Source organism: Amphiprion ocellaris, chromosome 23 (genome assembly GCF_022539595.1).
Source record: "Amphiprion ocellaris isolate individual 3 ecotype Okinawa chromosome 23, ASM2253959v1, whole genome shotgun sequence".
NCBI lineage: Eukaryota > Metazoa > Chordata > Actinopteri > Pomacentridae > Amphiprion > Amphiprion ocellaris.
Window position 1 is genome coordinate 5,985,691 of NC_072788.1, and position 121,896 is coordinate 6,107,586.

At 42.7% G+C, this 121,896-nt stretch overlaps 3 protein-coding genes and 1 long non-coding RNA gene across 12 annotated transcripts in view; 3 read left to right on the top strand and 1 right to left on the bottom strand.

The window, feature by feature from the left end:
* Positions 1-2,211, top strand: part of gigyf1a (GRB10 interacting GYF protein 1a) — a 23,801-nt gene extending 21,590 nt beyond the window's left edge. For all 8 annotated transcript variants that reach the window (XM_023274825.3, XM_055007678.1, XM_023274827.3 and 5 more), the window contains exon 26: positions 1-2,211. This exon is cut by the window's left edge and continues 152 nt beyond it. The gene's annotated coding sequence lies outside the window, so the exon portion shown is untranslated.
* LOC129348123 (uncharacterized) overlaps positions 1-3,889 on the bottom strand; it is a 12,483-nt gene extending 8,594 nt beyond the window's left edge. Inside the window, exons 1-2 of one of the 2 annotated variants that reach the window (XR_008600574.1) lie at positions 3,749-3,889; positions 145-315 (exon numbers count right to left, since the gene is read on the bottom strand). This is a non-coding gene — a long non-coding RNA (uncharacterized LOC129348123). Of the gene's footprint in view, positions 1-144; positions 316-3,613 lie in introns of both variants that reach the window. The other variant, XR_008600576.1, reaches the window with a different exon arrangement.
* wrap53 (WD repeat containing, antisense to TP53) lies at positions 3,827-18,129 on the top strand. Its single transcript, XM_035950278.2, has 10 exons — positions 3,827-4,100; positions 4,201-4,390; positions 6,755-6,850; positions 7,339-7,447; positions 8,092-8,180; positions 10,209-10,432; positions 12,310-12,521; positions 13,950-14,053; positions 14,258-14,401; positions 16,533-18,129. Exons 1-10 carry the CDS (start codon positions 3,827-3,829, stop codon positions 16,759-16,761), a joined length of 1,671 nt encoding a protein of 556 aa, XP_035806171.1. The 3' UTR covers positions 16,762-18,129.
* A 16,414-nt stretch (positions 18,130-34,543) lies between these two features.
* efnb3b (ephrin-B3b) lies at positions 34,544-120,921 on the top strand. Its single transcript, XM_023274831.3, has 5 exons — positions 34,544-35,942; positions 74,481-74,770; positions 107,926-108,018; positions 110,739-110,801; positions 116,430-120,921. The coding sequence occupies exons 1-5, from the start codon at positions 35,794-35,796 to the stop codon at positions 116,855-116,857; spliced, it is 1,023 nt and encodes a 340-aa protein (XP_023130599.1). The 5' UTR covers positions 34,544-35,793; the 3' UTR covers positions 116,858-120,921.
* The last annotated feature ends 975 nt before the right edge of the window (positions 120,922-121,896 follow it).

Sequence of the window (121,896 nt, forward strand, 5' to 3'; positions counted from 1 at the left end):
TTGGACAGTTGCCAGACGAAGTTACGGGTTTATCAACCATCAATCCCATCTGTGTTGGAAGTAATCAGATTTGGGATTTGATCACACGCTCTCCAACGAGGAAGAGGATAAAAAGGCACGTTTTGCCCAGATGTCATCACCCACCTCGGCCTGAAACTCTTGGGGAGGTTGCGTAGAGGTCTTCTAACCAGCGGGACAAGAAGACCTGCCCTCCTGCCCTGACGTCAGAGACGGAGAACTGGGTTGAGTCATGGTGGACGTGGCTGGATTACATCTCAGCCCCCGGAAATCCCTGCAGCTGTGGAACTGGATGAACTGAAAGAATTGTACAAAAAAAAAAAAAGACTTTGAAACATGACAAAACACAAACCACACATCACATAGATCCTAGAGTCCAAAGGAGCGGCAGACACACTACATGCACACTTACAGCAAAAGTTACATTGGCTCTCCTCTGGAACCATGTCTGCACACACGACAGGGATGCATCAATATCAAATCACACAGACACAAAGACACACAAGCATCAACGCTCATCAATATAAACGCTGAGCTTTGTAAATAATGTAAAAGTTTTGATTTTTCTCTCATAGTGGATTTTGCTTTATTTCTTGGTTCAACATGCCTTAAATTGTATAGTTCAGTCTTGAATGGCTAACTGAAAATGTTCTCTAAATGACGAATTTGAGTTGGAAACCACCTTGTTAACTGTACTCTAAAGTTCAAGAAAGAAAAGAAAGGTTTCAGCAAGACTGTTTTCTGTTGGCGAACAGAATTGTCCTGTATAAACCTGCTACATGTACATCTGATCACCTTTAAAGTTACTAGTTAACTACAGAATAGAGCAGTAAGTGTTTTTTGATTGAGCTAATTTTGCTGGTGGTTGGTTTTCGTTGCCCTTTTGTTTTCATTCAAATGAAGAGTGGGTTTGTTCGGATTTCCTATTTAGATTATTGCTGAAGGTGCAGGCTTAATAAAGGGCTCAAGTCTGTACTGTCGGGAGCTGAGCTGATTGGGTAGGATGCAAAGAATTTTCTTCAAGCACGGACTTGTTGCTGTGTGATAATTGTTGGACACACAGCTTTGAGCAAAACTGAACCAGACTGGCAAGTTAATCTGAGATACAAGTTAGTGCATTTGGTTAGTTTTTTACACTCCAGGGGACTTGAATGGTTTGGAAGATACAAGGTACTTTTTACAGTTTTGAGATGATGACTCACGCTTGTATAATGAGAGTAATTGTAAGAACAAGCTTGCAAGATTTGTGATATTTGTGGGTTTTGACACTAAACCTCTAGGGGAGTCACAACCCAGCCTACAGTGCCTCTGCTAGTGCAGCTGACCATCTCTGATGGCACTGAATAGATGGAGGATTGACCAATCGGATGTCTTAATCTGGAAAGAAGTCTTGGACAGTGTCTTTTTCTGTGTATCTCATTGGATTCAAGAGATTAATGTTTTTAGTCAAGCAATAGTTTTTGTTTGTACCCTTAATAACTAAACAGTTTGCAGTTTTTAATCCAAATGGCGCCTGGTAATTTTCGAATACCATCAGCTTTTTGTACATTTGTGCATTTTGATTCACTGAGATTTTCTGTGGGGTAGGTATTTGCAATAGCTATGGATCAAAGGAGCCACAGTATGCTCCAGTATGCCACAACCAAAAATGGATAGTCCTATTAACACAGTGAATAAAACGATTACAAATTATTGCTGTCAGTTTCCCAAAACAGAAATTCACTTCAAACTGATGAGTTTGCTGTCAACTTCTTTATTAGTGAATGACTTGCCAATGTTTGACCTTTTTAAAAGATGATATGGTGTGGTATGAATCGCTGGTCAGTTGTCTGTTACTGCACTACACAGGCTTTTATGATCAGATAAACTGCAGTATTGTGTTGTCAAAAAGCCCGAATGATTGGCTGCAGCTTCAGAGAAGATCCCGTCACGTCCCGGTCTCTCTACTCAAGGATATAAAGTTGATTATCTGGTTCTTTGTTGCTGGTTAGCTGTTGTTCCAACCCTAATAATATGATACACCCCAGTCAGCTCAGCTCCTCTGCTTAATAAGTCTTTGAATGTTGTTAAACTAACAGCATATATGTAATGAAACTGTTTTGGAAAAAGAACAACTGAAAGATGTGTAAATAGTTTGGCTTTTGTTTGTTTGAAGAACAAAATAAATACTAAATAAATAGCATTTAGCTGTGACTGGCTGCGTTTGTCATTCATTTGTATTATGTAAGAAGTGGGTGTGTGTCTGCTGCTGTCTTTAGAATCAAGCCTCCATGAGCACGTTAGCATTATCCACGGAACTCTCGCGGTAGTTGGAAACACATGGCCGCCCACAGTGTTTACAACTTCTCGTAATGAGCTGGTGAACAGAAGCACAGCGTCCCAAAGCAGAAGGACTCATTGTGTGTGTTTGTCGGTTTCTCCGGCTTTGGGGGAAACTTTGACACCGACGAGGAGGGAAGTGTTTATAACCAAACTGCCAGCAGAACCTAAGGCCGGGCAAGCCACACTGCAGGTACGTAGCATCAGACTGCTAGCATTAGGCTAATGCTAACCTGCGCTCGAGTGAGCTGCTTTGTTGACTCCGATGTAAACCAACAGTTTCAGGAAACGGAGGCAGTTTACCTGCTTTGCCTTCACCACTCGTACTCTTTAGCGTCAGCAGGACATGCGCGGAGTAAAATGTGTAAGGTCTTAGTAAGTAATTTGTATTTTTTTTAGCTTTAACTTAGCGGAGTTGACATGAATGCTAGTTTGGAGTGGCTTTGCGCGTCACGACTAGCCACAGGTGTCTGCTAGAGCAGTTTGACGTCTCTAATGTCTTCCTCTCTCGTTTATTTAATTCAGTTTTAATTCACCGACGTGTTTATGTCTTAGTAGAAGTGCTCTAATGCTGCTACATTGTTCTAACGAGTACGTGTGTTTATTACTGGTGTGTACAGAGAAGCAAGTTTTACATAGCCAGGCTTTTTCGTGTAAGCTAGCTCGACATGACACTAAAACCCCAATCATAGATGAAGAGCATAACTTTTCCATAAAGGGGGGCATTTAACGCTTCATTTGACTCTTCTGCACAAAGTGAACCGTTTGCGTCTCCACTATCTCAGTCAAGAGAGCAGGCTGTTCTAATGGACATAATGTAACAAGGAGTATCAATATTTATTACAGTATACAGCTCTGTAACTGTATTAATGAAAGAGAGAAAATGGTTAACTGATGTATGGTAATGTATTTATTTTACCAGTCAGTGTGTTTTGACAGCTGCACAATACAGCTCTTAAACTTTCAGCTTCATTCATTTAAATGTGATACTCAAGAAGTGCATTTAGGTTTGATACTGTCCCATAATGAATGACACATAAAAGCCACTAAACATTTGGCTAATAGTGAAATTAATCTTACTGACTCCATGTTTTTTTTTAATAAATACAACTTGACTAATCAATTTCTAATACACATTGACACAGCTGAGAATCTGTGTTGTTCTTTGAGAATCATCAGGAAAATTGAAAGATTGTTGCTTCTTAAAGTTAATTAACTCGGAACAGAACCTCTTCTAGAGCAGGTTGGCTGTGCAGCATAATTTACATTCACACACCTCTCTGCCCTCCTTTGTCTTCATCCTTGCCTGCTTCTGTGTTTTTCCAGGCTGGTGGGTGCTGTGATGTCCTCGTACCCCAACAGACTCAAACATCCACACTGCAGGAGGAAGCACTATCCTAGCAGCACTTACCTCACCCACGTCTGACAGCCACCCGGCGGACGCAAGGCACTTGAACGCTTGACAGGAGAGCTTGATAAACAAAGAGAGATGTCTGACTCAGCTGGAGGAGGTGAAAGCGGAGGTGTTGCAGGTGCAGGGCAGGACTCAGAAGCTGATAATGAGCCCCCTCAACAGGCCCCACCTTTACTACCTGAGGGTGACAGCTTAGAAGTACGGGAGACATCAGAGGACGGGGACCCACCATCTGCCAAGCGGTCCAGGATGAGTGAGGAGGAACAGGGGCTGGGGCAGGTTAAGGTGCATGAAGAAATACCAGCACAGGCTGACTTGCTGCCAGAAGACCCAGCCCCACCAGAGCAAAGTAGTGTAATGTTTTCAATAGGTTGCATGTATCAAATGAAATTCTTGAAGATTTTAAAAGTTAAATCGTGGCTTTCATTAACTCTACCTTGTATTGCTAGGAACGGGAGAACTACTGCAGTGTATGGAGGAAAGTCGTAGAGGGGAAGAGGTCACAGCCACTGGGGAAGGTGACGAAAAATGTCATCAGAATGGAGCTCAAGGACATGATGGCTCCTTAGAAGGAGAGACGAAACCAGAGGAGGAGCACAACGGTAACGGATCTGCAGACAGCCCCAGTGACGGACAACAGTGAGTGGAGGAAGAAGGTTTATTTTTAACCTCAGTGTCTGCATAGCTCAGGTTGAGTCAAGATACGATAGACACGTTCAGTAAGCTATTTCAAGCAGGGCTGAGTTAAACATGTTTGTGAAGTAGAAGAAGAGGCTTTGGTGAGTGAGAGATTCTAGCAACTGAAAGCTTAATCAGGAACTAATTAAAACTTGAGCTCATTCACAGACTTGTTCAGTTTGTCTTTTGCACCTTACTGTGTAAATGAAAGTAAAATTCCTGTTATTTTCAGCCCTTATTGTTATTTTTGCACAGAAAGTATGCCCCCATCAGGCCAAAGTGGGTCATTTTTTTTGGCTTCTCTTTCATATACAAAATTATTTCTCTGCATTGATGTCAATAAATGATTTTTTACTGCACATTTACAAAATAGAACACCAATGGGATTCCTACTCTCCAAAGATTTTGTCAGTAATTAAGAAGTTTAAATTCAGTTAAAAATGAATCAGTCAAATTGTGTCCTGTTGGTTTCAGAATACAAGTCACATTTAATCATTTTCTGAGGGACGGTTTAGAGAAATAATTTCAACAACCAACTGGCTGTGGTAGAGTATGTGGGGATTTAAAATTTAAATTTAATTCACATCTTTGAAAGTCAGAATTTTTTTTGTGCCACTCACGGTTTTATGAAGCTTATATTCACCTGGTTTACTGCTTTTTAGTGCACAAGTGCCCAAAGGAAACTGTAATCATACTAGAATTGATAACTGCAGTATTGGACTGCAGTTACCTATCGCTAATAGCAATAAGTAACTGCAGTCCATTCACCTTAATCCAGTGCATTAAAATGTCTTCCATCTGGCATCACATCAAATGCCAGCAAAGAAGTTAACTTATCAGGCTGTTCACATTGAAACGGTCAACTGTGTCTAAAAACAAAGATCAAAATTGCGCTGTTGTGTTCTTTAAAACAAATATAGCTCGCTTAATCTACAGTGACTAACCACTGGCTTTTTCAGCCAGGGCCCTGCAGGAAATTGTGTAGAAATATGCGAGCAGCTTAACCTTCAGAGCCTGTTGGGCGCACTTTGTGTCCAAATTCACATCACGCTTTGCCTCGGTTGAAGAGCTCTCGCAGTATTTATTGCAGCAAATAGCACCTCATATCAAATGAAACTGCAAAACTTGAGCTTTCTGACAATGTTAGTTGTTTGTTGGTATGATTAATTGTTGGAAAACAAAATTTTTATTTTTCAATTTTAATTTAGTTTTAATCATAGCTACAACTTGTAAAGAGCTGTGCATCCATCTCTACACTTTTACTCTTGTTTCAATTATTCATTCAAGCATCTCAGCATTGCAAAGATATGTTAATGCTGTGATATGTTAATATCTCAGCAACGCCGTCATTGACATAAAGCCTAATATAAAATTCTTTAACTATTATCGTATCAAAAGACAGAAGAGATGGACTGTTTTTAAAAAAAAAAATAAAAAAATACAGCACATGTGGCTAGCGCTTATAATGACCAAGATAAGAGCTTTAAAGTAAAGTGAGATTATCCTGAAAATAGCCGGGGGCTCATACAGTGAGAGTTCCAGTTGTAATTTAAATATTCTGATAACAGTCTCAGTGTGTAATGATGTTACTCCGCTTCCTCAGCACATTTTCTAATAGCACTCATATTGAAGTGTGAGAGCAAAAAGCTTCACATTGTTAAATGTTTAACACTGTCAATCTGTATAATAACTAAAACAGAAGAGCCTTTTTTAGACCTGAGATATGTAAATTTATAAATGTGTTAGTATGATGGCATTATGCCATTCAGACGTACCCACAACAGTGACGCCTTAACTGTTAAAGGTCTGTTAATGAGAGTGCAACCAGTTCACTCTTGTGTTATGATAAAAGTGATTCCTAAATGTTACTTGGTCCAACCTAGTGACCACTGTGCTCACTCAAAGCTGATGCTGTTAGATGTTGTCAGATTAATGGAAAGTAGTGAATGTCTACAAGGGCATTTAAATTCACCTGCAGAAGTGTGAAATGTAATTAACAATCCACTCCGCTGTGCAGTAACACTGTGTTTAAATGGAGCGGCTCAGTACTTGCAAGTAAAGTGATCTAACTCACCAGTAATTTTCCTCTTGAGCTTTGCGCAAGTTCACACTGCGGTTTATATTCAGTGACATTTGTCCCAGGATAGGAAATTTACCTTAAATGAAGACAAGTTGTGTTCAATTAGACGCCTTTGTTTTCCCAACACTAATGAAATGGAAGATTTCATTTTAAGTGGAGCGGGTGTGCTTGCTGTGTGCTTTAATTGTTCCTCAGTTGTAAAATCTTTGACTGAGGACTCGTCCTTGTCTCTGTTCTGTCTCCAGGCTTGGATTAGACTTTAGCCAGAACCCTCAGATGCTGACTGGTGCCTGGACTGAGTACTCCAACTTTCCAGAGAATTACCTTAAAGGCTGCAAATGGTAATCTCTCTCTGTTACAAGAATAATGTGATTTTTTGAAGGTGGTAAGTTTTCACATTTATTGTGGGACATTATACAGATTATTCTTCCATAAATAAATTAATAAGACCACTACAAGGCAACCTTTTTTACATTTCGGGCCATATGAAAATATTTTCACTAGCTATTCAACTGAAGTTAAAGGGTAATTTCCAATATCTTCTTCAGGAGGGAATAGCTCAGCTGTTGAGTCATCCTCACACAATGCTATTGTTGCTTAAATGCTCTAAATGTTATGGTATAAGCTGCTTGCTCACTAACGTGCATCTGCATATATTTAGCTATGCCATTGGTGTAAATTGGAGCCTCACAGATGTTATTTGAGTGTGAAATTTTAATACTCTTGTTGTGTTCCATGTTCCCGTACTGCAACATCGTCAGTGTATGTTGTCCTCAGTTCAAAGCGCTTAATGCACCGTCATCTCTGTCTCGTCCTTCTGCTGACCCAGGGCCCCTGATGGTTCTTGTATCCTGACCAACAGCGCAGACAATGTGCTCCGTGTGTACAACCTCCCTCCAGAGATTTACAGCTACAACTGGGACTTGCTTCCTGAGATGGTGAGCACACAGATAGCTGGTCCTCAGGGGTTCTTCTGGACAGAAAAAGCGGCATATATTTCTGAAATGACAAAGTAAATGTTTTGAGAGTATGCCAGTTGAAATATCCACTTTTTAAAAACTGATTTGAGGTCAGTTCTGTACAAGAGCGGCATGTTGTTGAGCACAAGCTCTGCATGTTTGTTGTGTTAAAATCAGCTAGGTTTTCAAGGCAACCCGCTCGAGAGAATGTATTACTGAAGATTTATCGTTAGAATAAAATAGACAGTCTGTCTTATGGGTTTTGGGACATATCAAGTAGCGAGCCAATCTCTTAATTGTATTACAAGCTGGTAGACTGGGATCACTGAGCAAAAATAATTGAAATATAATCCATTTTCTTCCATTACAGAGATCTCACAGCCCTTGTGATAAGGGTAGAAAATTGAACGTTGATTGCTCTGTTTCTCACAAGTTGCCACTGGCTTTCAAAATTGAATTTCATTGTGAAGAAAAGCCTGTGATGTTTCCTTCTAGCCACCTATTTAGTATCAGCCTCAGCAGTGACGGATCCTATCAGTCATTGTACCTACATTTCTTGCTACTGTGTGTTTCAGTCTCTTATATTCCTGAGTAAATGTTTCCTTTCTGTCATCCTCTGGCAGAGTCCAGTGCTGAGGATGGCTGAAGGAGACACCATCTACGACTACTGCTGGTACCCCAAGATGAACTCGTTGGAGCCAGACACATGCTTGTGAGTTAAACCTCATCTTTGCCAAGCCGTTCCCCTCATCCTCAGCTCCCGGCAGCTGGATAGATGAGACGTTTACAGTTAACATGGCAGATGATAAAGGAGGTATCTGCAGAAAAAGCACTGTCAATTGGTTTTTAATTTACATCTCAGTTGGTTAGATTGGGATTTGTGTTGATTGTGTGATTTTCTGTGTTCTTGAGCATGTCTAATAGACTGTCCGAATGTAGAAGACATTGTTTAATGCCTCTGACTCATTCTTTGATCCCAATGGTTTGCTCTCATCATGGGAGCTGGCTGCCGGAGAGGAGAGAAGCTTTAAAAGCTTTCTGATGTGTGTCATTATGAGTGAAGAGTTGGCCTTCGTCTCGTCTGCCTCTGTCACAATCCACTCGGCTGTTTAAGGCCCGTGTTGTGTTTCAGCATTATTCAGCCCACTAACAACACTCCGGAGTCCAGACAACACCTAACGGGCGTCATGATTCCCTGACTTGAGGCTTTCCTTTTCATCTCCTTCGTTGCCTTGTGTGTGCAGCCGTGCACTCCCGCAGGTTTTTAAATCGTGGCATTTATGACATCACTGCGTTACGGAGTTGAACGCTGTGAAGTGAAGCCAGCATCAGCAACACCCGGCCGTCGGTGTGGTGAATGCTGATGGTCTGTGGTAAGAGAGGTAGGGCCATGCTAACGAGCTAAGGTCATGTTGCCAACAGTTTTCACTGTGTGCCGCCCTCTTCCCCCAGCTCCCATCATCCTCCAGTTACAACCTCCACCCTCCGGCAGTTCCCTCTGATCAAGGCCCAGGGTTGGCACCGCTCCATCCTAACAGCAAACAGCCTTCACTGTGTGAAGGAGGGCGGGGGGCCAGGAGCTGGACATCAGGACATGAGAGTTGTGTAAACAGCGAAATGATCAACAAATGTCTCGTGGATAATGAACCGCTTCAGAGCGCTGCGTGTAAATGCCAAAGCCATGCAAAGACCTGCCTGTCATTAGATCCAGGATGTCAATAGGAGCTGACGGCAAATACTCTTGATCTTCTTCAGATCGCAGCCACCTTTCAGAGGGGAGCCCCTGCAGTGCACAGCTAGATGGTCAGACGGAGTACACCGTTAAGTGCTGTGGCAGCCAGATGAAAGACTGTGGTTGATTATTAACAACATCTATAGCAGACCTGTTCTGTCTCCCGCCTGCGTTCTTCTCTCCCTCTTTTCACATCGTCATTTTGTTTCACAGTCCTCCCCCTGCGCTCCTTGAACTCTCTGTCTGCCAAGAGCTGTGTGTTGTTGATGCCCCTCCTGTAGAGAGGGAATAAGGGCCCCTGTTATGGCTCGGTTAAGTTGCACTGAGTTCTAGGCATTGCTCCAAGCTAGCAGCAGTCTAGCATTATAATTGGGCATTTCCCTGCTCTGGAATAAAGCTGTGGCTCAGAGGGGCCATAACAGAACACGGCAGCAGCGGTAGGGGCTAATTTCCTTTGTCTAATTGAGCTGCAGTGATGTTTCAGCGTTTGTTCAGCTCCCAATAATTAGAGTTAAAAAGGCATGGCTCAGTCTTTGGCCCTGATTTGAATCAATAAGACTGCACTGTCGTCTTGTCTTTATAATGAGGCATAGCACGGTGCTGTGTGTTTGTTTTGATGTATTCACATGGATGTGGTTCCGTAGATGTTAGAAACTAGAAAATGAACCAAAAGTTTTTTGATCATACTCAACAAATATACATCTCAGAAAGATCTAAGCAGCCTGTTTGATTTGAATCTGTTTTGAGCTCTTTGATTATTTTTAAGGAAAGCTATTTTATTGCACTAGTTTTTCTTTGACTGTCAGACTATGTTCATAATAACTCTCATTAATTGCTAGTCGTCCTCAGGGACAGTTAAGCACTTGAAGTATTTACTGCCTTTTTCAATATTTTGCATAATTTTGTCTGTGCTTCTTGCTGCCGCAGCTGTTTTTTTTCCATATGTTTCAATAATTTCCTTTCCTGTTAGCCAGTAAATTCACCTGGCCTCTCACCCCTCTTCCACAGTCTGGCCAGCAGTAGCCGTGACAACCCAGTCCATGTGTGGGATGCGTTTTATGGCGAGGTGCGAGCCAGTTTCCGACCCTACAATCACCTGGATGAGCTGACAGCAGCTCATTCCCTCTGCTTCTCGCCAGATGGAGCTCAGCTCTACTGCGGCTTTGACAAAACAGTCAGGGTTTTCTACACAGAGCGTCCTGGCAGAGACTGTGAAGAGCGGCCAACTGTAGGTCAGTTATCACCTCGGTGCACATGCTTTCACCTTAAACCAACTGATGTCTCACAGGTTCTTTCTCCTATCATTCCAGTTTTTCATCACATTGTCCAATAAGTTCTTCCTAATTACTTCACATCAGTGTTTTCTGTTTTAATTAGTGTTTTTAAAAAGGCCAAAGCATTATGGTGTCCGTGTGCTTTGACTAAATGCAGCTCTTCCTAAAATGAGAAGACGTTGAAAGTCAGAGATACATTTCACAACTTTATGCAGAATTTTTTAGTACTATAAGATTTAAGGTTGATCTTTTACAATAGATAAAAGTGACAGACATGCAGTCAGAGCATAATGAGGACATGGTGTGAGTGTGGGAGAAAGCAAAAATCTAACCATTTTTGAGGCTGCAGAAATAGAAAAGAAGTATAGAAGAAGAAAGGTTTAAGGAGGTTTAGTTGTGTCTGTATTTGTTTTTAGGCAATAATGTGAAGCAGACAAAGACAGACTAGATTGGCATTGAAATATATACATATACATCAATAACCCTGACTTGAAATGAGTTAAAACTGCACAATACCAGAAACAAAGGATGGTAAATGAGCTTTTAAGGACTCATGCAGACTATATTCGAGAAAAGGATGTATTCGCATTTTTTACAATATGCAAATTAACTGTGATTTTGAGTGTTTTAGCTGATTGACTGTAAATCATGTGTACTTTATAAAACAAGGGTGTAATCTTAAAGACATATTGAGTGTGGTTCCTTTACTTCCAGACTTAATAGCCTCTTAAGCTGCTCCCACATTGCTGTGTACTAATGCCTCTTAGATGATGACTAATGATGATGGTTATATGCGTTATTCATTTCAACAAATAATAAATTATGAGTTATGTAAAGTATTTATTGCAGTTTGAGAGCGGGAACTGTTTGGAAAACTCTGTTGTTTGCGGACACTCCACACAGTCTTGCATTCACAAACGATTCTGTCTGAAAATCAAAGCCCCAGACAAACAGTAAGTAAACAGAGACGTTGTGAAAAGCATATTGCAAAGGCATTTGTTTCTTTTTTCAATTAGTTGCTGTTTGACAGCTGGCTGTCACATCTTGCAGGCTGAGCAGGCTGTCACCTTGAACACACCAGCTAGGAGAGTTTTTATTGTGTACTTCTGACAAAAACTAAAGAGAACTCACTGTTTACTGTGTTGAATTCCTTATCATTGTCAAACGGCTTCAGTTCACTGAAAGGTTTTGTTTTTAATGTGCTGAAATGAACTGAATCGGTACCTTTTTTATAGTTAATGGGCTGGATATTCTAAACCATCAAGATATAATCAACAAATAGCTTTAATTTTTGAGCGAAAGGTTGAGTTTTCACATCTTTCATGTTTATATATTGTATAAGGGGTACAGGCAGCAGCAAATCTGGCAACAAATGCTTGAAATAAGTTTTTGTTTATTCTGTCTTTTTCTCAGCCATGCATTGCTGACAATTCAACACCCTGCTCCAATGGATCATTGCTGTCTATAGTCACTGGAGTGTTTGACTCCATTAACACTGCATGATAACTAAGAACTTCAAATTGTGAAGGACTGTATTCAGTCTCAAAAATAGGTTATATGATACATGTGACATGTACGTCAAACCCTCACACCTGGTTTTTTGTGTGCAAAGGAGGATGATTTGGAAAGGAATCATCCAAACACACAGAAAGAGATTATCCAAATTTGAGTTTGTTTGTGCATTGTTGAGAAATATGCTCCTCTTAGAGATGTAATCATGAATTTAGGAGCTGCCAGAAAAGTCAACTTTGAGTACAAATGAATGGAAATTGTGTTTTGTGAACTATAAAAGGCTGAAAGCTCTGCCAAATGCCACTCTCTTGTCCTCGCTGCAGTGAAAAAGCAAGGCCAGAGTGGCATCATCTCCTGCTTTGGCTTCAGCCCCTGCCAGTCTGTTTACGCCTGTGGCTCTTACTCCCGCTGTGCTGGCCTCTACTCCTGCCAAGACGGCACCCTGCTGGCTCTGCTGCCGACCCGCCACCACGGAGGCCTCACCCATCTGCTCTTCTCCCCTGATGGCAACTACCTGTACACCGGCGGGCGCAAGGTGTGAACACATCAACACACACACACACACACACACACTGTTGCACGCAGCAGCATGCAGAGAGGAGACCTGAAGGTAGTAATGCTGCTTTGTTTGATGGATTGCACACACACTGTTGGTGGTTTTGTGTGTTAAACATTCTCAAGGTTTTGCATAACAGCTTTTTATGATGGCAAAAGTCAAAAGCTAAAGGATTCACTGTGTTTTATAAAAGGTGGTGCAGAGCTTCCATGTTACAGGAGCGGTAACGTAGAGCGGCATTTGCTATTTGTAAATAGTTTTCTTCAGTGTTTATGCACAATTATTTTATTTTACTAGTCAATAATTAGGTAATGTAAGGCACCGCAATAAATTCAGCAAGTATTAAAGTGAAATCACACAGTGAAATTAGACTGTGTCTGTCTGTTTGGATTAAATATTCACTCAATAACCATTCTAACATCTAAAAAGTTAGTCATTGTGAAAATCACACTACCAACTCTACATTTTAACTATAGGGTACATTGTGGGTGTTTGAGAAAACATTTTCAGGTCAGTATAAGTAAGATAAATGGTAGATCTGAAAGTAAATAGGAAGTCACACTGAAGTAGTCTTCATCAATAAAACTTTTTTTTTTAAGTGTACAATTGCTCCACCATGACGTTAGTTGTTTTTGGCTGCTGTCGTTAGTCAGCAGCAGTTAGTGCTACAGTTTTAGACAAAGCTTCCAGCAGCTAAGTCCTGTATGGTTCAGTGTAAAAGCTTCCAAAGACCTTAAGGCTTTGAAAGGACGTCTTCAGATTTTCAGAGCGTTTACTTTAAACATTGGTTTCAACACACAGGTGCTACTTGGGGCAGAAGCACTTACTTTACAACTTTTTTGCTTATTTTCTCTACATTAACCTCACATGCACTGTATTTTAATACAGCTGACATCCCAATAAACTGTTCTCATTTACAGATATTTCTGTTTCTGCTGTCAGACCACAGAATGAGCATGAAATAGAGACCAAAACGAGGCCCTTTGAGGCTACACGTTAACCAGCAGTCACTTCCAGGTTGTGGCTCAGTGCTGCTAAAATCCCAATTTTGTAACTGCGACATTTTCTGACAAATGCACCATGTACATGAGTTAAAGACGACGGCTGTGCTGTGACTTTGGCTGTATTTTCTACTAAAGTCAGAGAACAATTACAAACTGAGGAAAAAGCATATTCTACAAGGTCAGCCTTTGTCTAACGTTTCATGTTGTTTAATGTACAGACTGAACATTTTCACTTTGTTCAGGGGTTTGACAGAAACTTCGATTTCTTTTAGAGTTATGCTACAGACGTAAAAAATATTATTTTATCATATTGGAGTGTCAAGTTTACAGTTTAATATATAAACCATTGTTTACAATGGTTGGAATGATGGAAACATGCCTGTCTGTGTCTGAACGCATGTAGGATCCTGAAATCCTGTGCTGGGACCTAAGAGAGCCTGGAAAAGTTGTGTTTTCTCTTAAGAGGAATGTGGCCACTAATCAGCGCATCTACTTTGACCTAGACCAGTAAGTTGACCAACCAGGACTCTGGTCAGTCGTCTGTGAAAGCTTGAACTGTGACAAAATGGTGACTCATTCATCCAGTTTTTGTGCGTCCCGTTTCTTCACTTGCGTTGATGACTTCATTGAAATTTCTCTTTCAACTGGTTTAGCAATGTGTGACCTGTTGGCAGCTGTGTTGTATTTTATGTCCACTTATGTTTCTTGTAGGTCCGGCAGGTACCTACTGAGTGGAGACACAGAGGGAGTGGTGTCAGTATGGGACACCCACACAGCTCCTCCTGATGGGAACGAAGAACTGCTGCAACCTCAGCTCAGGTTCCAGGCGTACTGGGACTGTACCAACGGCATCAGGTATGAGTACTAATATACTGTAACCCATCCCATTGGCTGATAACCCAAAACATCACTGAGCAATGACACAAAATTAGGATTCCAGCTTCAGTAATGATAGGACAGATAAAATATCAAACTGTTCCTTACTGCCAAATAAAGGTTAGTACAAGATAATAATAATATTCACAACATAAATTTATTTCAAAATTTAGTAAAAGTTAACATTTATGTACACTTGGGCTGCACTATTATGACCAAAATGATAATTGTTGTTCATTGATTTTAGGGACCAAGTATTTTTATTGCACTTTTACATTTAGTCCATGTTGTGCTGCATTAATGTTAATGTATAAACCTTTGTATCAGAATAAGAGCGGTCTTTATTTACTTTACATCTCCTAGAAGCAAAAGAGAATGAAACTGTAAGAAAGTCAACAGACTGCTTTGACTTTCATGCTGTGCATTTCACTCAGTTGATGCTGGACAAGGATGAATATTCAGTGAGGAAACATGAGCGACGCTATTCTTCTCAACCCTCACGTGGCAAGGTGGTTGAATGAGTTTCTTGTGTTGTTTTGTGGCTCTTCGTTCTTGCTTAATACCACTTTCTCCAAATCTAAAGTACTTCCAAGTACAAGGTGCTGCATTCATAACGGTAAGGTGAAGCCAACACATGCCATTAATAGTGCAGCTCGAATAAACACTATCTTTAGTGTGTGGTGCAATGAAGTTATCAGGTCGGGATGCCCTCAGTTCCTTGTGTTCCCAGCCATGACCTCCCAGGGCCCTCGGCACAATCCTGCTAAAGTTCCCACCTACCTGACCAGTCGGCCGTGTACACCATTTGCTACACAGTCACACCTCACACCCCAACGCTCCCACTACGATCCTCCCTCCTTTAAAACTCCATCTGTGTGTCTAAGAATAAATAAAGCCGTACAGAACAGAATTAGGTATAAACCAACACTATTTATTTATTACACTGTTTATTAACTCAATAACACAATATAGAAAACAAATGAATAAAACAGATTTGGCTCTGATGCCTGGTAATTAGTCCAGTTTTCACAGTATTTTTTAAGAGTTGTAAGTGAACCTTTTGAGACTGGAAAACCTGAGTTGTGTTTCATCACACACACATGAACACCTTTGGCACAAAGTCACACAACACCGCTCTGGAAGTGACTGGTGAGAAAGGCATGGAGAAGCTCTGTCCAGCGAGGTTAGCAAGACAGAGACACGCTACAACTGAACACATCCAATTTCTCGTCATATTTAGACAAGTCTGCCAGTGAAATCCCTCAATAATTTCCCCTTTTGGTTTTCTCCAACAGAATAAGCAGACAGGTGAGAACAGGAACTGGTGTCACGTATTGTCACCGGGGTAACGGGGTTTATTGAGGGGCATTATGATAACCCAGATAATCTGATATGGAGAGGACAGAAAAGATTTTATGCAGCTTTTGGGATGTGAGGGACAGTTACGATATACAAAGAATGAAGTGCTATTACTGTGAATCAGTGATGCCCACTTCCAGCTCTGGTTACATATATTAGGCATATTGATGGAGAATGTTTGTATTGGGCCTCAGTACAAACAGATAGCACAACAACTGTGAACAGATGAAAGTAAGCAATTGTCAAATTTCGGTAATTCAGTTATGTTCGGTCTGTTTTTCCGCCTGATTGCCCTGCTGTGTTATGCTAGTCGGGTCCTCTAATCATTTCTCACAAAAGCAGAGCAGAGACAAACAAATGATCCGAAGCATTTCGGTGAGAACAGCTTCTAATTTCAGAGTTAAAATTTAGTGAATCATATTGCTGCTTTGTGAGAACAGAGAGCAATAACTACATCTCCTGAATGTGTAATTTACTTTATGTTTGTGCAATTTTCTATAGAAGGGAGGAAAGTGGCAAAAACATTGAACTTATTTTTAATCAAAGTCAGGTTTCTTTATATATCATGGTAATAAATGTGTTGTAATAAATGTCAAAAATAACATTTCAACCTCAGTTCAGCTGCTTTTGGATGGTGAAATAAGTCACTGAGGTCCTGCTAGTCCTGCAAAAACACACTTAATGTTTGCATTAAACCCTTGACTTTCCATCATTTTCTTTTCACCTGTCTTTGTTTTGTTCTCCTCCACAGTATCCATCCCTTCATGCCACTGCTGGCGACATCCAGCGGCCAGCGGCAGTTCCCGTGGCCGGGCGACAGCGAGGGCGACTCGGCCTCCGACACCGAGGGAGGCGGTGCGGTGATGTCGCAGCAGGAGGTCCGGCAAGACAACGCCCTGACGCTGTGGTGGGCCGGACCTCTCGGCCCTGCCGCCGAGGAGAACCGAGACCACAACACGGCGGCGGCGGAGGAAACCTGAAGCTCTGTTAGTTCAGCCAGTCGACACAAATTGAGTTACACTTGCCATGTGATATTTCTTTGTGGAATGTTTGGTGTGCGTACAGCTAATTATGGGTCAGTCATATTCTTCTTTCCGCCAGCAGAAACAGGAAGGTAGAAAAGCATCACTGGATTGGTTTACATTCTACACATTTACAGTCCAAATATATTTAGACTAGATTCAATTAAGTCTTAACATATCACCTGCAAGTTTACAGTCTGCACAGACACCGTACTCTCACTTTCTGACTTAAAGGATTAAGAAGTGTTTCACATTGAGACAGTACAAAACAGACCTTCAGCGGTCTGTGTCGGAAGACTAGACGTGGTTTTAATGCCAATTTGGTGAAAAGGAATTGCCAAGGTTATGGTTTAAAGCAAGGAGGTTTTTTTCAAAACCTTTCTCAGGCTGAGATAAGAGGTGAGTTATGTAAAGAGTGGATACAGAGCCAAATTTCCTTTTTGTTTACCTTTCTTATTTAATAGGGAGTCTCCATCCTGAAATGGATCAGTTTAGTTGAAGTGAAAGCCTCGTTGTGAAGCGGCTCAGCATCTCCAGTCTGAGTGGTGTCTGTGGGAGTGTTTGTGTTCGTGGCTGTAATGCTGCCCCTGAGATTCCTCACTGCTCTAGTTACAGTAAGTGCCATTTGTTCTGAAGCTTTGCTTTTGTAAACCGAGGGGATCTCCTGTTTTTACCTTGTTTTTTAAAGTACCAGATGCACCGAGTCGTGTCGCTCTGTGCATGCCCACAAATGTATATTTTTGTAAAGCCGTGAGGACGATTCTAATTTTCGAATGTATACTCTATAAGCAGCTCGCTCGATTACTGTAACTTCATAACAATCTGTGAACGTCTTTAGTTAGTGGGGTGCAAATGGAGTGTCTTATTTTTTTCTACGGATTGTGGTCAGATTACATTTGTACCCATGTGAGTGGTGACACCGCAGCACAAAACGTGTTTGAATAGTTAATACCGCAGTGATTTGTTCAGCGCTTATGTTGCCATCAGTGGGGTGTGCTTTGCTGTTAGAGTCTCTTTGCAGGTTGGTCAGAAGCTCAGCACGCTCCAGACAAAGCCTTGTATCCTTAGACACAAAAAAATCAATGAATTTTTGAAGCCTCTGCTCATTCACTTGTTGGAGCTCAAATTCTTTGCCAAGCAATAGCAGCTATGAGTTTTGTAGCTAATGTTGCACCAAACTAATTTTCGCGCCACCAGGAAACATTAGGAACCGCACCGGCCTTGAAGATGTCAAATCAGTCTCTAGATAGACAGCTCTGTCTGCAACAGGTGGTTTTCTGGTGATTTGATTCAAGCTGGAGTGCATTAAAAGCGTATCTCAACATATTCACGGTCTAACTCTTTTTTTTTCCAGCATATTTTCTGTTAACAGCGGTTCGGTGTGGAATTCCCTGTAATAAATCATCAACGAATGCAAGATGATGTTACACTTCGGCCAAGAGGCAGCTCTTAAAAGCTAAAGGGACTGTTGGCTTTCGCTTATGAGATGGAAACTATTCATAGCTTTCACCTTTCCCACACACATTCTGTATGAATGCGCACACACTTGTGTATTTGATTGTCTGAAACCACAGGGGCACGTCGAGCAGAGAGCCAAGTTGGAGAGCCGCGCTGTTGTGTTGTGCCGGTTGCTTAGCGACCGTCTCCGCCTTGGGAGAGGAAAGTAGGTAAAAAGACGACGAGATGGAAAATTGGGGCCACAGAGAGAGAAAAAAAAACGGCAAACAAGTGCAATAAATAATCCAGTGGCGTAGTGATTGCTACTTGTTTGTCTGATGGCGTGGACTCATCTTAATCTCAGCCCGAGCACGGAGTCAAGTGCGTGTGGTGATGAGTGATATTTCGCTGCCTGTCACCTCTGCTGTTAGCTTTTAGAGGCAGAAAATGGTTATGACAGAAGGATGCTTGGGGTTGAATCAACTCAATCTATGGCCATGAGATTCTTGTTGAGCTTTCTTTATTTCACATCCAGTCAATAGAGCTTTATTTGATCATGCCCTGTGACTTGATTTTGCAATAATCAAAGGAAACAGGAGGCACCGAAGCTCAGCTGAAGGTGTCAGAGCAACAAGTATGAATACAGATGAAGTAGAAGATCACAGTATTCACATTTTAAGCTTCTCTAATTGGACACGGCAGTATTGGCTGAGATTACTGTACACGGTGTGAAAAGACAAGTCTGAGGGTTTTAGCATCTTTCAGCTCGTTGCTTTGGTTCCAGTTTGATTCACTCCTGCTGCCCTCATCAAACTTGACAGAGTTGCCCAATAGCTGCTGAACATCTTGACTTTTTTGGCCGCTCACGTTTTCCATGTCAGTGAAGTTTAAAACTAATGCTTTCAGATCCTCATAATCAGATGCAGCATTTTTACTCCGTATGTAAGACATGTAGGGTGTAAATATGAACAAAATATATCTCAACTTTAAAAAAACAAAACAAAAACATTACAAAAAGTGTATTTCTTCCACACCAGACAAACAAAATTGGATCAGTATCACTATATAACGTGAAAAACTTTAACGTCAAGATGTTTTGTATACTATTATGACATACAACCTTATTACATTAAAACTAATTTTTCCTGTTATAGTTATACACCATATATCTCATTCTAACATCAAACTTGTCACATTATAACATGCTAACTTGTTATATCAAAAGTTATTATAACATCAACAGGTTTGACAGTATGACAGTAATTAACGCGTTACAATGTAAATAATTTGAAATAATAAGCTTTCATATAACATGTTAACTTATTTAAGCGTTAAAAGTTTACATTAGTGTGATTTTTTTGCATTATAATGTGATAAATTTAATGTTGCAACGTTTTGATCACATTAGTCATGTTCTTCACACATTGTTTACTCACCTACACACCAGTTTCATATTATAACAGTACAATTATCACATTACAACATGAAAGGTTTGTCTTGTTTTCCTCTTCATGTTGTTATAATCATGATTTATTAAAATCTGGGCGTTCTTTGCTGCTCAGCACCTGCTGCAGTGTTTATGACGAGCTGTGAATCAGACTCATTTCCTTAATTCTCCATTTCACATTCAGCACTTTCATTTTTTTGCAGTTTTTTTCAGTGCACTACTTACTCTAGTATTCAGTGTTTTAGCCCCATAGTTGGTTTAATCCAATGACAATCACAGATCAAACGTGTAACTATTCCTGAATGTTAAATTAAGGTTTTATTTTCATGCTTTAAACATCTCCCCACTGGACTAGCACCATCAACTGCATGTGGTTGATGTTGATTTCAATAGTAAATTTAATGGTTTTCAGTGAAGTCCCACTATGATGTTATGAATAATTAGCGACTTGTGCTCCCTACCTAGAATGAAATTCTTGAGGAAACACTCCACAACAGTCGTGCTTAATTAAATTCTGAAGATTTGTCATACGTGTCGGAGATGCTTCTCTGTGCTGCTGTGCCTCTTGAAGCCATGTAGGCCAAACCTTGCTGCTGTCACACAGATGACAGTGAAGGCGTTATCTTCATCCCAAGGTGGCTGCAGGGTACTCTTTCCAATTGTGCAGTTAATGAGCCAATCCACGTCAAGTGTTCTGTGTTTCTGTGCTCTGTGCCTCCATTTACGTCGCATCCTGAGTGAGTCTCCATGGCCTTGCATAAGTGCCTTCCATTAGACAGCCACGCACACACACACTCACCAGTTCCAGCGCTCATCACCAGGGAGTGTGCAGAATAGTAAGTAAAGGGATCTTGATATTAAGAAAGACATTTGAAAACAATTATTCAAATCGCTGTCTGCCTGTTGAATCTCCTAATCCCACAGTGAAGCACTCAAGCAAACACTCAGTGGTGTGACCCCGGCTGAATTAGCATGGAGGAAAAGAGGAGCTCTGAAGCCTGAGATGCTAAAATGTCTAGACTGCTCTCTGGTTTGTCACTCTCATGCTGCCTTTGAAAGGAAAAGGCTTTTTAGAACATGAAGCGGAGGAAACAGATTTCCTGTAGCTTTTAGAGGTTGTCATACATGGCATTTCTCAAAATGTCAAAGGGACGGCTCCTTTATCTCTGCGAGACTTTGAATGTGTTTGGCAGCCGCTTAGCAGAGGGCTTCATCCTGACCCGGCTCTGACACGCCAGCCGAGCCGAGTTGTTACATCCAGTTTTCTTCAGAGTTAATAGATTATGTACAGCATCTTCACAGCCGCCACGTTACTTGGTGCACTTGTCAGTCAGCGGCTCACACTTTCAGGAAATGTATCAGTTAAATGTAAACCATTCAGACGCGTATCAACTGGGTTACATTTGGGCAGTGGAGCAAGATCTGCAGCCATAGTGTATCAGCCACAACATTAAAACCAGCTGCCTGAGAGAACAGCTCTGACCTTTTGGAGCATGGAGGGGTGTCCTGTGGTGTCTGGCGCCGGAATTTTGGCGGCAGATCCGTTGGATCCCGTGGTTTGCCGAGTGGTGCATCGTCTTACGGATGCTTGATCATATTGAGATCTGGGAGAGTTTGGAAGCCTGGTTGACTTCTTGTCGTGTTCCTTGAACTGGTTCTGAGCAGTTTTGGTGGTGTGGCAGATCCTGTTGGAGCTCATTCTTGATGTTGTTGGAGAATATGGTTGCCATTAGACGTGTCTTTGATCTGCACCAATCTTTAGCTAGGTGGTATATGTCCAAGAGACATCCACATGAATGCCAGAACCCAAGGTTTCACAGCAGAACATTGCCTAGAAACAGAACTTCACTTGTCATTAGTTAATGTTGTGATTAATAGTTGTTCATTTATATCACTAAAGCAGTCATAACGTTGGTCCTTGGCCTATTTGTGACACCAAAAAGAGGATGAAGGATTATGTTTTCTCCTGACATGCCATCCACACTTTCTACTTTTCATTTATTTGTCAGACCACGCACAAATACATGGATCTTGTGGAGAAAAGACACAGAGAAGCTCATTTCCATCTGCAATCCCTGTGCAGTTAGACACAAAATTACATACAAAATATGAACATATGATGCAACGTATACATAGTTTAACAACCTCACACCCCTAATCCGATCCCCATAGCACAGATACCACATAAAAAAACACACACATACTCCCCCATTCAATCCCATCAGGTATAGAGATGCTACGTCTGTGTCTGGTTAATGTAATTAAAACCCACTTTTAGCAAAATGTGGAAAAACCATATGTTCCCAGGTTATCAGGGAGCTTATTACATTTCTTATGGTCGCTTTAGAGATATCAGAAAGCCACTTTCTGAGCATCAAGGGTGTATTAGCAGTAACACAATGACAAATCCAATGAGCCAATCCTGTCGACTCACAGGGTGGAACTTTCTGGATCATTATTCTGCTGGTTTGAAACGTGACTGAATTACTACAGTTTTACAGCTTGCCATTGTGTAGCAGGAAGAAATTTTACAGTGTTTGATTGGAGTCGTGAGCTGGTATGCTCGAGCTGCATGAAAAAAGAGGCTATAGATCTGCAAGGCAACAAAGTAGAGTAAATGTAAGTCATTTTAAGGCAGAATGGGATTACTTTAATGGAAAAAAATCTAATTATGTAACTTTGATAACACAGAGGTGGATTTTTAGGGGTTTAATCAACAACTGACCCGTCCTGCGGGTCAAAATTGACCCGTTTTAAAGTTTGAAAATGTGGGGAAAAATACATTTTCACAGTGAAACTTCTGATGTCCACATTTTCAACATTTATAGGAAATCTTTGAACATTTTTTGGTGGAAAAAAACAAAATGTTAAAAACGTTTCATAAGAACATTCACAAAAAAAAATCAAGCGAATTTCGCTAGATTTTGGTTGATTTTATTTTAATGTTCTTAAAGAAAATATTAGAAGTTTTCCTGATATACATGTAATCACTTTAGATATTTTAAAGATTTTTTTGGAAGATTTTTACACATTTTTTGAAAATATTTCCAAGAATTTTCTTGCCAAATTTGGGGGATTTTTTTTATTTTTTTTTAAATAAAACTTTTAAGGGAAACTTTTAAGGAATTATTGGAATTTTCTTCCTGAAGGTTTTGCAAATTTTCAGAAATTTGGGGAATTTTTTTGCTGAATTTTTTGATTTTTTTCAGACAAGGAAACACAATTTTTTGGTGTCCGTAAAAGAGGACAACAGGAGGGTTAAAGTACCTCTCTGGTTGTCGACTTAATCTATAAAAACTCATCTCTGTGCGTGAAAGTTAACCATTTAGATGTTTTTTTCCACAGAAATAATCCCTTCTTAATTGGACCTTTACACTGTTGCTTAATCTAGAATGTGCAGATCTATATAGTTTCTGCCTTTTTTAGCTGCAGCCTGAGCACACCAGCTCACCTGAGATTTTGCTCAAACATTGTAAAACTACTGTTTGCTACACAATGGCAAGTTAATTTACTGGGGTAAAGATTTCTGGCTTCATAGTTGTTGAGTTTCTTGTATTTCTAAAGATAGCTACAGTAGGGGAAATAAGTATTTGATCATACAATGACTGAGCAGCCTTGGCGGAGTAATACGCTCTCTGAGTACTTTTCTTGTTTTTGTATGTTACCAAAATCATGAAATATGTAGGAGATCAAACACTATATTTCCCTCTCTGTATGTTGTATTTCATCATATTAGGTTTAGAACACAAAGGATAACTTTACAGAAAAAAAAAGTGTGCTCTTTTGCCTCCTTGAAAGTGAATGAGGGATTAGACCGAGAGTAGAAAAAGCCTGGTGAAAAATGAAAGCAGCATCCTGGCCTTTACCTTCTAACAATGGACTCTTTGGCTAATATATGCTACTGTTCAAAGTTTGGGGTCACTTACAGATGTTCTTATTTTTAAAAGAAAATCTGTCTTATTCAATGAAGATAGCATTAAATTAATGAGAAATACAGTCTAGACATTGTCAATGTGGCTGGAAACGGCTGATTTCTAATGGAATATCTCCATAGAGGTACAGAGGAACATTTCCAGCAACCATCACTCCTGTGTTCTAATGCTACATTGTGTTAGCTAATGGTGTTGAAAGGCTAATTTATGATTAGAAAACCCTTGTGCAGTTATGTTAGCACATGAATAAAAGTGTGAGTTGAATTGTCTGGATGACCCCAAACTTTTCAACAATAGTGTTTGTCAAAATAAGAAGAGAACTTGGTAATTATACTCGCTTAGCGTCACAAAGCGCAGCCTCACATGGCCGAGTTGTCCTTTCCGTGTCTTCAGTCTCGTACCTTCTCATGATCAATGTCTTACCCTGTTAACACTGGTTAGGATCGCAGCTCAATCCCAAAATAATAAACGTCTTCACGACTAGAGACCGAAACACCTCATTGTTCACAGACAGAAGTTGAATGTTGTTTTCACGTCGCCACGGTTCCCGCTCATTATAAACGGACCGATGTGAAGTTCAGATGACTTGAGGTTTTCTCCCCTTCCAACGAATGAATCTGCGGGGATATTTTTATAAGTCCCAGCCAACCAATTTCATCAGCCGCCAAAATAGCCGCGTTCCTACGAATACATCCCATTTCCATTCCAAAAGGCTGCAGCTGCAATTGATGTGTCCTTGTTCTCTGGTTTACATTAGATGTGAAAATAATTGGCACCTGCACTCCTGCACATGCTCTGAAGCCGGGGAGAAAGCACAGCGCCAGAGGTTTCATTTCACTCCACGGTCTGATCTCCTCCTATTCACTCCAGATGTTGAGGCGAACACTCGGATATCTATCTCAAATAGCTGCGAAGATTAATACAGAGTAAAGATGTGTCGTATCATTTTCCACTGTTGCCGACAAGTGCCGACGAGTGGCTCTGCATTGATATTTCACACGGACACAGAAGCCCTCATACATATAGAATAGTGTGTGATTCTACCTTCACCTCATCCTCTTCTCATCCTCTCCCAATCTCCTCTTCCTGCTCTACACACATTCCCTCTGGCAATCTCCCTAGCTAGTTATCATGAGAGCGAGCCTACTGAAGTACATTAAGCATCCAGTATCCCAGCCGGCCCTGATAGATTGGATGTGATCTTGGCGGTTTAGCGGGTGTGCGTTGCCCGGGGAGAGTAATTGCTTGCGTAATTGCACTCTGGGGAAAGGTAAAGTAACATGGGCCTAAATTCATCCTCCTACCTGCCCCCAGGCTGCTGCGTGGACGACCCCAGTCCCAGCATCTGCCCGTCCTCACCCCCTTCGCAGCAACTGGAAGGGGGAGGTTTACGGAGGACTTGAGGCTCTGTGGTGTCGTGGAGGTGGAAGCAGGTGGAGCAGGTCAACGAGAGGCACTGAGGAGACAGATGGAGGAGGAGATTAGGATCAGGAAGGAGGCGTCCCGCTGGTAAAATGAGAAGGTGCGTAGAGGAGGAGGAGATGGAGACACGCAGAGGCTATGAAAGACCGAATCAAAGTGAGGATAGATGTGTGTGTCCTGCAGTAAAGTTCCTCATAAAGATACTGAGAATCGATTTACGACTTTTACAGTGTATGATTGGAGTCGTGAGCTGGTGTGCTGGAGCTGCAGTGAATGGCGAGTGAAAAGAGAGGCAGGGATTCTAGAGCAAAGGTGTCAAATTCACCTTAGTGAAGGGGCCGCATTCAGACCAATTTGATCTCAAGTGGACCAGAAAAATCAGAGCATAATAACCATAAATAATGACAACTCCAAATATTTCCCTTTGTTTTAGTGCAAAGAGTATGCTCTGAGAACCTTCACTTTTAATGAACTGTTTTTTTTACAAAACATCATGAACAACCTGAAATTTCTTCAGAAAAATAAATGATATAGCATTTTATTTTATGATCAAAAACAAAAAAGGCAAAAAAACAACAAAAATATTACAAAAATGAGACACAAAATGCCAAAAACGAGAAACAACACGACAAAAAATAAAAACGACATGAAACAAAAGAGACAAAAAATTAGACAAAAAAAGTTACAAAGTGACAAAAAAATGGACAAATGACAAAAGTGAGACAAAAAAGACAAAACCAAGAAACAAAACTGCAAAAAATAGACAAGCAAGACAAAAAGGAAACACAAAATGACAAAAACATGAGACAAATGACAAAAGTCAGACAAAGAACAACAAAAAATGACAAAAATGAGACACAAAACGACAAAAAATGAGAAAAACGACATGAAACAAAACAAAAAGACAAAAGCGACAAAAAAAATGGACAAACAAGACAAAGACAAAAGCGAGAAACAAAACAAAAAAAATAGACAAGCAACACAAGCGAGACATAAAGGAAACACAGAACAACAAAAACATGAGACAGACAAAAGTCAGAAAAAAACAAGACAAATATTACAAAAACGAGACACAGAACGACAAAAGAACAACAAGTAATCTAGTATTTTACTTTATGATCAAAACAGCTTGTCAAAATCTAGAAATCATTTTAAATTTACAATTTGCAGTGAATGTCTTCTCTGTAATTTTTACTCTTTACAAAGTCGTCCCGCAAGCCGGATTGGACCCTCCGGACACATGTTTGACACCCCTGTTCTAGAGTTATGTCTAAGTTATTTTAAGGCAAGAAATGGTTTTGTTTTTTTTTTTACCTTATTATGTAGGACAGTGGAGAGAGAGACAGGAAACATGGGGAGAAGAGTGGGGGAATGACATGCAGCTAATGGCCATAGGTTGGAATCAAACCCATGACCCATAAATAGGGGACTATAGCCGTTATTTATGGGTCCCCTGCTCAGCCAGCTAAGCTGTCGGGGAGCCCAAGAAGTGATTATTTTAATGGGGAAAAAAATCCAATTTTGCCACTTTGATACCAGGAGATGGATTTTTAGGGGTTTAATCAACGACTGGAGAGGGATTTAAAAATGAAATGGTTGCAAAGGATTCTACTCTCTCCTTACTCTAAAATCCCTGGTAATCTCCTTTGAGCAAAATAATATAGATCCTTTAAATGACAGAGCTGCTGAATTGTCAACAAACCAAGTATCTGAGTACAAAAATCCAATTCCTAAGATGTGATATATTCTACTTATTCATTATATCAGTCATGATGCTTTTGTTGTTTCCTGTCCAAGACTTTTAAAGTTCCTCTAGCTGTTGATTTGTGTGTGAAAATGTTTAACCCTCGTGTCGTCCTGCGGGTCAAAATTGATCCGTTTTAAAGTTTGAAAATGTGGGGAAAAATATATTTTCACAGTGAAACTTATAGTGTCCACATTTTCAACATTTTTGGGAAATCTTTGAACATTTTTTGGTTAAAAATGTTTCTTAAGAACATTCACATAAAAATCAACCAAAATCCAGCGAAATTCACTGGATTTTGGTAGATTTTTTTGTGAATGTTCATAAGAAAATAGAAGTTTTACTGATATATATATATGTAATCACTTTATATATTTTTAGGATTTTTTTGGAAGATTTTTACTCATTTTTTGGAAAATATTTTCTTGCCAAATTTGGGGGATTTTTTTTTTTTTTTAAATAAAATATTAAAGTGAAACTTTTAAGGAATTATTGGAATTTTCTTTCTGAAGGTTTTTTGCAAATTTTCAGAAATTTGGGGATTTTTTTTGCTGAATTTTTGGATTTTTTTCAGACAAGGAAATAATATTTTTTGGTGCCCGTAAATGAAGACAACAGGAGGGTTAATCAATCAGCAAAGTTCATTTTGCTCCTGGAGATGTGTTACTTAGATAAGGAATGTGTAACTTAACAATTGTTTGGGGGTCTTTTTCCCCATAAACACACTCATAAACATACTCACTAGCGCATTTGGTGCGCTAGTGAGTATTTATGTAGGACGACAGTGTGTGAGGTGTATGACAGCATAAGAAACCTGTAAAATATTGCCAGACTTCTCATTTGAAGTTAGTTTAGGTCTCACCTGTGGTTTTACCTGGTTTCATTCTGATTCTCGCTTACAGCTGGATGTAATGCAAATAAAGCTGAAAACCAGTGAAAACCAGTCACCTAGTTTTATGCCAATGTCAATCTTCAACATGAAGGTTGTGACCACTCCAAGGACGTCAGTACAAATCTGAGGTTCTGCAAGGTAATTAGCCAAACAGCAAATTGCCAATAATAATGGATTTTTCTGTTATTCTTCTCTAATCGTTGCTTTGTTTCCCTCTAAAGCACAGCACAGTTTTTCTCTTCAGGCCTGTAAGAAGCTCTCATATGAAACGAACTAATCTCAGTTTGTTTCATATGAGAGCGTGTTAAGAGGAGAAAATCAGTGTTTAGATCAACAACTCATAGATAATGTGCATTCAGTCCATAGGGGTTGAAAGGTCATCAGCCAAACAGCTTAAAAACGTCAATAATTGAAATTATTCATCGTAAAAACGATTTATTCTCATTGTAGCAAAGCCTTTATTTGGGACCACAACAATCAAACCATTATTATAATTACTTACAAGTTTTTGGCATGTCTTCACCTGGATGGGTTGAGGTTGGACTGATCTTCAGTTTCTTCCACAGATTCTTGAAAGGATTCGGCTCTGAACTCCAAAATATTGTGATCCATTTTTGATCACTTTGTGTGTTTCCGATCATTGTCTTGGTGGAAGGTCCAATGCTGCCCAAGGCCAAGATTTTCTGCAGACCATGTGGATGTTCGTGATTCTTGTAGACCATCCTTCATGTAGACCAGCCTTGTGCCGTGTCTTCAGTTGTTGGTACCAGAATTGATTCACCAGGATGTTCTTGGTGATGATCCTTGGGTTCTTCTTGACCTCTTGCACCATCCTTGGGTCACTTTTGGCCTCTTATTATCATCTTTTTTTATTATCATCTTTTTACGGTTGAATAATGTGTTGTTCACTTGAAAACACTTAGATATGTGCAGCTCTTTGGTTTTAGCCATGACTTGCAATTGACGACCAACCAACTAGAGAAGAAACCCACATAGAAGTAGTTGGAATGCATTGTTAACACCCCTAACTGTTATTTCCAGCTAAAAAAAAAACTACTTGTCAAATACAAATTGACTATGTTTGTCTTGCATATGACTATTGGGCCCTTAACTGCCTTTAATCTGAAGTATTTTAAGTATTGATTTTCTTTCTCGTATTCTGTTACCATATAAACACTGTTCAGTTTTCTACTGACAGTCTGGGAAGAAAACAACCTTAAAACAGGCTTTTAGCTCCACATTTTGGCCTTCCCCTGCGGATGGAGCTGCTCAGCTGTCAAAAGAGACGTCTAGTTTGTTATCACATGACCCAAGCATAGATTTTTAGGTCCTGTGATAGCAGGCGGTCATGCATGTCTCTGTTCAAGGATGGTCTCAGGTGTCCGATGTGAATGGCCTGTTTTATTTTTGTCCAGCCATCCAGGAACTCCCACTCGATGGCTTTGATCCGTTCCCAGCCGAGAACGATACAAGAAAGAAAGTAGAGACTCGCAAGTTAAGAGCGGCACTGAGGGACGTTGAACTGAGGTTGAGGAATGCCGTTTCCAATAAATCTCCCACTAAGGCAAGGAGGACTGTCTTTTTAAATACATTTCTTTGTTTCTTTCTTACTTGTGCTTTTACTTCCATTTTTGTGCATTGCTTTGTGAGACAACAGAGTCAAACAACACTCAGAAATCAAGCAGATTTAGTATAAATTTGCAAAATGCAAAACTTTAAAGCAGGGGTGTCAAACGCATTTTAGTTCAGGGGCCATATTCAGCCCAATTTGAGGTCGGACCAGTGAAATCATAACATAATAATCTGTAAATAACCACAACTCCAAATTTTTCCTTTGTTTTAGTGCAAAAAAAGTACATTCTGAAAATATTCACATTTAAAGAATATGATAAAATATTATGAACAACATGAAATAGCAATATTATGCCTCAGTTGATCATTCATGTCAAATATATTACAAAAGTGAGACAAAACAAAACAAAAAAGAGACAACAAATTTGACAAAAAAAATTACAATGCGACAAAAAATTACAAAAATGAGACAAAAACCCACAAATGAGACACAAATGATGAAAGCGAAAAACCCAAAAATAGACAACACCAGCGAGACAAAAAGGAAACACAAAATGACAAAAAAATTAGAGAAACGACACAAAACAAAACAAAGAGAAAAAATTTGACAAAAAAGTTACAAAGCGACAAAAAAATGGACAAAAATGAGACAAAAAATTACAGAAATGAAACAAACGAGATCAAAAATGACAAAAGCGAGAAACATTACGACAAAAAAGTAGACAACACAAGCGAGATGAAAAAAAGACAAAACGACACAAACAATGAATAAAGCAGAACACAAAATGATAAAAATAAGACAAAAAACACAAGCAAGACAAAAAGGAAACAAAACGAGAAAAACGACAACAACATGAGGCAAACGACAAAAAAAAACAACAAAAATGACATACAAAATGACAAAAGAACAATGAGACGTGTAATATTTTGCTTTATGATCAAAATAAACTTATGGTCTAGAAATTATTTAAATTTATAGTTTTACAAATTTACAATCTGCAGTGAATGTTCTCTCTGTCATTTTTATAAAATCGTCCTGTGGGCTGGATTAAATGCCAGTTTGTTTACATGATGTCACTAGTTTTTTTTTTGTTTTTTTTTTTTAAAAAAGGGAAATTAGGAATAATTTCTTATATTACCACAGTCTGTGATATGTTGATGACTGACACCAAAATTGGTTCCAATAGATTTTTTTTTGTAATGTAATGAATGTCTTTTTAAATGCATTTCTTTGTTTCTTACCTACTTGTTCTTCTACTTCCATTTCCGTGCATCACTTTGTGAGACAGTTGTATCAAACAACACTCGGAAGTCAAGCAGATTCAGCGTGCAACTGCTAAATGCAACACTTGAGTGCCAAAGCTTTTTCTATTCAAACTAAATTTGGGTAAATTGGGGCTATTATTGGAATTTGAGTCAAAGTCAAAGCAGCACGAACACACAGAGGCTGCTTCTGTATGTAAATGTGAGTGTGAGAGAGGTCAGCTGTCAGGTACAAATTACTGACTGATGCAGAATCAGCGAGTCGCTCTCTACAATCCATATGTGTGATCTGCACATCACATGTTGCTCAACCCCTTCCCCTGCCAACCCACACACCGACTCCCTGTGTCACAGGAAGATATGAGGAGGTGCGTTACTGCTGAGGAGGAGGAGGAGGAGGAAGCTCGCAGGGACAGACAGATGCTGAAGGATAAAGACACGCAGCTGAGATCTATCAGCTGCAAGGCGGGCGAAGGGGTGGCGTGCTCTGACAACGACCCGCATCCTCACAGATCCGCACCACCCTCTGTGTGAATTTCATTCCCATCAGGGTGCATGTTTTCCTGTCTGAGGTCTTTGCGTTGTCGCCGTCGTGGGTTTTGTCTGCGCCGGTCTGTGCGTGCGTGTACACGTGTCTATCCTTAACCTTAACCTGTGCACCGTGTGCATAATGCCAACCATGCACTTACTGTGATTGCTTATGTTTTTTTTTTTTTGCTATACATGCTGTGTGAAAGTGATGCTTGTGTTTGTGTATATGCATGTATATTTATTGTGTGTGTGTGTGTGTGTGTGTGTGTGTCTGGCAGCTGTTGCAGAGTGTAGCAGAGTCACGAGGGAGAGGATGCGGTTATGAAGAAGAGTTGAAGGTCGGTGCAGTAAATGAGGTCAGCCCGAATAAATGAGCGCTAATAAACACCAACACAGCCGCTGTGAGCGTACAGAAAGCATCTCCAAACTCCACAGAGTACATTCAGCTATTCACATCTGATGTAGGTGGTATCCTATAGCTCTGCAGTTTAAAAAAAAAAAAAAAAAAGACTTATCTTCCTCGCACAAGCAGAACGAGAGCCACAAGGCAGCCAGTTTTCCCACACAGATTTCCCAGACAGAGCAGAAGGTTTGTTTTTCATGCCAGCTCCACCTCTGAACTGCTGTTGTCTCTAAACCAGTCTATCTTCCTCCACTACATTTAGCTCTGTCATCTGCCCTGCCAAGGTTTCTGGAGGTCAGTGCAACAGAAACAGCTCCATCTCTGCTCTTTTTTCTTTCTTTTTTTTCCCCTGTCTCTGACCAGTTCTGTAAAATCTCCCCACTGTATTTGTTTCTAGTTTGGATCTCGTATCCTGCAATTACAATTTTAGTCAAAAGCATGCTGTAATTTTGCAATCCAGAGGAAATATGTCTGCACTTTCCTTTCCTTCAGCCTGCGGACTGGTTTGATGGCCCTGCATGATCACTCATCTCTTCTGCTGCAGTGCCCTTGAGCATGACAGCGAGTCACTTCCAACTTCAGGTCTGCTGTTCTTGTAGATACGACTTTTCTGTAATTCTTCATCCTCCCTCGCTGCATTCTCCTCTGTCTCCATCTCCGTCTTGCTTTCATTTCCTTTCTTTCCCTGGCTGTGCAGGAACAGCAGGCGGTGTTGCACGGTGCAGCAAGTTTTCCCCTCTCTGCTGTTGTAAAGTGAAATATTTGCAATGAAAAATATTAAAAAGTCCTTTTTTTCCTTTTATTTATTTGGAGCACTGGGATGCAGTTTGAGGAACAGATGGATCACTAGTGCAAAATATTAACCCTTCAGTGTCCGTTTAGAAAAGTTACACAGAGGACCTTAAAGACAAAAATGTCCTTTTCCAATAAAACGAGCATATAAATATCACATATTGATACTGTTTTCCTTTTTACTGAGTTGTATTTTATAAACAGCACCAGTCCTGATTATAACTACTAAATATTTATTCATTTTCAGGATTTTAACCCTTTAAATGCCAGTTTGTTTACATGATGTCACTGTTTTTTGTCTTTTATAAGGAAAACATACCAAAAAATATATTATTTTTCATGAAAAGTAGATTTTTTGTTGAAAAAACTAGCAACAACATTGATTCTAATGCATTGTTATTTTTGTGTTGTGTTAAGGACCTTAAACAAAAATACCTACATAAAAACTGCTATAAAAATAATATATTATTATTTTCACTGATTTTATAACCAACATCAGTCCTGATCATAATCATAATTTTAACTGTTTAAATAACTTTTTTTTAAAATTTAAAGATGATGCCATTCCTTTTTTTGGATGAAAAAAGACACAAAAATCTATCATTTACCATATACTATATGATAAGATGATTTTTTTTTGTTAAATCACAATCTGGGATATATCAGTTATTCGCAACAACATTGATTCTGATGCATAATTATTTTTGTGCAGGGTCAGATTAAGCAAAACTCACAGTCAGGACCTTAAAGACAAACATTCTACATAAAAACTACCATAAAAATGTTCAATATTTAGTTTATTTTCACACTTTCACGGAGTTAATTTTTTTAACCACCACTAGTCTTAAACATAATTACCAAATAATGATTATTTTCAGGATTTTTACCTTTTAAATACTAGTTTGTTTACAGGATTCCACATATTTTTCATGTAAAAAAAGACAAAAAATACATTATTTTCTATGTAATAAGTGGTGTGTTGATTTCTGTTATATCCCAGTCTGTGAAATGTCGATGATTAGTAACAGCGTTTGTTCTGAGACATTATTTTTGTCATTATTTTGTGCATTGTCATAATTTTAAAAAGTTGCACTGAAGCCTCAAATACAAAAATGTCAACATAAAAACTGTCATAAGATATATTATACATTTACTGTTTTCACTGACTCAGATTTTTAGCCAACATCAACCCTGACTGTAACTACCAAATATTCATTCATTTTCGAGATTTAACCCCTTAAATGTACTTTTTTTATAAGAGAAAGCTCACATTTCCATGCATCCCTATGCCATTTTGTACTTTATGGGGCTTTATTGGAAGAAAAGGAGCAGCAGGCATAATGTTCAGGCCTCAGACGAAACAGATTTTCAAAAGAACTGTTAATTCCTGAGCAGGAGAGGCTGGGGTAGCCTGACTTTTATTCTCTAGTGCAATGAAATCCTATAGAGCAGCTCAATAACCTGCTAAAGAGCGCTGCGGCAACATCATTTTGGTTCCACTGTGTGGCTCATGCCCTCTTCCTTCCACATGGGGGCAGTACAGCCACAGCTTTGACAGCCCTGTGTGTGTGTGTGTGTGTGTGTGTGTGTGTGTGTGTGTGTGTGTGTGTGTGTGTGTGTGTGTGTGTGTGTGTGTGTGTGTGTGTGTGTGGCAGTGGCAGGACCAGGGCCTCAGAATAAACCATGTGTGGCCCCTCGGCTGGGCTCCTGTCTTCCAGCTCGTCCTGCAACTCATCAGAAGCTCCAACTTTGATGCGGGATGCTGCGGCTCTTCCTCCGGCTCTGGTGGGGATGGAGATGGGACCACATCCTCCCACACTGGAGAGAGGGTGGATTCTTTCTGTTTAGACAGATGCATGAGGTGAGGTCAGTCCAGTGATGGAGCTGTTTTCCTCAAGTGCGCATAAACTCTCCGAAAACTTTTCCTCTAATACATCCAGCAGGAGTTCCACACTGGAGGCATCATAAACCCTAAACGCTCTTCTAGGATGTAGCTTTGCTGTGACATTTGCATAATATTGCATCCAGAGCCACATGTGATGCCCTGGAAATACATTGAGGGCGCTCTTGCTCTTCCATGAGGGCGCACGGTGGAGAAAGGTGGTTTTGGAGAGGAGGAGGAGTGGGGGTTCTTCTTCTTCTGTGTTTGAAAGAAGGCAGAATAGAGCGCTAGGGAGTCCAAAGGTCCGAATCAGGAGGTGGAGGTGGGGGGGTCTCCCTGAAACTCTTAGAAGGAGGGAGGAGAGAGGAGGTGCTGAAAAGGACTCGATACCGCCCCCACCGAAAAAAAAAAAAAAAAAACGCCTGGAAGAACTGCGCTCCGTCAGTGCGCCCTGCCTGCCAGGCGGAGGATGGGGTTTTTTTTTTCTCTCTCCATTCATCCACGTCCCCTTTTCCCTCCTCCTCCTCCTCTCAAACAAGCCAGTCGGTCTGTCAATGTGCTGCGAGCATTAGGGCAAGTCAAAGCAGTGGGATTTTGAAGCAGAGACGGATGAGATAACGAACGAAGCGCCGCGTCCTGCTCTCCAAACGATGCGCAGCTTTGGCTAGATTTTTTCTATTATTATTATCATTCAACAGGGGACTGATGCTCACAAGTCACATTTTATTCTCTTTCTGTTTTTTTAACCACTTCGCAAGTTTTACGTCGGCCTGTTTATTAAGAGTGGAGATGCTTTTCTAGCTCTTTTGGTTTGTTTCCTCTCAGTTTTGATTTCTTGGATTTATCCTCCATTTGGATCTTGATTTTTTTTTTAATTCCACTCTTTTTGGGAAGGATTTACAACCCTTACTCAAGCTGAATTTTATTATTTTTTCTTACAAGAAGGATTGTAATGCGCATTGACTGAGCCCGCCGAGCATCAACATGTCTTTATGAGGATGGAGCTGTGGACACCAATGACATCTTTTCCGTTTTAAAACGCTTCTCAGTTTTTTTTGGCTTCATCTCCACCGTGTCCTTTCTAACACACTGACAATATTCCCTCCTCGGTCCACCCTGACATGTTGGAAGGTAGATATTCTAGCGAGGAAACAAGGTAATGGGAGAGAAATCACACAGAGTCGGCTCAGAGAACAAGGGAACATTGTTCGGAAAAAGACAATTAGGGCGCACCGAAAGGCAACAGAAATAGCTCCTGGGTGGCGAGAATTCTCACAAATTCTCATTCTGTTGGAGTTATATTCGAGCTGAGGAGAGCTGCTTTGGAAGAAAAAAGGGACGACTAATGACAGATTAATGGGAAAGTCATGGGATTGAAATAGTACGAGCGTGGACGCGCAGAAAAACGGCGTTTTTTGGAGATCCAGACGCACGGATTGAACAAGTTTCTCCTGCACGTTTTCGCTGTTTTTCCCCGGTGTGATCCTGTGCAAATCGCTACATTTCGGATCCATGAGGTTGTGTAGAGCAGCAGCAGGCTTCCACTTCACACTTTGACTGACTGTACCTTTGAAAAAAAGCCTGATCGGCTGCAGTCCATTGTTTTTGAGAGTCTCCTCGCAAACAGCGTCGGGGGAAAAAAAAACGAGCGAATATTGGCCGTTTCTGTTTAAATGGGGCTGCACATGCTGGGTGTCAGGGTTGAAATGGCGTGTCGAGGAAGTGGGAATGGATTGGGGATCCTGCTGGTATTCTTACTGGATTTACTGGCGACGACGGCCAGCAATATGGAGCCCATCTACTGGAATTCCCTGAACGAAAGGTAAGATTTTTTTTATTTTTTTTATACTGCTCGACTAATTGCAGGTTTGAAGTTTTCCAGCTTGAGCTTGAGAGAGAAAGATAAACTGCATTTGTGTTTAAGTGCATGCTCGAAATGCCACTCCTGCAAATGCAACCTGGCACACAAACCAGCATAAAGTTGGATTGTGTTGCAAAGTGCAGGCCCACCGCAGACACACTCTCCCATGAAGGGTTCCATTTGTGCACTTTCCTCCCCAAACAGCACCAGTCCATCACTGTTGTTTGCAGTTGAGCAGAAGTTCAAGCTAAACAGTGCGATCTGATGAATGCACTCTGTTTAGCAGCTGCTCTGAATTGGTCACCCTCACATTGATCACTGTGGATAATCCAGCTGCACTTTCTTCCTTATTCGCCGGAGTGTGTGTGAAGCTGCAGGCAGAAGGATTGAAGCTGTGTGTGGGATAATAAAGACTTGTGTGATGCTCTTAATTGCAGTTGCCGGATGACCTTGATTAAAGTCCAGGCCTCGGCCCTCGGGCCCCCCTCAAACAGCCAGTGTGCCCACTCGGCCACGCTCATTTGCATTTTTTTCCCCCCTTTCCTCTGGAGAAGGTGTCAGGCATTAGCTGAGGAAATGCCATTTTAAACACCTCTCCGTCGTCCGGCCTTAACTACCCACACCAGTTTTCTCACACCTCTGCCAATTTCCCTGTGTCTGAATGGATCTGTGTGTGAGCAGGGCGGCTGGAGAATAACAAGGCGGCTTGTATGGAGGGTTTTTTTTTAGTGACACCGGGATCTATTTCTCTGCATTCCAGGGGACGCATTTGGTAGAACGCTGTGAACTATCAGCATGGATTCTTGCAAGTGTGTAGAAACACAAAGGCAAACAGATTTAAGCTCCCTCATGTCCCAATCCATCCTCTGCTCACACCCTTGCCAGAGGCTTTTTCCGAGCCTAACAGGTTTTTAATGCGTCCGTGTGCTGTAGGCGATGGCCTGCCCGCTTTCTCCACCTCTCCACAGATGTGACTTGTGCGTGGGCCCCCGCTGTGGAGCCAGGCATGAAGCCCTTAATGAGGGCTTTTTGTCAGCAGTGGGTGGATTCACCCAACAGGGAGTAGAGTTGGACACGGGAGGGTAATTTCCACTGAGAAGCTAACAGCCGGGAGCTTTGGAGGCCTTACAGGTGATTCCACGCCATTGTCTCTTAATGGAGTTCAGTGTTAGGTGGGCGTCAGGGCTTAGCGAACGGGCCTGCCTGGCAATTAGAGGGGTGGTGGCTTCAACGCCAGACTTGGTAGTCATTTCCACAGATTTGCTCACTCATATATTCAAAATACAAAGCCTATTGTACACTACGAAGCTTATTCTTGAAGCTTGCTATTCATCGTTAATCAGCTTAGTCATTCATCCAGTTTATTTCCTTGGCCTCTTTACATACTTTCATGTACTTGTTTCTCCTTGCTCTCTACATGACAAGAGAGGTACTTTAGCATCGGCTGCCTCGGGGCAAAATAGTATTTGGCCCTGGGCTGAAATATGTTAAGAGCCCGTGCTTGTCCAAAAAGTGAGCGTCTTCCAAGGACGAGCTCGTGGAGCCCACACACATGTGGTTTGTACTGGTGAAATGAGGCGAAAAGTAAAGCAGAAGCAGCAGTGTGTATCAATCAGGTGCAGCAGCAGCACATGCATGGTTCACATCTAGTCTGTGTAGCAAATGGGCTGTCACGTTGTTAACCTCTAGACCTTCGTTGGATGTGCTTCTTTGAAGTTCAGACCGTCCACCTGCAGCTTCCCTCCACTTCGCCTCCCGTCTTTCTTTCTGCCTGTGTGAGCAATCAGCTTCTCTTCCTCTTCTTGTATTTTTCTCGTGCATCCTCTATTCCCCGCGTCCCCTCTTCTTCCTCCTGTCACTTTCCGTCTGTCTCTATCTTCACCTCGCTCCGTCGCTTTCCCCCCACCCTTGGTGCAGTGACCAGACGTAGCAAATTGGAAACATGTGTCACATCCAGCCACTAATTATGGCGCTACAGCAGCCGCTGACGCTCCCAAAAAATGTGTTAGGAATGACAGAGGTGAGGAGGCATCCATGGATGCGCTTGCCTCAGACTCCGCCGCTGGATTAATTCCTGGAAAACATGTTAAATGGAACAAAATGCAACATCAGAACACTGGGAGTCGTGCGCCACTACATCCACGCTTTTATTGACTGCTCCATCAGTTGAGATTCCTGCAGCCTGACAGAAAGAAAGGAGACAGAAGAAGTGTTCAGGGGAGGAATATAAACAGAGACAGGTGCCGGGAGGTGAAAAAGAAACAGAGGGAGCGGCAGGGAGAGCAGAGTGGGGGTAGAGACAGTCCTAACCCTAAGTAAATCAATACCAGTTAAGTCTCAAGTGCCAATACAGGTTCTGCTTGAGGAAGAGGGAACTGAACCAGAACGATCACCTTGGGAGGATCTTCCCCCCTCCAACCAGACTTGCATTATCCTTACCTCAGCATCTCCTGTTATCGGCCAACACGGCTGCCCTAATGAAAGATCGAATCCTGCATTACTGGTGGAGGCGGGTGCTAGTGTGGCAGATGACCCCTCCACACACACACACACGGGTTCAAACACACACATTCACACAGGAAAATGAATTCAAGTTGAGCAAAATGTTGGCTTTGGTCACTCCTCTGATCACAGCATATGGAGTTTTGTAGTTTTTGGCAGTTTTGCAAGTTTGATTTCAGCGTCTGTTGTTAAGGCCAAAACCTCTCGTTCACCCCTCCTTTTTCTTTTTTCTCTCTTTTCCGTACTTCAGTAAACGACTGTAGATTATTGTAAACGCCTGCTGACGGTGGGCGTCTCCTCGCTTGCTGCTCGCGGTGACTTGTAATACAACTATTCCCCCTAAGAACCACATTAAAATTTAATCCCCCCCTTTCCAGTTTCTCAATAATTCATTAATCGCTGGCTAATTGGTGCCGGATAAAAGACTGGCTAACTAGGCTAAGTGTTTCAACTACAAAAAGGAAAAAAATACTGCAATCACTAGAAATCTTCTTGGCGAGGGACACACTGAGTGGAATGAGTGTTAGTGGGTCAAACGGGGTGTCATAGCAAAGGAGCAGCATTCCAACACCCGATTGTTTTCGACTCCACACCCGTTTTCACCCGTGCTGCCGGGTTTCCCTTCATGAATAATGCACACGCCGAGGGTTTTCTGGGCTGTGTGGATAAGCAAGCAGCAGCCTGGTAAGCCTACACGCATCCTCAGGCGAAATGATTAGACAATATCCACTGGGTAGTTTTTTTTTTGTTTTAGGAGGGAGTGTAAACAAGAAGAAGGAATGTAGTGGTGAGAAGAAGAAGAAGGAGGAAAGAATATGAACCATATTGCTGGAGCTGCCTGTTAAAGCATGCAGGCAGCCTCTCTTTCTCTTCCTACCTCCCCCTCTCCCTTTGGTGAAAAAGAGGAGTGTGTGTGAGTTTACGAGCTGAGAGCAACAGGAGCTGTGAAAAGAGGTTTCAGCTGATGTGGCAGAATGGAAAGGCCAGGGGAAGGAGGAAAAAGAAGGCAGCCGATCGGGCCAGAGGCTGCAATCTTTTCTCCTCTTTTTTTTCTTCCTTTCTTCACGGGACACGCAGGTATGCGGCATGAAAACACAGACATGCGGGGAGACAGATCTATCACGGCACAGATGCCTGCACACGTTCACATAAATGAGCCTCCGGGGGGGCTCGACCTCGCCTCCCGTGTCTGTCGGACACATGTGTAAAGGCTGTGTGGTCCCAATGTATCTTCTTTGTTGCATGTGCAAGTGAGCATTAAACACACACACTTATATCCACAGACACAGCAGAGGTGAGGAAACTGGCAGGCGTCACGCACCGTTGTTCCACTCGGAATTCATTCATTATTTTATCACTCGATTATGAGTTTATTTGGCAGGGGGCAGCGCACATTCATCAACATCATAACAGCTATAAAGCGGCGGTGTAAATATGCTGGGGTTAGCTAAAGAACTAATTTACTTCCCCCAGTCCCCCGGGCTTTAGGAGTGACTTTGGGATTTTGGTAATTGTTTAAAGTGCTGATGAGGAGGATGGAGGAGATTAAAAAACGAGTTCAAAATGTTGCACACGCACAATAACGTACACGCTTACACGCTTGCAAGGCTGGTAGTGGTAACAGTAATCCAGAACGGAGGGCTGGAGGGGTCATATGTGTCCCAGCATCACTGGGCAGATTGCCCTCGGGTGGCTGAACCCAGAGCCTCTCAGTAAGGCCAGCCAACACACACACACACACACACACACACACACACACAGGCCTCTCATTAGCTTGCTTCACAGCACACCCTTCTTAAGCAGGATCATCCAATCCTCCTGGCAGCATTTGGACTGGGCCAGGTCAATCCTCCCCCCCTCCTGGGTGACACAGAGGCAGACTGCTAGATCGGGAAGCTTGTTTGAAAGTATGTGTAGCCTTTATTGGCCAGAGGGCTGTTCGGTGTAAGTTCAGCACCTCCTCTATCCTTTCTTCTGCTTGCCCTCCAGCCTCTTTAGCTCTTCCTGCGGCCCTTTTTCCTCCAACCTCCTGCTTTGCTCGTAAGTTTAGAGACTCCCGGCTCTGCTAACATCTCCACGAGTCGGGCTTCTGCGGCTCCGGCATCATTCCACATAAACAAGAAAGCTGCGGTAGGGAGCTGACACTATTGTTATTTTGTGTGTCTAGATTCTGGTTTGTGACAGGGGATGGGCTGGCATGTGAGCGTTTGTGCTGCGAATGCTAAACTGTGTGCCGAAATCCCTGCACTCTGAGTTGCAAATCTCATTCTTATCGAGGTTTATCTAAACGTGCAAGAAATTCTTTGGAAAAATTAAATTCAAGTTGAGATTTTTGTCATGTGTTTGCTGATTTTATTCACATTTTAGATTTTTAGTGCTTAAATTGACCACTAAGGACGATATTTTAGCGGTTTTTTGCTGTGTTTACACCTGTTCTCCCCTCCAGCTACACTGAGGCGGAGTCCTCTTTTGCATCTCCCCACACACCGTTACGCAGAAGTCGTAAAATGCAAAACAAAAAGATAAATGTTGTCCCAGACTGCACAGCGTTCATTCCAGTTTCAGCCCCTATATCCCGTCACTTTCATCAGCACCGAAGCTCCATCACTCTCCCCTCGCTGTCTGCCAGCCAACGTCAACGCGGCGCTTTGATTGGACGCAGGCCTGAAATGGTTTTGTAACTGAATGTTAAAGAGAGAGCATGTGCGCGTCTACACAAGAGAGACAAATGAGCGGGCTCACCGGCGGACAGCTGCGCCTTGTCACCGCTGAAGTTTCTGCAAACATCTTCGACCGATATGAGCGGGAGGGCAAAAAAAAAAACCTAGAAGAAGTGGGTGTTGTCAGGGTGAGACGAGGCAAAGATAGAGGAGAGCGGGGAGCTGACAGGCTCGCTGAAGGAAACAAAAATCATGAAAGACAGTGAGGGGAAGAGAGAGATGGATGGTTTGGAAGGCCGGCCAGGTTTGACAGTGGTACCGGCTGATGTGACACGGCTCAGAGTGACGGATGATCTATAGGTCCCCACCATGACTAGCTGCTTCCTGCACTGCTACAACCGAGCCAACCCTCTCATTCCTCATTACTGACACGTCCCATAATATTTATCCCTGTGAAGTCCAGCATGAAACCTGGTAAGCTTTAAAGGAATTCATGACTTTTTGGGCAGAATGAGCTCTTTGATCACCGTAGCATGGAGCGATTAAGACACTGGCAGCTGTTTCCCCTCTCTGCATTGACTACAGTTCATATGATAAGATGAGACGCTGCACGAAACTTCACTATGCAGGAGGCAGAAATGATGCCAAACGCCTCATATCAGAATAATGTGTTGATAGAGTCAATTTGCCAAAAGGTGAATCAATTCCTTTTAAAAGAAAGCAACTGTTCTGCTGCATAATCAATATTTTGAAGTTCAGTTCACTCCAGGATGAAGTGTAGTAATTTACATATAGCGGTGAACCCACTTTATCTCTTCTTGCATCGCCTACCTCCTCTTAAGCTTTCTGCATTTTCTACATGTGCTGATGTCAGTCGTGTGTGTAGGCGAAAGCAGCAAAAATAATAACACAAATGCAAGTTTTCCTGAGCCGTATAAGCTTCTTATTCAAAAGTCAACTAGCATTCGGGTCCATTGAGGCTACAGCCGAATGGTGTCTCTGCTTGATGAATTTCCTCCTTGTGCGACTGTTTGTGAGTCTAGTCTTTGGTTCCACGAAACTCACTCCAAAACCCAACATTTACTGGAGAGCTCTCCTTTCATTGCGCTCCATTGTAGCTGAGGTGGAACACGATCTCACTAAGTCACGTCGAGGGTAACAAAAATACGCCGTCAGATGTGAAAATGGGCCTAAAAATGCGAGGCACTGAGCTGGTGGCTGCTTTTTTGCGAGTGATGAAGTGGCTACAGGTGGAGTTCTCTTTAAATATCTTCTTTTACAGTTGTATTTTTGGCATGAGGAAGCTGTTATCCAGAGATTTGCAGAAACACACAGAGCTGCAAAAGTAAGCAGACGTGAATCACGCTGCCTGCAAGGAGCCTGGTAACAAAGCAGAGCGACTGTTCGACGTGCAGCTCCACTATGACGCATGGCTGCATTTGTGCGTGTGATTGGAGGGGTCGTGGGTCCTCTGGTCGTTGCGGTAGATGTTCGGTGGTGGGAGATGTGGAGGCCTGTTACTCCAAAGCATGAAGATAATCTTTCCCCGTTGAGTTACAATGGGTCAGAGATGATCCTCATGCTAAGGAGCTTTGGTGGGGAACCCCGTCCTGGTCTGCCCCGCTGCAATAACAACCAGTCATCTTGAAACCTGGCTCGCTAATAAATGAACTCATTTATTGCTCCATATATGCACAGGCCCGACTTCTCCACCTCAGATCTTTTGCAATATTCTCCGTGCCTGACTCTCACCACATTGATTATTTTTCCAGGCTTCACGCTTTCTTCTGCTCAGATGCTTGCGTGTCTCGGTGTGTGTGCGCACATATGCATAGTTCTAATTAGGAGTTAAAAGACCGTACAGTGAGCGTAGTCCATCTGGCTTTGGCATTAGCCCATCGTTGTTATAGTCTGTGGGGAAACTGACCTTGGCTAGCTGCGAGGGGGGAAAAAATCATGCTCCATTTCCTGGCTTCTGCATAAAGTATAATTTAAGTGGAATTGATGTTAAAAAAGCAAGATTATGATGGAAATGTAAGATTAAGATTAAGTATTCTGTTTTGGGATACATGTTTGGGCTCCACGTGAAGGCTTCATGTCAGTTTATTTCAGTTTAAATCGCACACCGAGATGGAATTTAGCAAATACCATATGTTTCTGTTTAAGTTGATGTGATTTAAAAACTTCTCACTTGTGACTGAAAGGTTTTGTCTCAAGATGTTGGGAAGAGAAGAAAAACTGTGGAAAATACTGTGTGCACTGTTCGTATTAATTTCAGTTTTGGCTTCGAATGTTATTCTTTTAAAGGAATAGTTTGACATTTTGGGAGATAGGCTTCTTGCCTGCAGTTAGATGAAAAGATCCCACCAGAGAGACTATATAGAGGAGTCATAGAACTCAAAGAATCCTGAATATATCTATATCTATGGGAGACTTCTGTAATGCCAAAGATAAGTTGTATGACATATATCCTGCCCTTCCCGACAAAATGCCAATCACTTGCCTCAATCGCATTGCTGCAAGAGCAATGTTGCTAACTGTAGACGTGTAACCTACAGGAAATATCCTTTTAAACCCTATTTTGGTGCAAAATCACTAAAGTTTCAAGTTTTTCCTCATTCATGTAGATGGAACAGATAAACTAATCTAGAAGAACTCTTTGTACTCGTATTTGCAGCTTAGCATAATTCAATTCAATTCAGTTTAGTTGGCAACAGTGGAAGAACTGACCTCTGGATCTACAAGTGCAGCTAAAGGGTCATAGTAAATACTTAAACATAGTGCTGCAGAAGCAGGGAAGAGCCCTTAAGTTCAAAGCTAGTTAGCTGGTTCCTAAAGTTAGCCAATGTTTGCTAACTTTAGGCACCATAAGCCATGGGTTAGACCAGATCTAGTTAGGCTGTAGTATAATCCCTGAGTGTATTTGCTTGAGGAAGTGTTCATCTTATTACTTCAACTTTTCACAAGTAAGAAGAGGAACATGTGATGGCGTTGAGTTCAGTTGAGGAGCTACATTGCTCTCCTAGACTGAGAAAATAATCCTGGCTGCTTGAACTCCTTTCAGTCCTGCAATGAATAAACTCAAAAATGCATGGTTGTCAAAGTAAAACAGGTCTCCTGTTTCCTGAAAAGCAGACATGTTGCCGATAAAGGTATTTCATCCTGAAGCAATGATTTAAGGCCGCATGCTGAAGTAAACCGGCCTCCAAATGGCCAGGGTTTTTTTTTTTTTCTTTTTGCAGCATATGGAGTCCACTGTGGTGCTTTGTTGTCTAGAACAAGCAACTCTAACCAGATCCATCTTGTATAGAAAGAGCGGTGAAGCGGATTGTTGTTGCCCCGTCCACATCCCATCATCCGATACCCCGACTCTGGCTATAATACACGACTGTGTGTGTGAAGCGACAGAACTCCTTTCTAGCGGTTTTACCCTCCTCTGCTCTGTCTCTCCTGCCTTTGTCCTCATGTCTCAGCGCTAACACACACCAGCATTCATATATATACACTGGCAAACACACACCCAGGCATGCATGCACACAGTGGAGGGCTTGTACACACACACACACACACACACACACACACACACACACACACACACACATACTCATGCATGCACAGATGAAAAATGTTATTGCTCCCAGTGCTGGAAAAAGTCCAAGTAGAGGGGTTGAGTTTCTTCTGAGGTACGCTCCACCACCACCACCACCACCACCAGCAGCAGCAGCAGCAGCCGCCTGCCCTCCCTCCCTCCCTCCTCCACCCTTCTCGTCAGTATCCCGTCTTCCACTCCTCTCTCCCTTCTTCCTCCTCCCTCGGCTCGCCGTGAACAAAAGAGCTCCCCTCCCAGAGCTTCCACTGAAAGCCCTCACACACACTCGGCTTCACACTCTCTCCCACACGCACTTTTAGCCCTCTCGTCGTCTGCAAAAACCCAGTCCACTTCTCCGGCGCTAATCCCCCCCTTCATTTCTTTTGTCTTTTCCTTTACTTCCTCTCTCTCTCTCTCTCTCTCTCTCTCTTATTGCCTGGCTCACCACCAGCGTAAGTTTCCTTTGCTACATATCCAAGCAGTTATCGTGTTACAGCTGGTTGGCAGACAGTAAAATTTATGCCCTCTTTTTTCCTTCTAAAAATTGCTCTCATCTCCTTTTCTTTTCTGATCCGTAGTCTCTGTTTCTTGTCATTCCCTCATCACTGTCCAGCAGTAAATAGACTCCCTGTAGTTGAGACAGAATGAATAATCATGATTGCCCATCAGTGTGGTGTCAAAGCAGTTTGAGAGTCTCCTTCCACGCTCAATTCACGACACCTTTCCCTCATTAGCTACCCCGTCCTGTCACCTCCCTTCCAAAAAAACATCACTCTTTTTCCTATTTCTTTATCAGTCTCCATTGGATGGCAGCTGTATTGCAGGTCCCCAGCCACAGGAGGGGGAAAAACACAGATGGAGCAGCCTTCCTTTCTTCTTTTCTTTCATCCTTCCATTCTTTCTTCTCTCCTTCCCCACAAAGAAAGCCAGAAGAATGTTCAGGGAGGGAGAAGAAGGGAGGGTGAGACGGGACAAAAGCCTTTTTCCTTTTGGACAGAATCTCTCTTGTTGGGTTGATGGATGAGTGGCACCCGCTGTGGGTCACCGTGCCGAACATGTGCGCTCCTGTACCTGGTGTAAATGTACGGGGGATGCATATTTCTGTTCTGATAGCATTCACGACACTCCCGACTGTGTGGTCTTTTTGAAGAGAGTGCATCCGTCCTTCTTGTTGGCTCGAACACGCAGCTGCTCCGGTGTTTGTGTTTGGTTCCCTGTTTTGTGTGTTTCAGTAAAGCCACTGGTCCCAGTTAGGCCGAGCCCATCTGGAGCCTGAGTCCTGGGTGGCCGTTATATACGTGTGTACACAGCTGAGCGTTGCAACACATCCAGTCTCCGAGGTGTACTCTGGCACCGAGTAAATCGCGCACATTATCTGATTTCTCCGAGAATTAATGTAGCCGCTGTATTACGGCCAAACAATCCCGCTATCATCCGTAAGTGCGGCAATTCAGCTGTATTTTTAATGTTATCTCTTTTTAATCAAAACCTCGGCTTTGTCCTTATGTTTCCTCTTAAATTTAATCACTCTTGTGACGGGCGAGCTAACTCCATTATGGCGGTACTTAACTAGAACAAAAGAATTCACTCAAGGTCTTGTTTAAGTGCTTCGGCACCCTCACGATGCCCTTGCATGCTGAATAGACGGGAGTTTTTATATATGTGTGTGTGTCTGCTTGTGTGCGATTGTGTGGATGTCGGGCATGCGTCATGCGTGGGTGCGTGCACTTGTGTACATGCCCTGCGTGGGTTTGTGTACGCCCCCTCCTCTGCTGCCCTCCCCTCTCCCCCTCCATCACCACATTAAGCATTATTTGCAAAACAACACAATCATGCAAGCACAAAGCCACGGTTTGATGAAGGAAAAAAAAAGAGAGACACAGGGAGAGCGTGAAAACAACAGAAACTGGCCTGTACCACTTGACCCTATCGAAAGGGTGAAGGTAGGGGGGGTGATTAGGTGGTGATGAGGTGATGTGGGAGGGAGGGAGGGAGGGTGGGTTGTAAAGCCAAGGGGAGAGATAATCCCTCCAGTCATGGCGGCCCCCCTGTGCTCGGGCTCTAACGTGGTGCGCTGGGCTGTCAATCACTCAACAAAGCTGTCTGTAAGGGGATTATGAACCGTGGACCCTCCCCTCATCTCCCTCACCCCTTCTTTTCTCCCTCCTTTTTGCCTTTTCTCCTCTCTTCTTCTTCTTCTTTCTCCCATCGCCATCTCTCGCATCCCCTTCCTCTCCCCCGTTTTTTCCACCTTCAAACCTGCCCGTCGGTCCCCTTGTCCACCGTTCTCCCCACAACAAAGTGCGTCTTTCTCCCAATACACATTTCGCTTCGCTGTGTGAAGCTTAGTTTATCTTCAGCTTTCCATCCGTCCCCCCTCTGTCCTCCGTAAGCCCCGTTTCTACTCCCGCTAAAGCCCTTTGCGCTCTTTCTCTATCTCTTCGTCCCACCCGTGCGTCATTTCTCACCTAGACAAGGGGACAGGTGTTTGTGTGTGCGTGTTGACAGGTGTCCTAAACTCGGACTGAGGAAATTGGCCCTGCACACAAAAGCATAAACTGCCAGAGTGGCACTACAAACTAATTGCACTTTCAAGTAAGAAAACTGCAGACAACACTAGAAAAAATGCCCCTCTCAAAACAAGAAAAAAAAACTTATTTCAAGGAACTTTTACCTTGAAATAAGTGAAAAAATCTGCCAATAGAACAAGTGAAAAATGGCTTGGTAAGATTTATTGAAATAAGATATGATATTTAGAATATTGAGATCTTAAAATTAGCTGGGAAAACTTATTTTAGCTATATTTTACCAGGATTGTCAAGCTTAGGTGTCTTAAAATAAGCCAGACATGCTAAAAAAATTAGCAGTTTTTCACTCAAGAATCGATTTTTGCTTTCATGTAACCTCCTAATTTGAGATGTATTAAACTTATTTTGAGTTTTCTTGTAAAATTCAACTCAAAACAAGATCATTTCAAGATTGTTTGACTTAACAAGATACTTAAGATGCATTGTCTTTAAACAAGTCCCTCCATCTGCTGAAATATCACTTGTTAAGTGAATTTATCTTAAATCAAGTGGGATGAGACATTTTGACTAAAATAAGACAAATAGACTTGGTAAGATTTTGAGTTTTTGCAGTGAACAACACAAATTGAAGATAACCTGACTTTTTTTCTGCATGCAAGCCACCGTTTTCCCACCTTTTCGTGGCCTCATAATATAGACGTACCGAGCTGTCGTCTGGCTAAATGTCACCTTTCCCATAAATGTGATAAATTGCTGGCAGTCCTATCTTATCTCTATCCTTAAACATGCTGTTTTAAACCCAAGCTCCTGCAAGTGCTGACAGAAGCTCCTCCTCCTGCGCCGCTTTTCCTCATCGGCTATCTCTAAATCTATCTGTCTGTTAGATGTCTGTTTCGTTTAAACGTCCGTCAGTGCACAGACGAGCGCTCGCTCCTCGCCTCCTTTAACCGGTTCTCCCACCTGTGGTCCTGTTTTATCTCCACGCTGTCTCCTTTTTGTTTTTAAACCGACTCCCCACTTTGCATGTGCCTCCTGTCTTTCCCTGCTCAACCGATAATCTGGAGCTTGGCCAGCAGGTCGCGGAGAGTTACGGCACTTTAACTTGTTAATCTGCCTCAATCCTGTGAATAATCGCGCCGCGTTAATCCAACAATCAGCAGTCAGGGAGAAGTGAAGCTGCGACTCTCCGTCAGTTGATTTATTTGTGGCGGAATTATAAATCTCATTTCAGTTTATCCACAAGTGTTTTTCATGGCTCGACTTAGATTTCTTGTTAACAATAATAGGCCTGGAGGAGAGTATGATGCAAAGAGACTTCAATTAAAAAAAAAAATGATGAAGAGATGGAGAGATGCAGAGATTTAACAGCCATTCATTTCGCCATTAAGAGAGTGAGATTAGACAAAGAGTGAAAGTGAGGGAGAGACTTAATGTGGGTGACAGGGTTGTTATCTAGCAGGCAGCTGACAGTTTTAACAGCTGTATTATCTTGTGTATCTCATATTGGATTTAACTTCATTCTCTTACACGTGTCGCTCTCTGATTGACGCCCTGATTAAAGACTTCCACTGGCGGAGATGCTGAAACAAAAGGGGGGAGGAAGTGGGGGAAAGAGGGTGAGGAGCAGAGCTTGCACCCGCTGATAGGGAGCACTGGCTTAAGTATCATTACTTACCAGTCATTAGGGCTAATTTTTAGTGGATAAATGTAGGATTTTACCACTTGGTGTGCAATTTCTGCTGGCATTATTGCACCATATAATATCAAAAACTTATTAGCCGACTAAATAGTACAGAATACGTCCGTTTCTTCTTGTGTGAATCTGTTTGTAACTAATAGTAGAGCTAATATTAACCCTCGTGTCGTCCTGTGGGTCAAAATTGACCCGTTTTAAAATTTTAAAATGTGGAAAAAACATATATTTTCACAGTGAAACTTCTGATGTTCACATTTTTTGGAAATCTTTGAAAATTTTTTGGTGAAAAAAAAATAAATGTTAAAAATGTTTCTTAAGAACATTCACATAAAAACCAAAATCCAGCGAATTTCGCTGGATTTTGGTTGATTTTTTTTTGTGAATGTTCTTAAATAAAATAGAAGTTTTACTGATATATACGTAATCACTTTAGATAGTTTTAGGATTTTTGTGGAAGAATTTTACTCATTTTTTGAAAATATTTACAATAATTTTCTTGCCAAATTTGTGCAATTTTTTAAAATAAAACTTTTAAGAAAAACTTTTAAGGAATTATTGGAATTTTCTTCCTGAAGGTTTTGCAAATTTTCAGAAATTTGGGGAATTTTTTTGCAGAATTTTTGATTTTTTTTTCAGACAAGGAAACAATATTTTTTGGTGCCCATAAATGAAGACAACAGGAGTTTTAACCCCAACTTCAGATCTGATTCAGTCCTGTGTGAAAAACATAGCCTCCCCATCTATTTATAGGTACATGGCAATGCCAAAAAACAGCGTAGGGTCTTCCAACTTTGCCACAAAGCAGTACTATCCATTAATGTGTTTTACAAGCCAATAACTTCAATGACTTTCCTGATGTATGTGAATTTCAACAGATTACCTCATGATTGACTCGATGAAAGGCAAAATATTTACTGATAACTCGTGAAATCCCGTCTGAAGCTACATCCACTTTGATACCTTTTCGCTTTGTTTTTAACATGAAAATTATCTTTATCCCAACAAGCATTTTAGAATAGTTACAGAAATAATCTCCATCTATACTAACAAGCCTGAAAACACACATCCTCTGAGCGTTGATTTAGTGACGTGATGCAATGAAAGGAGACAGTGATTAATACGACCCAATCAGGAAACAAACATGGGTGTCTGCATCACTGTTTCCAAAAAGTCACCATTTCCTGTTGCCTACATGGTAGAACTGCAAGCAGAAATTCAGAAAATCTTAACTCTGGAAGAAGTTTTTCAAAAGGCCACTTATCAGTGACCTAAAACTGCATCTGTCTGTGGAAGAATGGCCAAAAAGTGCTGAAAAATTTCCATTTAAAAAATACCCATGATGTGTGGGCAGCGCTTCAGAGTACCTTAACTTGTGCAACGTTTCGGTGTCTAATAAGCCTTTGAATTCACAGATCCGTTACTCAGACTTGACTCCCTGGAATGTATTTCATGTCTTGCCAGAACCTAAATCAACACACTCTGAAAAAGCAGCTCTTTGGGTTGCAATTTCAGCCTGAACAGGTGCTGACAAACTAAAAACACTTCAGTGCGCCACCAAATCACCACTTGGTGCTTTATAGAGGAAAACTTCAATTGTAGACCTTATATAAAAGATGGATGTAGCTTAAACCTGCATTGTGTCAAATTTCCAGCAGGGGGCGACTCTTGTGGTTGCAATAAGAAGTCACATTGGATAGAAGGCTATGAGAAAATAAACCTACTTCTCACTTGTTTTGTTACATCGGTAAACATTTTTGTAATGAGTTTATGGTCTCAATTGCTATTTTTAAGGTTTTTTGAATTTTTGTTTTGTAGACTATTTCCCAATTTAGAGTAAAATAGATGATAAAAGAGTCTCGGGTTCGGGTTGCTCGGGTTCTTGAATCAGAGCCACAGCTTACTTGCTATGCTAACAAGCTAAGGAAAAGATGGTGATGAACAAATTCCAAATTCTAGGAAACGCACAAACAAAAGGATGACATTATGGTCGCGAAATCCATCTTTTATTTACGGTCTACTGCAGTAACAGACTGAAAGGGCCTAGTAACTGGGATTTAGTTTGCAGCTACTGGAACAAAAAGCCAACTAACACATGGGCACAGACACAAAAGTGCAAGAAACAGATTGTTGGAGGGGGGAGATAGTCGCAGGTTGATCACAACGGCGCTGCTCAGCGTGGCTCTCCCCTGCTGGAGAAGGCCATAGTGGGAACACAGTGTTCACAGCTTGGCGTGCTTCAGCACAATTAAAGCGCCGCAATGTTTCCCGCTTAAACAAGCCACAAGAGGTTATAGGTGAGAGGAGGTGCGAGGTCTAAATGCAGCTTCGGTTAGTAAAAACAAGAAAAAAGCTGCAGGATAATAGCAAAGATTTCTGCTAATGCTTCCCAAAATCCATAAACAGGTTGCATAGAGGCCAGCAGCTGATTTGTGCACACGGAGCAGTATTTGTATTCCGTTTTGTTCATTAATAAAGGGATAATTCTGTGTATGCTGTGCAGGCTGCCAGCTTTAGAGTATATTTTCTGATGGAGAACAAAAAAAAACAGAGGAAGGGAAGAGGGTTAAGAATGAAAAGTAAAAGATGTGTCATGTGTCTTACTAGAAACCGCGACTCTGATCTATGTGGTCTCATCTCACACCTCTGCCTTAGCGTGTCACTTTCCCTCTCTTTCTCTCTCTCTCTCTCTCTCCCCCATTCTCTCCCATCTCCCCCTCTCACACTCCCCCCTTTTGTCGCACTTGTATCCATCTCTCGCCATTTCTCACTCCTTTCCCGTCTTTCATTCCCTGCAGTCTCTCACCAGCAAAAAACTTCTCATGTTCGGTTTGGTGTGCAGCCTGTCAAGCTTGCTTTTGAATGCACACACACACACACACACACACACACACACACACACACACACACACACACACACACACACACACACACACCGGCATACACTCCTATAACTCCAGCATGCAGCTAAGGGAATAATAGAATCAAGGATAAAGCGGAGGAGGGGGGCGAATAGAAGGATAAAGCAGACTGAGAGGGATAGAGAGCTTCATATTATTAATTTAGCTGGAGAAAGAGAAAGAGAGGGAATTTCTTTCAATCCCCCCTCCCACCCCACAATACACCGCTGCTTCCATAGAGCTTTATAGTGGTGCACAATGAAGAGATTGGAGCAGGATGGGGGGAGAAACAGAGGTAGAGATAATCCATCCTGCTGTATAAACTATAGAGTTAACTGTTTCAGAGCAGCGGCAGCTTTCTCCCGCTTTTATTCCTCCATCATCATGCCTCTGGATCTAATTTCCTCACATCTTTCTCCTTTACTTTGTCTTCTTTTTGTCTCCTCCCTCATCCTTCGATCCCTCTCATAGCTCCTCCATCTACCTCTTTGTGGGCTCTCTCCCTAATCCTCTCCCCCAACATTTCTTCCAGACCTATAGACGAGAATAAACCTGCCCACACCCAGCCAAGTGGTGTGTTTTCTGCACGCGCTCACACACACACACACACACACACACACACACACACACACACACACACACACACATACAGAAGCTCTTTGTGTCCTATATGCACGCATCACATGCCAGTGTATGATTTTCGCTGTGTGGTTGAGAGTGTATGTTCGCAGTTGGCAGCCCACTTGCCCATCGAATTTGGCAGAATATCTCCTCATCTGGCACAGGAAGAAGGGAGGGTGTCCCATAGCGAGGGATTACACTGACTTACACACACATTTATTGGCACATATTTGCACATTAAGAAATGCAAAACCCCACGCTTTCAGCCACACACGGACTTTATTCTGGGGTGGTTTTTGCAGACACCAGGATATCAGTTTCTGTAAATTTATCAGCGAGTATTATACGCTGTAAAACTTTCAAGAGACGCCTCAAATAGAAAACACACACTGCATGGTGCATCACTCCTTGAGGCTTAATATGTCGGAGAAAGAGTAAATATTTTTATCCACGCGGAGAGGGAACTTCTTCTTTATGTTCCGATAAACCAAGCTGTCTCTGCAGGATGCGTCTGGTAGCTGTGAAGCGGCTTCCTCCAGCCTCCCTGTCCAACAAGAAGCGAAATGCCAATGGAATGCATTTCTGTAATGGGCCTGCTGACAGTGCAGCCGCCACGAGCGCTGGGAGGAAATAGTCTCCAGAAGCCTGTTACTGTAAAGTGTTTCTTTGTCTCCGAAGAGAGATGGAGGGGAGCTGCAGGGAGTGAGAATGGAAGCAGGAGGGGGTTTGAACCGGATTGATAGGTGTGCATGACCTTTAGCACCTCTTGAGAAATCAACAAGTCTCACCTTATATTTAGTCCCCCTCCATATCTGCTTCACACGCTCTCTCTTTTCAGACAGGCTGTGGATGGAAACCTAATTCTGTCTTTTCTTTCTCTTCTTTTCAAAAACCTCCCAATTACAGCCACTCCATTTTCCACCTCCCTTCCTCTCTCTCTCTCTCTCTCTCTCTCTCCCCCTCCCTCCTTTCTTAACGAGCAATCTCGTTAATGTCAGAGCGCCTCTTTCTCATTTTTTTTCCCCTCTCATTCGGGCTTTTTGGCCCATAGAGAGAGAAAGAGAGAAAGAAAGAGGGAACATGAAGAAGTAGAGGTAGAGAAATCAGCTGGAAGAAGAAGTTGAGAGAGGTCGCGGGGAGGCAGGGTGTGGGCAGAGAGAAGCCAGAGCCCGATGTAATAATGGCCAGACAAGTGTGTGAGATTACCGCCCTGGTTTCAGGAGGGACATAATTATATGCTGCACAGCCTGTCAGAAAGAATGAGATGAGGGGGCTGTATTTAGTGATGCACCAGTGAGAGATTGGTGAGGCGAGGGCAACGACTAAATCTGCGCCGCAGCCTGGGCGGTTCCAGACCTGTGTGTGTGTGTGTGTGTGTGTGTGTGTGTGTGTGTGTGTGTGTGTGTGTGTGTGTGTGTGTGTGTGTGTGTGTGTGTGTGTGTGTGTGTGTGCGGCTTGAGTAATGTTAAGCCATTGAATGCTGTAAATTATTCAGAGGCTTCATGCATGGAAACATTATAATTCCATGTCTGAGTGTGAATTACCCTCCGTTTTACCCCCAGGCACATATCTCACTCTAGCCCAAGGCCTCATGGGAGATTAAAGGGAGTAAATACTGTGGAAGCTGGACCAGCATATAAACCACATGGAGCGGCCAGATATCCCAGCAGGATGTGGCTCTTCTCCTGTACTCTCCATGGAATCAGTCTCATTGTGTCTTATCTCCTTCTGTTACCCATGTGTCCGTTATGTTCTAATCTAGAAGGAGAGTCTCCAAAAATGACCAAATTTAAATTAGGTTCTTGTGATGTGAGATGCTCGAAAGCGGAGTAAGACAGGAAAAGTTCGTATTTGATCCATTTTATGTCCTGCAGCACCAACAATGTCACCTATTATCTTCCTTATTGGACTATACAGAGACTGCAAGTTAGAAATGAAGTGTTTTTTAATCAATCATCAAGGTCTATTTTTTTTTAGAAGGTGTCAATTTTGCATGCGATCCAGATGTACTTTAATGACATGTAATTTAGTGCTCTACAGAACATTGCTCAGCAACACAGATGTCTTTTATCAAACAAGACACCAAACATTCATTAACACTCGTGTTGTCCTGTAGGTCAAAATTTACCCATTTTAAAGTTTGAAAATGTGGAGAAAAAAAAATTCACAGTGAAACTTCTGATGTCCACATTTTTATCATTTTTGGGAAATCTTTGAACATTTGTAGTTGGAAAAAAAAGAAATGTTAAAAATATTTCTTAAGAACACAAAAAAATTAATGATGTTTTTGTGAATGTTCTTAAAGATTTTTTTTTTTTACTGATATACATGTAATCACTTTTTAGGATTTTTTTGGAAGATTTTTACTCATTTTTTGAAAATATTTACAAGAATTTTCTTGCCAAATTTGGGGGATTTAAAAAAAAAAACTTTTAAGGGAAACTTTTGAGAAATTATTGGAATTTTCTTCCTGAAGGTTTTGCAAATTGTCAGAAATTTGGGGAAGTTTTTGCTGAATTTTCGGATTTTTTTCAGACAATTTTTTTGGGTGCCCATAAGTGAAGACAACAGGAGAGTTAATGCAGCATCTAAGATGTTTCTCAGCTTTTACAAAGTTTGCAAATTATCTATCTCAGGCTTTATATTTAACCCGTTCCATATCTTGGTGAGCTGCAAGCTGTGATCCCTGCCTGCATGTAGCATCGAGGTCACCTAGCAAGTTATTGAATAAAAAATTCAGACATTTTTTCAATTATTAGTAGTGTTACTTTACTTTAAAATGATTCCTGATACAATAATTTGGTTTTAAAGGTGTGATTTTGCCTCTGCTGCAGCCGCCTCTCTGTGTTTCAAGCAAAATCTGCTCAGTCTGATTGGTTCCAGGTCACGAGTGATAGCCTTTAGACACAATAGATTTATGTTGTATGTAAATTTACTTTTGCAAATGCCCATCGGCTCCATGTATTGGTTATCGTACTACTGGATTACTAATAATCATTCTGGATATAGACCCCTACTGCAGAGATCCAGATGCACAATGGAGGCATGTAAATTAGCACTGAAACGCTAAATAGATGCTCAACTTAACATTCTTCAGCAGCACGGTTCAATTTCACTGACTGAAGATTGTAAATTGTGTGATCTTCTGCTTTTTATTCAACCTAGATGTTTTTGTTAGCTGTGCTTTCTGCCTGTATGTGGTGACAAATGCAGTTTATGTCCATTTATTCACTCTGTCGAAATACATTCTGGGAAATGGACTGGAGCAAACTACCGAAAAGGACATGACAAGTGGAGCAAATGCGGGTTCGCCAAAGGTGTAAATTACAGCAGAAGACATCACACATGACAGATGGAGAACACGCAACCGAATGTTCCTTCAGTCAGCAGCTACCGGTTTGTCTCAATGCCGTCCTCTTCGCCCTGAACCATATTGTAAGATTAGAGCTTTTATTCTCACGTGTCCTCCTTGCAGCTGACAGAAACTAAAGTTTGATGGAAGCAGGGTTGGAGTTCGTCCGCCGGGTGTGTGTGGGTGTGGGAGTGTTGGGTATGAGTGGGAGGTGAAACTAGCATGCAGCATTAGTTCTGCTTGAGCTGATGTGTTAATTAGCCAGCCGGGTGCATAGATAATTAATGAGAATCATGATTAATGACTGTACAGTATGCATGGCTAAGGCGGAACGCGACTCACTGGTAAGGCGGAAGGAGGAGGAGGATCACTGGCGATTCACCCTCTGCTGAGAGCCCGTCGGGTGTCTGTGTGTGTGTGTGTGTGCAACATGTTGCCTCTAAGTGTTTGCACATGTGAGTTTGTGTATCTGACCGACTTGTGTGTGTTGCCAGGCGTGGGCGTTGATGCCAGTGTGAGTTAGGCCTGGCAGTCGGTAGGCCTAATAACAGACTGCAGCAGGTCAGGGGGGCATTTAACACTTCTAAACACACTGACAGAGCTGCCCACTGATGCCAGATCAGAAGGAGGACCTCACACACAGATCAGCAGTGGAATGAAGGACGTCTAAATTGATCTGCTGTTGTTTCAAATTCTTTCTCAAGCTGTGTGTTTTCTACTAAAAAAACCCCAAAAACTCACATTTTTTGTCTGCAGACAGTTCCTTTAAGAGCAGTAAGTGTTTCCGATAAAAATAAAGTTGATTCTAGAGCGGCAGTCTTTTTTGATTAAGATATACACGCACTCATGGAAAGTCTTATGGAAGTTTTATTCCAGTTGGGGATCTTTGGTTTTCGAGACCGGCTGTAATCTAGACACGCAGTTGCTTGATTTTTTTTTTCTCTATAATTTACTCTAAACAGATCAAATACTGAATAAACTAGCTGATAGTTACTCCGCCAAGGAACGCAGTGGAGTTATGTGATGATCGGCATACATTTGTCTGTGAATCTGTCTGTCTGTCTGTCAGTGTGCAACATTACTCAAAAACCGGCCAACGGATTTGGATGAAATGTTCATGGAAGGTCAGAAATGACTCAAGGACCACCTCATTAGATTTTGGCAGTGATGCGGCTTATAGTCTGGATCCACGGATTTGTTAAAGATTTCCCATTGCGAGATATAGCGGCTGGCACGGCGTCACTGTAACCATGATGACAAGTGCACACTGTGTCGGTTACCTGCTGACGATCACAGGATTGCGATCCTACAACTCCACCGGGACTTATCCGTCGGAAATGATACAAGGAATAATTGATTAAATTGTGGGGGTGTTTCTGAGTCCCATCAATTCCTGCCGCCCGCTACGTATTTAGGTCACACGATTCGGTATCATCATTAACTAATTGTTAAGGAATTAATTCCAGGCTTCTTCATGGTACAGGTAAAACCACCACATCTTTATTAGGAACTTCATCAACTTAGACCACCAAACAACGAATAACAATTTCCCGGTACTCACAGAATACTTCACTTTCGCCTATCGGTGCACACATCCTTCAGAATAAAAGCATGGCTCAAAACACAATAGGTAAGGACATATAAATTTCATGTTGCTTAACACTAATAAAAAAACATGCTGCATTTCTACAAAAATATGCTGCACTTCTGGCAATGCCAAATGGGAGAATTAACAGCCTTGGTGGAGTACTGCGCTCTCCGATTGCTTTTCTTGTTAATTATGTTATGATGTTTAAAAGTCATCAACAGATGTGTCAACAATAAAAAATAGTTAATTGCTTATCTACTATTAGAATATCAGGGAATAATGGCTTGAGAAACTGTCCGTGTGTAGTGGAGACCTCAGGTTGTTTCGTGAGGAAATAAAGCTTCGTCTTTGCTTTATATTTGCAAGATAAGATGGCGAAATTAAGTGAGTTGAACACGGCTCAGATAACATTCTTCAGCAACTTACTGAGTTTAGAAGGTTTGATCTTCAGCGAGGACGCACCAGTGCTACATTGATAATAAGATAAACGTGGTAGATGGATAGAAAGCATTCACTTCACGGCAAAGCAAAAGGCTGAACAAACCCAACGATGCTCCGCGTTAATCTGCAGTTTGTTTGCCATGAATAACATCATCGGCTGTGACATCACCGCCCGCGGCAAGAGGTGGTTTGACGGCTGACCGCACTCACAGCCAGGGCGTTGACCTCCCATTGGAGCAACCTGCAACATATGATGCTCGCTTGCCCAATGAGACGGGGGCGGCTTGGGAACAAGCTGGGAGGCGGGTGAGGAGGGTGAGGAGGGTGACATACCACTGGTCTGGCCTCTGTGTGTGTGTGTGTGTGTGTGTGTGTGTGTTAATCTGCTTTGTCTGCCTGGATGCACCATCAGCACTCAAGCGTGACCCCTGACCTCCAACCTCAAATAGGGGAGGCGGGGCGGGGAAGTCGCCCCTCACCCACTCGCACCCATCCAGACCGCTGTTAGCAGAGAAGAGCCGGAGATATTTAGATCATGCAGACGGTGTTTAAGGGTGTATCTGTGGGATGGGGATGGAGACGGAGGGAGGGGGGTGTTGGAACATAGCAAGACTAAGGAGGATGGAGATAAGAAGCGAGTGAGGAGGAACAGACATGAAGAAGAAGAAGAAGAACACTGTGTTCTGTACTTTCTTCTCTCTCCTTTCTCTGATGAGGAGACAAATAGCTATTGTCATCTAAGAGATGCTGGAAAAAGCAGCTCGCGCTCCCTTTGTCCTCTGGTGTTTGAGAAGGGATGACAAAGGCCATTTTCATGCTAGGCGTCTATCTCTGTTGTCTCCTTCTTCTCCTTCTCCTTCTCCTTCTCTTCTTTCTCCAGGCTCTCTCTCTCTCTCTCACACTGAGCTCGCCACCTCTTTAGTCATGCCTTAGCCTCTCCTTTCTTTCTCCTCTCACTATGTCACAGCGTCCTTGCCTTCAACCCCTCTTCCTCCCTCGTCTCCCCACCATCCATCCATCTTTTCCCCCCAGTTCCCTCCATTTGTTCTTTCACCTGCCACGCTCCTCAGCCGGGGGTCGACCTAATTATTCCTCCCTCATCTCCTCTCACACCTGTAACTCAGCATGTCTCCTCCCTCTCTCGCCATCGCTCTCCCCCTCTGCATCTCCAAATTTTCAACCTGTTTTTCCACTCTTGCACAAACTTACGTAAGTAAAGAACCCTCCGTGTTTTTTTTCTTCTTCTTCTCTAATTCCATGTTTGCTCTCCTTTCCTGTTCTTGTTCTGTTTTTTCCTATCTGATGTTGCACCTGTTTATGTGCCGGCTGCCTCTCTTTCTTACCGTCTTCCTCTCACTTTTAGCTGTCAATCAACAAGTCACCAAGGCTTCACTCTCTCTCCTTTTTTTTTTTGTTGCCAAGAACATAAACATGCACCCAATTTGAACCAGTTGCACGCAATCCAATTTCTCTCTTTGAAGCGAGCAGAGTGTTGCAATCCAGAGATTTGGGTGGCTGTAGAGGGAGATGTTCATGGAAAAGCAGATAGGGGGAGAAACTATTTCTCTCCTCCACCTCACTCTTTCCCTTTTTCATTGTCAGCCAGCGGTCTCTCCGGAGTTCCCCCGAAACAAAGGGAGGAATAAAACAGTATTTTTAGACCCTTTCATTTTTCATTACCATAATGATTTGGGCTTTGTAGAATCTTTTCATTTATATTTGACTCCGTCTGTGTGTGTGTGTGTGTGTGTGTGTGTGTGTGTGTGTGTGTGTGTGTGTGTGTGTGTGTGTGTGTGTGTGTGTGTGTGTGTGTGTGTGTGTGTGTGTGTGTGTGTGTGTTCAACAGGGTGTTTCTTTTCCTGCACTGCCGCTCTCCCCACTCGGGCCCAGAGGTTGAAAAAGAGAGCACACACACATGCATGCACACACCCTGCAAATCAGTCACACTCATCCCCAGCCGTGCCTCCTGTCTATTTATTCCTCGATTCATCCGATTCTTTATTTATTTTACACGCTGCTTCCTAATGCAAATAGGTTTGTCTGCTCCCTGCCGAACTGTGGGAGCAGCATGGGACCCGGACTGTGTGTGTGTGTGTGTGTGTGTGTGTGTGTGTGTGTGTGTGTGTGTGTGTGTGTGTGTGTGTGTGTGTGTGTGTGTGTGTGTGTGTGTGTGTGTGTGTGTGAATCCGTGTGCACGTGGGAGGATGGGTGAGAGTTTATATGTGTGTTTGTGTGTGTGTCTGTGGGACCCAGTGAGTAATAGAGCCAAAGTCCTTATCTGTCACCAGAGAGCTGCCTGGCTCTCTCTCAGCTGTCAATCATCCAGCCCTAGAGACAAACACTCTGCTTCAAACACTATGAGAGGCAGAGAGGGAGGGAGGATGAGGGATGGAAGAGGTAGAAAGAGAGCGCGAGGGAGGTGGGGGAGCGAAGGAGCAAAGACGAGAAGGAGGGATAAGACGGGAAGAAAGAGGGAGGAGGCAGGTGTGGAGGGACAGCAGGCAGGAAAGTGAAGGACAAAAGGATAGAAGTTGTGATAAAAGTGAGGGAAGACGGAGGAGCGGAGGTGATATTTCAACCCCTTCTGTTGTGTGTGTGTGTTGTTTTTTTATTTCATCAGGCCCCGCAGGTAAACGGGGGGGAATGGAACTTTAAAACACTTCACCTGCATGAATTAGACAGGCCCCTTGAAAATACCCAGGCGTCTTTTTGAAAAAGCCACTCTTTAGAAAATAAAGAGGCAGAGAAGTGGTGAGGTACGCACACAGATGTGCTCAAGCACACGCCCACACACAGCCGCGTACACTCATACTAACACACACACACACACACACACACATTCTGGCGAAGCTATCAGCGCTGAAATATTGGCATGACACTCTTCAATATCCTGACGGGAGTGAATAGGATTTTTGATGACCCAGAGGCTTTCTCTTTCAGCATGTTTGCGTGCAGGCGTGTGTGTGTGTGTGTGTGTGTGTGTGTGTGTGTGTGTGTTTGTGTGTGTGTGTGTGTGTGTGTGTGTGTGTGTGTGTGTGTGTGTGTGTGTGTGTGTGTGTGTGTGTGTGTGTTATTGGACTTATGTGCAATTGAGGCAGCCATCAGCGAGCCCTAGACCCCGTCTGTCCTACTTTCGTGAACGCATCGCTCCCTCTCCAAACCGAGTCTCTGCTCCTGCAGTGGCCTAACTGTTGATTTTACCGCGGGGCTCCACAACCCCTGGGTCGAGCCAGGACTGCCGCTCCAGCGCTTTCCCCTAAGCCCTTAAATCTTCCCTCAGCCGAGAACGGGAGGAGGCGTTTGGGTTGGTGAGGTGGGTAGGAGAGCCAAGGAGGAGGGCAAAAAAAAAAAAGAGAGAGAGAGAGCAGCAGAAGGGTTTGAGCCCCAAATCGCTTCAAGATGCATTCCACTGGAGTCGGAGTAGCTGAGAATCTGGGAGCCGGGTAGCGCTGCTCAGAGCCTGTAGGGAAGCCGAATGGAAGCCAGGTTCCCATTTCCAATGGTGGATTAAGCTCTGCTGCAGATACACAAGGCCCCTGTTGGGATACACACAGTAAACACACACATATCCTCAGACTACCCCTTTAGGAGATTCTAATTCCCTTTACCTAAACATATATTATTCAGCTCCTAAACTTAAAACAGAAATGGAAAGATGACAAGTTGGGATTTTACAAGAAGTGTCGACTGTTTGTCGGTGGTCAGAGAGCATTTTGGCCACTTCAAGAAGTCTTTTCTCTGAATCCTCAAACTAAATCAGATAAATTCAAAACACCTGATCTGACCAAAGTATTTTGAGTGAATCCAGATCCCGCTGTGTGTGAGTCCTCTGTGCCATTGTTGTCCAGAAACCCATCAGTGAGTCACTGTGCTGCAGTGGGAGACGTGTTCCATCATCACAACAGAACTGATAATGGACATGCTTTGACTCACAGACACTACCTCGCTGCCATAGATACTCACTAGTTCCCCGTATGTATTGTAGAAATGTAGTCCTGTTTGAGCAGCATTTGTTAAAGTGCCTAGATGTTTTAGACAATGAGTCTGTGAGCAGTATTTGTAATCCAAATATTGAGAACTGCATTGTTGGTTTTGGTGTTTTCATTGGCTATTCTGACAATAATGAAAGCTCTAGAATAACACCAGTCTTATCCTTTTAAAGTCTAAAGTGGATAGATGTCCTCATGCAAATAAACATAGAATATTACTTTTGCTTGCTTGGTTAAAAAAAAAAAAAAAAAAGTCCCAGGAGTCCTGCATACTTGGTGGCCCCTAGGGGCCTCCTATGGATTACACTTCACTCCTGACACTATGGCCTGACAGAGCTTAAGTTGAGTCGCCTTTAGCTAAAGTTTCAGACTCTGGTCACCCTGTGGCCTCTCTGGAGCAAAGTTGAACGTCTGCACACACACAACCGGCCCTCACGGGTCACAGATGGGGGGAGAGGGGACCCTCGGGAGAACGCCTACATGCATGATCGCATGTGGATGCACTCAAACACGCACACACATGCGGGGAGCTCTGAGAATGTAGGTGACCCACACTGTGGCAGGTCAGCGTCTCACCTCACTCCTTCCCTCCCAGTGGGATGAATAGTGGATGATTCTCTTTCTGTGTGCGGAGCAGAGAGAATGAGAGCCGCTGCATGCATTAGAACCTTCGTTCCTCCAGAGCCCTGGGTGACCTAATTAAATTAGCGAGGTGTTTGGAGTGAATGAGTCTAAGCTCAAAGACTTCTCAAACACCGGGAGTAAACACCAGCTGCCACTCTCCATGTATGTGTGTGTGTATATGTCATCATAAGCTATATACTTAAACGCACTAAAGACCTCAGTGGGAGTTCTAGGGGGTCTGCAGCATGTGTGTGTTTGTGCGTTTGCGTCTCAAGGGTCTCCTTTGGCCTCTTTTGAGGGGTACAACATGCGTAGGTGTATCCATTTGTGGACGGTGGGGCCCTCTCAATCTCTTCCTCTATCACACACACACACACACACAAACACACACACACTGGGCTGTCAGGGCCTGCAGTACTCCATCAGCACACACCTCCACTAGACCACCTTAATGGGACCAATCCAGACTGCTGCAAATCATCCAGAGTACATGCTGAAAACGGGGGAGACGGAGGAAGGAGAGGGGGGAGGAGGGGGGCAGGTGAGAGGAAAAGAGATATAGGAGCAGGAAGAAATGGTGGTTTGAGATGGTTTGTAGAGTGAAGACGGAAAGAAAGAGCGAGAGGGAGGAGTGTATCGGTGAGGAAGTAAGTCAAAAGTATGATTTCAGCTTCATGTGATCAGCCAGCGGGAAGATTAAGTTTCTTTGTGGAGCAAATTTTTTAAAAAGTCGCTGTGGCTTTATGGTTGCAAGGCTGAGAGAAACATAAAATATTGTTAATATTAACCAATACTGTTAAAAAAATACTATTCAAGGTGGAGAATTATGCCTTTCTTTACTGCTGTAAAAAATTCTCCAACTTCTTTGGATTTCACAGACCTGCATATATGTAGAAAATATCACAAGATACTAAATAAAGCAACATTAGCATATAGTAAATGTCAGTGGAATACAGTGAAATTGTAAATGCACATATAATTTTAGCTGCAAGTCACATTTCCTTGGTTATTTATTCCATTTCTGCACCACTAGCGCACTTTTGAAGAAACAAAAATCTAAAAAAAAAAGAAGCTGCACACAAGCCAGGTGACATATGGTTGGCTAGAGAGAGAAGAAAGCAGGTAATGAAGAAAAGTATATAGAGGTGGAGAAATGAGAAATAGAGCAAGGGGGGCGGCACAAGAGAACGAATACAGAGCTAGAACTCACTTCTAGCGAGTGTTTGGTGGAGTTAAAAGAAGCCGCGAAACAAAAAGTTCTGAGCTGGAAATGCAGGAGCAGGAACATAAAAAAATAAAAAAAATAAAAACAGGAACAAGGATGCAAATGAGAAAAAGATGAGGAAGAAGAGAGAGGGGGATGTTTGCTTGAGAAAAGTTTCTGTTGACCTGAATATGGCTGCGTCGTTTGGCTTTGTTCAAAGAAGTCTTCCCCCGTAGTCGGTTAGTTAGTTCTAGTTTCACTTCAGGACGCAGCTACAAGTTTCAATTTAATGCGATCCGCTCGTCTGCTGCATTGTATTCTATGGAATGCATTGAACGCAGCAGGAGTGTAGCAACAAGGGAGATGAAGGATCTGTGTGTGTGTGTGTGTGTGTGTTTATGGGAGAGACAAACACAGTGTGCGTCTCTCCCAGTGTGTGTGTCTACGTGCTCTTTCCAAATGCCAAGGCATCTAGCGTGCCTCCATCCCACGTCTCGCTGGTTATCCAGGGTGTGATATGTACTGGATGTGACACCGACGCTGCAGCATTCTGGACCGCCTCCGGACAAGAGGATGAGTGTGTGTCTGTGTCTGTGTATTGTGTGTGTGTATTGTGTGTGTGTGAGTGACGACAAGGACGCAGTTACCTTCAAAGTCCCACGATGCCAGCTAACTATTCAAACAAGGCTCTGCATCCCTACCTGCTGACTACCTCCTCCCATCTCTCTCTCTCTCTCTCTTCTAAGCCTCATCACTTTAGCTTTACCTTTCTCCTCGCCACCTCTTTTCCTCTCATCCCTCACCCTCCCTCCCTCCCTCCTCCGTCTCTCGCCATATGGAAACTATTACAGCCGTTGTCGTTTCTCACCACCAACATTCCTGAGGGCTTTCCAGCGCTCACTGACTTTACATCAACCTTGTGCTCCTTTGCTTGTTCACACTGCTCTTCATAGCCGGCTTATCGCTCATTCTTTCGCCGCTCTTTTTTTCTGGTTTAACCATTAAACGTCCAGCTTCCGCCTTTTACTTCCTTATAGATAGACTGCTTTTACGGATCTTCAGTTTTTGGGCCACTGGGATGCAACATCAAAAACTAAAAAAAGCAATTAGATGCTCTTTTTTTTACCTCCGTTTTGGTCACCACCACCTCCTCAGGGAAATATTTAAATCTTTATCTGCTAGATTTTCTATTATAACTGCATTTCCATTGCAGGAGCTGTACCCAGGAACTTTTGGAGGAACTTGGTGTGTTTCTACTGCAGTGACCAATGTCTAAATTAAGTTACAGTGGCATTATTTTACCTTTGAAAAGTCAATAATTGGAGAGGAAGTACTTTCTGAAAGTTTAGGAACTTTTGGAGCAGTGACCAATGTCTAAACTAAAGTTACAGAGACGTTATTGTACCTTCAAAAAGTCAGTGCTTGGAGAAGATTTTGGGGGCGGGGCTTGCAGTGGTGAATGTTTCTGATTGTCGATTTCCCTTTAGGACTCACATTTGGGTATTTTCTATGTTTTTGCTGCTACAGCTCGGCTGTTTTCCTGCATCAGCTCAATAAAGTACCTCACAATCAACAGCAGCATGACTTGAATCTCTTGCTGCTCACTTTTTTTGAAGTGTCGCATTTCCTTTGCTTCACATGGCTCCACCTTTGCCGTATAGTCGTCTGCATTACTGCCACCTACTGGACTGGACAGTTTGTTGTACATAAATGCACAAAAATGATGCTAATTGATACGCAAACAGTCTGGATTAGCTTTTAAGTTAGATTTATTAATGTTAATTTCTCTTCTCTTTAAGAACAACTTTTTCTTGTGTCTGAAAATGACAGAACGTCTGTATCGATGCTGCATCAATGCCAAAGATGCTGCTTTTTTGTGGTTCCTCGTGTTTTTTGTTGTTTTGTTTTGGCTCCTTTTCCCAAATTCACTTTGACATATTTGGTATGTTTGGAATCTTCAGGATCTCCACTAAAATTTAAAATAAGATTCTGTGGGTTTGAGCAAAGTTTAACTGCCCTGAATTTGTTCTGACTGACTGACTCACCAGTGAGACAGTGGAGTTGAAGAAGCTTGTTTTGCAATACAGAAGAAACTTTGTGTTTCCGTCCACTGTTTTTTTTTTTTTGGTCTGACCAAACAGATGATAATACGATAAAACAAAAGTTCTCAGATGGAAACCCGGGCTTGTAACTTTCACTCTGCCTTTTCCACTCTTCCCTGAACTCACATCCATTCCACCATTTCATCCATAATAGAAATGTTCAGAGGTATCTGGGCCATGCCTTTTAGAGAGAGACTCAAACTCTCATCAATTTACATTATAGCTCTCTCTTCCCCCTCCCTGTCCTCTACTAACCCTTCTCTGTCTCCCTCTATCTCATACAAATGTATCCCTATCTCTCTCCAGCTCTGTACACACAGTCAAAGACCACTTTCTGCAGCTCTTCTCCAGGGTATATGGTTCTTTAATGAAGACAGTAATAATGATTATGGATATTTAAAAACCGTCTGTCTGCCCTGTGCACTGATGGAAGGAGAAGCTGCTGTGTCTGCATGCGAGAAGCCCTGTCAGATGATGCAGAATTTCAAATAACTTAATTATAAGCGTTGATTATTACTTCCTAAAACAGATTAAGGTGACTAATAGCGTGTCAAAGGTGCAGGGATTAGATGGTTTCTTTACGTGTGAAGCCGCAGCGAGAAACAAAAGGGGTTTTTACTTCATTTTATTACTGTTAGACTGATATATCGTGAATGTATAAAAGCCCGAGTGTTGCATTAATTGAGTAAGATGTAATAGGTTGACCTCACGCATTGATGTGGGTGCAGATGATAATAGTGTTTTTTGATGCAAGGCCTCAAGTTCAACCTGCAAAATGGGTTTCGAGCAGCTTGCGCATGCAGTGAAAAGCCCCTTTCACTTCCAGAGCTGATCAAACATGAGGTCAAGATGAAAGAGCACAACACAAGTAAAAATCTAAAAGCTCCTGAATCTTTTATTGTAAACGTATCTGATGGAAGCGGCAGGCAAAAGATGTAGGTAAGACGTGCGGAGCGCAACAGGTCAGTTTGATTGAACCGCTGTTCCTACAAATACTGTGTCAAAGACGGATCGCACATTGGGTGAATTCATGTTTTCTATACTCAAGACCATATGTTTTACATTATATGTTGTTGGTGTTTCTGGGCTGATTGCTCCAGCAGAAGAGTGGAAAGTGATAGCCGCCGCCGTCCTCTCTCTGTGTGGGTGCTCTGCGAAAAATCTCCATCGTAGCAAGTGATTTAATCCAGCACTGAGGCTTGAAATAATATTTTCCTCCAAGTAGGTAAAACAGTCTGTCACCGGAGTGAGATAATTTTACATTTCCAGATCTTTTGAATCATTTTATTCATACCTGAGGAGCTTTTTTTTTTTTCTTTACTCTTCCAAGCCTTTAACACTTATTTAATAGGAAATTCATTAAATTGCATTGGAGGAAAAATTAATTACAGTGCGGCTCTGGCTGAAAGTTTTGCTTGTTTCATCAGAGGCGAGGTTTCGAGATGTGGGCTCGGATGACATATTCAGAATGGACGTTTTCCGCCCCTGTGTGTGTGTGTTTGCTCATTGTGGCATTCTTTGGAAAGCACCTCTCCAGTAAATGAGACCCAGCGGATTTACTTTAGACAGCTACTAGATGGCCTGCAGGTGTTGCGGCTCAGCGGGTGTTGTGTGCGTGCACGCTTGTCCTATGGAGCGTGCGTTGGCCCCGTAGCCGATCGGTTTGCTGCTGTTTAGTGTGCTGCTCCCCCGCTGTGCGTCTGACAGTGTGTGTACATTAAAGCAGGACGAGGGGGGTGGGTGGGTTGTGCACTCAGAGCCCCTGTGTGTGTGATTACGCTGTGTATACCATGAGATTAGTGCGGACAGCTTTATGCGCAGGGCCCGCCATAAATCTCCCCCGCCACAGAACCGAACACCGCCGTCGTTTATTATTCTCTAATAGATCGGTCCTTTGCTGTCTCTCCGCTCGCTCCAGGTTGCGGTTAGCCCAAGGACAAACCCCCCCTCTGAGGAATGGGGAAGGTCAAAGTTTAGCAGAGGTTCGAGTAAATCCTCCATGCTGATTTCATTTTCTTTTGTGCTCTCTGGCAACTTCAATGTCCTTTTTTTATTTCCTCCTGTTTTTCTGCACTAACCTTGATTTCTTTTTTTTTTTTTTGCAATCTGTCCACGTTCTTTGCTTTCTCTTTTGTCCTTATGTGTTTGTTTTGATGCTTTATCACTTTGAATCCTACCTCGTCCTCTTTCTTTTTCTGGGTTTTTCCTCTCACGGATTCGTCTGCCCTTCCCCTAAACTCCGCCTCCCCCTTCGGTTTTCTCATGTTCGCACACATTTCGCACACACCCGAACCCTTGTCCTCCCTCCTCCGCCGCCACCGCCGGCTGCACCTGTGTGCCCGGCTTTGGTCTGGACATGGCTCGGGTTGCCGCTGTGGAATCTGGGAAATGTTGAAGCTGTCCGATGTGCTGCCCAGAGCAGGTAGAACTGCAGACAACATGCAGGCGGACAAGAGCGCAGAGAACAAAAGCAACGCACATGGGCCGGCCCAAGATACCGCTGCGGGGTTTTCGCCTAACTGTGATCTCAAATGTCAGAGTTTGCGAATTTTATTGGGAAAGTTTCGAAGTTAGGAGGGAGTGGAGGAGTGGAGGGGGGAGGATGGGAAGCGGGAGGTGTAAGAGGTCGGTGGGAAGGTCGGGGAGACTGACACTTGAGTCTTCTCAGCTCAGCTCGGGGGTCGCGGCGGGGCGACGCTTGGGTTGAGAAAATGATGTTTCTGCCCTCATAAAAGAGCTTCAGAGAAGAAAAGATTGGAAAGCTCACCCCTCCTCTCCTCTCCCTCCCCCTCCAGCTCTCCTCCTCCCCCCCTCGGTGTCACCTCTGGCCCCCTCCAACCTCCCACGCCATGTTTCAAAGTGTGGCCACATGAATGGCGCTATTGTTAACGGCTGAGAAAAAGGGAAGGAGAGAGAAAGAGAGGGAGAGTGGACAGCGAAAAGAGATGAGAGGGGATTAGAAAAAGAAAAAAAAACCTGCAGACACTCCGAGACAGAGAAGAGCGTCTCTCAAATGTGGCCAAAAAGAAAAAGAGCGAAGGGAAAACGTTGCTCGGGGCTGCGACTGAATGGGATGATTTATTTAGATGTGGTCACAGATGAACTCCATAAAGTTGTTTATAAGTTCACCTCACTCCACTTTTTTTCCCCCTCTCGTCTGTGATTCTTCTCCGTTGGAAGTTTTACAACATTGTGGCAGCTGTGAGATTCACGAGGCTCGCCAACTAGCCTGCACTTTCTGACCAGACTTTAAGGGGAAAATTAATACGTCCACTTCCAAATAAAACACAGTGTAAGCGATTGTATATTGCTGAACGCAATCCAGGTCTGTTGACAGTGAAGGCCTCACACGGACGACGGGGAAAGTGGGAATTTTGAGATAAATGCACTATTTTTCTCCGGCGTGATTAGATTGGAACGAGGTCTCGGCTACACGGTCATGTTTACAGTGTACACACACACTATCATTCTCTCACACACACCGGGTTAACCTGGGTTAACTCGGCAAATCTGACACCCTGAACATGGAGCCTATCAGAAAATTGAGTTCTGTCACAGGAACGTGTTCACTCTTCCTTTCTTTTCACCTCGATTTTTCCCCCCTATTCTTCCGTGCTGTATTTCAAAATCTTTTTCGCTCTCCGTGGGGTGTTTTTTCTTTTGTCTATGTGCTTTTTTCTTGCTTGTTCACCACCTTTCTTTGTTGCTGCTACACACCTTGTCCAACATGTTACATTTTTTCTCCACACCCCTTCCTCTCTCTCTCTCTCTCTCTCACTTCACTGATTTCTCCCTCTTCGTTTCTTTCTGTCGTTCTTTTTTCTTCTTCTCCTTTCCAAGCACTGCACCTGCCCAGTGGCATTTTACCTCTCCCATTCTGCATTGCAGCTCAGCTCTGACTCAGGGTACCATCAGATACCACTCACAGAATGCGTCATGCAGGAAGCAAAAGGTGCTTGTGTTTTTAAAAAAAAAAGTGTGCATGTGTGTGTGTATCAACCGGTTTCAGTCTTCATGTTTAGGGAAAACTAAACCTGGATGTGGGTGGATGTGCTCGGGCAAATCTTTTGTGTTTAGCAGAAGGGCATTTGTATGGGCCTGTATGTGTGTAATAGATTTTTTTCAGCTTAGGCTTTGCTGCAGAAGCCTCAGGAACTACCACCATGTTTACAGTTCGTACTCTATAAATGGTGCGGGTGCATGTGCTCGCCAGTCTGAAGCCGACAGGAGGGTGAAATATGCGTGTTGAGTGAAGCTGAGTGGCTGCCTCTCCAGTATAAGTATTTCCTGATAACCCCGAGTGACCTGGGTAATGAGAAGTGGAACAGTGGCTTCCCAGCAGGCCTCTGGGCCCGCCTCAGCTAAAGCTCCTCTGCCGCTCAGTTTGCATTCTCCAGTTCCCCTCCGGTGTGCGCCGCCAGCCAAACACGACAACAGATAAAAGCTCACGTCTCAATTTATAGCAGGTGTAAGGCTGTTTGCTCACAGCCCTAAGAGGTAGCTGTAGCCTGCTAGCCTGCTAGGTGGATGAGGATGGTGTCAACAATAGGAGACAGAAAAAGAACCGATTCCTCTCATTCGCCCTGGGTAACGACAGTATTTTTGTCTGGTTACCCAGGGTTGCTTTTCAAATACACCACTAAAACCAAAACTAGTAAATATAAGCCTGCAAGACCTGTTGTATACTGTATGGCCAGTGGTAGCCTACAGAGCTAATTAACTACCAGCAGTGTCTCCATAATGTAATTTTATGTACATTTTGTATTTTCATATCAGAAAGGTTGTTGGAAACAGCAACATTTGAAAGGAAAACTTTCATAATTATGTAAAAACTATTGTTACACTCACTTAGGGTTGTTTTTGGCTCTTGAAAACATTTTTTATGGACCAGTTTTGACGTAGCAATTTCTTTGTCTTTGTCTGCCAGCTAATAATTACACCTTTCTCATTTGAAAACAATGTCTGAAATGTCTAAAATTTGCGTGCTCTGTTTTTGTTTTTAATATTTTTAGCAGTTGGCTAACAACAGTTTTTTTTCCCCAGCTTCTTCTACACTGTTTATTAACGTTAGCATAGCGTAACTGGCAAGACTAATTAGCATTTTTCTCTTGAATTTTTTTGTGACATTTCCAAAGTTCCCTTAAAATTCACTTGAAAACACAGCTAATGTGAGCATGCTAAAACCATAGGATGTAGGCATTAGCATTGTTAGCATGTCAGCACACCAATTTCAACATCTAGTTCAAGAGCCGTTAGCATTAGCTGCCAATTTTGAGTTTTCTTTAAGGTAAATGGTCAGATTTTTCAGAACCACTGTAGCAGAGGCCTTAAAAAAACTGTAGAGCCCAGTTTACCTCATTAATGTGACAATCAGATAATATAATGCTAGCTATATTAGCAACATTCAGGCTAGCAAGATTTATCCAGGTTGTACAGCGATGCTTATATGCTCTCAGGCTTCCACAAATACAGCAAAAGAGACTGGAATTTTTTGTGTCTAAAAAGCTCCGAAGTTAATTTGCTCTTAATTGATTCTACATTTTACTTTTAGGTACTACTCAGCTTTGAAAAGCAGGTGTAGTCTGAGAAAATAACAAGTTATCAAGGTTAGTTCAGTTTTGTTGTGGAGTTTGAAACATGCAGAGACGGAGGTTCTAACAAAGACACCATGAAGTTGCATTATGAGTGTGGTTTTTGAGTTTAACCCACTCGAAGTATTAAAAGTGACAACTGATGCTTCATTTGTAACTGCTTTCCTTTAACCCTCTAAACCCCAAGCAGTTACTAGACATTTTTGGCCCATTTTTCCTCACTGTTGGCTCATTTTTCACTGCATCATTCAGTCCTCCACCTTTATGGAAACAGCACAACGATGGTTAGAAGTAGAGATAACCCAAATGTGTCATTATAATGCCAGTAATCACTATAAAAGTGTTGAATTTCTGTCAAACACTGAACAACTTGGAATCAAAATGTGCTATATTTTTCCATGTGTAACTAATAGTGGGAAAAATGGTGGCTCTACATACTAGAGATATATTACTTATTACGTTTTAGTTTGTTTCCATGAGTTTCTCCCATAATATGTGTAAATGCAGTTCCACCCAGCTCAGCCTGTTTCCTAAAATTTTGTCATTTGATTGTTAATTGCAGCTCAGTTACTAATAGCTTCATGGTTGCACTAAGAAGCTGCAAAAATGTTTGTCTTTTGTGTAGCAAATTGAAAAATATCACAATTTTAAGCTTCGATTTTGTTCATTTACCAATGGAACTAAACATCAGATGAGGTTAGTTGAATGATTTGGGGAAAATCAGATAATTTGTTCAGCTTCTGGCTCTGATTGATTAATTTGGGGTTTAAATCTTTAAATCTGTCTCCAACTAAATTGCTGTTGAACCACCTCAATCTGTACAACTACAGTGCTTCATAATTAATTGTCACAAAGTAAGACACAACCTTGATAACCACTGATTTGGACTGTGTGTCGCTGAAAGATAAACAAGATTTCTTTTAATTTAAAAAATGAAACTGTCACTTGTTGCCTATGTGACAGCAGCAGGATTTATTTAGTCTTTTTTTGACAGTACAGTTATGCAACGTCGCTCATTGTCTTCGTATACTTTGTGATCTTGCATTGTTTACTTTAATACTCAAACGGTTGTCTGACAGCAGAACAGAGAGAATAATTAAGCAGGTTTTATTGCGGTGACTCCCATGTGTTCATGAGGATTTGTTGGAAACAGAAACAGCATCTGAGTCAGAGGTAACAGAAAATGGGGTCCTTAACATTACAGGCATTTGCTTCCTCCCACATCCACATCAAAGTGTCACTTAAGATTCTCTGAGAATGCTAACAGTAAAACGAAAAAAAAAATCCAGCAAATCTCCTTTTCCATTCGAACTGGCTATAAACACTCTACCTCTTCCTGTCAGTTGTGACATTTATTTTAACCTGAGATATAGTCGCAGCCGGTGTGCTTCCACGACTTTCTCTCTTCCCACTGTTAGCCAAGCAGGCTAGTGTGGTGCGTTAAAGTCATCGTAGGCCTCTGAAGCTAAGTTGATAACTCGCATTATTTGGCCTTATCGGCAAGAGATGGCCCTGTACTGTGAGGGGGATGGCAGAGTCTGAGTCATTTGTTGAGTTTCTGCCTCTCTGACTGCTGTGTTTCATGTTCTGGGCTCTGGAGCGGCCTTTGGAAGCCGTGCAGCCACAGTGAGCCCACCAGCTCTCACACTGCAGCAACGCTTTTTCATGTAGGCAGAATTGATTTCAATTTTCATGTGAAATGTTTCCTCAAAAGTTGCTCAGGAAAACCATTTAGGAGCGTTAAGGCCACGCAACATCAAAGCTGTTCACCGGAAGCCATACTAGTATCATAATAATGATAATAAGCGTAGTTTTGTGGAATTTAGCCCGCCTGTTGGATTAGAGTCACTGCAGGCTGCGGGTTTTCCTTACGTGACAGGTGTCAAATTGTCAGTTCGGCTGGAAACAAACAAACTGCACATCCTTCATAGCAATGACAGACTGACATCAAGGCAGCTAATTAGCAAACTAATTAGCTGTACATACCTGAGATTTGGCACTGGCAACTTTGTTGTGCAGATCTACAGCGATAGTTGTCTGCCTGTTTCTTCCTCCACGGACATGCCTCAGTTCTCACTTCCAAGTATGAGAGCTGAAAAGGGAAACCGAGCTCAGAGGGAAAACGTGCATCGCAAAGAGAAAGTAAATGCTTCTCTGTTGTTTTATCTCTTACGCATACATTCACATATGTGGAACTGGTTTAGCGCATTTGTTTGCAATGAATTGTGTTTGAATTCTGTGCGGATCAGAGTCTCATTATAAAATATAGAGTTTAACATTTAAATATATGTGTTTAGTAGAAATACCTTAAAATGACACATCAACATCATTCGCCTGTTGTCACAATCATTCAAAAATAATACTCTCCCTATTTGACACAGGTATAAAAATATTAACTTTGCATATGACCAGCGACAACAGATGGAAATTAAGCTCTTGGGCTAACTCGTGATTCATTTTCACTCCTGTTTTCTGTTGATAAATGAGCACTATCCCTGTCCAAAAAAAATGAATTAATGAAATGAAATGATCAAGGTCAAAATGAGTCATTTTTAAGATGGAACAGGCTTTATTACTTCCACTCCTCCTGCTTTTGCATACATTTAACTGCTTTGATATCTGTTAAGTGTAAAAGTGCATAAGATTTTGATCACACAGAAATGTTTCTGAACTCAAGGTCATTTCTGTTTGGGAGTTTATGACAGAAAAGGACTTAAATGAATGCTTTTCCAATAACTAAATCCTTTTTTGGCCTTGCCAGTGGTTATTTTCCCTACGTGGCTCATCAACTGGTGGTTTATATTTTCCAACGTTTTTCTCCACCACCTCATAGGGTCAACAGGGGATTGCGTGAGCTGGTGTGGTAAAAATGTATTTGTGCAGTTGACTGCACAGCAGTTCCTCTGTAACTGCACCTGTTCCCTTTGAAGGAGAAAAGATACGAAAGAAGTAGGAGAAACGAGAGAGAGCTAAAGGACCCATCTGTTGCTCATTCAGCGGCATGGACAGGTGGCTCTGAACTGGTTTATAGAGACTTTAATTAATGATTCTCTGCCTTTTCCTCTCCCCTGACTCCTTGCTTTATTTCTCTTTTCTTCTGCTTTCCTACCTCCAGGTTCAGGGACGACAAGGGCTACGTTCTGTACCCTCAGATCGGGGACCGGCTGGACCTCATCTGCCCTCCGCAGGACACCGCCAGGTCCACGCCGGAGTACGAGTTCTACAAGCTCTACCTCGTGTCGTCGCGGGAGCAGGCGGACCGCTGCGAGGTGATGGGACCCCCCAACATCGTGCTCACCTGCGACGAGCCCAGCCGCGAGCGCCGCTTCACCATCAAGTTCCAGGAGTTCTCGCCCAACCTCTGGGGCCACGAGTTCAAGAGCATGCACGACTACTACATCATCGGTGAGTCGAGGAAACCGGACCAGACTGCAAATTAGGAAATGAGGAGATGGTCTTTGTGTGTGTGTGTGTGTGTGTGTGTGTGTGTGTGTGTGTGTGTGTGTGTGTGTGTGTGTGTGTGTGTGTGTGTTTGTGTGTGGGTGGTGGGTGGGTAGGTTGTTATGATTGCATGGCTGATTTCTGATTGTGCTTGAGTGTGTTTGTTTATTTCAGTGATGATGGTGCTGATTGGGCGGGTGTGTTTAGAGTAATTAGGTTGGAGAATTGTGTGTGATCCGGGCCCACAGGCGGATACACTACGCTGCAAAAAGTGACCAGATGTCAGTTTCGTGATGTTTTAGGGGTCTTTTTTAGCTGCAGATTTTCTCGCCAACTTTCGTTCATTTCACCTCCACGGAATTAAACACACATCAGGTGAAGTCTCTGTTGTGCTCAAAAGAATATTTTACTCTCAATTATTTTTTGTTTCTTGCAGCGTCCTTGGGTTTGCCACTTGTGTGGGATTTTGTGTTTAGCGAAGTGTGGTTACAATTGTGCCTCAGTGTCATTTCTAAGAGTGCGTCTGCCATTGCCATGTCTTTGTCCTGCTCGGCTGCTGTGCTGGCCTCAAGCCTGTTTATTGTTACTGCCAGCCTCGCCGTGACCACAAATGGCGAAGCGCTGTTTGTTTTGTTTTATTCACGAAGGTTTGTTTGGAGTTAGGCTGCTCGGAGACCCGATGAGGTCATCAAGGCGAGCCAGGCCAAGCGTTTGTATCGGACGGAACAATCTACAAGCAAAGGTCGCTTCAACCGAAACCTATGGCTTGTTTTTAAAATGCAGTCCGAGAGCCAAGAGCATCCGGTGCTACACACAGAAAAAACACATTCACGTGCATGTATGTACACACACTCCCACACGCCCACAAGTTTCCAATACAAACACAATCACTGTAAAAAAAAAAAAAAAAAAAAAAAAACACCTCAGGAGTGAGAGAGTGAGCAGGAGAGACAAAAAGAGAGAGACCCTGTTTGATTCCCATAGCTCTCCTCCCACGCACCTGCGAGCTCTATTCACTCAGGTGTGCAAATGCGCTTTTCATTTCTTCTCGTCTGCTGCTGGAAAAAAAAACCAACCTAAAAACGATAGAATGAGTAGAGCCAGGAGGAGGAGGAGGAGGAGGCTGGGACAGAGATGGAGAGACAGAGGGAGAGTCTGAGAATGAGACAAAGAGAATACGAGATCTCTGGAAGTCCGTGAAGTCCCTCTTACCTCTTTGTGTTCTATATTTGTTTGTCGGGTTTCAGGTGCGCTCGGTTTTCACTATCGGTCCTTAAACCTGCCGTGTTTGTGAAGAGAGGTGAGGCACTGGGCATGTTTCTCCTGCACCCTGCATCAGTATCAGCATACAAGTATTTCTCACAGATTAGATATGAGGAGGTGAGATAGCATGCAGTGCTGCAGCAAGCCACCGTGTGTGTGTGTGTGTGTGTGTGTGTGTGTGTGTGTGTGTGTGTGTGTGTGTGTGTGTGTGTGTGTGTGTGTGTGTGTGTGTGTGTGTGTGTGTGTGTGTGTGTGTGTGTGTGTGTGTGTGCAACCAGAGATCCAATGATCCAGGAATTTGGGCCTGATAAGGAGAGAGGAAAATTAATGCAATCTGATACCCGCTGATACCCGATTCAGTGACTGACAGATGTTTAGCAGCACAGCCTGAACAGCCCTCAAATATGGCTGCAAGAAACCGCCACTTACAGGAGACATTAAACAGAGTCTCAGATGGTTAAATTTAACTACGGTCTTGATTTAAAATCCTTTGGTGCACCATTCTATACTGTTTCTTTTAAAGCCCGGTAGGCACCCGCTACTGTACAAAAGCTCACAAAACATTTCACTTGATGTGGGTGCAGCAGTTTTCTCAACTGATCTCCTTCTAATTAATTATAATCATGATTTTAGTGCTGTCCATATTCAGATTTTACACTGGAAAGCATAATCTAGGATTAGTTTTTGCTTAGATGTCCAGAAATATGTCAAACACAACACAGCACAACAAGTTTGAATCTTGATTCGTCATGTCGAGATTGCATTAATCTTCCAATCACAATGAGTCCTCCATAGAAACGTATGTTTTGACTGTTGGCAGCTACTTCGCGACATACCAGTTCCGCACCGTCACAAGAGGGTTGTTGTTTTAAGGGAGAGTTCAACTTTGTTTTCTTTCTCCCTTTGAGCAAACCACAGGATGTTCAAAGTGCCCAGTGTTCAAATATCAGCCTCCGTGATGGAAAATGTAGTGATAATGTCTCCAACACACCTAGTCAGCTGCTTATCGTGCACAAAATATCAGCAAGTTTCAAAATCACAGCAGAATAACCTATAAATCACCACAACTCCAAATGTTTCCTTTGTTTCAGGGCAAAAAAGCACATTCTGAAAATATTCACATTTGATTAACGATCTTTTTACAAAACATTATGAACAAACTGAAATTTGTTAGGAAGAACAAATTCTATTTCAACAACATTATGCCTCAGTTCGTCATTCACACATTACAACATACAGATTACACAGTGTCGACAAAGGTACAAAACATTTAGTCACAGGTATCTGGAAGTGAATGATGCAGTATTTTATTTAAAAAAAAACAATAAACATAAGACAAAATATTACAAAAATGAGACACAAAATGACAAAAGAACAATGAGCAATCTAGTATTTTACTTCATGATCAAAACAACTTGTCATAGTCTAGAAATTATTTTAAATTTATAGTTTTACAAATTTACAATTTGCAGTGAATGTCTTCTCTGTAATTTTTACACTTTACAAAGTCATCTTGCAGGCCGGATTGGACTCTGGAGGTCTGGTTTTGGCCCACGGGCCGCATGTTTCACACCCGTTTTAACCCTCATGTCATCCTGCAGGTCAAAATTGACCCATTTTAAAGTTTGAAAATGTGGGAAAAAAAAGATTTTCACAGTGAAACTTCTGATGTCCACATTTTCAACATTTTTGGGAAATCTGTGAACATTTTTTGGTGGAAAAAATAAATGTTAAAAATATCTACCAAAATCCAGTGAAATTCACTGGATTTTGGTTGATTTTTATGTGAATGTTCTTGAGAGAATATTAGAAGTTTTACTGATATATATGGAATCACTTTAGATATATTTTAGGATTTTTTTTGCAAGATTTTTACTCATTTTTTGAAAATATTTACAAGAATTTTCTTGCCCAATTTGGGGGATTTTTTTAAAAAATAAAACATTTAAGGGAAACTTTTGAGGAATTATTGGAATTTTGTTTCTGAAGGTTTTGCAAATTTTCAGAAATTTAGGGAATTTTTTTTTTTGCTGAATTTTTAGATTTTTTTTCAGACAAGGAAACGTTATTTTTTGGTGCCTGTAAATGAGGACAACAGGAGGGTTAAAGTCTCTCTTAAAGGATCAGGAGGACCAAAATTAGAGCTGAACGATATGCAAAACAATCCTATTGTGGTTATTTTGAAAGATATTACATCCTGATCTTAGTGGGAATGGCGGTTTTCACATTTTGTGTTCACCTAAAAACAATATATATAAAAATGATAATGTGATTTTTGCTGCGGTCTGAACAGAACAAGCATGTTCTCTTATGTCTAGAGAATATGGTTTATAGGCTCGAGCACCACCATGTTTCATTTATAAGGCTATATTTCAACACATTTTATCTTCATCAAAAAAATCGCAGCTCCCATGAATTGGATATTGCACTTGGCTATAGTGCAGTTTCAATAATATTTGGATTTATTGTTCAACTCTAACCAAAATCCCATAAGTGTAGAGCCCCTCGTTTCCCACCAGCTTTATGTTGCTCACCTCTCTTCTTCACTCCCACCTGACAGCCAGGTGTCCACAGACAGAGACACTTTTATCTCCACGCACAGACCAGACCGATCGATTGACAGCTCCAGCCTAATCAATGACGGCAGCAATGGAAGGTCACACCGGCGCTCTCACTTTCACACAGGTTTACTCACACATTTGAAGGGGGGGAGAGAGGTGAGGAGACAGGGGAGTAGCTGATCGCAGAGAGCATTCGGTGCTGATAACTTATTGATAACATCCACAGATCGCTTGTGTATAGCGAGCAACCGGCCTCTGATCACGCGTCCTTAATGAAGAATTGCATCGAGTCTCTCACCGCAGCTTCTGTGTACTTAATGAGGCTGCGAGGATAATTAATAACTGTTAATCCTACTGCTAATTTAGAGCCGCGTATCTGCTGCAGCTTGTGTCTGCTAACTGGCCCTACTGGGAGGATCTTGTGCATACTGAGCTCACTGTGGGCTGCGATTTCAGTCCCTGAATTCAGTTTGAATAAATGTATGTTTGTGCATGTGTGTGTAAAGGCACCAATGTATGCAAAGGCCTCAGGGAAATCTTGTTTTAATTAACCTATAGCATAGTGGGATTTAATTTGCACGCTGCAGACTGGGCACACAGGACAAGCGTATGTATGGGAGAGCAGAGTGGCAGGCTGGTGGAACAGCAGGCGGAAACAAGGCAGTGGAGGTTAATTTCAAAGTTAAACCCATTACAGATTACCTGTTACTTGCTTAACCCTCGTGTCGTCCTGCGGGTCAAAATTGACCCGTTTTAAAGTTTGAAAATGTGGGAAAAAATATTTTCACAGTGAAACTTCTGATGTCCACATTTTCAACATTTTTGGGAAATCTTTGAACATTTTTTGGTGGAAAAAACAAATGGTAAAAATGTTTCTTAAGAATATTCACACAAAAATATCTACCAAAATCCAGCAAAATTCACTGGATTTTGGTTGATTTTTTTGTGACTGTTCATAAGAAAATATCTGAAGTTTTACTGATATATATGTAATCACTTTAGATGTTTTTAGGATGTTTTTGGAAGATTTTCACTAATTTTTTGAAAATATTTTCTTGCCAAATTTGGGGGATTTTTTAAAAATAAAACTTCCAAGGGAAACTTTTAAGGAATTATTTGAATTTTCTTCCTGAAGGTTTTGCACATTTTCAGAAATTTGGGGAATTTTTTGCAGAATTTTTGGATTTTTTTCAGACAAGGAAACAATATTTTTTGGTGCCTGTAAATGAAGACAGCAGGAGGGTTAAATTTAGCCCACTGGGCAATCAGTTCCCTTTGCAGTTTACTGCCGGTCAACACATACTAAATCTCTGTTTGATTAGATTTTCTCATTCTGATCATCAACAAGTAGCGCGATTGATGTTTTCAAGAGAAATTAATGTTCGGGTCTTGAGAAAATCAGAAAAAAATGAAACTTACATGAGACTCTGTGCTCTCTAATGCACCACAGCTGCCACTGTTTTGTAATCACATTACTTGAAACCCATTAAATGTAATTCTTTACTTCCACGTCCTGGGGAGAGGAGAGAAAGAGCGGGAAAATTGATTAGTTCTACTTATTGATTGATGTTTTCATTCATAACATGAGGTCAGAGTTTACATAAACCCATTTCTCCGTCACTCTCTCGCTCCCTCTCTGGCCTTCTGTTTTGTCTACGTCGCTCTTTCAGCTTCTCCACCCTTCTTTCTCCTCGTCTCTTTCACCATTCAAATCCTGCCACACACACACACACACACACACACACACACACAGACATGCTCAGTACATGGACTCAATCTGCAGATCAAGCCTTTCACTGCTTTTAATGAGTCATTTGAAATTGGGCTTAGTGCAACACGCACACAAACACATGCACAGTCAGAGGCTATGTCATTTTAATGAGAACGTCAGGAGGAAACCATCTTCTAGCAGCTTTAAAGACTGGCCCAGGATCAGTTGATGTTAAAGGGCCAGTTCATTCAAATTCAGTGGAACCATGTTACGTTCTAGCTTTGTTTGCTCAGGTGTGGAAAGCTCTTTTCATATATTTGCTGATATTTATCATAAGCAATCAACAACGCCTCCAGGACCAGTTCCCCTGTAAATCTGCATAATCCACTGACCTCACTGTGAACTGTTTGTATGTGAAGCAACAGTCCCTGTAAAACCTGACTGGCAACATGTATTTTGGATTATCCAGAGCTTTGTGTAATTTTGGTGAACATGTCCTTAAGCATGCAGCTTTCCGGCACTGAATTTTTAACGACATGGTGCCGCCTGTGTTATTCTCAAATATTTGTCTCCAAAAAAGAATCAGTGTGATATTAAAATGTATTTACAGACCAGGATGAGGAAAGAAAATGATCATGTGTGTGACTAGATGGTGTGTTCTCCCAAAACTCAAAGCAGTTTCTGATCATTTTTTTGCTCACTGTGGGCTCAAATTTCATTGCAGTATAAAGTTCTACACCTTTATGGAGACAGCAGAAACTCCAAAATGTCCTTTGTGCACTATAAAATATTATAATACCATAAATCCTAAAAACAATCATATAATACAAAATATATCTTAATAAGACTGTAATGAAATATTATTTCCTTAGATTTTTTTTTGTTGTACAAAAATGAAAAACACATGAAATCAATAAGTAATACATTACTTTTCCAAGGTGTTAAAAATACTGCGTAGTAACTGCTTTGTGTAAACACAACCTGCAGTTCAGCTGAGTAGTCAGGAAGTTTTGTTTTGGGATTGTTAGTCATTGGTGAGTCACTCTTGGCTTCTGCACTGAAGAGCACCAAATGTCTTGTTTACTGAATCTGCTTCATGGGAACAGTTTGTTTTTAGCTAAATTTTAAATGACACAGGTGGTGTAAAGTGATTTTGAGCTCAGTTTTGGTTAATTTCCCCGATGGAACTGCATGCCACACATGATTAGTTTGTGGACAATCGGAAAATATGACAGTTTTTTCTGTTTTTACAGTTTCAGTCTCCAACAAGTGGTGTAGCTTTGATGATTTTACATACCTTTCAAGCTTTACATCGGTGCATTTTGGGGTTCAGATGGTTAACTCTCCTCTTGTCCTCATTTACAGGCACCAAAAAATATTGTTTCCTTTTCTGAAAAAAATCCAAAAATTCTGCAAAAAAATTCCCCAACTTTTGAAAATTTGCAAAACTGTCAGGAAGAAAATTCCAATAATTCCTTAAAGTTTCCCTTGAAAGTTTTATTTTTTAAAAATCCCCCAAATTTGGCAAGAAAATTCTTGAAAGAAATCCAGTGAAATTTGCTAGATTTTGGTAGATGTTTTTGTGAATGTTCCTAAGAAACATATTTAACGTTTCTTTTTTTCCACCAAAAAATGTTCAAAGATTTCCCAAAAATGTTGAAAATGTGGACATCAGAAGTTTCACTGTGAAAATTTTTTTTTCTCCACATTTTAAAACTTGAAAATGGGTCAATTTTGACCCACAGGACGACACTAGGGTTGTAATTCTCCAAATATTAATAATATTATTCTTTTGAGATTAAATGATGAAAGTGAATCCTGGAAAGAAGCAGAGAGGTGGAGATCGAGGGGGAAGAGTGCAAAGAAGTTTGAATATACCTCACGTGTTCTGGGACGAAAGGATCAAACTAAGAGGGGGAAATAAAAGAGGGATAGAGGATGACAATTGACAGACATGGATTTGCTGTTCTGTGCGTGGCTGATGTGAATGGGATGTGAGTGTCAGTTGATACACAACCACCCCATCTCATCTGCAGGGTGACACTGAAACACGGCGGCCACTTTCAATCATCACTGCTGCCGTCGAGGGACTAGGACACACACACACACGTTCGAAAAGCAACGTGCAGTGAATGATTGCAGGCTTCCAGTCAACATACATGTGACCTCATGTGTGACTGATCTCTTTCTGTCTTTCTCACACACACACATACACATGTCAGTAATTTTCCTTGGTGCTCACCATAACATATGCACGCTCACATCACCATACACAGAGGCTTTCTCATAAATGTATGCACTGACACACACACGGGCCTGTGGTCGAAAACGCACACAAAGTGATCTCGAAATAGCTCGCACACATGCACGCCCGAAAAGACACCGAAACATATGTACGCTTACACACAAAGTTTGGTCAGATCTGTTGTGCCGAATGGGTCAGTCGCTGTGGGACTGCAGTGTTGTTGCTGTTGCACACTGAGACAGATGGTGTGAGTGTGTGTTCGCGCGCTTTTAGGGCAGATACAGGTATAAAATTGTCGTGTGTGTGTGTGTGTGAATATGCAGCTAGCAGGTGCATGTATAGATATGTAGGATGGACATGAAGGCACTTTTGTGTTTGCGTGTGTGCATGAATGACTCCCAGTGGTGTGTTTATGGTGCAGGGCCCCTGGGGCTTTGCAGAGAGCCCAGTGCTTGCAGTCGCACAATGGCAGAGATAAACAACCCCACCCTGCTAATATGAATAATAGAAGAGCTGACTGGAGCCTGCAAACCCAGAAAAATGTGTGTTTGTGCATGTTTGCATGTGTGTGCATAAGGATAAGTTTGTGGGGTTTTTTTTTTTGTGGGAAGGTTAGCGGTGCGTTGAATGTGTGTGTTTTGTGCAAAGTCACGGCTTTCCACCCTCTATTCTGCACACTTTATTTCCTCTCTCTTTGGCTTTTCTTTTTATACTGTATTCCTGTTCTGTGTCACTGTGTATATCTTTCTTCTCTATCCATCTGTCTTTATTTTCTCTCCTGGCTCATTTTGTGTTTGTACCCTTACAGCATTCAATGGAAAGTTTGTGTGAAAGTCGGTGTTTCTGTGTGCAGCGGGACAGGGCGGGGCTACATGTGTGTGGTCTAATTGTTGGACAGCGCAGGGGCAGGCATAACGCGTGCAGACAGCAACGTCAAAGTGTTCAATAATGCAGAGGTACTCACTGGTTTATTTATCAGGGTTAAGCTGAAATAAATGACACAGAATCCAGATGGGGGAGAGGGAGGGAGGGAGGACGAAGAGAAGTGGAGGAATGGGTGGGGGGAGACGGAGTAGAAGAGTGAGAGACAGATGAAGAGAGAAAGATGGAGAACGACAGCGAAACAGCGAGGAGAGGGGAGGAGGACAGACAAAGGAGGAGAGGAAGCGTAGAGAAACGCTGCACTGCAGCCTAAATGAGCTGCACCTCTCTGCCACTCTGTGCTACTTTATGATTCCCCGTGTGCAGACGTGCGTGGCCGTGCGTGTGCGCGAAGCACAACTTTGTTTGTGACTGCGGTGAGTAGGGCAAAAAAGTGAAAGATTGAAGGAACGAATGGAGGGATGGAAAGCAGCTGGGTGGAAGAGGTGGGGAATCCAGGGACTCTGAGAAATCTATATCTGCTGAATATTTGATCAAGTTTAAGCCCTCTGATTTGAGCCTCCTGCCGGGCTGTAAAGCAAGCACAGACACAGGGGAGAGAAGAGGAAGAGCTGCAGAAAGGAGGAGGAGCAGAGGGTAAAGAGAGGAGAAACAAGATGACCACAGTGAGGGGCTTCGGGAGAGGGTAGGGGTTGTTTTTCCACAGAAATGGACGTAATTGCATAGCGTGACATAGCTGGAATAGCTGAATTAGTTTAACTGATAACTGAAAAGTCACATCAGGATTCAGCCACATTTGATCTAAATTAGGCAACAACCTCCTCATCCATTTCTGCATGGCTTTTTAAGGGCGTGACATGTTTTATTTATGTATTCTCCTCATCGAGTAAGAACCAGAAATCCCACACAGTGTCAGTCACTTGTACTAACTTGATGTAGTTACGATGATTCAGGCTGCAGATCTTTAACTGGCAAACTTCATCCTAAGTCTGAAGGCACACAAAGGTTTAGAAAGTGAAACACTCTAGGTTATCAACAGATGGCAGAAGCAATTTCAACTTTATGCCAAATAATTAAAATTGTATCACTTCTCAATAATTGCATTATTTATAAGTTGAACAGTGAAATACTTAATCGTATAAGTAATCAAAAACAAATACTTTGGAAATATATATTGAAATACAGCACCATTGTAGAAGCTCAACACAGAAACAAGTGAAAGCATCTATGTTAGAAAACACGTGATCACAAAAAAAAAACACTAAATTGACAATACTTGTGATTTCCAATCAGCCCAGTTGCTTGACCCTTGTTTTAAAATAACCTTTTAACATCAGAACTGTATCAGTTTTGAACCTATGGGATGGATGTGTCATGGCTCCACCTGGAAAAGCAATGTCAGAGGAAATAAAAAATCAGATTTGAATGAGGTCTGGAATCGAATCAGGGCTACCCCAGTTAATGCATAGTCCTGACATTGAAGCACAGAAGTGGAAGTGTGATATTATGAGGGTGCACATGTGCAAAAGGTGTACGGGAGATAACATTTGTGGATGGCACTGTGAATGCCTATGGTAAATCTCAAATTACTGACTGACAGGATGACTCCTAGTCTGAAGATTCTTGGCAGAAGAAAAATATTCAGCACGGTAGCGAGCCAAAACACACTGCCAAAATCATACGAGAGCTTCAACAGAAGACAAAAGAGAAAACTATAAGAGCAATTACCCTTCTGTTCAACTCAGAAGTGATGCAATTGCTATAAGGTAATGCAAAATTTTAATAATTTGACAGTTTGGTGATATTGCACAGAGGTGTACTCACTTCTGTTGCATACTGTATATCCCATGTGCAAAAAATACAGTTTACATATTTAATTTCTTCATTACAACTTAAAAATACACACCTGGAGTCAAGAGCTTTCCCATCTTGACCACCCGGAATAGACGTGTGTTGTACATTTTTCAGATTCAAGTGTGTTTATGCTTTCACATCTGTTGCGGCCCTCGGGGGGCATGCCTCGAGTTCGCTCTGAGCTCGCCCCCGACAACTATTTTGAGGTGGACCTGAGACTGCTCTTCTAGCCCGCAACACATTTTTCACACTCCACTAAACACATCGAAGTCTTGGGGCGAACAGCCTCGGTTAAATTCTCGTGTGAAAATAGCCTCAAATAAAGTGCAAAAGTGGAAAATGGAATAGAATAGGCCAGCAGGGGATATGGTGCAACGGATCCGACTAATTTCCCCTCTAGAGATAAAGTTCATCTGCATCTCTCTATGGATAAGAGAAAGTGAATAGTAGAAGCATGGCTCTATTAAAATAACAGTAGTCCACTCGAGTGTTTTAAATTATTATGTCTGATATTCCCCCAAGCTTCTTTGTGTGCGTCTCCATTGTATGCATAAGTCTGTGTACACATGCTTAAACACAGCCTGCAGATCACTGTGAGACCACTCTAAACACGCACCATACGCCGACACCTATACTGGCGATACAAATAAGGCCAAGGCATTTCTGGTAGAGATAATAATGGAGAGGGACGGGAATGAGCTGATGTGAAGCGACACTGCGAGGGAGCGAGGGATATTTGGGCAAGAAAAAAAAGGAGAGAGAGAGAGAAGAGAAAGGGGAGGAAAAAGATGAAAAAAAGATGTGTGCTGAGTGTGAGTAAGAGAAAGTGACAGATCGCCTGGCCGATTTAGGTCAGCAATCAGAGCTGCGCTACTGTCTGCGAGATTGGCTGTGTGTGCGTGTATGTTTTGGTATGTGTGCGATGTTGGTTCAGAGCTTATGTGTGTGTGGGCAGCCGGTGCATTTGTGGGTGTTTGCGTGTGATTGCGTGTCTGTCTGTCTGTCTGTGCGGCGGTGTAGTTTGTGTGTGCGGTTATTGCGGTGGGCTGGGGGTTGATTGCGCGACTGAGTGTGAATACGTCTCCCGCTAAAGGTCAGACAAGAAGAATCCCTCCCTAATTGGATTGGGCCTGGTTAACATTGTATGATTCATTTAACCTTCCTACACCGCCTGTATGTCTCACACATACACAAGCGCGCTCGCACACAGATACACAAACTTTTTCTCGCTCCCCGTCGCAGCTTGACAAACAAAGGCGTCATTGTGCCGCTGCCTTCTGCTGAGGAACCTTTCGCAGAAGGATGTGTTACCCAGCAATCAGGCATGGGGAGGGGGGTGTAAAACAAGCGCACCTCTCGGCTGACCTCTGCCATCAGCAGAACGTATTACCCTGCTAATATAGCCTTGATTTAGTGCCCAGGTTCATGCAAACATGACCCCCGATCAACATAATGAACGTGTTCACACAGACAGATGTGTGACCCTCCGCACAGACATGCAGACATCATGTGAGTGTGTTTGTTTTGTGTTGAAACTTTCCTCAATAACCCATCTGTCCTCCTCCTGTTTTCGTTTAATGGAATGGTTCACCGTTTTGGAAAATGCACGTATTCTCTTTCTGAGGGCGGGATAAAAATTGCCTGTGGTTAACGTATGGTCGGTTCAGCTTAGCGTAAAGACTGGAGACAGGAGGAAGCTGCTTCGCTGTGACTGTCGGAACCTAAACAAAAACACAGCCATGTATTTATGAAGAAATATTTGCTTTTCTTTACGAGAATAAAATGAGAAGATGGTTGAAGTTAGACTGAAAAGAACATCACCAGAATTTCAGAAATTCTACTATGCTGTTGTAGCATAGAGGCTAGATGAAAACTCTGTCATTATAAGACCTAATTGCAGTTAATGTTTCTAACTAGCGTAGATACAGTTAACATTTCAGCATAGTATTTAAGGAAACTGTTCACCCAAAAGGTCCACAGTTTGTTTGTGATTTCAACACTGAAAATTCTTTACATGTGATGATAATTCATGCAACATGAGCAACATTTTCTCTGTTTCTTCGCTACCTGTTGCTATATTTTGTGAGCTACTTGTCTGATTAGAGACATCAGAATTTATATCACATCCATACACACACAAATATATTAAAATGTCTTCATAATGAATAATTCTAAGTAGTTAAAGAAGCTACAGACGTGTTGTGTTGTGCTCCCTCTCATTTTGGAGATGCTTATGTGGATCCTGATGCTGCAGGAAAGACTCCTATAAACAGCTGGAAGCAACAAACTAAACTTAAGCTCCTGTTAACAATTTGTCTGCGTCCCTCCATTAACTAAAAGCATGCAAACTGTGTTGTTTGCACTTTTTGTGTTGCTAATGGACAAGCAGCACATCAAATGCTGCTTTCACTTGCACCAACTTTGGCAGCATCTTTACTATGAGTTGCTAAGATTTTTGTTTTTGGTGTTGAATGTAATAAAATAAGTTTAAAGTGTTAGAAAGTGAATGTTAAAGCTTTGGGCTTGCAGTTTCCACTTGCTTTCAGTGTTTGTGCAAAGCCAGGCTGACCACGTCCTCACTGCATGAATCTGGTTTCAATCTTCTCATCCAGCTCTTATTAGCATGTTTACCAAAATATTGAGTCATTCCCTGAAGAGAACACAGAGTCACTGTTGATGTCGTCTGTTGGAAGAGTGTGTCTATAAGTAACATGCGTGATCTTTGGCATGTGTGAGGGAGATTATGGTGTTCTTGGAGAACGACTGGACCCAGCAGCTGTTCAGTAGATGGAGAGGAAGAGGAGGAGCAGGAGGACAAAAAGTGAGAGAGGGATAGACTAAATTATAGGGGTAAGACAAGCTAGAATAATTTGAGCACGCAGAAGAAGTGAGGGGAGGAATTGAGGGAAGCGGAGGAAGGGTCGGCTGTGGACGGGATGACGAAGGAAGGATTTTTTTGTGCTGCGAGGAGATAGTGGAAGAAGACAGTGTTGACACTCAGCAGAGCAGGAGGGCCCATGGCTCAAAGACACAAGGACAAACAATCAGCCGCAAATCCTTTTTAACCACCATTTAAGCAGCCCTAATTACCCCAAAAAAGCCCACAAAGAACATCATTATCACTCTTTCCTCGTGCACGTGGATGCTGTGTGCGTGCGTGCACGTGTACTCCACTTGTTTATTGAAGGGAGATTCATTAGCGGACTGGCTGTTTACTTGTTCTCCACTAATCGTCATTGTTGTGAGATACTTTGGTGCATTTCACAAATACAACAAGGCATTTTCAGCAATTTTTTACCCCCGTCTCCCACCATCAGAGCCTAAATCCTCCCCCCTACCCACTCGCACGCACTCCACCTCTACTGGTTAGAGGATCTCTCCCCCTCTCTCGCTCTCAGTTTGGCTTATTTTGTACTCAAGGGTCAACTGAAGCCAAAAAAGCTTAATTTGATGCATGTTGTCCGCTCCAGAGAGCCAAGGGTTTGATAATAGTTCAGAATGCACAAAACTTGCGAGCCAAAAAAAAAAGCCGGGGATTTGGGACGGTCGGTGGAACTTAATGGTCCCGACGTCCTCGTGGCCCATGCGAGTGAGTGTGATGTGTTGCAGGGCCAGACAGGGCGAGGCTCGATGGTCACAAATCAGCGGCAGGGTTTGGCGTCTTGAATGTCACGGGGAGAGGAGCGCTGAGTAAGTGATACAGTGGAGACTTTGAGATGAAGACGACTTCAAGTAGTCCCTGTAGTTCCAATATTAATCCTCTCTGTTCCCTCTGGGGGGGCTTATCATCCATATTAGCACCACACATCTGCTGCTGCAGTATGCGCTGATTATATATTGATGAGGGGGGGGGATAATTGAATACCCTCATCATGGAGGGGAGCGCTTGGTCTCGTTTCTCCTCTTCAGACTATCTCAAGTGGGTGGGGGAAGGTGGGGCTGGTTTTCCACTTCTGTGTGTGTGCATATGTATGTTTATGGGTGTGTGTAATACCCTTTTGTCCGCCTGCACCCACCCCCGACTCCAGCTTCAGATCCAGGCCCTAACCACGGCTCCAGCCCTGCTAACCACTGGTTTAATATATGCAATTAAGAAGCTAATTAGAGTAATTAATTCAGCCAGGGCCAAGGCCCAGCCTGGCCCCTATTCACAGCTTTGGAATTGCCATAATCCTCCTGCCTAGGCACACACACACACACACACACACACACACACACACACACACACACACACACACACACACACACACACACACACACACACAGACACACACACAGCTAGCCACACAATGAATAACACACACTCAGACACCGCTATGCCCTCATTATGAGCGGGGTCTTTGTTGGCCGTGTGTGTGTGGTGCCAGAGAAGTCGGAGATGAAGAAAAGGGTGTAAATAAAGACAGAGAAAAAGTGAAGCAGTCAGTTCGGTATAATGAGTGAAAACAGTGAACTAATTCATTGGCACCTCCAGGCCTTGCTTGGTTGCTCTCTTGGTGGCGCTGCGAGAGAAGAGGGCCCTGTTGTGGCAAAAAAGCGTCTTACCTCATCTATAGAAACAGTTGTGCTGCCATTGCTTCTGGAAGCCGGCCGCCTGGGAGGAAAGACAAAGTTTAATGGAGAATGCTCAGTCTGTTTTATTGGTTTAACCTTTATTTATCCAGATTTGTCCCTTTGAAGATTTAAGAACTGTTTTTACAAGCCTGACCTTGCCAAAAAAGCACTATTACATTATTGGAGGTCCTTTTCAAATTATCTAAGGCTTCAATTAAGAGTAGAGACTTATTTTTTCTTTTCTTTTACCCTGTAACAAGGCAAACGGGGCAGTTTGTTAGTCTTGGTGATTCATATGCACACCATAAACCTTTGATAGCTTGCATTTGGCTCAGATCTTGCTGCGCAGAAAGAAGAGACTAAGTAATTCCAGGTTTGTTATTTTTGGAGTGTGATTAGAAAATGTGTGATGAATTGAAGATTAGAGGAGCGGGACAGATTTACAGCACTTGCAGCACGGCGTTTTAAACGGATTACAGATAAAGTAATCGAAGAAGTTTGGGCAGCGGTGCTCGGAAAGAAAAAGGTTGCTCAACCCACAAATATGACACCAAGTGACAAATTAGTCTCAGTTTATTTAGGGTTCGCGTTATATGAAATGTTAACGCGATTCTGCCTATTTGCTGGGATTTCTGCTAGCTTTTTTTTTTTTATCACCGAGTACTCCTGTGGAACTGATATTTTTAGATAAGTGCCCCTCATCGAAGACGTTCAAGTGCACTCTTTTTTGCTCCCAGAGTGTAGAGAGTACATCACACTTATATCAATCCTTCCACCAAGTAATCACTTCTTGTTATGCGAGGTTTTGTCAGCGAGTTTGTGAGCGGAAATTTCTCCCATCTGCCGTGTTTTGGTATGCCGTGGCAAACCGGGCCTTTAAAAGAGCTGCGAGCAGTCCTTGGAGGTAAGACTAGTGGGCTTGTGATCCTGCGGGAGCCTGGCGTGTTGCTGTGCTGTCAGCGCCGTGTGTGAATGGCACATTTAAAATATGAATTAGCCTCAGCTGTTTTTTACACCAGAACCTCACACTTGACCCTGTTAAAAGTTTCACTCAGGTGGGAAACTCTCGTTCTGTCTTCTGCCTCTCTGTCTTATCCTCTGTGTCTGTCACTGTGTCTGCAGCTCTCTCTCTCTCTCTCTGCACAGCACTCTTATTACTCTTTTAGATGCTGCTCTTCCTTCCTTGTTTGAGCTTTCTGCTGCAAGTCGAAGGCAGCAGAGATACATGCATTCTTTTTGCTGTCAGGTATACCAAAAAACCCTGGCCTGTTCACAAATTCTGCATGCATTAGTGAAAAGAGGAAGCACAAAACCTACATTTCTATATAAATCCAGGACATAGTGATAAAATTATTCTGAAAAAATACACGTGAAACTGAAGAAATTGTATTTAAACTACATGAAATCTTTCTGACCTGAACAATATAAATAAGCAAATCCATGTGAATTGAGTTTATCAGTTTGATTTGTGAGAAAAAAATAGAAGCTGCTGAAGTGTGCTTAAGCAAGACACACTGATTTATTGCTAGCAAAATAAACGCACAGTCATAAATGAAATATTATTATTTCAAGGATTTCCATGCTGAGTGAACAGTACAGTATTTCCCTCGTGGGCCTTTTGCCTGCACAGACCATCAGTCCTTTGGCCTTTTATTTTAAGGGTCAGTCACGTGGATCGCTCACTGTCAAGTTCTCTGATCCTTCAAGTATAATTTTATAGCTATTTTTAATCTAGCACACATCCATAAATAGTTTCGACATGCAGGAATGCACCGCTGAGCATTTTTTTACAGATGCAGTTGTTGCACGTTTGTTCAACACACTTGTTTTCATCCGTCTCAACAGACTGGTTGTTGTGTGGTTTATTTTTGCAGCGTGAGAACGATCTTATCAGGCTAATAAAGCTTGTTGAACTTGAAAACGAGGGTGACGGAAAGAGACAAATATCTCTTAGCTGTCAGGTGAAATTAAACAGACAGGAATGCAAACAAACTAGGAGAAACCATGTACTGTTAAAAAACACACATACAGGTTTTTCCAGTCCTGCATGCACCAGACATCCATGGATGATTTTACTTAAGCTAACGCGAGCTGGGAGATTAAGCACTAAAACACACATTTGGGGGAGGAGACAGACTGCAACACACACACGCAGTAACATACAAACACACAAACACCCTCTCCCATGCATCAACCTGAAGACAGTCATGACGGGCAAATAAGATTAAAGACACAAACCTAAAACACACTCAAACTGAAGACAGACTGACACATGCAGCGTGCAAATACACCCGCATTTTCTGAAAAGCAGAGACAAGCACATGCATGAACGTGTGCACAAACACACAGACACACAAACACACAGACACACGCAGCCAGTAAAAAACAAGACAGACTGCTGTACAGCTCAGCACACAGTTTTTTAGCAGGCTGCTTTAATCGCAGAGGAGCAAAGCAAACACAACTGTCATCAATCTCTTTCTCTTGCTGTTGCACATTTATCTGAATATGCACACACACACACACACACACACACACACACATTCAGTATACACGCACACATACACACGCATGACGTATATAATTGCCCTATGCTTTCTGGTGTCCATCATCTTCCCCTTCACATCTCACCCTTCTTTCCACTTTCTCTCTCTCGAATCTCTCCCTCGAGCAGTATGCAGGCACAGATGTCAAGATGTATTATTTCGGCTGGCTGGCTCCCATGTTTTGTGTGCGTGTTTGTGTGTGCGCATGTGACTGTGTGTGTTTCTCCTGCTTTCCTCTTTTGGAAACAAGAATAATGGTGGGGGGTGTCGAAAAACGAGGAACGGGATTGTTCTGGGAAAGATTAGTAAAGTGTTTCAGAATTCCAACGTATACGCCAGTAATACTTACATTACACACACACACACACACACACACACACACAACCACGTACTCAAGCATTACAGTCATGGTTCAAGGACATTTAAGGCAAGCATACACACACTGGCGCATTGTATCGAATCTGTGTTGATCCATTAGAAGGACCTCCATGAGCGTCAGGATTGTGTTAGAGCTGAGTCTTGGCCGGTGCGTTTAAACACTAAAACAGAGCCAGGTTTAAAGTGCTCCCGTGTATGTGTGTGTGTGTGTGTGTGTGTGTGTGTGTGTGTGTGTGTGCCTGTATACACAGTGTCAACAGTGTATGACATAGCCGCCGATTGAAGAAATGTCAGGCGATGAGAGAAGCAAAGAGACTGTTTTCTCTGTCACCAGTGTGTCTTCACCTCCGAGTTGAAGCCTTAAAATGGATAGTGGTGATAGCTTTGGCTCCTGAAAGAGAAAGAAATTGTTATTGTAATGGCACAAAAGTAAGAGTAATGGAAGTGGAATAATGTAGTGATTGTCAAAATATGACTTTCATATCAAGAAAAGGGAGTTGTAACTGAGGAGCCAAAGTCCATTAGTCAGTGCTGGGGAAGCTGATGTAGCTCCTGAAGCTACACATCATTAGGAATAGTAAAGCTCCAGCAACATTGAGCTTTTATTGAAAGCTGTAGAAAAGGGATGCTCAGAAAAAGTAGTTTAATACCCTGATGCTGGGGTTGCCCTGGTGGCCTAGGGGTTAATGCGCCAATCACAACTCTGATTATTGCTCCGCCGAGGACCTGTTGTCATTCCCCGTCTCACTCTAACCTTGTTTCCCCTTATTTCTCTACTGTTACTATCCAATAAAGTCATAAAAGGCCCCAGTAATGCCTTTGATTTCTTTTTTTCTGCACAAGAAAATGAAAAGTAGTGATGCTGCATTTGGTTGTGCTACCCAGTTATTCAGTTAAATAAATAGCTCGCTACTGAAAAGTGGGGTTGTGAAACGGCTACAATACTGCAAAGCTACCAGAAAATGTGTTAATACAAGTGCACTGTGCAAATATAGTAATATCACATTATTATCAGTAGAGTTGTAGCAGCAGCAGTTTTAGTCTCTGCAGCAAATAATGATTATTAGAATTATGCTATCAGTAGTAATAATGTACAAATGTTGAAGAGTTGAGTTACTAAAGGAATGTCAGACTCCAGTTTTTTTTTATTTGAGCAGCACCCCAATTTTAAACACAAGAAATAAAATAAAACTTTCTTCTGTCATGGGAACACCGCAGACAGTATGTTCTGTATTTTCCATTTCATAAAAACGAAAATGTTCCTGTTGAATTTTTAAAATCAAACTTCAATTGCGAAGAGCTCCTATGAACACAACAAAGGCCTCGCTACTTGCATTTTGTTGGATTGACCACAAAACCTGTGAGAAGTTTATTTTTTCTGTCAAAAATAGGTATGTAGAATTTGCACGTATCTGTTAAAAACTTCAAAGACAAAGTAAAACAACATAATGCTATCTACGGCATCGTTACACGTAATAGAGGTTGCCCACCCACGAGAAAATCTCATCTGATTTCGGTTATGGCTCTGTATCTGCCACCAGATCAAGACCTAACATTTTTCCAGGCTTTGACTGCAATCTATTTTCCAATGCCAGGCCAGCCAACAAGAGAGGGCAGCCAAGAGTTTTAGCAGCAGAGCTTAATGATGTATAATGTAGATTAAAGCTCTGTTGTGAAGCTAAATCTTAAAGTTTTCCTTAATGGCAAATCCAATTGTTTCAAAGGTTTTTCCTATAGGTCCAGTCAGTGGGCCGGACTCTAGCACTCAATCAGCACCGAAAGCGACAGGAGTAATTAGTTCTGTGTGTGTTATTGTGCGAATGTGCTGCAGTAAGAGGTGAAAGACCCTTATAGGTATGCATGTTTATTAGATGGTGAACCTCATAGCTGCATTCGGGCTCATTAAAATGTTTGATTGTGTTGGTGTTTGTGTGCACGTTCTTCCTTGAGCGCATCATTTATCACACACACACGCAAACAAACACGCTCGTGTTGCAGCGGCTGGCGGCTTTTGTCCTTTCTGAGCTCTCATGGAGTTCATTAAAAGCCTTAATTAGACTGACAGTTATGTGTAATTACAGTCTTTAAGATGTACAGCTCCTCTGCAGGCCCACTCCGTCACTGCCTTCTTTCAAAAGTCATTGTTCGAAAGGAAAAGCTCTGTGTGTTTTCGAGCGTTTGTACAAGTGATTGTGTGTGTTTCGGAGCCCTAACCTCCTGTAAATCCTGAGTTTTTGATTTGACTTTAATATCGCCCAGATAGGTGTGACATTTCTGAGGCACTTCTCTCCAACAACCCCTGCTGCCGCCTCTGGATCTCATCTTTTCTCACATTTTCACCCTCACTCTTCCTCCTCCTTCACACCCTTCTGCTTCCCTTCTTCTTAATTTAGAAACCCCTCCCCTCTCGCCGCCGCCATCTTCCCACTTGCTCTCACTTTCCTTCTCTCCTGCTACATGTCACAGATCGCTGTCACATTCCTCCCTTCAGACCATTGACCCACTTCCCTCTTTTCTGCGTCATTCCTAGCTTCCTGTTTTACCAGACATTTGCCCTTCACTCGAGCAACTTCTCTCCCCTTCCTGCTCCCCTCTTCTCCCAATTTCTATTTTACCAAAAGTCGCATAACCTACATATCAAACCCAAAAGCAAGAAACCGGCCTCAAGTTATTAGACGGTCTGTCCTTCAGGAGGTTTTTAAATGATTTCCAAATTACTTTGCGTATGATGTTTCACCACGATGCTGCTATCTTTTTTTGGTTTTCTTTCTATTTTTATGTGGTTGATGTTATTAAAAATGGATATTCGCCAGTGTTGGATGGACATGAAGCAGCTGAAAGTACTGTTTCACATATTTTCAAGTCATTTTATAGTCTGCCATGAAATTTCAAGGGAACACTGAACGCTGTGATTTGTTTTGGCTTTAAAAGAAATAGAAAAGACACAAAATAGTATCAAAATATCAGCCAAAAACTCAACCCAAATATAGTTGTACTGCACCTTAATAAGTGTACCATGCCAATTCTTCAACAATATCTGTTGTCTAAACGTCGCCACCAGCTACAAAGTTGACTCAAAGTCACTTACAGTGAGCAAATCTGACTGCTCAGTGTCCCAGTGGGGAAGTTTTGGCTGCAGATACATACAGTGTTTCATGAGTTGTTTTTATCGTCGAAGGGTTTGCAGAGCAGAAGCCATGCGGTGAGGGTCGTCTTCGGCATGTTCGTGGCGAGGCGCCAGCGCTGTAATCCTGCAATGACAAACAATGTCACAGCAAGGTTCTGCTTGAGAGGAAGCCCCTGCAAAGAGGGGGGACGGCAGGAAGGCTGGAAACATAAAGGCAATAATTGAAAGGAGAGGCAGAGCGAAATGTCGGAGAGGAGGGAAAGCAAGAGCTGCTACTGAAGAAAAGTGATTGCTGCCACAGACAGCTTTTTTTTTCCTTCCCCTGTGATGAAAGTATGACAAAGTGACAGGAGACGTTAGGTGCGAGTTAGGTGTAGTTGTCTCTTGTTTTCCCCTTCGCTGCGCAGAATTCATGATTTAATTGAGCCAGTAAATCAGGCTAATGTGAGACTGGGGGCTTTTATGGAGTGACTGTGTGCTTGTACAGGTGTGTAGATGTGCAATCCTGTGTGTGTGATGGGATCTGGGGACGACTTAGTGGCCCAAAAATGACAAGAGGATGAATGATGGAGGTGTTAATATAAAAGAGGGAGATGTCGCTCCAGTGCTATTAGTCACAACTATGGTATCCTGTTACCTGTGGTGTGGCAACAGGTGTGTGTTTGCCAGTGCGACCCCCTTGATGAAACACTTACCAACAGTCCTCGTGAGCCATTCCCTGAGTTAATATAAATGAATGGTCTGATGTCCGCTCTGCAGCTTGACAGAGTTTTTTTATGATCAGAATCATTGTTGATCTTAAGATTTTGGCAGGATTTGCTGATATTGTAACTCCTTGTGTTCATGACTTCTGCAGTCTAAATGTCAAGACACAGCAAGTGTCTCCCCACACATGAAAGCTCGCCTTGTTTACTCCACAAATTGGACGTCTTATTTCCCCCTCAGAATGTCCACATTATTACAGTGTATGTCTTCATCCTCAGACATACAAGATTACCAAAACACACAAACGGAGACTTCTTGGAGATTCAACTGAGCGAGAGTGAAAAAGAGATAGAAAGGAGGGGAAAGAAGTGACGGACTCTGCTAGTTTAACCCAGATCCAGGCAGCCGTAGGAGGAGTGGACAACCGGAGGTGTTTCGTTTTTATTCTGGGAGCAACTTGGGAATAAGAGAGGCTGGGAAAAAAGAAACACGAGCAAAGAGCAGGAGAGACAGTGAGAAGGAACGACAAGGCTGCCGCTGACCCATTTCTCCAGGCCTCCAATCTTGTGGCTGATATAATGGAGAACGGCTACCCACATGCACACACAATCCTTAAGACGGACACACGCCGCCAGACACCACCAGACAAGGACACACAGAGGCAGACACACACACACACACACACACACACACACACACACACACACACGGGGGTCTGCAGACGGCTAGATTCCCCATGATAGCTTCAAGTGTTACTTCTCATTCTGCGCAACTGCGGCAAATCCGGCATCACCTCAGCCGACAGAGGAAAATATCACATTCAGACATTCAAACGCGACCATGAACTCGCTGGCCTGCTGTGCCAGCTCAGCCTCCTCTGTTCTGCCCCGCCAGCGTTGGAGTGCGTTACGTACCGAGCCGCATCTAAAAAGGCTCCGCATGCCTTTTAGAAGGCTTTCAAAAAAAAATCACTGCTGTAGAAGTCACTCAGGGATACTGATAAGTATTCATTAAGTATTGATAAGTAGTCATTGAAGTATTCATTCAATATGCATGGAGGTCCACTCGGAGGTGCACTTGACAGGGATTGCAGGGATGGCAGTTTCTAGCAGGTTAGTAGAAGTTAACAGATAGATACTCGCTGTGTGCACACACACACACACACACACACACACACACACACACACACACACACACACACACACGCACACACACACACACACACACACAGAAAACCACAGAGAATGCCCTCGCTGCCCCAGGACGGGAACATTGACCCAGTTGTAAGGAACATTGGTCGTGACTGTCCTACATGGCTAGCACTTACTGACGTTACACAAGGCTCATCCACCCAGTCACTAGGCTAGGCCTCTCTTTAATGGCCCTGCTCCCTCTTTTCTTTTGCTTTTGCTTTTTTTCCCCCACCTTTGTCCCTGCCCGTCTTTCTTTTGGTCCATTATGCACGTCTATGCTCCGGCGGTCACATTTATTTGCCGTGGATTATTTTCCGAACTGGGCAGTCACACTTAAATGACGTTTTTTCGTCATTTAATTAACGTGAGAATGAATGAGGGGGAAAATCGGCCTCTGTGTTTATGCCCTTATTTATGCCCTCTGCTCCCCTCCCCTCTGACATTGAGTCCCCTCCTATATACTGTACAGCGCTTATAGAGGCTGTAAGCCGCTTTAAGAGGTCATGCATGCATTGTTTATTGATGTAGAGACACACATGCTGCTTTAATGCTGCCGTCTTCAGCTTTCATTAACCTGCAGTGCATCAAGCCAGATTACGAACCGGACGATCTGTCCTGCATACGCACACAGTGACGTTTGTAAACATCGCTGACCCTTGCATACATGAAACACACACACATCCGACATGGCAATCCCCGACTGGATGATCAGTATGGCACAAGCAGGGCTGTCTAATGAATTATGATGTGGATTCAGTCAAAGGGATGCTACAGTGTGACAGCAAACGGCGGTAATTCTCAGGCCTCTGACTCTGTTCGTCACTGTGTGCCTCAGAAATGGCAGCTAATCTGTCACATGCAATCAGACTTTTGCTGTGAGCGCCTCGTGTGCATGTGTGTCAGATGTAGTGATCAGGTACGTTCCTCACTTCAAGTCCTCCTTTTTTTTCCCTGTTTTGTTTGGAGCTCTGACGGGCAGTGCGAAGGAGGCGGGGAGTTGGAGGCTGCTGCGCCGTGGCCCAGTTTGTTGTGTGTGTTTTGGTGCTGGAGGTTAATACGATGTGATCCTGAGTCGCCCACCCTCCAAGCGCACGGGGACATCGAAAGACGGAGGCTCGGAGGGAGGGAGGGGTAGAGGAGAGAGAGACAGGGCGAATAAAGAGGTGGGCGAAGGGTGGTGGTGATTGTAATAGAACGGGATGGATGGAAGGAGAATAACTGCTGAGAATTAAAATGTCATCGAGCACAGAGGAGAGATCAACGGCACGCTAGCAAAGACACTGAGATCATTTCCCCCAGTGGATTATATGTGTGCATGTACGCGAGGTGCACGTGTGAGCTGAGATTTAAGGTAATGGTGTCGCCTCTGTGGAGGCATGTGTGAAATTGGGCGGCTTTGCGTGAGATCCTTGTGTGAATTTCTGTGTGCCTGCGTGTCTTCGTTGGACATGTGACACATCATGAGTTCAACCTGTGACCAAGACTCGCCTCCCAAAGTTGGCCTGTCCAGGTTCCATCGCTTCTGGTTCTGCTCAAACATTCACACATTTAAAGGATGCAGATTGAATTAGTACATTTGTTTTTGGTAAAAGTCCAACTTGTCTGCAATTAACGTCACATTATTACGGAATACAAATTATGAAGAATTCCCATCAGAAATTAGCCAATTTGGTTACCAGCGGAAATTTGAAATATGGCTTTAATTTGTTCATGCACTAGTAGAGTAATTTGATTTATCTTGCCCAGACGCGGTACTGCATGCAACGATTAAATGTTCACTAATGGGCAGAGTAGACTTTTAAATAGTTATGAGTCACCATAGCAACCAAAATGTTTTTCAAAGCTACATTTTAATGCTCTTTCCACTCAATCCAGCACTATACATCAATATTAGAGAGAAACTTTGGCTGTGACACAAAACATGAGTTGCCAAGCCAATGTTTCCACAATGCAAGTCTTTTATCAGCACATATCTCTTGCCATTCTTCTAATACCTCATGTGACAAAATCATATCATACTTATCCCCTCTCCAAACCGCTCACATACCATCCTGTCACTGTGCGACAGAGGCGCCAAACACGCAGACGTCTTTGTGTTGTCCTTGTTTCTAGCCGTTCCCATTTGTGGATCAAGTGCAACCACAACACAGTCAACAGTGGGCCTTTGTCTGCAACAATAGAACACAGAACTTGCACCCTTTGCAGAAAAACAAGTTTGGAAAACCTCATGCTATATTGGAAGTAATGGTGTGTTGTGTATTTGGAGTTGGAATGTGAGTGAAAATAATACTGGGTTGGTGTTTTTTTTTTCTTTTCAAGGGGGGAGCTAAAATAATGCCTGTTCTGTCTCAGTACACAACTTAATGCCTTCGCCACCGCGGCGAGGTAATGGCTTGTGATAGCTTCGTTAATGCGTCATAGCCAGGTTATAAAAGCGCCATAGGAGATTTATGAAGACGTTTTTAGTTACAGGAAATTTCAGTGGCGAGATCCAGGATTTTTGAGGCGAGGAGGGGACGCAGGGGAGGAGGGAGCGAGAATGAATCCTTGAGCTGCGCCTCAAGGGAGAGGGGATCAGGTTATATGCTCTTCATCATCGCGATGGCACACATGGACCTCATAGAACCTTTAGAGGGTGAGGACTACAAATTTAAACAGGAAGGATTCAGTAAATCTCACCTCCAAGACCCACACACACACCCACACACCTCGCAATCCACCCGAGTGACAAACTTAGTTTTGTGGCTGTTTCCGGTTAGCGTGGTCCAAAAGCCCAACAAGTGGAACTAAAAGCAGGATTTTACATTTACACAGATGGGAACAATTAACACACAGTGACACAAACACACAGACATGCACACTCCAGCCTCTTCAGCCTTAACATGCACCACACTGTGCCCGGGGCAAAACAAAAACACCCACTTTCATTTGTGTTTTTCACGTCGCATTTGCATTTTCGATCATTGCATTCATTAGCCTGACACACTCGTGACGTGGCGAGCACACCATCACCCACCAGAGGCGAGCGGGGGCGCCGCCGTGCTTGCAGAGCATGAGGCGGCACAGCACGAGCGAGCTTTGTTCCTTGCTGGCACTCGTTTGCTTGTTTATTTATTCCGTTTGTTGTTTAATCTGGTCTTTTGCTGCGCGCCACGTTCCCATTTTTCGCTCCCTTTAATCTCGCTGTCATCGGAAAAAGACGTCGCCACTTCACAAAGCGCGGGTGTAATTTGAGAGTGCGGTACAGTAGCTAGCTTGGACTGTTGCAATAGCTCGGCCACACATACAGTATTCATGTACAGCAGCAGTGTGGAGAAAACTGCACCATGATCCCTCTAAAGAACACACTGAAAAACACAGCACTTTCATAACTTTTCAAATGACGTGAGTGACACTAATCTGCTTGGGAGCCCTGGGGGAAAATATGACTCTAGGCTCTTGTTGACCCCTGTCTTCTTCTATGTGTCTTTTATATTCTGTAATCTTCAAGTAAAATCCTTTTTTTTAAAGTAATATCCACAATCTTGAAGTAGATTTGGCACAAAGTAGTGTGTGGGGTGATGTAGTGGGCGGCAAGTCACCCTCACTTTTATTGTTTCACATAATTTTTTCATTTATTTTATGTAAATGTCTATAAATAATCCTCATCCTATAAAGCCACTATCTTTCAGTTTAGAGAAAAAAGTATTAAAATGTGGCTGTGCTCATCTCTGTCACTTTATATTACTGCTGTCTGATCAGAAATCTAAGCTTTTCAAGCAGCAGTAAGCGCTTTGCAGTTGTTCCTTGCCCTGGGTTTTGCCTTTCAGGCTTTACACAAGTTACTGTTCTATCCTCTGAATTGGTGGAGGATGCAATTGCAGCCTGAAAGAAAGAACATAGGCACACTGTAGGCTGGAAAACTACTGCATATTTGCAAACAAAAAACTTTTTTTTTCAGTATTCAAAAAAATGTTTGATTTGATTATCAGTTGAGCACAATAACAAAGGAGCAAATATGCAAACATTTTTGATTAATATTAATTTAGGAGGGGTAAGAGATATCTAAATGTGAACTAAATGGAACTTTATTAGTGTTTAATGCATCATTAATAATCTGTTTTATTAGACCACATTTTCTGCTGTTCTGAGGTAGCTGTCCACTTCATTTGTTTACCTTTCTGTCACTGTGCACTATTTTTTCACTGTAATATGAAGTCCTGCACCTCTATGGTAACAGCACAACCATGGATAGAAATAGACAGAACTCATAAATGTCTTATGTGCCGTATATATCAACTATAATGTCATGCAGTCTACAAAAAAATAAAGTTAAATATCTTTGATTATTTGTTTTTACAAAATAAATAATCAAAGATATGAACATGTACAACGTTTTCCCAAGTGCCCACAGTTGTTATTTGTGTTGGGAAAAAAATGACTATACATATTATAGATAATTAACTAGTTCCATTTTTAATGTTTTCATACCTTTATCCTATTTCACCTGCCTACAGTGTAGCTCTGTTAAGCTGCAAAGTCTGAGAATATTTGTGAAGGAAATGCTGGTTGCAGTCAAGTCAGCCATGACTTCACAAGTTTTATTTTTTACAGTATCTGGATAAAACAAATGCTTTATTTTTGGCAGTTTTTAAAAACTGAGATATGTCGAATAAAGTGATGTTGATAACGATCATAATTTAAAGCTTAGGTTTTCCCAACAGAGCAACATGTCACAGATGATCAGTTCAATGACAACCAAAAAATTTAAATTCTGACAATTCTTTATGTTTTTACAGTTTCTGGCTGTGATAAATGGGGTAATTTTAGTGATTTTTAAAAATAAAACCGCATGCCTTTCAAGCAGGTTTTGGGATTCAGAGGGTTGAAAATCCAACACTGGATTCAAGGATACATTTTAGGTTTAAATGCCGCCCAAAATATGCATCAGTTTCCTACAATAGCATATTGCACCAAGAGCTAGAATGTATATTCACTGTCTCAGAGCAAAATCCCATTTTAACCAGAAATATGGGAAATCAGGCAATAAAATAGCACTTCTCATGACTTTTGAGCAGAGTGAAATGTGAGTCGTGTTCCAAACTAGACCAAAGGACGTGACAGAAATTATAACATCAGCACGTACACAAATTCACATCACTCACACAGAAGCAAGTGTTTTGCTGCGGACGGCCGGCTGTCACTCAGCATGTGTGGAATATATAACCAGGAGAGCTGAGACGGAATAGAGTGGGAGGGCAAACACTGAGGTCTGCAGTGTGCCTTAATGCAAATGGCATAACTTTGCATAGTCCATCGCCGCAAGTGTCAAGTCAGACCTGGGGTTTAAGTCCCTGAATGAATGAACAATGTGCTTTCAGTGGAGTCATCGTTCACTTTTTCAACACTGTGGGCAAACTTGAGCAGAGACGGAGGCAGAGGAGAGTCTTGGCCCGGCTCTGCCCTTGGTAATAAAAACCCAGAGCAGGACTCCCATCCACTGTGTGATCTTTGCTATGGTCCACATACACACTCCTCCCCCTGTCTGCCGCCTCCTTGTGTGCAAGGCCATGATGCTGTGCAGTCTGATTGAGGTTGACTGCAGTATTATTTCATTAATTAAGTTTTTCCACTTCCTCCGCCTCTCCCTCCTGTCTTCCTGTCGAACGAGGGTGGCGGAGCGACGCCCTTCCTCTCCTCTGTCCTCTGGCGCTTCACATCCCCCCCATCACTGCTGATCATTGTCTCAATTACTCATCCCTCCTCTCCCTCCCCTGTCTCCCTATTTTTCTCTTGCTGTTCTTCCTCTTTTCTCCTCTTATCTAAACCTAAATTGCTCGATACACTCCTCCCCACTCTCTCTCCCTTTTTTTTATCTCTCTGTCCTCCCCAAAGTGAGGTGGGAAAGATTTGAAGCCCGCCAATTCCAACATCTCCCCCATCTTTCCCGCTCTCATCTCCGTCTCTCATCAGGATGTTCTGTGATTATTTCCACCTTGATTCAGTGATATCTCCTCCCCCTCAAGTGCGGGGAAATTTGAAGCATTTTCCATGTTTAGCAACCAAAAATTGGGAGGGTAATATTTTCAATCCAAGGGCAAAGCAGCTCTGATCTCTTTGTTCGCTTTGTTCCTGTGAAATTGAGATTCGCAGAAATAGTGGCACCTGTAACATGTCTAATGGATTTAAGAGGATTTGTCATAATACAGTTCACTGTTTTAACAAAAATTGCCTTTGTGGTATTTGTGACCTGTTGATTGTGATGTTAAAAAAATAGCTTGCATTTGCAAAATCACATTTGTGGAAGCTCTCCTGGTTCAATTTCGCTCTCCCGTCTCTCTTTGTCTCTCCCTCTTCTTTGTATCCATTACCGCTCCACTTTTCCATAATGGAGACATTAGAGTTTTTTTACCTCTCTGCTATCTATCATGTCATTTAAACTCTTTCCTTACTTTCTGTTTTTAACTTTTCTCCCCTCCCTCTTTGGAGAAATCTTGTCCTTTTCCCTCTTGGCCCTGTCCACCAGGCTTCGGGGTCATCTCTATCGTCTCATATAGTCTCCTGTCCTCATCATATCACCAACAGCTTGTCACAGGCAATCAGTCTCCCGCCTCACTTCACTGAGCGACCACCACCTCCTCCTCCTCCTCCTCCTCCTCCTTTCAGTTCCCTCATCTTCCTCACCTCCCTCATCTCCCGTCACCTTCTTGTCCTTCTTCTTGTGTCAGTAGTTATTGCTCTCGGAAATCATTGTCCTCCACCCTTCTGTCTTTTTTTAGCTACCACAGTCCTTCATTATCACAGTCCTGCTTTATCTACCAGCGCTCCCCTTCATGTAATCTCTCTTATATCATCACCTAAAGTTTTAATGCAAGGTTTCTTTTACAGGTCCATTAAGGGCATGTTTAATAGCTACATGTAGAGTAGTGTTTGTAAGAAAATATTCTTAAAAAGTAGATTTCTATTCTCAACATATAATGTCTCAACTTTCGAGTTTTAAGATAATTATGTTTCATATCTTTGGTTTTCAGAATCGTGTTTTCAAGTACAACATGCCGCAGGGCATGAATATGTAATTAATTATGTTAAAAAATAGATGTTTTGTAGTGCAGCTGCATTGAATTAGCTTATTAAATTATTATACTTGTATACATTATTCAGTGCAATTTATTTTTTGCACAGTCGATGGATGTTAATGGTGCTATTTGTATATAAAAAGGGACAAGGCCACACATAAAAATAAAAAATACACAAGTGCTGTATCATAGTTATAGTTCTTTATGAGCTATACAAGAATAAAAATCTTAATTTTCCATTCAAGTAAAAGCTTTCTGTATTTTTCTCACTTTTCCTCACTTGGCTGGTTATTCTGTTTTTGATTAATAGATTTGGAAATGCAGTTTCAGCTTGCTTTTTGAAATGATATTTATTTTTTGTTTTATTAAACATTAAAAAAATGAAAAGCACAAAATAAATCCTCGAATTCCCTGGATGATGGATAATGTTCAAAGTGTGTTGCTACAACATTAACATGACATCTAAGCCAAAGACAGTGGGAAAATAGATATATTTCTCAATGACAGCTTTGATGAAAGTGCTGCACTTAATTTAGCACACTCTACTTCTTTCCATTTATATGAACTTCATTAAAATCAATGAAACTGTCCTCCTACATTAGTGTAAAAGAAAATATTCACACATAAAAAATAGTAGGATTTAAATGATTTTCTAACACACCAAAGAGTGAAAAAAGCTTGAGAAATGTACAAACTTTCTCACAGCACTTTATTTAAACCTTCTTTATATATCCTTTCATCCATCGCTGTCTCCTGGTTTCCCACCATGCTGCTGTTCGCCTTGACCTCCGCCTGCTTCTCTCCTCCTTCTGCTTTCACACTCTGCATCCTGCAGGGATGGAGGGAGAGAGAGAGGGAGGTGTTAGAAGTAAAGCTGCCTCTTTTTCACACCTTTCTCTCTCCCTCTCTCTCCCTCCCAAGCCATCCGCCATCCCTCCCTTTCTGCTTCGCTTCAGACAGGCTAATCTATAGCCTGAAGGGAAATGACGGGGAAAATAATTTTTTATATTTTTTTTTTAAAGGAGAAGAGGTGAGGGTTAGCCCCGAGGGCTATAACAGGGAAAATAAGGATAGATGGGTGATGTGTGCAGGGGTGGTGGAGGGAGGAAGAATATATTTACTGTATTTTTTCCAAGCCATTGTGTCCTCTCATCATTCCCTGCATCTACTCAAACTTTAAAGACGCTTATAGAAGTTAGTGTCTCGTAAAGGCTGTGATGTGGGGTGATGAGTGAAAGCATCGCAAGAGACTGAGAGAACATTTGTGTACGAATGATTGAGACCGGCTGCACAACCGATGGTACATTGGCTGCAGAAGTGTGAGTCTCACCATGAGCGCCTCTCTCATCTCTTCACCCCTCACTTCTTCTATCTTTCCTTCCTTTCCCTCCTCTCTGACTGTCTCATCATATTTCTCTCCCTCTGTTTTTACTCTTCCTCCATCCTGAAGCTGCCCCTGCAGGTTTCTTCCTCCTCCTCCGCCACCATTTGTGACCTGCAGACCAGCGATCATTAATGCATTCACTGACAAGCTTTATGTAAGAAGAAGCGCCAGTGCTAGAAGTGTTAGTGTCATGGAATCACACATGCACTGTTGCTTCAGTCACTTCAGAGGACATTACACTGACTTGCATGCATTTCCTAGAGACTAATGTCAACACTACCTACTATCTGCCTCAACCCTTAACCTTAAGACATGTCCTCACCTGAAAATTTAATGCTTTGCTCTTTGTCTCTATATGAAGGACAAGTCCCCATAATGTAACTTAATTATTAACACATTTAGGTCCCCACAACATCAGCAATATCTGCCGCACACATACACACATACTACTAGTACTACTACTACTTGCCTTAACCTAACCTTACACCACGTCTTAACCTTAAAATTTAATGATTTACCTTCAGGTACCTTCCAATTTGTTCCCACAACGAAGACAAGTTCTCCTACAATGACTCTGTAAACATATTTAGGACCCCTTCAATGTGAGGAATACACACCCACACACAGATACAACTACATGCTTTACCCTAACTTTGACCTCAACTTAACCTTGAAACATGTATTCACCTTGAAATTGAATTATTTACATTAAAGGGACTTGGTTTTTCATCCCCATAAGAAAGCAAAGTCCCAATAAAGTAACTCTACAATCTCATGTTGGTCCCACATTGTGTGAGTAATACTTGCCCACACACACACCCACACACCCTCTTCTTGTCTGTGCACTTTGTCAGCGCTGTTTAAACCCCTTTGCCCTCCTTTGTAGCTTCATGTTTGTTTGATTCTTGAGCAGGTTACGATGCTGATGTGAAGATTGACACTGTGCCTCGACTGTTTTCATTTGTTGCATTTCTTTTCCAGTGTAAGAAAAGCTTTTATTTCTTAGCTCTTAAATCCCCCATCGCCTGTATTAACACGTCAGTCCTTGAGTTTTAAATAAAAAAATCTCTTTAATTCTCTTAATTAAAACATAAGTAGTAATAGTAATGAGGTATTACCAGTTGGAGCTTTAACTCATCCAACACAGACTGTATTCTTACCAATCAAGTCCAGTTTCTCACTCAAATCACACAGCGATTTGTGTCTCTGGGGCTCCATTTTATTTCATATACGCTCTTGATTGGATTACCGTCCTTTTTTTCCATCAGCCAGTCTCTGCTTCTCTCGAGTGCCCCCCTCTCCTGTTCTTTCTCCAGCCCAAGCAGCAATTGCAGTTGACTGCAAGTGGTTGAGTCCATGCAGCTCAGCGGGGGTGTTAATGAATTCCAGCAGACTGCTCAATGAGGTCTTATTAAAGCGCTGCCGCCACGTAGTTTGACATTTCAGAGCTTCTGGTAGAGTTTTAAATCGCTGCCTCTGCAAATGTCATTCGCCGACTCTCTGGAACGGCTGACCATATGAATAGAGGATAGTGTTAGCTATAGATTGAGAGAGAGAGAGTGAATCTGTGGCTTGAACCGACGAGTGGGGGTGCTTCTGTGTGTCTGTACACCTCCCTCCTACTTGTCTAATTATGCAATTTTGTGTTTCCATCCCTCCAGCTACGTCAGATGGGACGCGTCAAGGCCTGGATAGCATGAGAGGCGGAGTGTGTGCCACGCAAGGCATGAAGGTGGTCCTGAAAGTGGGACAGAGTAAGTTTTCTCACCTTTCTTTCTCTGTTTTCTCTCACACAACAACAACAACTCAGGCAGCCACACATTAGCTCTCCCATATGCAGCCCATGTGTGGCGCACTTTCCTCCACTCGCTAGCACGTGCATTGTTATTCATGCATCACACACAATCAAATCACGGTATGATCTCGCATCTGTACCGAACAGAGCGGCACACATTCATTAGTGCACCTTATCTTGCATGCAGCTTCTTCCACTTTAAAGCCATCTTTCTAATCTTCCCATTTCTTACACACATATACAACGTCTGCGAACGCACACGTACCTTTCTTTGTGCGCATGTGTTCTCACTGAGCATATTAGGGCTCGTTAAGTGGTGAGAACAGTGGAGAAGTGTGGGATCAGTCAGCTCTAATGAGCCCTGTTGACTCCCTTCTCACTCTGCCTTTTAACTGCTACTGACTCACGCTGGACACACACACACACACACATCAAAGCTCACACACACACACACACACACACACACACACACACACACACACACTCCTGCCTGTGCATAGACATGAGGACATTAGCACACAGCATGGACGTGGACATGCAGCTGAGGTGTCCATGCAGGCAAACGAACACACACCTACACGCCAGAACACACACATTTCCCCCCACACAGCAGACCTGCCAGCTAAAGCATGATAACAAAATGACTCCATTCACTGTTAAAGCACACAGTCAGTGATTTTTAATGACTCGTGGCTGCACACGCTCCTAATTTGTTTGGAAAATATTCACAGGTAATGACCTTCACATGGAGGTTTTTCAGAAAAGCAGCAGAAAAAGGGCCAATTTAAGCATTTTCACTGACCTGCGCATTCCTACACATAATAGGCACCTGTCCTTCACATGACCCGCCTCACGTACACACACACACACACACACACACACACACACACACACACACACACACACACAAACCAACCAACCTATTTCTGTTTCTTTGATCTATGCTGTGTTATCAGGCCTTGTGTATTGTAGGTGCTCTTCAGCAAAGAGCCAAGTGGCGCTGTTGTGGCTCTATCAGCCCATAACATCAGCATAGTCAGCTTAGCTCCATAGAAATACCACCACATACACAAACACACATGCACGCACACACACACTTCATTTTCCCTGGCTCTTTCACCACATGGGCATTGGAAAAGCTACCTTTCTCTTACACACATTTTTTTTTTTTACATAAATCCAAAGAAGAAACATATAGACACACACTCAAACCTTACTATTTTCCATCTTTGTTTCCCGTTTCTTTGGTCTTTTTTATTTTCTGCTCTGTCCTTCCCCCCCCACCTCCTTTCTATTCCCTCTGCATTTGCCTTTTTTCTTTTCATTCAAACAACATTGCTTGCTTCCTTTACAAATTCCCTATTTCCCCGTCCTCATCACCTCCCTTTCACTTTGCATGCCAGCCATCTCTCCTCACAACGCTCCCTCTGAATCCCCCGCTCTGTTATTTTCACTCTTTTCCTCTGTCTTTCCATCTTATCTGCTATGTGGCTGAAAGGTCACGTCTGTGTTGTTTGTCGTCTAAATAAGCAGCGTGCCGCCTCATGGCGATCTCTGATGAGATATGGCTCTCTGCTCTGCTTCCAGGAACACACACTCGCAAAACACACACTTGCGCCCTCGGCCCACACACATACATTGACCTGTCCTCTCTTATTTTATTCTTTATCTGTCTTGCTTGCTCTCTCGATCTGTCACATGCACACACACACACACACACACACACACACACACACACATCCAGCCTGAACCTCCCTCTGGTCGCCCCTGCTGACCACACAGCAGTTCCTATTGATCTCCAGCCTGCACTGCCCCAACTTCTGTTTGGTCGACTGTCAAGAGGGAGCCGCCAGCCAATAGCCTTATACTTTTCTAAATGTCAGTATATATAGGTTGATGCCTGTGTGCTAACACACACACACACACACACACACACACGCACACAAACTAGTCTGTGCATGAGTGAAGTGTGTGTATTTGTGGGTTTACTGTACAGTTTCATCCAGAAGCACTCCATGGTCATATCTATTTTCTGCTCCCCTGCTGCTGCAATGACCAGTAACAGATTTTCTTTTTAAAATGTTGCATGAACTGCGGTGCTGAATTGTCACAGCCCAACTTAAAGCTATCCTTGCAGGCTACTGTAGGCCAGATGGCTCAGAAGCGAACCAAATTAGTATTTTCTGAACCCTCTCTTTCAGCTCTGAGGAGTAGCACTTATACAATTGCTGGATTTGTGCGAGTGTGTGCGTGTGTGCGCACCTGTGCGTGTGTATGCGTTTGCATGTGTCACATAAACGCACTTTAATGCCATCACCATTACTGAGGGCTTGCTAGACAGATGGCCTGATTTAGCGACTACAGATTACAAGCCGTTATGGCCTTGTGTAAATTCACTCAGGCCAAAACAACAAACGGCCTCTCTTTAGTTTCCCATTCAAACAAATGGAAAAGTGCTCATACGCTGCGCATCGGAGCCCAATCAATATGTGCTCTCCGATAATGGGAAGGGAAGGGAGGGAAGCTTTATTAAACCTCTGCTGTCTCTATTCCTCTCTCTGGCTGGCTCTCTCTTTGCTCATGTCACTTATTGGTTCCAATTCCAAGAGCTTGAGTTGTTGCAGAAGATGGAGGCTGCCTCGGTATTTCCGTAATTCCGTTCTTATTTTTCATCCCTAGGTCCATATGGACTGCCTCCAAAGAAGGAGCCACCAGCGGGACGCACCACCAGCAGAAACCCAGGTAAGCGGGAAACCAAATGGAGATAATCCACGGCAGATCCATCCACAAAATGGACGGAGGGAATGAGCAAAGACTGGTAGATAAAAAAGAAAAGCAGCGGGGAGAGGGAGGGAGGAGGCGACAGATGGAGAATGTGCAGCGGTGACATCTGCGGATCTCTCTGTTTAATTCCATATTTCTCTCTCTCTCCCCCTGCTCTCGATCCCTCTCCTCCTCATCTCTGCACCCGGCCCTCCCAGCTAAGTGCTGCAGGCGGGGAATGGATGGCTAATAGCTACCTTGGGAGAAGGACAAGAAAAAGAGAGGGATGAAGAAAGAGGCAGAAGGAGAAAGGAGGAGAGAGAGAGGGCAAGAGCGGCGGCGGCATTTCAGAGACTTATTATTGTCATTAGTTTGGGCGGCCTGGATTCTGTAGTTTAGTCGAGAGAGAGAAAGAAAGAAATGAGAATTACTGAAAGATGAGTGGAGAAGGAAGAAGCATTGGGGAGTGATGCAGCAGAGTGTGTAGAAGTGGGAGGCACATAAGGAGGAGAAAAAAACCAATAATTGAAAAGCAAAGAGGAGAGGGGAATAGAACAAGGAGATGTAAATGGAGAGAGGCTAGATTCATGCACCACCTCAAAGTTATTCAGTGGAGGAGAACAAACATGATTCACGCTCACTTGTGTTAATTCCTTTCCTTTTTTTTGGCGGTGGTGAATTTGTGTACTATGCCAAATGTGTGAATTGGGCCATTCGCACATTTTCCAAGCACTTGTCCATACCTCATATAGGTGAGAATTGCATGTGTGAAGTAAGCAACAATAGTATGCATCGTTTTAACTCGAATGAGAGAAATAACTCCTCCAACCAGAACGGTTTAATCACATATATAACAAGGGGTTTTACTCATTTTTGACTGTTCAGACAAGCACATATTAACACACACTTAACAACATATCCAAAATGACTGCTTTGACTCCTGACACAACAGTTAGGCAGAATTTCTAATCCTCATGTGAAATCATCCCAGCTAATAAGTGGAATACTGCTGGTTATGCACAGCTTCTCATTGTGTTTGTTTGTCTCATCTGATCCTCACTTGGGATGTAAACAAATAGAAATACATTATTGGGGTATGAAGAAGTAATGCTCTCTGAATATGTGAACAGCGTCTGAATTTTTCAGAGTTTTTTCTCTCTCCATCACCCAATTTGCGACAAACTCAACTCAGCCAAATCAAAGCATGCAAACAATCATATACTCGCTGCTAATTCACTCTGTACAGATGTCCACCGAGGATAGACATCCATAAATTAGTTTCAAATCAGAGAAAAAGGCTCCTGATGATTGTTATCCACATATCGTGACGACGAGCTGTCAGTATCCAAAGCAGCTCGATTTTCACGATGCAAATTGGCCAAAATGTACACTGAGATTCCACAGTCCTAAAGCATGGAGGTGTACATACATTAAGACATTCATCCTTTTTCACCAGAGCTGTTCAGCAGGGGAAAGCTGAGTTGCTCCAAAATACATTGAAATGCATAAAATAAACAAATACAGATAACGATACAAGTAGCAGCTTTGCATTACGCCCCTAATCTCCACCTCAGAAAGGACCAGTGGTTGGTGGGCTCTTGGGTATTTGGTGCCATTGATCATAACGATTCAGCGGGAAAGATACCATTTTTCAAAAGGTGAAATTGAAATGACAGGCATGATGTACGGAAGCCTGCTTCAACCACCTGACTCCTCATTAGAATGTATAAGGTTATCTGTACTATAGTATTATTATATATGGAAGCCCATTTCTGCCACTTGAAAAAAAAGTAGTATGCCATAATAATGTATGTGTAATAATATGTATAACAATGTAGTGTGAAGTGTCTCATAATTATTATGTCATAATTATTCAATTCAACTCAGTTTAGTTTTTTTTATAGATGCGGCACTAAGGGCACTTAACATAGTGAGGTGAAGACCTGAATTTGCATGTTGAACAGAAACCCATGTTTCCATTTTAGAAGAAGACACCTCCAGCAGAACTGGGTTCAAGGATGGTGGGCATCTGCCTCGACTGGTTTGGTTCGGAGGCAAAGGGGAGAAAGAAACAGCTAGAATTTAAAAAAAGAAAAACAAGACTTAATAGCACTGACATAATTTCATTATAATGAGATTTCTCAGTTATTTTCTAATTATGGCTTCAGTTTTCATAATAATGACTTAGAATATCGTCCCAAAACTCAGTGTCATTACTATTAGATTATAAGTCCTTATTTTGAACACTTTTGCGATAATTATGAAAAAAGTTCATATTTAATTTCATATTATTATTATTATTATTATAAAGCGTAGTCACGTCAAAGACATTGCATCTAATCATTATAAGATACAAAAATATAATTATGAAAAGTTTTTTTTAAATTATTATGACATACTACGTGACTTCAGTTTGTCGGACAGGGGCTTCCATAGGATAAAGAAATGCTGTCAGGATGAAAACATGATAATTTAGGACATTTAGCTTCACATTTAAATCTATATAAAAGTTAGCAGAATATACTTTGATTGTAATGCAACCAAATCTAAGTCACTGCAGTTGAATTGCGTGATTTCATGTGTGCAGCCATTGGTCAAGACAAGTACATGATTTGAATTTCATCTCCTATTATCAGTGCTCATGGCGCGTAAGACTGATGTTTTGTTAAGTGCAACTCCTTTGCACTTTATTTTGTATTTGTGCAACTACAAAAAAATGGGCATTGACTTTTCTAATATACTGCCTGTGCATCCCCTAATGTAAAAGAAGGTATTTATATAATGCCCTCACTTTCTCAGAAATTGCAGCAAAAAAAAATAATTAAAAAATCACAGAATAGAAACAGCAAGGGTGTCATTTCCTGGTGTGATTCCTGACAAGCCCTGTCTGTATCACCACCAAGTACACATGGGTAGGAAGAGACAAATTAATTCCAAAAAAAAATCCATGTTATGTGGGAAGCTGCAATGAGATGCCATAATGCATGAGTTTCTGCTGTGCCAGTAATTATGTAATTTTGTCACATCCTCTTGAATGTATTCATATGAAGGTTGTTGATGAAAACACGCATTGATTCACACTTTATTTTGACAAAATTTCAGGAATTTGCATACATGTGCAACAGCTTAGTGGAAGCATGTGTGCCTAGCATGATAAAACGGTCCCAAGAAATGTATTCAAAAATGAATGTGAGGCCAATTTCCTCTTTCTGAAACGTGAACTATACTCAAGAAATACAGTGGAGAAGAGAGGACAGCTGCCTCCGAAACAAGGATAAGACTGTGTCATCACCTTGACCCGTTCTTTCATTTCTGACCTGTGGCATGTTTCTCTGTGAGTTGAGATCCACTAATGACATGAAGTAGATAGAAGCAAAGGTGGAAATAAGGCCTCAAAGTCTGAACTTGTGCGATTAAAAAAAGGGGGAACATAGAATGGTAGGAAAAGAGCAAAATAGGGGGAGTGCTAGGTGGAGGAGGAGAGGTGAAGAATCAGGAAATAATAATGAGAGCCGGTGAAAGGCGGCCGTCATAATGGTGATGAGAATGAGAGATGTTGGTTTAATGGAGGGAGGAAGAAAGCTGGAGGAGGAGCAGGGAGAGTAATCGACGTCCGGCATTAGCGCTTAGCTCCCAGTCAGTCCAGCACAGCAGGGGGCCGAGCCGCGGGGGGGAGGATGAGGTGTGTTTTCTTACTAGGATGTGTACGTCCGTATCTTTGTGTGTGCGTCTGCATATGTGTTTGTGTTGCGAGGCGCCAAGCTCAAAGCAAGGCAGGTCATTACAGCTACAATAACCCGAAGATAGAGAGAACCACGGAGCAAGGGAGGGCGAGGAAACAGCGGAGACGCAGGAGAGAGACAGACAGGGAGAAAAGAAAAGGGATGTGTGCCAAGAATAATGATGGACCAATCCAAAGGCTCTATATAGCAGAGACTCGCATTACCGGCCTTAACCAGTTCGCAACTCACATTCACACGGTTCGGTGTCAGAGCCATCCCCACTGCCCTCATTCCATAAACATACACACAGGTGCACACACACACACACACACACACACACACACACACACGCACACACACACACACCTCACGACCATCATTCACCTGCTGAGTTCTGACCCGACCTCCTGCACAGAAAACCGAGGCTGTGAAGATCTTAGGTTTCAGGCAGACACGCAACAGACAGAGGGAGCAATCGGCTGACAAACAGATAGATAGCGTGACAGACAGTTTGATAAACAGACAGACAGATAAAAAGACAGGCAGGCAGGCAGGAAGGCCGGCAGTCAGGCGGAGTGTGTGGTCTGGCAGTAGAAGCAGAGCGGGAAGACTTGCTTCATGTGGCTGGCTGTAATACTAAGTAAATACAGTTGTTAAGGTTAGGGAAATAGAGTGTGTTACCTTGATACCCGCTGCGGCTTAAGCCAGACTGTCCACAAGAGTATATACTGTACAGTGCGCTCACATTCACTATGGACATTCCTCTCCATTTTATACGCACTGCTGTCCACTTCATCACATCAGTAAAGAGACCACATATAAGCTTCTGTGAGACTCGCTGCATACTTGCTGCATTCCACTGGGTTAAGCCTGAGCGGCCTCCTCTAGCTGAACTGAACCAACACTATTACTCATGTTATTGTGGTACAGAGCCATAAGGAATGGTATGTAAAAGCTCATGGAAACACAAGTTGTGAAATCAAGCTGTGTTATTGGTTGGGCGTGTTTGTTGTTGTTAATACGCATACATTATCCAGTACACAACAGGATTGAGGACACCCATGTGCAATATAGGGCTGCTCTGAACATGTAATTTTCGGGCCCAATTAATGACGAATATTCGACTCGGGGGGGTTGAAGCACATTTTCGATAACTTTGATCTTACTTCTCAGGATGTTCATCGTCAGAGTCCGACAGCATTAGCATAGCATTAGCGTGGATATCTCCGTCTTCGGCTTTTGTCTTCTGTTTACTAACACGGGCAAAGTGAAGCATGACTTCAGGGTTGGTAGGTCCGTGTGATACAGCGAGGGAGGGGGGATATTCGGATATTTGGGTCCAGCCTTAGTGCAATATCACTTAAATGTCAAATGATTCAAATTTGTACCACCTCTCAATAATTGTATTATTTCCAAGTTAACAAGTATTTCCTCTAATGACCAATCAAACAATACTTTGGAAAGAGTATATTAAAAATACAAGCACCTGAGTAGATGCTTGATACAACAAAAGTGAATATAACTGTAAGAGGAATATTCCAGCATGATAATGATTGAAAGCACACTGCCAAAATCACACAAAGGTTTCTAAAGAAAGAAAAAGTGACAATGGCTGGACAAGCATGTCTCCTAACCTGAATCCAATAGAACACCTTTGAGAAAAAATGGGGGAAAAAAAGCCATCTTTAAAGGATTGCAGGAGTATGTCTTTAGAAATTTGTTCAACACTGGTATGCTTCATTCTGAGGAGGAACGTGATACAACTGTGAATCATTTGACATTTAAGTGATTTTGCAAAGCGGTGTACTCACTTCTGTTGTATATGTTGAGAGCAGCTTGAGATCCTGTGGATACTGGAGTAAGATTGTTCTGTGGTTTGTTTCAGGTGGTGCAGGAAACTCCACCCAGCCTCGAGGACCCTTCGGAGATGATGGCAGAGGTGAGAACGGGCCTCTCCAGCCCTCCAACATCGCCCTCATCGCCGGCGCCGCTGGAGGTTCTGCCTTCCTCCTGCTGGTCACCGCCGTGATCTGCATCGTGTGCTACCGGCGGCGGCACGCGAAGCACTCGGACACCCACCACCCTCCGCTGTCGCTGTCCTCCCTCACCAGCCCCAAGCGGGGAGGCGGCGGGGGCATCACCAGCTCCAACAACAACGGCTCCGAGCCCAGCGACATCATCATCCCTCTGCGGACGTCGGACTCGGCCTACTGCCCGCACTACGAGAAGGTGAGCGGGGACTACGGACACCCCGTCTACATAGTCCAGGAGATGCCTCCTCAGAGCCCGGCCAACATCTACTACAAAGTATGAGACGGCCGCCGCTCCGGCCGACTGGACACACCCATCTCCCTCCACCCATTGCCAACCGATCCCCCTGCTCCAAATGAAGCCACAGCAAAGCTTGCCATCACAGCTCCAACCCTGACCCCCTCAATACTACCAGTATTGTCCCCTAGACCCCCACTCACCGCCCTGTGAGCCCACACCCTCGGGACACAGTCGTGTTTCTAGCTGAATAAACCACCCCACCCCATCCTCACACTACTGGGCCACTAAGTGTGTGTTAAGGGCAATGTCGTAACCGTACGTAGCCCTTCTTAACAAGGCCCTCACGAATGGGCAAGAGCCTCTGAGTGCCCCCTTCTTGTTAGCTCGGAGCTAAATGAGCCCAACTCGTGCTGAATTGAGAGTCATCCCCTAAACGCCAGCGTGCTTGTGCAGCACACGCTCTTTTCATAGGAGTACGGACCTGGCGTTGAGACTTGTGATGTTTTAAAAAAGTTAAAAAAGAGAAAGAACTACAACTTGTATTAAAAAAAAAAAAAGACGGAACCTACACTCCCGACCCCACTTAGCACCGGAGAACTCTGATCCGCAGAGGCCATACCTGCCTAGCCCACCACCCCGCCCCTCAGAGCACCATCAGCCAACCAGAGACCGGCCCCTGCCACTAACTCAACAACAGGATTCTAGTTTGTTTGTGTTCGTTTCTCCTGAGAAAACAGGGGCCTTGGACTCACCCAATCAGCACGTCCGAGCGGCGGTCACATGACCAAGCCTAGGCCTGAGGAGGTCTGACCAATCGGTGACACTCAGAATCTTGTATATTTTAATAATGTGTGTGTGTGTGTGTGTGTGAGTGTGCATACGACTTGGATAATAATTATGGCGCTGCTGCTCCACATTAGAGATGTGTGTGCAGTTAGTGTGCTTCACTACAGCAAGTTTGCATAAGCGTGCGTGAGGTTTAGTCTGTGTGCGTGCGTGTGTGTGTGCGTGCACGCTTTGTGTGTGAGTGATTGTGTGTGCGTTGTTTAGACTTGTCTTAAATACCAAAACACAAAATAGTGAGCGAATATCAAAAAAGTGAGATTTTTTATCGCTATCAACACTTATAGATTATATATATGAATATCCAGTAAATAATTTCTAGGTGTTTTTTTTCTGTTTTCTATTGTTTTATTATTTTTACCCACTCTGTTAAACTACACTTCTGTTGCTAGACATTTTTTATCTGCTGGTTTTTTTTTTTGTTTGTTTTTCACACCTTTAGAATGACCTTGTTTCCCTCCCGTTCCCTTTTCGTTGTATATTAATTTAATCCCTTTTTAAAAATTTTTTTTCCCGGCGAACAGAGGTTGTTTCTCTCTTCCTCTCTTCCCTCTCTCTCATTCACTCCCTCCTTCCCTCCCTCCTCCTCCCCCACCTCCCCTCCCCACTAGGGTCTCTGAACTCTGTGTATATTTTTATAGCTCCTTGTACTATGCCGTAGTTTTGAAGTTTAGACCTCGTTTGTGGAAGTGTTAAGGTAGAACCATCTATGAAAGTTCTTTTTTTTGTTTTGTTTTTTTCAAACGCTTTTTTCTCTTTTTTTTGAAACGCAGAAATGAAAAGAAGTTACGGGTGGGGGAGAGGTAGTGACGGTGGGGTAGGGGAGGCGAGGGGATGAAATGAAAAAAGAAGAATAAAGGAAAAAGGGCAAGAGAGAGTGCTGTCTGGGGAGGAGGAATAAAGCGGCGTCTGAATGCAGAACTTTAAAAAAAAACGGAGAGGGAGGGAGACGAAGGAAAGAAAAGACTGTGAAGGAATTGCACACTAAAGGAAAGAAGCTGAGGGGAGGGGAGGATGGGAGCGGCAGAAACGAGAGACGAAGGAAGGAAGGAAGGAAGGAAGGAAGGAAGGGAGGATGGAGAGAGAGCAGATGAAAGAGTGGCTGGCGAAGAGGAGAAACCCTCTTCTTTGACCGGAGCGTCTCCTGAACGGAGGTGATGGACCGACAGCCTAAACGGATTTCTGGAGGAGCTGAACTCTAACCACGGGACGGAGAGATTTCATCACACACTCTCTCACACGCATCTACTGTGACTCGGTCACACTTTACGTTAACGTGAGGTGGCACATTTCAGATTTGTTCCTCTTTTCCGCCAAAATTTGTGTTGAAACGCATCTCTGTGTATCTCACACACACACACACACACACACACACTCTCTTTTATTACGCACACGGTACGCTGCTAGCTACGGACACACACGAGAGAAATCCCCCTCAGCAGTCAGTACTTTCTCTCTGTTCGACACACACACACACTCTCCCACACATCTTAACACAAATTTCACACCTTTTAATGACTGTCACAAATGCCTACTGATTGCATTAAATGACATACATTCTCTCTCACTCTCGCTCCCGCAAACACACTCGCTGATTACTTTCATATGACTCTGTATTTCTGTGATTAAGACTAACCCAATGGACATGAGGGGATGAAAAGAGTGACTGTGTGCGACGTGTTTTCTCCTCTCTTTCCCATACTCCCACGCCCTCACACACACACACACACACACACACACAGACACACACATTCTCTCTCACAAACACACTAGTGCCCGGCACCTCAACCTCGGAGGGCAATAACACATCGCTGTGTTCAGAGGTGCAATATGTTCACATGTGCATACTAATAAAGCTGTTTTGTGTTGCTCAAACATGTTTATGGCTTATGTGTAAACTGGGTGGCAGTGGCGAGCTTCTACTTTTTTCCGACACACACACACACACACACACACACACACACACACACACACACACACAAAGCCTCCAGTGTTGTCGCCATGTTTTCTGTGTGAAGCCAGTGTTGAATCTGGACCTTACAACATTTCTCAGCTGTGTTTTGTATCTAACATCATATAATGAGGTATATTTCATACTAAAGTGTCACGACCGTCTGATATGACTTTGTTCAACACATGATGATGATGTTCAGATGTTCTTTTTCTGTTTGTTTTATGCCATGGAGGAGTTTTCGGATTGTATTTGACTGTATCAAAGTTGATTTTAAAGATGAAACCAGAGGAGAAACACCTCCAGTTCTTCTTTTTTTTTTTGTAACTACCAACTTGTGTTTTTATGTATGCTGTTAAAGTCTGTGTCTATTTAAACATGCTCAGAGTACCTAAAATATCCTCCAAGCCAAATGAAGTGTCTGTTACTCTCTCTTCAACAACTTCTGCGACCCTTTGGAGCACTCGAATCCAAAATGACAGTGTTGTTTGTTCAGAAATGGCCGCTGCTGCCGCCGCTGCGAGGGGGAGAGAACAAAACTTCTCTGACTTTTACGGCGTCGACTAAAAAGTCCCGTTTTCAGTCCGTTTTGCTCCCGCTTCCCCGTCCCCCTCCCTCTCAGCGGAATGTCAAGTATCTCTCGGACTCAGTTTTTATTTTATTTTTTCTCTTGTTTTGATTGTTTGATTTTCATGTCGATGTTATTTCAAAAGTTGTGTCTCTGGCTCTCACTGTTTGTGTTTGACTGGTCGACTCGACGTGTTGGCTTTTCTAAAAACCACGGACACGGCCACTGGTTGTCATGTTGAAAAGAGAAGGAAGAAAGTGCTGTTTCTATGGAACTGGAGAGAGAGAGAGAAAAAAAAGCAGCTACTGCCGAGCTCCCTCACCTCTCCGCTGGTGAAAGTGTGTGTGCGTGTGTGTGTGTGAGTGTGTGTGTGTGTGTGAGTGTGTGTGTGTGTGTGTGTGTAAACGTGTGTGAGTGTGTGTTTCTTTGTGCCAATAGCCGGCGATCGGAGGCCGCGGAGCGAAGGTGGCTCTCATATGTGACGTGTTGAGACTTTGTATTTGGGACACCTCTGTGTGAGAAGGGTTTTTTTGTGTCCTCTCCTCCTCTTCCTCCTCCTCCTCACCCCCTCCTCTTGTCTACTCATCACGGCGACCCCTGATCCTCCCTTTCTTCCCCATTTCCCTCCCCCACCGACCCTCCCCTCCAACACACCTCTAAAGAGAGGAAAAAACTAGTACATTCCTGGTTTGGAAAAAAAAAAGGTTGAATAAAAAAAAAACAAACAAAAATGTTTAAGCACCACTCTTTTGGTCCTGTTGTGTGATTCATTATTGTGCGAGGGTCTGCTGAGGTCTTTTGTTCCGCCTGTGTGTGTGAGAGAGAGAGAGAGAGTTCCTGAGGCCTGCTAACCCTGCCTTTAATAGAAGGTCTCTCCCCTTATCTCTGCTTTGGGCTTGTCTCAGCAGGGGCTCTTTCACTGCCTCTGCTAATAACACTGCCATTTCAGACACACACACACACACACACACACACACACACACACACACACACACACACACACACACACACACACACACACACACACACATAGCGGCTCTCCCACCGGTGTTATCAACAAGTTATCAAGCCCCAGCTTCGTTAGTGTTGAGTGTTGCTTGGCAACGTATTGACAGAGCTGATTTCATTCTCCGTCTCCCCCTCTTCACCCCTTTTCCTCCTCGATCCCCCCTCCCTCTCTCTCTCCCTCTAGCTTTGTGGCACAATTTCTATGGCAACTGTTAGCGTCTTTTGCTCCCTTCCAAAATCAGCTTCATCCGGTTGTGTATCTGTGTGTGTGTGTGTGTGTGTGTGTGTGTGTGTGTGTGTGTGTGTGTGTGTGTGTTTCAAGGCCCTTCCAGAGCTCGTTGTGCCACCAGGGTGGCCCGGGGTGAGATGACCAGGCCGCTGCCTTTGCCCTTTGATCTGTGATGTGTGAGAGTAGATTACAAGTCATCACACACACATATACACACACACACACACACATCCACTGACCCCACCTACGCGAACACTGCACACATGCAATCTCATGCACCGCCACACACCGCCATTGATCCGGGGAGACACTTGTCATTGCCTCTGCCATGACAACCTGTCACTGTAACTGAGGCCAAGTACAATGAAGGCTGGCAAACAGTAAACATCCATTCAGCAGCACCCCGCTAAGGCTCCTAATCTACCAAACACCTGCACTCGCTGTCACTACTTCCTTCTGAAGCAATCTTGTCATTTTCATCC

Excerpts from the sequence above, each read along its gene's own strand:
- efnb3b (XM_023274831.3), top strand. The coding sequence starts at position 35,794 with ATGGGGCTGCACATGCTGGGTGTCAGGGTTGAAATGGCGTGTCGAGGA. Across the intron at positions 74,771-107,925 it reads GCACGACTACTACATCATCG|CTACGTCAGATGGGACGCGT; the intron begins GTGAGTCGAGGA and ends CCATCCCTCCAG. Across the intron at positions 108,019-110,738 it reads GGTCCTGAAAGTGGGACAGA|GTCCATATGGACTGCCTCCA; the intron begins GTAAGTTTTCTC and ends TTTCATCCCTAG.
- wrap53 (XM_035950278.2), top strand. The coding sequence starts at position 3,827 with ATGTCTGACTCAGCTGGAGGAGGTGAAAGCGGAGGTGTTGCAGGTGCA. Across the intron at positions 7,448-8,091 it reads GGGACTTGCTTCCTGAGATG|AGTCCAGTGCTGAGGATGGC; the intron begins GTGAGCACACAG and ends ATCCTCTGGCAG. Across the intron at positions 10,433-12,309 it reads TGAAGAGCGGCCAACTGTAG|TGAAAAAGCAAGGCCAGAGT; the intron begins GTCAGTTATCAC and ends TCCTCGCTGCAG.